Source organism: Pimephales promelas, chromosome 12, assembly GCF_988280905.1.
Source record: "Pimephales promelas chromosome 12, fPimPro1.hap1.1, whole genome shotgun sequence".
NCBI classification, from domain to species: Eukaryota; Metazoa; Chordata; class Actinopteri; order Cypriniformes; family Leuciscidae; genus Pimephales; species Pimephales promelas.
Window position 1 is genome coordinate 3,486,788 of NC_142780.1, and position 144,179 is coordinate 3,630,966.

Consider the following 144,179-nt stretch of genomic DNA (forward strand, 5'->3'; position numbering starts at 1 on the left):
CGAGATATTTTATTTAACAGAAGTAGCCTACATCGAACGACCCGTTTGGACTACATCCCTCGACTTCCTTCTTTAATGACGTCAGTAGATCAGTTTTTTGACTAAGGTCCGCCCACAGGAATGCTCCCTCAACTTGCTTACTTCTTATAACTTACTGTGTTTACTCAGCTCTTACGGTGATTTTCTTAAGTAAAACTGACGCTTCATCTTTTGTGTGATGCAAATGCAGCAGGACCCAGGTCAGATGTGATGTGGAGCCTCTAGCTCAACTATGTATTGAAAATGTCTGCCTTATCATCCATAATTCAGTTTGCATATAAGAGCCACACAGAATTCATGTGCAGTAATGTCATGTGAAAGAGCACTTACTGATAGTAATAATTGTAAGTCATAATTATAAATAAATTACCTTTAAAACACTCTCTTTGGTCTCGACTCGGACTCGACTCTCTTTGGTCTCGGCCTTGACTTAGACTCGACTCTCTTTGGTCTCGATCTCGACTCGGACTTGACTCTCTTTGGTCTCGGTCTCAACTCGGACTCGACTCTCTTTGGTCTCGGACTCGACTCTCTTTGGTCTCGACTCGGACTCGACTCTCTTTGGTCTCGGTCTCGACTCGGACTCGACTCTCTTTGGTCTCGGACTCGACTCTCTTTGGTCTAGACTTGATTCTCTTTGGTCTCGACTCGGACTCGACTCTCTTTGGTCTCGGTCTCGACTCGGACTCGACTCTCTTTGGTCTCGGACTCGACTCTCTTTGGTCTCGGTCTCAACTCGGACTCGACTCTCTTTGGTCTCGGTCTCAACTCGGACTCGACTCTCTTTGGTCTCGGACTCAACTCTCTTTGGTCTCGACTCGGACTCGACTCTCTTTGGTCTCGGTCTCCACTTGGACTCGACTCTCTTTGGTCTCGGACTCGACTCTCTTTGGTCTCGACTCGGACTCGACTCTCTTTGGTCTCGGTCTCCACTCGGACTCGACTCTCTTTGGTCTCGGTCTCGACTCGGACTCGACTCTCTTTGGTCTCGATCTCAACTCGGACTCGACCCTCTTTGGTCTCGGACTCGACTCTCTTTGGTCTCGACTCGGACTCGACTCTCTTTGGTCTCGGTCTCCACTCGGACTCGACTCTCTTTGGTCTCGGACTCGACTCTCTTTGGTCTCGACTCGATTCTCTTTCGTCTCGACTCGGACTCGACTCTCTTTGGTCTCGACTCGATTCTCTTTGGTCTCGACTCGGACTCGACTCTCTTTGGTCTCGGTCTCGACTCGGACTCGACTCTCTTTGGTCTCGGTCTCGACTCGGACTCGACTCTCTTTGGTCTCGGACTCGACTCTCTTTGGTCTCGACTCGATTCTCTTTGGTCTCGACTCGGACTCGACTCTCTTTGGTCTCGGACTCGACTCTCTTTGGTCTCGGTCTCGACTCGGACTCGACTCTCTTTGGTCTCGATCTCAACTCGGACTCGACCCTCTTTGGTCTCGGACTCGACTCTCTTTGGTCTCGGTCTCAACTCGGACTCGACTCTCTTTGGTCTCGGACTCAACTCTCTTTGGTCTCGACTCGGACTCGACTCTCTTTGGTCTCGGTCTCCACTCGGACTCGACTCTCTTTGGTCTCGGACTCGACTCTCTTTGGTCTCGACTCGATTCTCTTTCGTCTCGACTCGGACTCGACTCTCTTTGGTCTCGACTCGGACTCGACTCTCTTTGGTCTCGGTCTCGACTCGGACTCGACTCTCTTTGGTCTCGATCTCGACTCGGACTCGACTCTCTTTGGTCTCGGTCTCGACTCGGTCTCGACTCTCTTTGGTCTCGGTCTCGACTCGGACTCGACCCTCTTTGGTCTCGGTCTCGACTCGGACTCGACCCTCTTTGGTCTCGGTCTCGACTCGGACTCGACCCTCTTTGGCCTCGGACTCGATCCTCTATGGTCTCGGTCTCAACTCTCTTTGGTCTCGGTCTCGACTCGGACTCTGCTCTCTTTGGTCTGCGTATCGTCTTGGACTCGCCCTCTATGGTCTCGGTCTCGTGCATTTAAAGGGCACACACTCAAACAGCGCATTTTTCTGAGCCCCCCAAAAATGACAAATTAAACATGCTGTAAAAAATGATCTGTTGGGTATTTTGAGCTGAAACTTCACAGACACATTCTGGGGCCATCAGAGACTTATTTTACATCTTGTGAAAAGGGGCATAATACAGGACCTTTAAACTAAATTAACATTTATTTCTATGAAAAAAAAAAAACAGTTCCTAATCACGGCAAATTCCATCGTAGCACCTTTTGGGAACAGAAGTGACGACTTACGCCAGATAGTTTAAAACCCTGAATGCTTTATTGAAAGTATGTATACATAACACCTCTCCTACAGAACATTACATAATAGTACAATCACTTAGAATAATAACACACTGAAATGCAAATAAGATCCTCAGATCCTGACTGCAATAAACGTAAGTCTCCACCTGAACTCCACCCAGGGCGTGACCGTCGCCCCGCGGCTCAAGCACATAAAGTCAAACTAAGACTGAAATGAAACACAAATATCCAGAAGAAAAGGAAAGCTCAGTTGCATAAACCAGAACGTACAACACCACAATTGTGTGATATCGCCACATGTGTGAGGGTGTTACTGCATGCACCTGTTCTTTCTTTTCGCTTGCGCGTCAATCCTCGCTAGCGGGACAGGTCTGGCTGGTCAGGGTACGGGTAACCTGTACAAGGACTTTACCTGATGCAGGTGAGAAACGCTTAACATTTGTACGGGAGGATAGATGGCAAGAAATACACATGTGTTTTTATATATATACACATACAAGTGCTGTCAAATTAATTATAAAAGTTTGTTTTTTTATATTTATATAAGCGCTGTCAAATCGATTAATCACATCTAACAAAAGTTTGTTTACAAAACGTATATTATTTTTATGTTATATATGTCTGTGTGTATACTATGTATACACAAACATGCACACACACATAATATATGTAAATAATAATATATATTACACATGTTATATGCGATTTAATCGTGACTAATCAATTTGACAGCACTAATTTATATATGTATATACACACACACGCATATATATATATATATATATATATATATATATATATATATGGATACTTATGTGTATTTACATAGTGTATAAACAGACTTGTGTTAGATGTGATTAATCATTTTGACATCACATATATATATATATATATATATATATATATAGATTCCTTATATACATGTATATGAAGAGCATATAATAACAGAATAAATCATAGTAGGCAAAGTTTCTTTCGCTCGACTGATACCTAAATTATTTCAGGGTACACCTGCGTGTACTAATGCGTAATATGGTACGAAAGTATATAAGAAATTCACAAATAGAAAAAAGCATTTAAGAGGCCATTTGCCAAGACATCCTTTATACGATAATACAAGGGAAAAAAGCTAAACAAATTATAAATCAACCCAAAATAAAATCAATTAAACTAAGAAAATCATAGCTGATGAATAATCCTATACATGTCTAGAAAAGCATTAAAAAAACATAAAAAGACAAGATGTGATCATATGAAAGAGGAAACAAGACCCAAGAGGAGAATATGACGCAACGAACACAAACTCGAGAAACGTATTTGAGAGTCCGTTCACTCGCTCAATATTCTGGTGTACTTACCGTCACAAAATCATTTCTCATACACTAACAGCCCGGACCGAATCGCAAACACTTACGAGCCACTTGCGTAAAGTCAAGGTCTGCACGCTGATATTTACATGTGGATCGTGACATCAGCACGTGTGTGTGTGTCATTAGCAGGACGACTATAGCAAGCCTATATGGGTCGCAGGAGCGTTACCAAAAAATAACCATGTTCTTCGTAAATATTAATCGGCTCGTCACAAGAATAAAGATTAATAATCCGTCACCTCTAGAAAACCTTCCCCCTTTCATAATTAGAATAAAGTACCATAAGCAATGAAACAAAATCGGGGTCATGGTTGGAATTTTCTAATCAAAATGAATATCTAGCTGTTAAAAATGTCAGGAAATTTAGTCATTTAAAAATGTGGTGGGTCACAGAGGGAAAGGAAAACGATATCTTATATCTCTGCTGGTGAAGACACTTACTTTCAAGCATACAAATTGGCTTAAAGAAGTTCATGCTGAAAAATAAGGATATGATTTGTTTGCTCTCCGTTAACACGTGCGTCTTTGAGACCAAGGAGAAGTTCGCACATGCCGGAAAAGCTTTCTTTTTGTCCCCTTGGCTGAGTGAATATTGTACAGAACACAAAGCAAGCCTGTGGCCTTGATTCATTCACAATAATAAATTAAAGCCGCAATAAATAACGTTGTTTGTCCGTGTGTGTGTGTGTGTGTGTTTGTGTGCGCATACGGGTTCAGGAGGCAGTCGTCCACTCAGGATGCAGTGTAGAAAGGAGGAAGAGGGGCGTGTCCTCGGCGTGTCCGTTTAGGATTTGAAGTCAGATGTTTGAGGGCAGCGCCCGGCTTCATGTTGTTCGAGTGAAACGGCGTGGGGGAAATAACATCCATCTGCCGTACGATTTACTTCAATTTTCATTCTTCATTCATATAGTCTATAGTGTGTCTCACTGTATGTTTTCCAAAGTGGACATCTGCTCCAGAGTCAACATCAACTGTCCATGCTAAAGCATTCTGCAGGAGGAGAGAAGCAGAGAAACCAAAATCACAAACCAGTCCTCTTTCTAACATGTGCTATTCAATTCAGCTCAGGTTAAAGTGCCATATTGTGATTTTTTTTTTATTACCTTTCATGTAGTGTGCAATATAGCCGTTTGTGAATGTAAAAGATCTGCAACGTTTTAAAAATCAAAGTACAGATAAATGGAGTTAATGTCTCCCAAAAGAAAGAATCGAGAGAGTGTAGCCCAATCATAACAGGCTGGATAATCTGAGCAATCAGAGAGTGTAGACCAATCACAACAGGCTGGGTCATCTGACCAATCAGAGAGTAGATCAATCACAACAGACTGAGTCATCTAACCAATCAGAGAGAGTAGCCCAATCATAACAGGCTGGGTCATCTGAGCAATCAGAGAGTGTAGACCAATCACAACAGGCTGGGTCATCTGACCAATCAGAGAGTAGATCAATCACAACAGACTGAGTCATCTAACCAATCAGAGAGAGTAGCCCAATCATAACAGGCTGGGTCATCTGACCAATCAGAGAGTGTAGACCAATCACAACAGACTGAGTCATCTAACCAATCAGAGAGAGTAGCCCAATCATAACAGGCTGGATAATCTGAGCAATCAGAGAGTGTAGACCAATCACAACAGGCTGGGTCATCTGACCAATCAGAGAGTAGATCAATCACAACAGACTGAGTCATCTAACCAATCAGAGAGAGTAGCCCAATCATAACAGGCTGGGTCATCTGACCAATCAGAGAGTGTAGACCAATCATAACAGGCTGGGTCATCTGACCAATCAGAGAGCGTAGACCAATCACAACAGACTGAGTCATCTAACCAATCAGAGAGCGTAGACCAATCACAACAGACTGAGTCATCTAACCAATCAGAGAGTGTAGACCAATCATAACAGGCTGGGTCATCTGACCAATCAGAGAGTAGATCAATCACAACAGACTGAGTCATCTAACCAATCAGAGAGAGTAGCCCAATCATAACAGGCTGGGTCATCTGACCAATCAGAGAGAGTAGACCAATCATAACAGGCTGGGTCATCTAACCAATCAGAGAGCGTAGACCAATCACAACAGACTGAGTCATCTAACCAATCAGAGAGTGTAGACCAATCACAACAGGCTGGGTCATCTGACCAATCAGAGAGTAGATCAATCACAACAGACTGAGTCATCTAACCAATCAGAGAGAGTAGCCCAATCATAACAGACAAAGAGGTGATGCTACAATGTATAAAATAAGAAAATGAAAGAGTTTTTTAACTGTGGATGCATGTAAACCTGTTATAGGAGACTCCACAACAAAACTTGGAACGTTTAAAGGGCACGTATTATGGAAAATTCACTTTTACATGGTGTTTGAACATAAATGTGTGTTGGCAGTGTGTGAGCAAAACCACCCTAGAATGATAAAAATCCACCCAGTGTTTTTTTTTTCAATCTCAATAAATCATCTGCACTGTCTGAGAACGAGCTGTTCTGAGATCCAGCACTTTGTGACGTAGAAGTGAGAAAGGGGTTTGATTGACAGTGTGGCTGTGGCCTAGACCCCGCCCTCTGTGATCTGTACATCCTCCATTGTTTCAACGACAGCCGGTAATGTCTCTTGAAAACATAAGTGTTCTGTCGTGGGTTAATCCTGTTGTTGTGGCTTAAAAGTTAATCCTCAAGTGTGGATCGTCGTCTACTGTTTGCGATCCACCGTCACCTCCAGTAACAGTAAGTGTGTTTTATGAATTTTGAACAAATAGTCTTTTCAGTCGATGTCAGCCAATTCAACAACAAATGCGTCTAAAGTTGTTGTCATCGTCATCGTAGGATGTCTGTGTATATAATTTAAACCTTGTTTGTATAGTGTGTAACCTCACGTTTATAAATATATATATTTTTAAAGATACTGTATTAAAAACTGCATAGATGTTTTTGTTCTGTAAGTTAGCCATCTTCTCACATTTGCCACAGAAGCACCCGTATGACAAGTAAACATGACGCCACAGCTCCCTCGCATAAATGTAATTTCGCTTGTACGTCAAACTTTATCACAGAATGTGTATGTAGTTTCACAAAATTGCGCCAGCGTTAGTGTTTATGCGTCTCTGTGTGTGCGTGTTGCACATGCCCATCATTTCAAAGGGGACGCAATTACAACTCTATAAGTTCATAAATGTATCAAATAACCATACCGAGACGTACTGGTCCATTCTTATGTGTGTTTATTCTGCCGGAGTCTCTTCATACTATTTATATATTTCGATTCAAACGTACGCTGAGTGACATTCAAAACAGCGGTTTCTCTCAGTCTCTCAGCCCCGACTGCCATAGGTATCATGTTACACCCTCATCCAAAGGCAGGGCGGGATATGCAGCTCATTTGCATTTAAGGTGGTATACCCCCGAAACAGCTCATTTTTAAGCAGGCCCCAAAATAACATTTTCAAATGGTTATAATAAATTAACTGTGGGGTATTTTGAGCTGAAACTTCACAAATACATTCTGGGGACACCCGAGACCAATATTACATCTTGTAAAAAGGGGCATACTAGGTGCCGTTTAAAAAAGCAAAATGGGGCACTTTAATTCTGAATTTGAACTAAACATTTAACTTCCAGAAGCATATTAAAAAGCAATAGTTAAGAGTTGTTCAGATCATCTATATGCATTATAAAGTCCAGATTAGATGCCTACTTTTTTAAAATTAACTTAATTATTAAGCTAAGGTAGCTGCTCCAGTTCAAGAGGGTTAAAACACTAAATATCAGCCATAACAAGCTCCGTTTTTGTGGCGCAGAAACTCCACATTGGTTTAATCATCTGGTATTAATTTCTAAATATTATTGAAAACATATCAAATGGGTGGTTAAAGCCATTTCCTACTGAAACAGATTGTTTAAAATAGCTCTGATTCACATTAATTCTCCCCATAGGGATTTAAAACAAAAAGTCTTTGTTAAAGCGTCACACAGCAACTGGGTAGTTGACGTTAAAATGTTAACAACATTCAATGAACAAGAAACATTTATTTGAAAGTATAAGCTAAAGTGCATATTTAACATCGTATAATTGATCACTGAAAAAAATGGCCCCTTTTTTCCCTCCTATTTTAAATGTTTAAAATAGTACACATATTCCATATAATCTCTCACTTCACATGAGCTCATAAAATCTGCATGCAATATACAAATAATAAAAAAAAAATATTAAAAAGCTAATTATATTTAGATTTAGTTTAGCAAGTCAAATTTCTAAAGTGTTCTATGTCAACTACCCACTTACATCAAAACTAGGAGCACATTCCAGTCAGACGAGGAGGTTCATACCAGTTAGGCCCTCGGGCTCCTGGGAGTCCAGAAAGGGGGCGGGACCCCAGACCCGTATGGTGCCGTCATCCGAGGCGCTGGCCATCAGGCCCGGCAGCGCCGGGTTCCAGCTCACGCAGTTCACGGTGCGCGTGTGGCCCGTCAGCTCGGCGATGGGCAGCTCGCTGCGCTTGTGCCAGATGTAAACTTTGTGGTCTAGAGACACAACACCCCAACAGCTCTCAGCAGGAACTCATTCAGTCTGTTATTCGGAGATCGACGCACTCTTACCTTCACTGCCACTCGCAATAAAGTCTTCGTTGTAGCCGCCAAAACAGGAGTGGATGGTGTAGAAGCCCTGAGTCACACCTTGGTACTTCCTGACTAATACCCGGTCCTGCAGGTCCCACAGATGAACTCCCTAAACACGGCGAGAGAGTGGAACGTATACTGAGACATTATTTGTAGGGCTGGGCAATAAATATCGATTTCTCGATATTAATCGATTCTCATTTTTACCAACCGATATCGATTCTTAAATCTCAAGAATCGATTAGTCATCCTGTTTCATTTGTATGAATGGGACATTGTTTTGCGGCTGTGCGCATCCAACAAATCGCAATAATCTTTGTCCTTTGTTACTATTGATATGAAACAAACTCTCAATTTTCAAATTACGTCCATTTTCTTTAGAAATTCAAAAACATAAATTGCATTTTGCCGTTTTTGCGCTGTGGCGTGAGATCGCTCTGGAGAAGCAGCAGCGCTGATCTCTCTTCCGGCTTAATAATAGCAGTTACAGCGCAAAATAAACATGAATGAGCATCTGAAAGTGTGTTAAGATAGAGTACAACTTATCGAAATTCATATCATGTCACATTGATTCGCTCAATCTGCGTTTCAACCGTGGAAAGACGTCAGTTAAACAGCTTGTAATCAATGTCATGTATCTTCATATTTACCTCAGAAAACTCCACATAAACTCGTTAGTCCACACTCGTTAGTGTTCTTCCATATTTAATGCATATTTGAATAAATCTGGCAAGTTTTTATGACAGCCACCATTTAAATGTTTATATTTCATATAATCTTCTTATTATAAAAATAAATAAAAGTGTAATTTAAGTGTTTGTATAGCTATAATACAACTAGACTATATATATATATATATATATATATATAGACCATAGTTTACAGCATTTAAGAGACTTGATTCCCTTGAGAAAAATTGCCATTTATTGTAACTGATATCCAAAATAATCGATATCGAATCGAATCGTTATCGAATTGCAAGCTTGTGAATCGAAATCGAATCGAATTGTGCAATTTGTCTCAATACCCAGCCCTAATTATTTGTATTGACGTGAGTAATAAGTCAAAGATTCCTCCTAGGGTTTAGCGCCACAGACAAAATCAAGTCCCGCGCCATATTTTTTCTCATTCCAGAAGCGTTTCACTCGGATATACGTCACAATGGGCTATATGCACGCATAAATTCCGCATTTGAAGCAAGAATGCTCGTCCATTTCCGGTTGTGGAGACTGAAGCGGAGGAAAACCGAGGAAAACGGGATTATGGCAGAGTCTTCAAAATGTACTGTCCTCCCGTCTTTGAAACGAAACGTACATACGTTTAGATGTAATTTTATATATTGTTATGTTCATTTAATATAATTTTAAAAAGAAGCATAAACACAACGAGGGGTGTCTGTTTTTTCTGTTTTTGTGACTAACGTTTCTTTAGTATAACCATGGAGTATAAAATTCAATATAAATTCTCGGTATTGCATTGGACTCTACGATCGCCGGAAGTTATCGAAATACCGCCGTGCATAGAGCCCATAGAGATGAATAGACTATCGGAACTTCCGCTTCATGCTGACTATAAAGCTGCAGAAGGCAGTTTTTCCTCTTTGTCGCCATCTCTGTTTGAAATCTGCAATTGCAGTCATTCGCGGAATTATCAACTTTACGTGAGTTGTGCCTCGGCACGGCACAGCGCGGATGAACACAATGTTTGAGGAGAGTGTGTGGCTGTCAGTCGCCGCCGGTGTGGATACTGGCATTCAGAGTCACAGATTATACTTTTGGGAAATATGACCAACATAATGATTTTCACCGGAAAATGTCTGAACAAGTAACATCCACTTTTGTGGGAAAAAAGGGGGAAAAAAGCATTGCAGATTAAATCTAACGATCGCTTATCATATCACGTCAAACCATGCAAATTATATGTTTTCCACAAATTGTTAATGTTCAGCATCAGCATTGCGTGACTACATTTAAAGCCCTTCCGTTATTTATCCTCGTTTCACATTTTTGCAAGTCGTAATTACGAACTCAAGGACCTCCGCACTACTTCGGAAGTTAAAATCTGTAATTCGGTGGTTCTGTCAATGGCGTGAATGCACTGTTAAACCTTTCTAAAGCTTTATGGAAGATCAGATCAGATTGTTCATAGCAAAACAAGTCTGGCATCAGTACAAAAACAGCTTGACATTATGAAACGCTTGAGATGAAATATCAGCTTCGCCTACTCACCTGAGTTGCGACATTTAACAGAGCTAATCTTCCATTCTTTGACACGGTGAAGGACATTACAGGGTGGTCTTCTTGAACTCTATAAGAGACGACAAGCAAACACACACCAGCACATCCACATAACTCGTACAAACACTGGCAGAAAAAAAATATAACAGGAAATTCACAAGTAGAGCTTGTGAGTAGGGCAAAAACAAAAACTTTTCGATTAATCGGCTTTATTTCTAAATGTGGCGGATTCTCAAAGGCGACAAAACGATTATTTCCATATTTATTTATCGATCGCCCAAAATCCAGTATTAGTTTTCCTCCATTTTACAGCTAATGCTGTGGGATTTTATGTGTTTTATCTTAAACATAAAATAACCTGATCGTGTTTGATCAAGGCATTCGACTGGTCTGACTTGTCCAATTTTCAGCATCAATTATTCATTTGAAATATAGAGTTGGTAACCACTTGTAAACTTATGTTCACTGTATTTTTTATAAATATAGGATTTAGATTATGTTCATTGAGTCGAATCGAGAATATAAAAAAAAAGAATTTAGAATCGAAAAATCGACTGGATACGCAGCCCTCGTCACAAGTGCAGTCGACATACATGTTCCTGTCAGTCAGATCTTCGAAGTTGTATCCACGGATGCGTTGGTGTGTATCAGAGGCCAGCACCGTTCGTCCGTCATTCAAACACCACAGACACTGCACACGAACACCTTCCCAGGAGTCCAGCAAGTTCCCGTCCAGATCCTGTCAAGAACATGTTCCTCATTAACCAACATCACTAATGAACATGTGTGATAATCGTGTGTTAACTAATCCTGATTTCTGGCAACAGCAACTATTCAAAATGCTTCTTAATGGGTGAATCTCCACATATCAAGAGTGTGTCTGGGTCATATTTCATAGAAATAAAATTTAAAAAACACAATACCGTTAAAAAGTTTGGGGTCAGTAAGATAATAATAATAAATTAATACTTTAATTCAGCAATGAGGCACTATATTGATCAAATGTGACCGTAAAGACACGTTAAATAAATGCTGAAGAATCCTGATCCTCCAAAAAGTTGATTTCCACTAAAACATGAAGCAGCACGACTGTTTTCAAAATTGGTAATAATTAGAAATCATCATATCAGAGTGAATCCCGAAGGATCATGTGACACTGAAGACTGGAGTAATGATGATGCAAATTCACAGGATTAAATTACATCTTAAAAAATACATAACAATAAAAAAACAGTTTAAAAAAAAAAGTTTTTCCTGTAATTTTGATTAAAAAAAGATAAATAATTAAAAAAAAACTTAAAAAGTAGTGTATATTTTTAATTGAGACATTATCAAGACAATAAAGCACATACACAGCCAAAATTCTCATTCCTTTATTGCAAAAAAAAAAAAATGCCAAGTATGCATCATGGATGTTTTGGTTTTACTTAATTCAAATGTAAGCCGACTTTGCGAAATATTGAGAAGACTCACTCGGTACAATAGAGAACAGTTATAGCTGAGAGCAACACTTACACACTGGTAGAACTGGCCTCTCTGACCTCCGGTAACGAAACGCTTGCCGTCTGGATTCCAGGCCACGCTGGTCAGGCTGTCCTCATGGGACTGGCTCATTTTGGTTCTCAGTTCCCCTGTCTGGGCGAACACAGAGAGGATTTAACGGCGAGACGAGCTGCTGGAGAGAATCTGAGAGCCGCCTGTGGGTCGAGACCCTCACCTGTACGTTCCAGAGCCAGAGCTCAGAGCAGTCGTCCGGGCCACAGGCTATCAGATACGTGTCATCCGGGCTCCAGGCCAGATAGGAAACCCCATAGGCATGACCCTCCAACGTCTTCAGCTGCTTGAGCAGGTGCGTGTCCTGTCAAAACACCTCAAACCGTCACACTCTTGGATCAGGAGCGTTATTTTAATGGTGAAGGGGAGGGGGAAGGTCACTCACGGGGTCAACCTGCCATATAATGACTGTTGTGTCTTTGGATCCTGACGCCAGTTTGGTGCCGTCGTTGGAGAACTTGCAGAACCAGACTTCGTTGCAGTGCTCGGTCAAGATCTGCTGGGTGTAGCAGGGGAACTGTTTCCTGGAGACAACAGTCAATGTGTTTTAGAGATGGCTGTCTGGAGAGACCTTTTGCACTCATGCATTAGGCTATATTGACAAACCTTAGATTTTTTTTCACTTATACTTTATTTTGATAGTTCACCTCAGACATTAAAGGGTTAGTTCACCCAAAAATGAAAATTAAGTCATTAATTACTCACCCCCATGCTGTACCAACCCCGTGAGTCCTTCGTTCATCTTCGGAACACAAATGAAGATATTTTTGATTAAATCTGAGAGGTGGATCACTGCTACATAGGCTGTCTAAGGGATTGAAACTTGACGGCCCACAAAGTCAATGAAGAAAATGTTTAAATATTCCATGTGACTACAGTGGCTCGAGAATACGAGAATACGACTTTATTCGACTATTCCTTTTCTTCCTTGTAGGCCTGAGACGAGAGTTCAAGAGATTTCCACGACGCATGCGCGAGAATTGAACTGAAGTAGTTGAAGAAGAACACAGTTCTCGCGCACGCGTCGTGGAAATCTCTTGAACTCTCGTCTCAAGCCTACAAGGAAGAAATGGAGTAGTCGAATAAAGTCGTTATTTTTGTTTTTCGCACAAAAAGTAGTCTCGTCGATTGATAAACTTATCGTTGAGCCACTGTAGTCACATGGAATATTTAAACATTTTCCCTATTGACTTTCTGGGCCGTCAAGTTTGATCCCTAATGCCGGATTCACATATAGCGCCTAAAAACGCGTAGAAAAAGCTGGGCGCGCCACATTCTCCTTTTTCCAAAGCGCTACAGCGGTTACGCTCCGTTTGGTTCTTGTCACGTGACCTACAGTGCGCTTATGGTGCGCTTGCGGCATTCTCGAAAAGTTGAGATGTTTTTATCTCGATGCGGCGCGGACACGCTTGGAAAAAACGAGCGTGTCGCACTGCGACCGTGTCACTTCCATTATGAGCGCACATACCGCGAGCCTACCTTTGAAATAACGAACTTGAGCGCCCAAAAGACGCGATATGTAGCAGTGATCCACCTCTCAAATTCAATCAAAAATATCTTCATTTGTGTTCCGAAGACGAACGAAGGTCTTACGGGGTTGGTACAGCTTGGGGGTGAGTAATTAATGAATAAATTTGGGTGAACTAACCCTTTAAGTGTGACTAGATATAACTTTGCAACAATAAGTCAGCATAGCAGACAGTCTAGTAATACTCTAATCACTGCTAGTTGACATGTAGTTGCAAAGTTACTTGGTTAGTAGTGTTAAGACTGAAGAAACGGGAAGATAGGGCTACTCTCTGAGAAAACAAAGGAAATTAACATTTGAACTCTATAGAGAGCCTAAGCCCCTCAACTTCCGGTCGACCACCATGGGACCTTATTTCGGAAAAATATTGAATGGTAGTCAATGGCGAGAGACGACAAATATTTTGATCTCGTTTGAATTATGCCTTGAATTACACATATGATGTTTGTCAATTTAAAAGATACATTTTAAAGTAAAGAAAGTCACAGTTTGATGTAAAACCGTTGAGGTATATGACTGTGAAAATACGTAATTACAAAGACTACAAACCCCAAAGGCGCACATTTTCTCTCAATGAATGAAGCTAACTTTACTGAGGCTATTGTCTGTCATTGTTTCTATAGTCTTACGTTATAATCGTAACGTTACGCCGTCATGCCTGAGTGTGTTGTACCAGACTGCACACACACGAGCAGCGGATCTCGCTCGTTGTTTCCCGGGAGATGTAGTTCATAGAGCGATTTTCACATAAAACTAAACGTTACTCTTCTGTTTTATGACAAACTGTGACGTTTTTGACTTTCAGAATTATCTTTTAAATTGACAAACATCATATGTGTAATTGAGGGCACAGTTCAGACGGAATAAAAAGATAAGTTGTCTCTCGCCATTGACTACCATTCATATTTTTCAGAAATAAGGTCCCATGAGCCGGAAACGAAGGGGCGGGACTTAGGCTCTCTATTGTTATATTACCATCCCCATTCAAGACACAATCACACATCATTTTTTTCACCCACATCTACCCGAATTCACCCAAAAATCTATATGGTTTATGGTATACATGTTTGGTATCATTTGAAATGTCCCATTCCCACAGAAGTAAACCAGACAGGCAATAAGATGTGGAGAGTTTAGAGACATCTTGTTAACAGTTTTGGGTGTACGCCCATGTAAATCAGCGTCTGTCCTCAGTAAGTCTGAGACGGTGATTTATGCAAATCCCCACTGTGAACCCCCACGGTTTGCATTTGAAACGAGTTTTCTGCCTTGGTCTGAGTATTTAAGGAGATGCTGAAGAGGCTGTAACTCAGATCAGCCGGTGATGCGGAGAGTGGCCAAGACTCTCAGCATCATGCATTTTAAAATGTCAGAATCGCATCTTTTCTCTTTATTTCAGAGCATTTGATGTTTTGTATTTATTATCGTTGAACTGATTATTAAATTGGCATGATGCATTTACCTGACAATAAATTGTTACATTGACTGCCATCGTTTTCCCAGGTAGATTAAACGGATTCATGTTACCTCAAATCTGCGTCAGATTATCGACGACTAATATTTGGTGCTAATTCAAGTGTACTTGGTTTTGCAAAGGAAAAGGATATGAATGAATATCTATCTTTGTAGCTATTTTCTTTGTTACCTGATAATTCCATATAAGTAAATTGATGACACTGATTTAATTTGTCATGTTTTCAGATAAGAGTTTCGGTCATTGTATTATTGTTCTGATTATTGTTTATTTGCTATTATTTACAGTTTTACTCCTAATTCATAATGTATCTGGCATCTTATTAAACGGCAAAGACTAAGATGAATCCTGACTCATCTGTATTTTATGGATGGAGTTGTTAAATTGCATCTGTACATGCGAGGAGAACAGTACAATGTCAGAAGGTGCGACGCTATAAAGGACCGAATGCTCAGCTGTTCTCATCATGAGTTCAATTCAGGCATCAGAACCGCGTCTCCTCACAGCCGATCTCGGCTTGTGTGACGAAAGGATTCCTGCCGCTGTTTTGACTCCTTTACACATTTTTTTTAGCTCTTCACGAGTTCTCAGCTGGTCAAAATACCATCATATGTAGCTACGCACATACAGTGAGTGCATTATCTGGACCAAAATATTGCCTTTAATATGGCACACTACCAATAAATTCAGTTGTCAGTTCACTTTTTAGTGCCTAATCCTGTTCTGTACTAGCCTGACGTCGTCATACTCGTCAGGCTAGTACAGACTGGTGCCAACAAATGCCTTGATCGCGGTTCTCTGTTCCTCTTTTATAATGAATGCGCTGTCTACATCTATAACAGACGCGACAGCTAAGTCTACACAACTCAGTTCTCCAGCGGCGGCCATCTTTGTTGCAAACAAATTCAACCCAAGCGCTCTTTGGTGATGTGATGATTACGCTACGGTTGATCATCTGTCCATCATCGTATAAAGCCCGCCCTGACAATTTGATTGGTCCGAACAGCTTTGGTTTGAGTATAGTTGCTTCTCAACGGATCAAGTCCAGACCGAGCTTCCCATCCTCAAATGTTGTAGGTACACACAGTTCAGTAATTTATAGGAGTGTCAGGTGCATTTTATAATCAAATTAACTTGACAAAGTGGCAACTGCATTTACAAACATTTTACGCAGTTTGTACAGAAACAATCTGAACAACTAGTTGTCAATAACACATTTAAACGTGCATCAGAGATGTGTCTCTCTTCTGTGTGTGTGCAGCGCAAGAAAACCACAGGGGAACAGGCACGAGATTTGACTCATTCAGGTTGCCAGATCTTGCTAAATAAAGTCCATAATAAACCAAAATAAATGCAAATGCTTTATATTGGGAGTGTAACGGTACATGCATTCACCCCGAACGTCACGGTTCGGTGCATACAGTCAGACAAGAATACAGTCAATCATGGAAGGGGTGTGTGCAGCAATGCAACGCTGTCTGATAACCGCCACAACAAGAAGAAACGATCTATGCAACCCAAAGTTCATGTGGCACTTTATACGGTAGGTGGCGGTAAAACTCCTAAGCGGTGAGCAGCCGGTAACAAAAAGTAGACGAATGAGAACATCCTCGTCTCAGTTCTCGCGCATGCGCCCATAAGGAAGTAATGGAATAGTGGAATAAAGTCGTTATTTATGTTTTTTTCGCACAAAAAGTAGTCTCGTCGCTTGATAAACTTATAATTGAGCCGCTGTAGGCACATGGAATATTTAAACCTTTTCTTTAATGACTTTATGGGCCGTCAAGAGCAGCGTCCCTTAGGCAGTCTATCTAGGACTGATCCAGCTCTCAGATTCAATCAAAAATATCTTTATTTGTGTTCCGAAGATGAACGAAGGTCTTACGGGGTTGGAACAGCATGGGGGTGAGTAATTAATGACTTAATTTTCATTTCTGGGTGAACTAACCCTTTAAATGCTGTAAACTATGGGTGTCTAGTTGTAGCCTACTAGGCTTCATTAGCCTAATATGAAGGTAATAAATAATTGATTTGTAGCTATACAAACACTTAAATTACACTTTTATTTATTTTTATAATAAGAAGATTATATGAAATATAAACATTTAAATGGTGGCTGTCATAAAAACTTGCCAGATTTATTCAAATATGCATTAAATATTGAAGAACATTAACGATTGTGGACTAACGAGTTGATATGGGTTTTCTGAGGTAAATATGAAGATACATGACATTGATTACAAGCTGTTTAATTGACGTCTTCACACGGTTGAAAAGCAGATTGAGCGAATCAATGTGACATGATATGAATTTCGATAAGTTGTACTCTATCTTAACACACTTTCAGATGCTCATTCATGTTTATTTTGCGCTGTAACTGCTATTATTAAGCCGGAAGAGAGATCAGCGCTGCTGCTTCTCCAGAGCGATCTCACGCCACAGCGCCAAAACGCCATTTATGTTTTTGAATTTCTAAAGAAAATGGACGTAATTTGAAAATTGAGACTTTGTTTCATATCAATAGTAACAAAGGACAAAGATTATTGCGATTTTTTGGATGCGCGCAGCCGCAATACAATGTCTCATTCATTCAAATGAAACAGGATGACTAATCGATTCTTGAGATTTAAGAATTGATATCGGTTTGTAAAAATGAGAATCGATTAATATCGAGAAATCAATATTTATTACCCAGCCCTACTGTCTGCAATGGAAAACGGTGCAAAAAGCGAGTCAAGCCGAGCCGAGTTGAGCCGGTACTGGTAATGGAAAAGCGCCATTTTTCTCCTTCTTGCTCATCCTTGCATTATTTTTTTGAAAAAGCATAATACTGAACTTTCTGCATCGGCGCAACTCTCAAGTTTTATTTTTCATTATTCTATTTATTTTGTATTTTTATGACACAAGGGATGCTTTTCAGTTTTGAAGCTGATTGTGACCAAATACCTTTTGTTTTTTTGTTTTTTTATCAGCCCTGCAAAAAATAAAGACCTATGCAATAGTGCATTCTGTACATGAGTCCTCTAAAGGAGGCTTTACTGCACCATCAGCCTCAGGAGGGATTAAATAGCATTGGGTGGAACAAACTAATTTGCACTACTGTCCATTCAAAATCAATGAAAAGAAACCAAGCATCAATGATTTGTTGCTTTTTCCTGTTGTATCGAAACGTGACTCCAAAACCGAGGTACGTACCAAACCGTGACTTCTGTGGGCCGTTACACCCCTGTGGGGTGGTGATGGCGCAGTGGATAAGACACATGCCTTTGGTGTAAAAGACCCGGGTTTGAATCCACTGTGAGACACCAATGTGTCCCTGAGCAAAACACTTAACCCCTAGTTGCTCCAGAGGCGTGCGACCTCTGACATATACAGCAATTGTAAGTCGCTTTGGATGGTGGTTGTAATCGTAGGGCTTCTGCACTCATTGATTGAAAAAATATATACGATGGAAGTCAATGGGACCAGAAACTGTTTATTTCCAAAAAAATGTAACTTGGAGTATCCATTTAAAGGCCCGTTCACACCAAGAACAATTTTATCTATAAAAATAACTATAATGCTAAACACATAGGCATCCACACCAATGCACAGTAATGTTCTGTTTATTATAAGTGTGAACTGCAGTTTTGTCGCCTGTCGCTTTAAATATTCATGGCAGATGGATTCTGATTTGCTGATTTCAACAGGAAAACATTGTTTTAAACAGTTATTTCAGCGATTTCAACTACTACTTGCATGTTTAAAATGATATTTGAGGTGAACGTCTGGATTTACTGTAATTGGATAGACTGTAATTACCGCAAGACTAATCAAATCTTGCTCGACTCGTTGACCAACGTTTAGTCGACTATCAGGGGTCAGCCGTAGACAATGCATCTGTGAACCCGTAAGTTTGCTCATGTACCTGCTGCACACGTGGTCTATGAGCAGAGACACACTGTCCAGTCCACTGTCCAGCTTGGTGTTGTGGTAGAGACAGCGATCTCTCTGCAGCTCCACTGCCTGACGCAACAGAGTCTGCAGGCGCCGGGGCGGCAGCATCACGGACGGGGGCAAGTACGCTGAGAGAGAGACAGAGATGGAGCATAGAGGTCGTGGAGGGTTAGACTCAGTTTCACCTGAATTCAGCCAACACAGGACATAAAGTGGACTTGAGACTACGCGGGTCCGTCACGCTCTTTAGGTTACCGCCCCCAATTCAATTCATCTCCTGAATTGGCTGAACTGAAATAGAACTGACCCAAACCCTAGCTGAAAAAAAAGAAAAACAATTACATGAAACTGTAAAAAAGAAAACAAAAGAGGGAATGAAGAGAGGAAGAAGTAAACAGAATAAATGAAAAAGTGAATAATAATGTTTACACCGATAATAATAATAATAATAGGTCACACTTTATTTTAAGGTGTCCTTGTTACAGTGCAATTATAGATTAGTACTAATTATAATTAACTACATGTACTAACTGTAGGATTAGGGTTTGGTTTAGGGCTAGTTGCATGTCCGTAATTATGCATAATTTAAAGTATTGCTACATTTAAAAAGGACACTGTAAAATAAAGTGTTACCCAATTATAGTTAATATTAATAACAATTAATAATTCTGGGTCACTCTTTTGTTTTGTCAGAGACTATGGGCCTGATTTGCTAAATTAGCACGAGAGCACAATCCCATAAAAGCACTGATGGGAGCGTAAATTTCTGCTCGTGATTTACAGACAAATTAAGGAAAACAGCCAGATCAAACTAGCGTCTGGTTTAAGGCGTGCTTTTTTTATGGGCGGTGAATAATGGTGCAAATACCAGTAAACTGATGAGCGCAAACCTTAGTAAATCACCCTCCATGATTCATTTAAATTCTAACATCCCAGAAATGTTTTGTCTGAAAGGGAAACTCCTGCAATAATATCAGCTGCAAAAATAACCCTGTCCACAACTTTTTGGCACTCATTTTTCACTGTGTGTCTTTAGTAAATCCTGAAAGTCGAGTTATAAAGTCAGAATTACGTTATATATTCGCAATTGCGTGTTATAAAGTTAGAATTACGTGACATAGTCGCAATTGCGTGTTATAGTCAGAATTACGTGATATAGTCGCAATTCTGTGTTATAAAGTCAGAATTACGTGATATAGTCGCAATTAGCCTTTCGCCGAGCCCCGCCCCCCTTAGTTACTGCTGCTACCTCCGTCAAACAAATGGTCAAACACGGGCAGCGCGACAGATTGCCATGACGGCAAAGGGTATTCCCGTGCGTGTCAGTGACCTTTTTTGGAGCAATACCTCCGCGATATCAAGCAAGATCGAAGCAAAAGGGGTTACGGTATGCGCTGGAGGGATTTATTCCAAATATAAAATTAAGAAATTAATGAGACACGACTACTATTGATGCTAATGCTTACCAGTCTCAAGAAAAATCAGAAAAACCCCATGACCATGCCAAGTTACCTCAAATGCAACCAGCACAGCCTTGAAGATTTTATAAACTGGTTCAGTGGCTAATTGTTTGGAGTTCGAAATATATAACTTGCGCTGCATATTTATTCATTTTGCCTCCGATAAAGGAGTAGCACGTTCGCTTTAACAAGCAGGTTGTTCATTACCACAGCAACCGATTGCGTGTCATGCTCATGCTGAATGCGATTTTCGTGTTTAAAAAGTAACTAACGTTATGCATAAGAGACGGAAAGAGGCAGAGAACCATACATTATTTAAGGTTATTTCTATTCGTTACGATATTGATATATGAACTGATGTTGTCATGTAAGCTTCATGCTTTCCCCGTTGCGAACGTAAACTGTAGTCTACGGTTCTGCACTGCTAACTTAGCTGACTGCTGCTCATTTTCCCAGAGAATATCATGGTATGTTAACAACAACCCTTTAGAAAATGTACAGTAAGTCCTTTGTGGATCCTCTTGATCTGCTTTCTCCGTGCTTCTTTGACTAATCTCAGTCGCACGCACGCTGCACGCGAGACGAGTTAACCATGTTCGACACATTTAACTGGAATTGGGGCGTCCACACTGTTTAATACATCTTAGGCACCGCTCGTGTTGTGTTTTGGGCTTTGGAAAGGGAAAAAACACAACTTCTCCAGACAATCTCTCGGGGTATCATGTGTCCGATTTACTAACGCCGTGGGCGCACCGCTTACTGTTTGACGGAACAGCTCACACAGTAACGGTTGCTATGATGTGTGATTGGACAATGGCCATTTTGTGGGAGGGGCCGGCGAAAGGTCAATTGTGTGTTATAAAGTCAGTATTACATGATATAGTCGCAATTGCGTGTTAAAAAGTTAGAATTACGTGATAAAGTCGCAATTGCGTGTTATAGTCAGAATTATGTGATATAGTCAAAATTACGTGATATAGTCGCAATTGCGTGTTATAAAGTCAGAACTGCGTGATATAGTTGCAATTCCGTGTTATAAAGTCAGAATTACGTGATATAGTCGCAATTGCGTGTTATAAAGTCAGAATTACGTGATATAGTCGCAATTGTGTGTTATAAAGTCAGAATTACGTGATATAGTCGCAATTGCGTGTTATAGTCAGAATTACGTGATATAGTCGCAATTGCGTGTTATAAAGTCAGAATTACGTGATATAGTCGCAATTGCGTGTTAGTCAGAATTACGTGATATAGTCGCAATTGCGTGTTAGTCAGAATTACGTGATATAGTCGCAATTGCGTGTTATAAATTCAGAATTACATGTTATAGTCGCAATTGCGTGTTATAGTCAGAATTACGTGATATAGTTGCACTTGCATGTTATAAACTCAGAATTACATGATATAAAGTCAAAATTACGTGATATAGTCGCAATTGTGTGTTATAAAGTCAGAATTACATGATATAGTCGCAATTGCGTGTTAAAAAGTTAGAATTACATGATAAAGTCGCAATTGCGTGTTATAGTCAGAATTATGTGATGTAGTCAAAATTACGTGATATAGTCGCAATTGCGTGTTATAAAGTCAGAATTACGTGATATAGTTGCAACTGCATGTTATAAACTCAGAATTATGTGATATAAAGTTAAAATTACGTGATGGTCACAATTGCGTGTTATAAAGTCAGTATTATGTGATACAGTTGCAATTGCATGTAAAAAAAGTCAGAATTACGTGATATAAAGTTGCAATTGCGTGTTAGTCAGAATTAAATGATATTAAATCAAATTTACGTGATATAGTCGCAATTGTGTGTTATAAAGTCAGAATTACGTGATAGTCACAATTGCGTGTTATAGTCAGAATTCCGTGATATAGTTACAATTGCGTGTTATAAAGTCAGAATTACGTGATATAGTCGCAATTGCGTGTTATAAAGTCTGAATTACGTGATATAGTCGCAATTACGTGTTATATTCAGAATTACGTGATATAGTCGCAATTGCGTGTTATACTCAGAATTACGTGATATAGTTGCAATTGCATGTTATAAAATCAGAATTACGTGATATAAAGTCGCAATTACGTGATATAAAGTCAGAACTACGTGATATAGTTACAATTGCGTGTTATAAAGTCAGAATTACGTGATATAGTTACAATTGCGTGTTATAAAGTCAGAATTACGTGATATAGTCGCAATTGCGTGTTATAAAGTCTGAATTACGTGATAAAGTCGCAATTGCGTGTTATATTCAGAATTACGTGATATAGTCGCAATTGCGTGTTATATTCAGAATTACGTGATATAGTTGCAATTGCATATTATAAAATCAGAATTATGTGATATAGTCGCAATTACGTGATATAAAGTCAGAATTACGTGATATAGTCGCAATTGCGTGTTATAGTCAGAATTACCTGATATAGTCATTGCGTGTTATAAAGTCAGACTTACGTGATATAGTTTTAAATGCATGTTATAAAGTCAGAATTACGTGATATAGTTGCAATTGCGTGTTATAAAGTCATAATTATGTGATATAGTTGCAATTACGTGTTATAAAGTCAGAATTACGTGATATAGTTGCAATATATGTAAGGGTTAATGCCCGACGAGGTGTCCATTGTCAGGTTTTAATGGACGACGGCGAGGCGTAAACCGGCCGACGCGCAGCGGAGGACGGTTGCCTCCGCCGAAGTCCATTAAAACCTGACAATGGACACCTCGGAGGGCATTAACCCGCTTATACCATGGTCACTTGCCAAATAAAACATTAGTTTATATTTTAATTAGGCTAAATCTAGTTTTTACAAATAATAACTTGACTGACTGTTTATCTAGCAACCGGAGATATTTATAGTCCGCTTAGCTCGTATCCCTTCAGGTTCACAAATGCATTTTTTTTTCATGAAACACAAAGGTAGGCATAGTTTTTTTATTACACATAAAACAATTAATCAAACAACAATAAAAAAACAATTAGCTCTGAGCTCCAGCGATTTGCGCTTAACGTTATAGAGGGCAATAAATTAATCAGATCAAAGAGAGGGTCATTTGCCTCAGGCTCCTTAGGCTTGAAACGCTGTAACGTTCAGCCTTCTCCTGCCTTGGTTGTCTGGACAGCTGCGTAAAACTCCCGCAGGGTCTCATTCAGGGGTGCGTTTCCCGAAAGCATCATTATCCAACTATGGTCGCAAGTTACGTCGTTACCAATAGAGTTCAATGGAGCAGCGCAGCAGCGGTGTAATTTCCTCCGTTTTATTTACATTTTTTCTTTCTTCAGCAGCATACCAGTCGTCAAAGTTGCCATATTCTCCATAAATGTTAAAAGAAATAGCACGAAGTCGCTCATTGTTGTATTAGGCTATAATATCTAACGTTAGATGATAGAGCATGTGACTGCCTGTTGCTATGGTTACTCACAGCCGTTGTAGGCAGCGCATTTATTTATTAATTTCGAATGGTAAACAGGCAGTTTCACCAGAACTACTTTACTAGGTGTCCTCTATCACTTTTTAACGGACACCCTGCAGCCAATCAGAATCGAGTATTCACCCAGACCATGGTATAAACAGTATATAAAATACAGCTTGTCGCGCTCAATATTGCAAACTGCTATTTATTATCATATTATTTAAATGTATTGTCATTATTACAAACACACTGGTTTGCAATGCAAATAGTTTGTGTTTACAGAATTTTGTTATTCTTAGTTATTTCCCTTTAGCAGTGAACGAATCAGAAGTCTGGCACATCCACAGGAAATAGCTAACTTCTGCATCGAAAAATAGTCATATATAGCACAGCCTCTCATACCTTTTGCTTAAGCATAATGCATAAATATCAAACTCACAAGTTTTCTTATCAAAATTAAGTGAATATAGAAGAGAATCTCAAATAATTCGAGCCAACGTTGAGATTTTTGTCATGGTGTTATTAAAATAAGACCATTATTACTACATATTTTTACGTTGTTATTCATTTAAATGTTTTAGGAAATACATTGTAATAGAAATATTTTATATTTTATAGGTTTTCCTGTGCCCAATATCACATCTAACCTATCTTTTATAATATTCGTTAAACTAACAAAAGTTCCTGAATGCCATCAATGACAACTTTTCTAAAAGTTTTAGCAGTGGACTTTATGAACTGCGTAATGTTGTGGAATTAGTTGGCCTGTGTTTTTATTTTATTTTTACTGTGCAAAAACTACATAAAGAAAAAAAAGCTCACAGGATAAAACATACATTTACAACAACATGATCAGTTCATAGTATTTCATTGGTTCTTTCTTGTTTTTGCATGCGTTCATAATTTCATAGCATGACAGCTGTGTCAAAAATGATGTCGGCACAATTTCATTGTGTGATCACAAATAAACACATTTTAATAATATTTGAATAAAGAGTGTCAAAATCCCTTTTGGCCACAACTCTATAAGCATAATCAACACATATTTCAATGCTGATTTACTCACTCAAAGCAATATTTCCTTAAATAACAACACAAGCATATTCAGTTTTCAGTGGCAGGATTTAAACGGTAGCATAACCGGAATGATGCAGCTGGTGTTTGTTTATATGTGTTTCGAGTAACTCACTCTGAAGTTTGTCGAGGAGTTTGGATCGTGAGGCCGTCCCTTTCCCCTCCCACTCGGCTTTCGCACGCAGGTCATCAGAGTTACTGCACATCAGGTACCTACAGATCGAAAAATAAAATAGGGAATTGATTTTAACAGCCTTTTTTTTTAATCAAAAATGTGTTTTAGGTGGACAGATCAATACAGGACACATGTGGAATGTTAGAAAATATCAATGTCTTTTCTGTTAACCAAATACTTTCACTATTACTGCAAGTGAACAAGCGCGCCGTTATTTGTTGCATAGTAACGCGTGTGTTCAAGTAAGCCAGAAATGAGCAGATTCTGTATTTAATACATCATGAAGGCTCACCAGTTGCGTATTTGCGTTAAATTCATGCAGATTTGTCTTTAGCCTGGTTCACACAGCAGAATTATTAGGTCGATTTGTAGCCCCGTTTCACCCCTTCCGACAATCTTAAGGATGCTCCGATTATCGTAAAATAATCTGCTCAGATATACCTGCCGTGTGTGGTGTGTTAAGACTGCTCTCGTCTGCTCGGAAGAATGCCGGTACCGCTCTGATCTCAAATCGGGGATATCCAACATGTTGGATTTTTTTGGCCCGATTTCTCCTCGTGTGTGGCGTCCCCCCCGGGGACAAACGAGCACACAGCCTGTGAACTGTGGCGTGTAGCCAATCAGAAAACGAGGTGACGAGGCACAGAGGAAGCACCGGCAGGAAACTAAAATCAAAACAGCCGGCACCCGGCGGTATGGCGCACCAGAAAGTCCGGTGGAAGTTTTTTTTTTTCTTTAAAAATAAACTACACACTATCACCACTGCATCCTCTTCGTCCGCCATGATTGTTCACTCTGAAGTCACGTTTGATCTCGAGGGATTTCTCGAGATTTTCCGTCTGTCCTGGGAATGCTTGGGAGTCAAATCGGTTTGTGTGTGATGTGTTGATTTTGCGTGTGGCTGCGCAACACACACTGTACGACGAAAACTGTAAGAGCCGTGATTTTTTAATCGCCGTGTGCGGAGTCTCAGGTTTGGAAAATCGGCCGACAATTTTAAAATCGTCCAGTGTGAACCAAACTTCCCCAGCAAAGTGAGTAAACATAGAAACACGCCAAATTGGCTCGTGATTTCACAGCGTTTCCCGCCAAAGTTCATTAAATAATTGTTAATTTCAATCCCTGAATGTTGCACTCCTGTTTTAGCCTAGAAATCTAGACGCACCCTAGCGGCAGCAAAAATTATTTTGCAGCCAGTGTGGTCTAGCAACTCTCCGTTGGCTTTCGAAGTGGAAAAACAAACTCTGGTCAGGCCAATCACATCGTGTATAGAGTAGGTGGGCGGGCTTAAAGGAGAACTCCGGCGCCACTTGGATCGGCGTTCGTAGATCGACTGGTAGAGACTATTTTTCAAAGATGGCTACTTCCTGTATTCGCGAAGTTGACTGTGTGTATAAAATATCTTCTTATTAAACTGTTTGGACACTGACAAAGTTCCCAATGCTTCGGTTTGAATGTAGGGACCCTTATTATACTGTCGTGTTAGTGTGGGGCTATTTTGAGCCTTGTTAGTGGTAATAACAAGCGATTTTTATTTGTCATTACTCTATGCCCCATATACTAGCATTATACTAGCGTTATAGGCTAAACTGTTTTTAGAGATAAAACTATTTACATTCGGCAATCATGAAAACAAATCTCAGATAACGGTTGAATAGGTAACAATGTGTAATTAGACCAAAGGTTCATTTTGCGCCGGAGTTGTCCTTTAACACAATGACGGCAGAGTTGTGACGGTGATTTCCCTGCTACTTGAAAACAAACAAGATGCTGCTGGCAAACAGTGGTCTTTCGATTCGGCTTTGGCCGCGACTCTGGACGACTTGGAGAGAAGAGAACGTCACTTAAGTCATTCTTAAAAAAAAGGAAGATGTGTTCGGAGTTTTGATGAACGGATACGGCAAAAGTTTAATATATCAAAAGCTCCGCTGGTGGGAAAACGCATGGGACTCACTCAGCCACAGCCGTTCGTTGCTCTGGTTGGTTAGCGCTATCCTATGGCGTGCAGATAGATATTGAAAGACAACTTTTAATCCCGCCCCTCGGATTGAGGTATGCCAATTGTGAGTTCCCAGACCTAACATCTGGATGTAGGTCTGGCTTGCCAGGCTACTCCTGTTTGTCATTGTGCACAAAATGTTTTATAGGGAACCTAAAAAACACTGAGGAAATTGTTGCCCCCAAAACAGGACTGAAGTGTGTTACCCGCTGAGGATGTGGATTCGTTCGGTGTTGTACTTCAGCGGCGTGAGCTCGGCTCGGAGGACCTGAAGTGCTTCGAGAACCTTCCCGTCCTCCAGATACTCCAGATACTTCTGTTGCAGGAGCAAGAACTTCATCCGCTGAACAACACAGGACAAAATCACATTAAGAAGATTCATCAAACTGATGGTGGAGATGTTGAGAGGAGTTTGGACTCTTACCACCACAGCGCTCGGTGAATGCATCAGTGCTTTCAGCTCGTTGAGGTCACTCTCAGCCTGTTAGAATAAAACACACACACAGATCCTCAAGTTGAACGACCCTTATCTGTTTCTTGTTTGGTGTGTTGTGACCCATATGACCATTAAATACACCAAAGGACAAAGTTTAGAAACAAATCTTGTGAGATATTGATGGGGAATCTGATTCCACTAAATTATTCTGTAATACTTTACTTAATGTTTTTAATGTTGTTTGTGTTTATGTCGTGTTTTTAATGTGCTTCAAGACATGTGCAGATTCATAAGTCGACAGCATTGCTGAGTATTTTCTGCAGTGAACCAAAGACAGTCTCAAAAACACGGTTTGAAATCGCTGGTGTTTCTGACGTCACAAACTAGCTTGTAACCAATCAGATCACGAGGGGGCGGGATTTAGCAAATAATTAACTGTTTGCAAAGCATGAGAGTCCCAAGAGAAGCCAGGTTATCCCAGTATATTTTCTGTTGATATGAAAAATCCGGCACATTTAGCAATAGCGGGTGAATCATGTGTCTGATGTTATGATGGTTCTCCACTGATGTTCTGAGTTGTTTAAAGTGTTTTTAAGGATGATAGAAGGAAGCTGTCGAACGGGAACATTATTATTTGTGTAACATTAGCAGCACGTTATCTGTTTGATAAGTAGTCAAGGAAAAGGCTAATCATATTAATTTCTGTTATTGTGTCCGACATAGACAGCAATACAGCCATCCTATAGACAAGCCTGTATAATTCACTCTTCCACTTCTTCTGAATCAGTTTCTGGTTCAAACATATATGGCTGAATGAAACCAGTATTTCCTCTTATCCTTGTGCCGTGTTTACTACAGTAAAGTTGACAGAGTGGATCTCTGAGCTGCTGTGAGTGAGTGGAGGTGGGGCTAGTTAGCATATATATATATATATATATATATTTTTTTTTTAAATATTAATTTAATTTTATTATTTTTTTATTAATTTTATTAAATATTAATTTCGGTGATCAAATATGAGTTTTGATACATGTGTGTAAATAATCATATATTTTCATAAATAGCTATAACTAAAGTTAAAATGCATTATAATATTTGCAGATTCCTTGTAACACCTGACATTGCAGTGTTTCCCCCACCATTGTTGGCCGCCCCCCTTAAATGCTGACGAAATCCAGTCACAAAAAAGGAAATGACTGTATATTTTCGAGGAATAAATAGAAAGTACATCCAGACCGGTTTATCGGCAGGCCGATATTTATCGGCAGGCAGAAACAGTGTAAAACAATTTCTGGACCAAAATAAAACACCGAAAAATTTATTTTTTGCGTCACAATTAAAATTAATTGCAAAATGAATTTTGTGAAGAAAGTCGTCAAGCCATAAACCCAAGTATTTAACTTTATCAACTTCATTCAGAGAAGTAGAAGTACCGTCATTACACATTATAATTAGATTATTAGTTTTTTTGTTCCGAAGATAGTATAAGATTTAGTTTTATTGAGCAGTAGTTTATCAGATAACAGCCATTTCTGTAAGGTACTAAAATCCAATTGAAGAGCAGTTTGGATTTGCAATAAATGTGATTTAGATGTATAAATGACAGTATCATCTGCATACAGTTGAACAGATGAATTAGAACACATTCAAGGCAGATCATTAACAAAAATAGTGAAAAGAAGTGGACCCAACATCGAACCTTGGGGTACACCTCTTTGCTGCACAAATAAATCAGATCTACTCCCTTTAAGAAAAACACATTGTTTTCAATTATGTAGATAAGAATTAAACCAAGATAATGCATTTTGAGATAAACCAATTGCAAACAGCTTATCTAAAATATAACTGTGGTTACAATTATTTATGAGACCATTCAATGCTTGATAAAAGTGAATTACAAGACATAATTACTGCAATAAAATACTTTTATAATGCATGATACATAAAGACTTGATGAACAAAGGTCTAACTGGTTTGGAACGACATGAGGGTGAGTAATTAATGACAGAATTTTAATTTTGGATGAACTAACCCTTTAATCTTTTTAATCTACTACTCTTTAAGCTTCTTTAGTTCTATACTACGAGTCAATCACTCAGTAATATGGCAATAAATCTAATGCCATCAGTGTCCCATGGTACCATTACAGTTCATTTTTCTAATGATTGTCTTCATTGTGACATGTCAACAGTAAACAAAATCATACAGTTAACTTTTTTTTTCCAATTCCGTTTCATTCAAGTACAAGTAATTCTAGACGATTTCTACAATTTCAATAACTACAATTTCTAGACAGGCCATGTGAAGACTCACCTTTTCCCACTCTCCCTCCATCACATGATTACGAAACTTGGTAGCAGCCGGATGCTCAAGTCTACAGCCCGATTCCTGCATCAACAGGTCCACCGTTTGACTGGAACATGACAAAAAGAAATATGTTAATTAACAATGTGAAGTGGATTGATGTTCCTTTCACATGGTAGACTTAGGATTAGAGAACAGACACACACACTTCCAATCTCCTAGCAACAAGAAGTCAGTGTTTGACTCATGAAAGCAATAATTAACATATAAACCCTGAATGTTTCACTTCCTAGAAAGGAACACCTCTCCCACTGTTCACTATAAATTGTGTGGAGCACCAATTCATCTGGATTTCTACACCAGAAGAGACCAAATGGGGTTGACACTCCTAACAAAGACTATGTTAGGCAAGATGCATTACTGCAACAAGCTATTTTACTTGGCTTTTACCTTGTCAATATGAACTGGCAAACTAATAGACTAGATGTGCATACTAGATCTGCACAAATATTGAAGAAAAATGTGATATGCGATGCAATAATGCTTTAAAGGGTTAGGCTAGTTCACCCAAAAATGAACATTACCCCATTATTTACTCCCCCTCAAGCCATCCTAGGTGTATATAACGTTCATTTGTCAGACAATTACAATCAGAGTTAAAATGTTCGGGCCAGGGCTCAACAGTTTTCACTGCAAAATTTTCACTGGCCCCACACAACAACAAAAAAATTATAAAGTAAAAAAAGAATGGGCCATTTAAAATAAGCCTAGTATTGTTTTTGTTATTTTTGATACCATAATAAACAAGGTTATGAGGACACCAAAAGCTACTAGATTGACTCATTTAAACAGCAAGTAATTCAAAGGAGCAAATGGTCAAATTACGAGCAAAAGCACAAATAAATACAACAGAACAAACATATAATTGAAATAAACGGTGCTTTTATGGTAGGTTTACAGATGTATCCAGGTACAGAAATTGCGATCTAATTAATTTATATAATTTATAATTTAATTGTAATCTAAACAACTATATAAATATAGATCAACCTTTATTCAAGTTAAACAGTAGGGTTGGGTATCGTTTGAATTTGAACGATTTTGATTCGGATTCCTTGCTTCGATTCCGGTTCCTAACGATTCTCGATTCCGATTCTTTTAAGAGGCAGGGTCAAAAAAGTTTAGCTAACCTTGCTAACCAACGGCCTTTCTGAAGGAAATACTCCTTCTGTAAAAGTACTCCTTTTGTCACAAATTTTGCATTTTGCCGAGATTTCGTTATTTTTAGAAAAGTGAAGCCGGACTTTGGACCGCCGACGTAAGCTACTCATGTTCGACTCGCGCGGTTATGCCAACACTTCCGGTAGAAGCTTCTTCGTTGGTGTTGTTCAGCGGTTTCTTCTTCCGCTCGGCGGACTGTGAATATCGAAACTAGGAATCGAAATTTTAACTTTTGAACGATTCCGGGAAAAAACGAAAAGTTAGTCTCGGTTCCAATCGATACTCGATTCTCGATACCCAACCCTATTAAACAGTGTAGATCAGTTAAAGATAATGTTTTGAAATGTTGAAAATATAAAACGTTAAATACTGTTATTTTAAATTATTTAGAAATCAAGTTACTTCAAATGTGATATTAAACCCACCAGGCGGTGGCAGCAAGTCACAGTTAATGAGCGAGTCATTGAGATTCAATTGATTAATTCAAACGGCTGATTCATTCAGGAAGGAAACATTTTACTGTATTATTGAGTGAATCGTCAGTAAAGATACACCACATATGTTGCTCAGTAAAACAGTGGACTTAGTGTTTCAAACTATTTTCGTTGGCGGAATATAGCGAAACAGGCGATTTTTGTCTAAAATGTAAGTCTCCTAATATTAACTTGTATATTAAAATGTAATTTGTATAAAATCAATATCTTGAGGAGAAAACAGCTCTCTTCGTGTAATATTGGTTAACTACATTAAATGACATACAGTATAAAAGACATACAGGGGCATTATAATAGACCAAATCACACAGTTAAAGTACACACTCTAAAGGTGCACGCGTGCTAGTGTAATCTACTGAACTACATCACATAATGTATGTGTGTACTCAATGGGTGTGTTATTGATTATGTCAGTTTGTTAAATCAGCAATTACGATATCACAGACGCTATATCGCACACCCCTACAGCACTGGCCCGATAATGGCAATGAATGGCCATTTATGTTTTGAAGTCCATCAAAGCACATCCATCCATGATAAAAGTGCTCCACACGGCTCTGGCGGGTTAATAAAGGCCTTCTGAAGCGAAGTGATGTGTTCGTCGAAGAAAAATTTCCATATTTAAAACTTTATCGATGAAAATAACTAGCTTCTGGCAGACGGCTGTGCGCATCGATTTACAGCAGAAGAGTAACCTTTGACGGATTAATAAAAAAGGAAGTGCGAATTAGAGTCTAAAAGGAGATTTTTTCAGAGAAATGTGGGAGGGGTAGGGCTCTATAAATTCCACGATCACAGAAACGGACGGAATTGCGGAATTGGCAAATTAACGCGGAATCTAGTGTTAACACAGAATTTTGTGGAATTTACATATTTGGTTTGAAATTCAGTTTTTGTGTAAGAGAAGAATGTATGTCTGGTGAAAATGCAGACCGGCGCAAGCAAATCTGGGCGACACGAAATCAAAACAATTGAAGCATGGCGAAGCAGCTCGCCACAGCTCTGCTTTCGTCTGCGAAAAAGTTAAGAAACTCTACGCTATTAGCCCTCAGTGCCATGCCAACCCGGTCTCACGGCAATTCGTAAGAATTTTACAAGGGGCTAATTCGTAACAATTCATACGACCTCACTCGTACGAATTAGTACGATTTTTGCTAAATCTTACTATTTAGCATATTTTACGAGTTGGCCAATTCGTATGAATTCGTACAAATGACCTACTCCTGACCCCGCCCCTAAACCTACCCATCACGTGGGTTTAGACAAATCGTACAAGTGAGGTCGTATGAATTAGTACGAATTAGGCACTTTTTAATCACTCGTATGAATTCGTACGAATTGGTCGTGAGATATCGTTGGCCGTGCCGAACAGCTCGCACGTGACCTATGCAGTGTTTCCCACACATAGACTAATTCGCGGCCACAAAATCAAGTCCGGCCGCCACATATTGCGTTTCATTCATTTTTTTAACGCTATTTAAAACACGTAGCATATTCTTTCAGTTGTATTTCCTTTCCCCGCTCTCCCTCCGTCTCTATCACTCACGCATCTCTCTCACATAGACACACACACAACTCCGTGCACACCGCGTCTGTCTATGAGGCGCCGGACTGGACTAAAATGAAGCGAACTCAACGAGCGACACTGGGTGAGAGAGAGACCGAGTGTGACTTTATTTAAACTTATATAAACTAATATAATTTATTTTACTGGATAGTTTAAAGGTCATAACCATATTTTGTTGTTAGTTGAAGAGTGCAGTATTTGTCTTGAAATGGCTACTGAGTAAATGTCTGTTACCTCAATAAATTTAAGGTCATTCCTATTTTATTTGTATACATTTTAATAATTAACGTTAAAAGCACACTCTTTTTACTACTTAAATAACAGTAAAGGGTTAAAAAAATGAATTCCCAAAAATTAAAACAGGAAAAAATAAAACGGAATTTGGGAAAAAATGAAACGGATTTCATGGGCCCTAGAGGAGCTTGAGTTTGTTTGAAATGCGAAAGGCATCTAAGCTTACGCTACTCCTACATCTACGCCACACATCGTCATATAAATCCATGAGTATGGCCATCTGCCGGAAGCTGCTTATTTTAGTCGATAAAGTTTTTAATATGGATACTTTTCTAACACGTCACTTTTCTGCTGTCACTTAGCGATCCGATATACTGTTACATACGCGGTTTCTTTCTCAACTCCATTTAAGACATAACTGACTGTGTTTATGTGAATATTCACCAACAAAGGAACTTTGACATTATTTTGTGTGTTTTTGGCCAAATAAGCTGCAGAAGAGAACTGATGTCGGGATCACGTGCTCTCCGAGAGGCGCATGAGTTCTTCGATTATTGCATTTAATGACATTAAGCATGTCACACGTTTTTTACCATAACTTTTTGTGGACTTTTAAAGTATTAAAATCGTAAGTCATTGTGATATGCATATCATAATATGCGATACATTATACATTTGCGATATTTCGATAATTTCGATGTAGGGATGGGACGATAACCGGTTTCACTATAAACCGTGATAAAATGTACTGACGGTTAGTATTATCGTTTAAAATTTAATTATCATTAAAACCGTGTTTGATTATCGCGATTTTAATAACTTACTGAATCCTGTCGGCCAGTCTGACGCAGGCGCGCAGCACGCAATATTTTTTTAAATTACTATTCGAGAAGGAATGGTGGAAGGGAGTGACTGTGCTCAGGAGATTTTTCAGCCTTTTAAGAGGACCAAATCTGAGGTGTGGTCATATTTTGGGTTTTACAAAAGTCCTGAGGGAAACTTGATCGAGGATGGTCACCTTGTCTGCCGAACAAAAAGTCACTACAATAGAAACACTTCAAATCTGCCGAGTCGTCTTGTGTGATCATCACCCGAACTCAAGGCAAGTTAACTTTGACCTTAATACCAAAACTACGTCTGGGAAACAATTGGGCACGAAATGTTGTTTTGAGTTGAAACATTTTAAGTCACTCACTTGAAATAGACGTCAAGCTTCCGCCAAGAAAAGTTCGTAGCAAGTGGATTTGAGCCAAAGACGAACGAACAACTTCAAACAAGACTATTATTAAGAGTGATATTTTAAGGGATAGTAAAGTATAGATACATCACGTATTAAACCGATTTTATTTTTTACCACATAATTACGGGGACATATTGAATTGATAATGAGATTAGCTAATGTTTTAAATCTTACCTGTTTATGAATTCATTTTGTAAAACAATCGTCCAGACAAGATATATCACACCAATATTATCAAACTCTGTAAACAATAAATCAACTCTGATTTCATTTTTGCAATACAATCAAAAACCGGAGACGCAAGACGGCAAGTTGTATTTGAATGAAACAAGAGCGCGTGTCCGTTGTGATATGGATGTGCGCTGTGTAATAATGCGTTGCTATTGACGACGGGCATTATAAAGAAGCAAATGCCATAGAATAGAATCTTGCTTAAAAAACTGCATAGAGAGACTTGTTTTATTTGATGTTTGTTGATTTTCAATTATAAAATGAAATGTTTTCAGTGTGAGCATCAGTTCTTTTTGAGCACTTTCATAAATTTTTAACAAAAACCGTGATAATATTGATAATCACGATTATTTTGGACACTATAATCGTGATATGAAATTTTCATACCGTCCCATCCCTATTTCGATGTATCATTCAGTCCTAATACTTTTCTATATAGGCATAGGCGTTATTTCAACTTTACATTTTTATTAAAACTGAGAATATCAGATTTTGTTAAAATTCTGGGTTTTATTTTTTTATATTAGGTCTTAAAGGATTTTTGTAGTGCAACCCTGGCAATTTATCAGTACTATAGCAATATTCAATTATAACTTATATTTTGATGTACACCACTGACATTATCAAAACACAGACATATTACCAAAAAAAACACTAATGTGAAAAATCAAAAACTCCATTGACAACATAAAAGCACTAAAACACCACTGACACCATCATGAAAACCCAAAAATAATAACACTGACAAATTACACAAAAATCCCACCATGAAAACACAAACTCTACTGGCACCATAGAAAATAAAACACTGGGGAAAAAATCCACTAACATGTTACAAAACACCATTGACACTTATGAAACCAATAACAGCACTGACAAGTTAAAAAAACAGCAATATTCAGAAATGCCTGAAATCGGGGTTAAATCGGCACTCTCAGTACTAAAACCGGTAAAATCCACATACGTTACAAAAACACCATTCACACCATCATGAAAGCTCAAAAACACCACTGACACGGTCATGAAAACACTGCTAAAACCAATAAAATCCACTGACACCTTCATGAAAAAACAAAAACACCACTGACACCAATAAAATCCATTGAAACGTTACCATCATAAAAAACACTACTAAAACCAATAAAATCCACAGACACATTACAAAATCTCCGCTGACACCATCATGAAATCACAAAAAACACCACTGACACTGTCATGACAGAACAAAAACACCACTGAAACAGTCATAAAAACACAACTAAAACCAGTAGAATCCACTGACAGTCATGAAAGAACAAAAACACACTGACACCAATAATAATCCACTGACACATTACAAAAACATCCCTGACACCCTCATGTAAACACAAAAGCACCACTGACACTGTCATGAAAAAAATATAACACGACTGACACCATCAAAAAAACACCACTAAAACGAATAAAATTCACACACCTATTACAAAACCACCATTGACATCATCATGAAAGCACAAAAATACCACTGACACCATCATAAAAGCTCAAAAACACCTCTGACTGACACCAATAAAAACACCACTGACAGGATCATGAAAGCTCAAAAACACCGCTGACAGGATCATGAAAGCTCAAAAACACCACTGACACCATCATGAAAGCTCAACACCACTGACACCGTCATGAAACCTCAAAAACACCACTGACACCATCATAAAAGCTCAAAAATACCACTGACACCACTTAAAACACCACAGACAGGATCATGAAAGCTCAAAAACACCACTGACAGGATCATGAAAGCTCAAAAACACCGCTGACAGGATCATGAAACCTCAAAAACACCACAGACACCATCATGAAAGCACAAAAACACCACTGACACCATCATAAAAGCTCAAAAATACCACTGACACCACTAAAAACACCACTGACAGGACCATGAAAGCTCAAAAACACCACTGACACCATCATGAAAGCACAAAAACACCCCTGACACAATCATAAAAGCTCAAAAACACCACTGACATCACTAAAAACACCACTGACAGGATCATGAATGCTCAAAAACACCACTGACAGGATCATGAAAGCTCAAAAACACCACTGACACCGTCATGAAACCTCAAAAACACCACTGACACCATCATAAAAGCTCAAAAACACCACTGACACCATCATGACCGAACAAAAACACCACTGACACCATCATAAAAGCTCAAAAACACCACTGACACCACTAAAAACACCACTGACAGGATCATGAAAGCTCAAAAACACCACTGACATCATCATGAAAGCACAAAAACACCACTGACACCATCATAAAAGCTCAAAAACACAACTGACACCACTAAAAACACCACTGACAGGATCATGAAAGCTCAAAAACACCACTGACACCATCATAAAAGCTCAAAAACACCACTGACACCATCATGAAAGCTCAAAAACACCACTGACACCATCATAAAAGCTCAAAAACACCACTGACACCACTAAAAACACCACTGACACCATCATAAAAGCTCAAAAACACCACTGACACCATCATGACCGAACAAAAACACCACTGACACCATCATAAAAGCTCAAAAACACCACTGACACCACTAAAAACACCACTGACAGGATCATGAAAGCTCAAAAACACCACTGACATCATCATGAAAGCACAAAAACACCACTGACACCATCATAAAAGCTCAAAAACACAACTGACACCACTAAAAACACCACTGACAGGATCATGAAAGCTCAAAAACACCACTGACACCATCATAAAAGCTCAAAAACACCACTGACACCATCATGAAAACCCAAAAACACCACTGACACCATCATGAAAGTTCAAAAACACCACTGACACCATCATGAAAGCTCAAAACACCACTGACACCATCATAAAAGCTCAAAAACACCACTGACAACACTAAAAACACCACTGACAGGATCATGAAAGCTCAAAAACACCACTGACACCATCATAAAAGCTCAAAAACACCACTGACACCATCATAAAAGCTCAAAAACACCACTGACAGGATCATGAAAGCTCAAAAACACCACTGACACCATCATAAAAGCTCAAAAACACCACTGACAACACTAAAAACACCACTGACAGGATCATGAAAGCTCAAAAACACCACTGACACCATCATAAAAGCTCAAAAACACCACTGACACCATCATAAAAGCTAAAAACACCACTGACACCATCATAAAAGCTCAAAAACACCACTGACAACACTAAAAACACCACTGACACCATCATGAAAGCTCAAAAACACCACTGACACCATCATAAAAGCTCAAAAACACCACTGACAACACTAAGTAAAAACACCACTGACAGGATCATGAAAGCTCAAAAACACCACTGACACCATCATAAAAGCTCAAAAACACCACAGACACCATCATAAAAGCTCAAAAACACCACTGACAGGATCATGAAAGCTCAAAAACACCACTGACACCATCATAAAAGCTCAAAAACACCACTGACAACACTAAAAACACCACTGACACCATCATAAAAGCTCAAAAACACCACAGACACCATCATAAAAGCTCAAAAACACCACTGACAGGATCATGAAAGCTCAAAAACACCACTGACACCATCATGAAAGCTCAAAAACACCACTGACACCATCATAAAAGCCCAAAAACACCACTGACACCATCATAAAAGCTCAAAAACACCACTGACAGGATCATGAAAGCTCAAAAACACCACTGACACCATCATAAAAGCTCAAAAACACCACTGACAACACTAAAAACACCACTGACAGGATCATGAAAGCTCAAAAACACCACTGACACCATCATAAAAGCTCAAAAACACCACAGACACCATCATAAAAGCTCAAAAACACCACTGACAGGATCATGAAAGCTCAAAAACACCACTGACACCATCATAAAAGCTCAAAAACACCACTGACAACACTAAAAACACCACTGACACCATCATAAAAGCTCAAAAACACCACAGACACCATCATAAAAGCTCAAAAACACCACTGACAGGATCATGAAAGCTCAAAAACACCACTGACACCATCATGAAAGCTCAAAAACACCACTGACACCATCATAAAAGCCCAAAAACACCACTGACACCATCATAAAAGCTCAAAAACACCACTGACAGGATCATGAAAGCTCAAAAACACCACTGACACCATCATAAAAGCTCAAAAACACCACTGACAACACTAAAAACACCACTGACAGGATCATGAAAGCTCAAAAACACCACTGACACCATCATAAAAGCTCAAAAACACCACTGACACCATCATAAAAGCTCAAAAACACCACTGACAACACTAAAAACACCACTGACAGGATCATGAAAGCTCAAAAACACCACTGACACCATCATAAAAGCTCAAAAACACCACTGACAACACTAAAAACACCACTGACAGGATCATGAGAGCTCAAACACCACTGACACCATCATAAAAGCTCAAAAACACCACTGACACCATCATAAAAGCTCAAAAACACCACTGACAACACTAAAAACACCACTGACACCATCATGAAAGCTCAAAAACACCACTGACACCATCATAAAAGCTCAAAAACACCACTGACAACACTAAAAACACCACTGACACCATCATGAAAGCTCAAAAACACCACTGACAGGATCATGAAAGCTCAAAACACCACTGACACCATCATAAAAGCTCAAAAACACCACTGACACCATCATGACAGAACAAAAACAGCACTGACGCCGTTATGAAAACAATAACACCACTGACACGTTACAAAAACACCACTGCCACCATAATAACAACACTATATCAGCAGTGCCAAACACGAAAACATCACTGTCACGGCACAAAAACACCAGCGTGACCCTCGCGAAAGCCCAAACCCGCACCACTGACACTGACAGCATCATGGCTTCAACACTCACTTGAGTCCTAACCCGTGTAGATGTTGACCGATGAGCCTGATCACGTCCTCGTCGCTCTGGGACAGTCTCTTCTTCTTCTTCGCGCTGCTGTCCGGCTCCGGGCTCTCGGTGGACGGCAGCCCGTTATTAGCGGAGGGCATCAGCCCGTTTGAGTGCACGGCTCCCGCGACGGACGACGAGGACTCCCCGTTCCTGCAAGACATCTGCGGCTCCGGCTCCTGGCCTCCCGTCCCGTTGGCCTGCATGTTATTAACCGCGTTTGCAGAAGCGGATCTGCGCGACTGCGAGCTGTTGTTGAGGCGGATGGCCGAGTGCTGGTGGGGGGTTGGGAGAGACGCCGCAGAGAGGCCCGTGATCCCGGTTACAGAAGCCCCGCTCTCTCCTGCTCCCTCCGCCGCCGAGACTCGGCTTTTCTTCCGCGGGGGCGGCGAAGCTCCGCCGGTGTCCGAGTCGGAGGAAGTGGCAGCGGAGGCCAGAGTTTTCCTCGCCGACAATGTCAGAGTCGAGATGCCTCACGGGCTTTTAATAATACCAGCGCGATTACAGACACGGAAGCCGCTCGCTCACTCGCTCGCTGCTCTTGTTATTGTTTGTCACTGAACAGCTGCAAGTCCATTATGGACGTCGGAGCGTGATGACGTCACCGGAAGCGCCGCAACAACCTTGAACTCGCTCTTTTTGTTATTAGGAAAATTAAACGTCAAACTAAAATTATTAAAAAAAACAAACTAAATTGACTTACTCAAAACCCATGTTTGCTCAGTTTAAAGCAGACTTCAAAATGTATTTAGAGTCTATAAAGTTTTTAAAAGATCGAAAAGTCCAACTGTATCTCAGCTAAATAAGTTGTTTGTGATGCCTTGTTTTACGTTTCCTTTGTGTTGTTTCTTTTTATTTAAATAATTGTTGTGTTTCAAGTTTTACTTACAAAAAGAAATGTGTCAAGAACTTGATATTGAATTCTGTTTTGAATTTTAAAAAGTTCAATAAACTTAATTTTAATGTTTTGCTTGTTGAAGTACTACATTACTTTGTGACTATCTTTGACTCTTGTAACAAGATGGCTTTAAAAATAATTGAAATACGTCAGTCTTTTAATATTTCCCATTGACATATAATCTTTTCTGATTAGTTATACCCCTCTCTTGTATTTTTTCTTTCGTCCGTTTCCTTCTTTGTTTAGCCTATTTAATGTTCTACTTAAAAAAAAACACTCCATTGTGTCTAGTCCATCACAACATTATGTAATGAATGCAGAAAATACAGATTTGACTTGTTTATAATACAGTTTGTGTAATGTTTGTTTATAAATGAATGCAGAAAATACAGACTTGAGTTAAATATTACCTTTTTAATAACTTGAAAAATATAAGAAAGATGGGAGAGAAAATGAAAAAATAACATGCGGCCAAGAAATTAGTTTAGGGGAGAGCCGGGCCCAACCTAACGCATTTTGGTTTTGGCTCAATTAATTAAAAAATAATTAGGTTAGATTAATAGCCTACTTTTTTACACAAGTAACATACACATCTATGCTACAAATGACCACTTAAAGTTTTTTTCTACCATTTTCGTACAGTTGCACTGAAAGTGACAGAAGTGCAAATATTACAATCCCATATGTGGGGTTAATTGTAACAGATGGAGGGGTTAGTTGTAACACTTTTGTGTAACACATAATTCAGAACTATTTTATTTGTATAGTTTGATATTGTTTGTGCATCTGTACAGGAAATAATTCAAACTGGAATATATATATATATATATATATATATATATATATATATATACTGTATATATATATATATATATATATATATATATATATATATATATATATGTGTGTGTGTGTGTGTAACCTACAACTGTCAAGCAACCAAAAACCTCTCTCTCTCTCTCTCTCTCTCTCTCTCTCTCTCTCTCTGTCTCTCTCTCTCTCTCTCTCTCTCTCTCTCTCTCATCTTGCCATTTGGACATTCATCATGTCACATTGGTTTTAATTTCTTGTCCTCGAACAGAGTCATAATCTGTTTATTTTTCAGTTACACATTCTACATTGATTAAAAAAAATCAAATCTGTTTTTATTTTATACAGAAATAATTTATTTATAATTCAGCTGAGAATAAAGTTGGTTAGTTCAAATTTTAAGAAAAACAAATATATGATCTGAATATAACACATTCATTTTAAATTCATTCAGGTTCAATTACCAAAAATACAATCTTAATTTAATTTAAAGCAAATAATAAATCTAAAATATATAGGTTACGGAAAGTTATGTGTTCTTTATTGCATAAAGCTACATCTACATCTAAGCTGCTGGGCTTTCTTGTTTGTTTTTTTTAAAAAACAAAAGGTTATATTTTTTTGTGTGCTAAACGTAAAGGCCCTTTCACACCAAAAGTGAAATGAATAAGCCTCAGACTAAAGGAGATACAGATTCACGCCTGTACAGTAGAGGGCGCCGCTCAAACAAGCCTTTCAGCTGTGCTGCCAAGAGAAGTTCAACATTTTAACTTTAACAAAAAAAAAAAAAGAAAAAAAAAAGTGATGTTTATCTAAGTCATCTTTGCTTATTAATATGGTTGAATTGGATCAACGAAGGTCAGCAGCAAATAAATTGGTCAATAAAGTGAGATTAAGTACATAAAGTATATTTGTGTAATTTAACATTTAATTAGTGTATTGCAGGTTTGCATAATATTCAGAGTTTGCATTTAACTGTTTTTTATTTATTTTGAGGAATACTGAGTGTTCTGTGCAAGTGAGATGAGTAAATGCTAACATTTACTCTAGATCTACAATACTCATCATGTTCACACAGCGCACACACCACTTGCATGATTACCCAACATGGCAATAGGAGAGCTGTCGGTCAATAAATGAGAAAAGAAAGTAACTTGCGTCATTCACAATTTGAAAAAGTAATTGATTATTTGATAAATTTATATTTTATTGAAAATGTAAAAGTAATACAGTAAGATAAATCTGTTTGTTACTACTGGAGCTGCCAGTTTGCCAAGTTTCGAATGATTAATTAATAAACGGCACAAACTGTGTAAAGCGACTGCTCTTCCGGTGCACTCGGTGTCCCAATTCACACTTGTTTTCCTTCACTCCCTCAAGTGAACTATTAGTGGATAATAAACATAATAAACATTTTCAAATTGAAAATATTTTCATTTTCAGAAATGATGAGCCTACTGTGTAAGGTATTTGCAAACTTTTAAATGTTAGTGTACATTTGCTTTTGGATGCTGTGCTGGCTAAGCTTTTTGCTGTGAGTTTGTGGGACAGGACACGACTTTAAAGGGTTAGTTCGCCAAAAATGAAAATGATGTCCTTAATGACTTGCCCTCATGTCATCCCCAAGCCCGTCGGACCTCGTTAATCTTCAGAACACAGTTTAAGATATTTTAGATTTAGTCCGAGAGCTTTCTTTCCCTCCATTGAACATGTACGGTACTTTCCTTGTCCAGAAAGGAAATAAAGACATCATCAAGTAGTCCATGTGACATCAATGGGTTAGTTATGTTTTGAAGCATCGGAAATACATTTTGGTCCAAAAATAACAAAAACGACAACTTTATACAGCATTGTATTGTCTTCAGGTGACATGAGGGTGAGTCATAAATGACATCATTTTCATTTTTGGGGAACTAACCCTATAAAAGGCTCTCCATTTAAGACCATTCAAGGTCTTAGCTGGTCTTCCAGGACAGTCCTATAATGTAATAACACTTGAAATTACACAGTTGACCCTTCCCTCACACCATCATGCCCAGCACTAAACCTGTCTCTAACCGTACCGGCGTACCCTTTCCTACCTCAATAGCAGCACAAGGGTTTTTTAATACTGCAACATAATCAGTAAATTGTATCTAAATTCTTTATGTAAGTACATAAATAAACTTAATATAAAGTGTGACCACCAGTGCCTAAAACTCTTTTAAAACCAGACCAGTAGCAAACCACCTTAGGCTGGATGTAGCTAATGTGGTATATTGAGGGAGTAAAGCAAAGATAATTAACCATTTGCCTTTATCGTTATCGTTGTGAAACATTCATCAGTATCAGATTCCCTCGAAACAGCGTTATCTTATTTTATTGATTACAGTGTTGTAACACCATGTGACCAACATTTTATGGCAGAGCCAATTATTGGAGTAGCTCTGGCGTTTGGTGAACCATTATGTCGAATATGAAAAGTGTTTGTAAAATTGAAAATCATTAGGAAGAGTTACTGTTTTTTTTTTAAATCCAAAGAAGGTTCTTTGTAACATAAAAGGTTCAAATAATCAATCTCACACAGCATCAGGTAACAGATCATTCAAAGTGCCATTTTATTCCATATCGAAGGATAATTCAAAAATATCAAATTTTAGTCTGGTATCAAACCACAGAGATCGGCCACAATGTCATGCCTTCATAAACCATTTGAACATATCAAAGTCGAAATCAGACGTGACTTCTGCTTTCTGACACTGGTAATAAATGAACCGTTTGGCCAGTATTTAAGACACGCCGTTGCATCGCTCGGTCTCTTCGCTCAATCCTCTTTAACTACAACTTTTACATCTTAATATAAAAATATGACTTGCTGGGAGAGGAGGGCTATTTTTCAAACTGTACTGGAGAGCAGAATGCCGTAAAAGAATAAAACTATTGCACATTCATCTAATCTTTGAGGAAAGACACCATGGGGAATATATTCTGAATTAAGAAACATTCATCCCTGCAATACTGCCATGAATGTGGTGCAACAAACCCGTTCACAGTGATACTCCTACACCCCGCGTCCTCAAGAGTACCGCAATCTGACGTATTTGGCACGTGAGGAACACTTTCTGGAAAAGCGGGGTCCAAAAGTCTGAGACCACCAGTGAAAGTGCTTGCTTTTATTTGTAGAACATAATACAGTGTTTTTACAATCGTAAATATACTTGTAGTTAGTGCTGTCACATCCATTTTAATGATATAAAAGGGGCCTTCCTACGAGTCCACACTTTTATGAGATTACGCCGCTTTGATCGTTGGGTAGAAGATTGGCAAAAATGCGAATTAAAGGAGTAGTTCACTTTTTAAAAAAACTGAAAATTTACTCACCCCCATGTCATCCAAGATGTCCATGTCTTTCTTTCTTCAGTCGAAAAGAAATGAAGGTTTTTGATGAAAACATTCCAGGATTTGCCATATAATGGACTTCAATGGGGTCCAAACGGTTCAATGTCCAAAAGACAGTTTTAGTGCAAACTGTTCAAAGGGCTTTAAACAATTTCAGATGTCAAGTCGCTTGATCGAAACGATCGCTCATTTAAAAAAATAAATTAAAAAAAGTTTACGTTTTATAAGTACAAATGGTTGCCTTGCTTTGTTAGGGTTAGGGTGTGATGCGCATTCGTGACTCTCCTCTTTGAACTCGTTCATCAAAATAAACAAATCTTTTCCTGAGTCAACTCGTTCATTTCGTCGTTGAATGAACCAAATGACACGAAAAAAGATTTGTTCATTTTGCTAAACGAGTTCGAACAGGAGAGTCACGAATGCGCATCACACCCTAACCCTAACAGAGCAAGGCGAGCATTTGAGCTTATAAAACTTGAACTTTCTTTTTTTAAATGAGCGATCATTTTCCAAGATAAGACCCTTATTCATTGTCTGGTGTCGTTTAAAGCCTTTTCAACAGTTTACAGTTTGCAGTGAAACTCTCTTTTGGACCTTGAACCGTTTGGTTCCCATTGAAGTCCATTATATGGAGAAAAATCCTGGAATGTTTTCATCAAAAACCTTAATTTCTTTTCGACTGAAGAAAGAAAGACATGAACATCTTGGATGACATGGGGGTGAGTAAAATTAGAAAAAGCAAAAGTTTTTTTTAAAAGTGAACTACTCCTTTAAGGGGGCAAAATATCAGCAGCAAATATTTAAATTAGCTGTAAAGCAATTTTTTTTGCCATAACTATAAATATATATTTGGCAAAAACAACTTGGACTCAAAAACAAAAGCCATATCTCTACCCAGACAGCAACATAGTGTCGGTCCAGATCTGGTACGAGTTAAATCCACATGTGGCCCGGATCTGGGTTTTGATCCAGATTTTGTCTTTGGGAATTGATTGGATCGTAGGAAGTTGCTAACTCAATGGAGGGAGATCTGAATGTGAGTTGTGGAGGATTTTTTGGACAACATCCGTCATTTCAGGGGGAAGGGGAGGTGAACGAGGGAGCATTTGTCCACAAAATAATATGTGGACAAATAAATAATTTATTATTAAAAAACGTTGTCAATTTTAATTTCATGGTGACATTAAAGTACCATTAAACGTCCAATTTCAAGACGGTTTTAAAGGACGAATTTTGTGTTTAAACTTTCCAATGATACCTAATTCATGATGACTGCTAAAATATCTGATAGGGGGAAACGGCATAAAAAAAAATAGAATTATTTTTTATGAAGTTTTTGAAATCCAGGGTTAATCTGAATAAAACCCATGATTTGATGTGGCCTCAGACTTTAGAACCCCATGTTTATCTATTATAAAGTCAACAAATAAAGAAAAGGTGACTAGAGACTATAGAAATGCATGTCTACACACACACACACACACTATGCAAAGGCAGTCAGTATGCTTTCCTACACAGGCATTCAGAGTAGCTTTTCAATTGCAAACAACATTCAGTTATCTGGACATGTCAGGGTAATCTTTAAATAATAAAGGATTAAATAATAAAAGGATTTCAAATGAAAGAACAACAAAAATAGGTTCCTTTGAGCAGCGCATTGTGTAATATACAGTAGAGTTCATTGGATTCTGTGCGGTATGAGTTTAAAAACAACCTCCTCTCAAACTGTATCACTTCAGCAGCCTATTAAAATCATTCAACTTTTGTTTCATTCATTCGCGGCTGTGCACACTTTCAAAACGTATATTTTATAAACAGACAGTCTGTCTCATTTTCCCGCCAACATTTCTTTCCTCAGGCTAATAAATAGAGAAAACACATTTGAAAGTACTAATTACTGGAGCACATGTACTCGGCAGAAGAGGTATGACGTGAGGTTCGCGCGAGCAAGTTTGAAGAGTACGACAGAGTGTGTGTGTGTGTGTGTGCGTGTTGGTCAAGAGCTGTCCACCACTTGGTGCGGTAGGGTGACAAAAGAGCCGTTAATGAAGGAGCCTTGTTTTTCACGTCCCTTTAAGAAATAGGTGAGCAGCTCTCCTTTCCCCTTGACAAATATCGGCCCCCTCCTCACGAAGCGGAAGCCGTAGTCCTTCAGGATGCAGTAGCAGTCCTCCACCACCTGGGGGGAGCAGAGTGCGTTTAGGGTTAAAGTTAGTCTAACAACCCTTCCGGTTCTATCATAATGAAGTCAAGGTTTTTGATAGATAATGTCATGTTTTATTCTACAACATAAAATACATTAGTAACACCCAAGTGATTATTAAAGTTTTATATGTCTTGCAGAAAAAAATCGACTACAAGACAATAAAGCAACACCAACTACAATACATTTCTGATCATTTAAAGGGTTCTGTCCTCATTTACTCACCCTCGTGTTGTTCCAAACTCATAAGACTTTCATTCAACTTTGAAGCACAAATTAAGATATTTGAAGGAAATCTCAGAGAGAAATCTGTCCCTCCAATTGACAGTCTACGCAACTACCACTTTAATGCTACAAAAAGTTCATAAAGAGATTTAATTTAGGCTTTTATTCACATTAAAACATTGATCAGTGAACATAAATAGAAGCTCAACCGTACTTGATTGATGGGCGAGAACAAACCTCATTGGTCCTTGAAGAAGCTCAGTGTTGGGTGTAACTAAATACTAAGTAATTAGTTACTGTAATTTAATTACTTTTCCCTTGAAAATGTAAAGTAAGGGATTACTCTTAATTGATCTGTAATTTAATTACAGTTACTTCTGATGTAATTGAGATAAATATTGTGTATAGATCAATCCGATCTCACAGCGATTCGTATGAGGTGTCTAAATCGTCCGACCGCACTCGTACAAATTCGTATTGTAAAATATGTATGAAAAAAGTGTGAAATGTCATGAGATCAGACATAAAACAATAGTGGGTTTAACATCAAAATGTATTGTCTGATGCTAAAAAGTATGTTTTTATAATGTAACCTCCACCACCTTGGTCAGTTTAAGGATAATTCATGCAGTTTTATAGTATTTATTTGAAAGAATTAAAACAGATTCATGTCTATCCTTGTATTATTCAGCTGGTTGAGATTGATATGGAATTTTGAAAGTAATTTTTTTTTATTTTGCTTTTTATTGAACATGAAAATCAGTCAAAAGCATCAGTGAACATCAGTGTTAACAATGACATTTTAGTTCCTTTTTATTCTCCCCTTTATCCCTTTAATGCAACCCCCCACCCAGGAAAAAAACAAAACAATAATTGTAATGATAAATGAATTAAATTATAATAATAGTAACTAAAAAAAACAGAATAACACAGATAAAAGGGAAAGTAATTAACAATTACACACAGCAAGTTAGATCTCAGAGAAGACAATAAATAAACAATGTTTAGACTTTACAGGACTAGTAAGTTTACACAGAGGTAAAGGACATAGTAGGAATAGTTTCCCTTTTTTAATATAAACCTCACTTTTTATATTGCTTTCTCAATTTGGGAAAGAAAGGGACCCCATATTTTTTTTAAAGTAATTATTATTTAAAAGTAATTAAATACTTTTTAGAGAGAGTAATTAGTACAGTAATCTAATTACACTGTTGAAGAGGTAATTAGTAACTAGTAATTAATTACTTTTTTAGAGTAACTTACCCAACACTGCGTGTTGCGTAATACGAGAATGAACCTCATTGATTCTCGCACAACACAGGGCTCCAGACTGCGACCAAATAGTCGCATTTTGCGACCAAAATTTGAGTGTGCGACTGAATTTTACATGTGCGACCGGTAAATTTGCCACACGTTAAACGCATGGTAAACGTGGAAGGGACGCGTCAATGAATCCGTGACGAGAATAGCGCAAATAAACGTCTGTGGGAGGGAGACGGAGACAAATATCACAACCTGATGTTCGTCTGAGCAATAAGCGATCTATCGACACATTACCTAGCAGCGAATACAAACGAAATGAAAGTGGAACTAAAATACGCAACTCATATAGGCTATGCTTCACGGACCGTTGACGTTTTTATTAGGTTGGACCAGTAATTCTCAAAATGTGGTCCGCCATCGCCCCCTAGTGGTCCGCGAAAAGATGACCTAAACTAGGCAAGTGTTTACAAAAATCGTCACTTTTTCGCACGTACCAGTGTGATCAGTCTTCTTGGCTGATCCCTGGAGCGTACGATCACACCGGTGTGATTAGAACGTTCAGTGCATCACGTCAGCAACTGTTAAATTCAAACTTGCTCTCGCGCGCTGGCTGGCGCTAAGCCAGAGACGGACGCACTCAGAGCTGTCATATAACACAGCTATTGAGTGTTTTCAATGTTTATTTTAGGTTTTAGACATTTAAATACACATAAGTAACTTACTAGAAAAACAATGATTTTGAGTTTGTAAAATACACACTGATGGAAGCGGCAATAATCCTTTCAGTTATAATAAGACAACAACACGTTTTATTCATATCAGATACACATTGTGTAAGTAGCTTTACATTTGACCCTATTCTTCTCCCAGTTCACCAACTACTTACTATCATGTATTTCGTGAGAAGTGGAGGAATTGACGTTGTAAATCCAACAGATCTGATTCTCTGAACTGAAAAAGAAACTAAAATGGCACCGCCCGTTGTGCATACAGCTCAACTAACGCGATCGTTATAAAGATGTTTAAACAATGTCAAACCCATCCACTTGCACATATTTGACAATCGGAATATCAGTGTTTCATGTTATAGCTAATACATTTATGAATATTTTAACAAAAAAGGAAAAATGACATAAAAGCAGATCATCCTTCATTCAGCGCCGTGTTTTGGTTGTGCTGTGTCACGTGACAAGCAATGACGCGGCGTCACCATGGAAACATTAAAGTGGCAAGTTCTAAATAACGGTCGCCTTGAAAAACTCACGCTGGGGGGGTCAGTATTAACTCACGTGTGAAAGGGTTAATAAACTTAATTACCAAGCTTTGGCTTTCAGTAAATAAAAAAATTATTCATAGGCAAAATCAACCTATATCAGTTGACCCTATGTTTACTTTCTTCACTGACAGAAAAATGAAAAGCCTATATCAGTCAAAGCTCAGTTAGGAGTTAAATTTAAACTTAAATTTAGCTTATCCTTACACTTTTGTTGTTTTTTGGGGGCGTGTTACAGTGGGATTTTGTTAGGTGGTGGAAGATAAAGTGGTCCTTGGGCTGAAAAAGTTTGAGAAACACTGGGTTGGACCAATAATAGACAGAGCAGCGCATAGTGGAGCCCCCCGAACCACCGACAGTAGGCTAATAAAGCCCCGAACTTGCCAGTCGCGGGCCGATCTCGATCACGCGACACTGTTACTAGCAGATCCAGTGAATAAATCCATTGAATTCGCCTCAGAATTAATGACATCATCGCTACGAGAAACCACAGATATCAGATCAAACAGCGCGGACGTGGAAACCAGGAGAAACACTTACAGAAGGCTTTCAGTCCACAAATCAGCAACATTCACCATGAATTTAGGCTAATGTGGTAAGTTAACTCTAACCATAAATATGATGTGACAGAAATACGGTAGTCAAACACTTACAACACATCTTTGTCCTGCTCTTCAAAACTATAATATCATATAAAGTTAAATGTTTTATTTTTTGTATTTTTTTGTGATGATCAACACATTTTTTGTTCATCCTTCAAAGATTGTCCTAAAACGAAAAATTTTAAGATGTTGGAAAACTCTTATTTAAACATTAAAATTATTTTTTTATTATTATTATTATTATTATTATTATAAAAAAAAACAAAAAAAAAAACATTGTAAACAGTAGGATGTTTATTGGCTATTTTCACTCCAAGTCCTTATACATACATGTTTTCTCTCCTTTTGTTTTTAATTAATATTACGACATTATAAGTGATAATAACTAAAGTTAACTTCATCTACACCCTAAATTAATCTAAGTGATTTATTGTCAGCCCCAGTGCTACCAGTTTTTTTGTTTTTTGTATAACTTGCTGTGAGTTCTGATTTGAGGTGGTGCTGCCCTCAACTTTGAGTCTGGAGCCCTGTGAACTTAAAATAAAACAGCATATCATAATGTTAAGTCTATTTATTATTAAAGGATTTTCTCAGTATTACATTATTTTGGGGAAAATTTGAATAATTGCATTGCGAGCTGATTTAAGGTGTGCCCCTAAATTTTCTGCTTGCGCTCCTAAAATTTTCAGTCAGGGGCAACAGCGCTCCTAGTAAAAAAAAAGTTAGTCTGGAGCCCTGCAACATTTATTGTCATCAATGTTTGGTGTGATGTGTGAGTTGATGAATGTTTATGTGAATAAAAGCCTAAACTCAATTCGTTCATCATTTAAAGCGATCCAGTGTCTTTAGAAAATTTGGACTAAACCTCTCGATTCATATGGATTAGTTTTACGATCTCTCTATGACCTTTTTGAAGCATAACAGTGATAGTTAAAGGGACACTATGCAGTTTTTTTTAGCCAAACTGAACTGCTTCGGAGTTATTGAAATGGTTATATGACTTCTTTCAGGTTTAATGGTGGCCGTCTCGCCCCCCTCAGTTTTGATGAGGAAAAAAACTATACTGCTAAGAACCCTGGACCTCTGACATGCTTGGCAAAAATTCTGCCTCTGGACCATTAAAGTACATGGGGATAATAGTCGGATCTATGTATTTAATCACATGAAAATTCTCACCTCTAACAACATATATTTGATCTCTTTAAATGACAAATTAAACACAATGTAGTGAACTATTGTACACTATGTAACATGTCACGCTCTGCGTGAGTGGTATTAACAGTACTCCACAGCAACTCTAGGGGTCGCTGTTTGACAAAAACAGAATTCCTGCATAGCGTCCCTTTAAATAGACTGTCAATGGAGGGACCGAAATCTCTCAGATTTCATTACAAATATCTTCACTTTTGTTTTAAAGGCGAACAAAATTCTCACGGGTTTGGAACGACTTGAGGGTGAGTAAATTATTCATTTTTGGGTGAACCTACACTTAAAAAAGTATTTGACAAAATGTAGGAAATGTGTGTCCAGATCATTAATACAATGTGAAACCACTCACCTGGATGTTTCCCATCACCCCTGTGGACTCCATGCGACTGGCGACATTCACAGTGTTTCCCCAGATGTCAAAATGAGGTTTACGGGCACCAATAACACCAGCTAAAACGCCCCCTTTATTCAACCCTGTGGAGAAAAGATTTCATAATGCACACAGCAAAACATTCAGCATAATCGTTTCAGCATAAACATCGCCAAAAGGGATGTTTAGAAGGGATATTTGTGTTTAATGGCCCTAAAAGTTTGATTAAACCATCAAAATATGATGATTTTTTTTTAAATATTGTAAATATGAGGGAAAAACAAAACACTAAACTTGGTTAAGGTATTTATCAGACAAAATTATTTGCCAAAAAAAGGCAAACTTTAAGACGAGGAAAGGCAAAACAAGGCACAATATGCTTAAAAATCTTGAACTAGTGTTTAATATTTGAATAAAGGGTAAATATGAAGAGTTTGGTTCCAAAACGCGATAAACGCCATTTAAAAAAAAAAAGAGTTACTGCAAAAATCTGACTTTTCAATACCGACCAGATACAAAACAATGTTTAATTTTTCGTAAAATGGGATATCCGCCGTGTTATTATGTAATGTTTTCTCCCTTTCTTTCCAAACCGCGACAAACGCCAGTCTCCCTTTTCTGCAAAATGCCACATATCCGCTAAACCAATCACAACGCACCATTCCACGCAATGTAAACAGTAACGGCAGCGCTTTAACTAACCCGGCTTCCTAGGTTTTCTCTATTTTGTCCTTTCGATCAACAAACAAACAAAAAAATGAATAATTTTGACAGCATTGGTGAACCTGCGGAGGGTAAGGCATCCTGCATGGGTAAACGTGACATCGAAATCGAATCATTTACGTGAGGAGATTAAGAAGATGAGGCACTCGGAAGGAGGAAATGCCGGCTGTTGCTTGTTCTCACACGACAGCATCAAACTTCTGTCACGCTGACACACTGACCCCAGAGGATCTATTGGAAAACTTTCAGTTGTTTTATTCAAAGTCAACGAAAACCGAGCAGGACCGAGCCAGTTTACAGCTGATCGCCGTCAAAAAAGTACAGCGGCGACGTCCCAAGGTTGACAACAGCGATATGCATAACGTTAGATCATGCTTAATAAATCATAATTCATGATGATGTGCTCGTCTTAGTTAATGTTTTAATTAAGGTTTTGTTCATCCATGAAGTCATGAATGAAAAACGTTGAACTGTTAAAAAAACGTTGTTAGTTCCTGATGATATTAATATGAATTAATGCATAATTCATTTAACCATGAATTCATGACATGTACCGTTAAAGTGTTACCGAATATTGTTATATTAAAGCAATGGATTTATAGTATGCACAAGAAATTCAATGTGTATAAAATTTTATTTTGATTAATTGCATTTTGAAAAAAAATAAGTTATTGGATTTATTGCATTTTGGGGGAAAAACGATCTGTTTTTATAATAAATCTTTGGAAATCAAAACCTGGATTTCATTTTTTATTGTTATTATAACCTACAAATGCTATGTGAAAATTTGAAACCGAAAATGGTGGTTTTCATCTTCCCATTTTCTTGCTAAAGAAAACACAGTTTTACTCAAATTCATCAAAATGGATTTATAGCGTTTTGGAACCAAACTCTTCATATATACATTTTCCTAGGCCACTACTGTAGATGGATGTCGGCCCACTAACCGATGCGAAGCATGAAGTTATTGAAGGACTGGTAGTTGATGTTCATCAACGTGACTTTCATGGCCAAAGCAAAATCAGCAAGATCTGCCAAGTGCTGCCACCGTTCCCTGTCTGAAACTTCTTCTTTCTGTTGGGAAGGACACAAAAAATTCCTCTTTACCATTGTTATCAGCACTAGATGGATATATTGCTTCTAGAAAGATCCCATCTGCACCTCCTTTACCTTCATGCAAGCGTAACCGTTGGTGTTATTGTCTGGAGTGACTCCTGATGCTGCCATGTAGGTGCTGCCAATAGTCTTGATCTTGGTTATAAAGCGAAACTGTGGCTCATCCAAAAGCTAAAGAGCACAAAAGCAAACAAGCAATGGTATGAAATCTCTACTTCTAATTACAATTGGAAACAACGGGAGACATTTATATTGTAAAAAAACACTTCTTACACTATCAAAGTCAGAAATGATTTCATTGAGGAACCTCAGACACTCAATCCCGCCGTTGTTGATGCTTTCCTCCGTATAGAAATCAGAGAAGTTTGGGATGGAAGCGAACATGACTCCAATCTCATCATAGGATTGGCTGTAGAGCTCCTGAGAAACCAAACCAGAGAAGTTACAAGAGTTATGTAAAACATGGAAACTCTCTGAAATGCTGTCGAGATGCATTACAGACGAAACTAAACAAGTGTAAATGCATCAGAGGCCCTGTTTACACCTGGTATTAAGAAGCATTTTGGTTGATCGGATCATAAGTGGATGACGCCAAATAAAGGTATAAATGGGGTCTAAAACGGTTCGAGTTTGTCCACTTTCGGCCTCTTCCAGAGGTAGTCGAAAACGCATTCGACTGGATTGCTTTCGCAGAGTAGAAACTGAAGGACTGAAGATCCAAGTTTGATTTTAAGACGAAAAACGTAACAAGCACAATGTTCTCTCGTCTCACCGTTCCTGATTTCTAACACTCACTCACAGCGTTCAGCTGGTCTTGAGGCTGTCAGAGCTGATTCTCTCCACATGTTTCCACTTTCATATGGAATTGCGCAAACTTATTTCATCCATTAGATTGAAAGATCTGAAAAAACATAAACATTTACCCGCCCCTTGAAGAAATCAGGACAGAAATGGTTAAAAGTTGACACAAGAGATATTAAAACACCAGGTGTAGAGAGAATGTGTTTGCCTCGTCTACTTGTGATCCGATCGCATCTTAACCCTTATCCTTCCCTTGGGTTATTTTGACCCAGAATTGTTTTTTTTTTTTAATTAAAAAAAATTGAGTTTTTATCAGGTCCAAGACCCAATGACTTTTGTCGCGCTTGAACCAAGAATACAAAAACAATATATATATTTTAACATTTTGTGGTTGAAATTTTAAAAAGTAACAAATCTTTCCCTCACGGGTCAATTTGAACCCCATAGGAATGAATGGAATGAGAGGAATGCTTCAATACGCATAGAAAAACCTAAAAAATGCTCAAAATTCTAACTAAAAATGCTAAAACTTTACCAAAAAATAATTTACATTTGTATCTGAATGCATCCTGAAAAAACTGACACCCAATCTAAGATATTCTGAGCTGAATTAAAAGGTTTATGCATGAAATTGATGTGTGGAATGTTCTTAAATTACTATTTAAATATTATTTATCGATTAAATCTAGTAATTTAGCATTAAAAAATATTATCAAAATGAAATAAAATAAGCTTTCTGAAAAAAAAACTATTTTAACTTTATTTTAAACTATTTCAACTATTTTATTTTATATAAACTAATTTTAGGGCTTCGGGTCATTTTTGACCCGTGAGGGAAGGATTTGTTCCAGGACGCGAGGGAAGGATGATTGCACAGGGCCTTTGATTGTTGAAGCCACATATGACAATTTTACTCCTCCTAAAATGGTAGAAAACTAAATGTGTGAGATCCTGTTGTCCACAGATATGACCCGTCGCAGATGAGTAACTGAGAATCTCTTCAGCAAGCCCACGCGCAAACTGCTGCTAATCAAACTGAAAGTTTTAAAGGAGTAGTTCACTTTAAAAAAAACTTTTGCTGATAATTTACTCGCCCCCATGTCATCCAAGATGTCCATGTCTTTCTTTCTTCAGTCGAAAAGAAATTAAGGTTTTTGATGAAAACATTCCTGGATTTTTCTCCATGTAATGGACTTCAATGGGGTCCAAACGGTTCAAGGTCCAAATGAGAGTTTCAGTGCAGATTCAAAGGGCTTTAAACGACACCAGGCGATGAATAAGGGTCTTATCTAGCGAAATCGGTCATTTCAAAAATAAATTAAAGCTGCAAGCAGCATTTATCGGTGTTCAAGCAGTTCAGACCTTTAAGGCCTTTAAGCACAACAGCATCAAAAGGCATTCAGTTTTATATAACACACGTTTATCCACTGACATAATAGATGGAAAACACCATTTACAGCCAATATAGGCAATTTACCATTGGAAATACATGGTTTTTATGCTTTTTAACAGTTATAGCGCCACCTATGGTCCGATCTCCATGAAACTGTTCATGCTTCTTCAGCATGTTATGACACATATGCTCATCAATTTTTGTGAAGTTCTGAGTTTTCCTTTAGGATTTATAGGCTTTTGGGTGCATTTTGTCCCGCCTATTTAGTAAACGACCCTGTTATAGCAAAACAAATGTAAAATCTCAACATTTTTTTGATAACTATTGATTTAGAGAGTCCAGAGAATAGGCCTAGACTGGTTTGGTTCCAATTGGACGAAAAACCAGGGACTAGTTTGCAAATGTAGGTTTTTAACATATTCGTGAATATTTAATGAACGATTTGATTGACAGCAATGGTTCTATTGGCAAAGTGGTTCAGTATGAGGAGATCTATCCAATTATATGCATTTCGTGGGCATGGGTGCAACTCCACGTGATTACAGAGCCAATAAACTCGTTAGCGCCAACTAGTGGCCAATTTCTTTCAAAACTCTTACAGACCTCTTAGGCCATGAGTCTAACACGCCCATCGAGTTTCGTTCCAATCGGCCACCGTTAACCTTGTTTCATTGGTGCTCAAATTTCATTGGCCAATGGCGGCCATGTTTTTTGAGATACACCAATGTCCTCACACACATAGATGGGGCCACGACACTGCATACCAATTTTTAAGTCAATCGGACAAACGGTCAGTTAAATTTATGTTTTTTTCACTTTATAGCGCCACCTAGTGTTCAATCGTCACCATTGTTTTTGTGTGACCTCAAATTGACCTCCTACACATGTGTACCGAGTTTGGTGAAGATATCTTATTTACTTCTCGAGTTATAGCCATTTTAGTAAAATAGGCTCCTCCCACAACGTTTATTTTGCGTCCCCTAGCGACCGGAAATAGAAATTTCTACTTTTTTTCAATAATTATTGATCTTCAGACTCCAGAGAACATTTCTGCACTGGTTTGGTTCCGATCGGGTAAAAAACCAGGGACTAGTTCGCAAAAGTAGTTTTTCGACAAAATTCAAAATGGCGAAAAATCTATCCAGGCGGAAATGAAATCGGAGATATACGTTTTTTTCGTCAGGTGACCAGCTTTCCAATGATATAAGACACTTGAGTGTACGAGTTACGGTTTAGGAGTTATGAACCGTTTCGCGCAATTGGTTGTTATAGCGCCACCTATGGGCCAAATCGGGCTCATAATCTAATAACCTCTCCTTGATTTTTGTACTACCATCTGACAAAGTTTCAGAGCTCCAGCACTTACGGTTTGGTCTGCACGATGTGTTTTACGGCAGAATAATAAAAAGTTTAAAAAAGTCTAATGCTGCTGCTCCATCTAGTGGACAACAGTGCTATTATCATCTACACAAACTCATACTTTAGACATTTTGAAAAGGATCCAAAGTGACTCAATTGTTACTTCAATAGATGATTCATGCTTCATGCTTACACACACACACACACACACACACACACACACACACACACACACACACACACACACGTTTGGGATAGTTTATTTGTTATTTGAACTATAAGCATATTCATTCACATATTTATTTGTAATCTTATGATATAAAACTATATTAAAACCAGTGACAACAGTGGAATTACAGCCTTCATATACAATATGTCATATTATTAATATCATTTATCTACAACAGAATGAGAGTGTGTAGATTACACATTTTTTAAATTCAGGACCTAATGTGAGTTGTCATATTAATATTTGACTAAATGTGATTGCAAATGTTAAATTAGTGAATTAATAAAGTCATAGTATGAATTATAGTTGAGTAGTGTGACAATGACTATTTTGAACAGCAGAGGGCAGTGAAACACCACTTATTGGCTTAATAGACCATCATATTAATATCATTTTCACCTTTTTAACTGTTATATAGGCATATTTTGTCCGATCTGTCTGAAAATGTTCATGATTATTTAATGTCACGTGTTCTGACTTGTTTATTGAAGAGATCAATGCTTTCAGGGACACTGGGAGTGTAGTAATAGATGGCTTCAACACAGTACATGTGTTGACGTATGTTTTACTGTGTGTACACAGTATGTTTTTTTCATGTTATAGCGCCACCTAGTGTTCAATCGTCATTCAATGTACTTGAATATTTTACATGGCATTTTTACCCCCTTTTTTGAATGAGTGTATATTCAAAACTAATTGATGTATTCTGTATAGTTTTAAATTGTTTAATGCAAGTTTTTCACATTGACAAGTTTAAGGTTGACATTTATAATTTTTTGTATTGAATAAAATTATGTAGATTTTTTGTTAATTGTTTTTCTTTTTGTTTATTGCACTTTTGAGATATTTATCTTCTTTCTATTGATTTTTTTTTTACAAACATAGCCTTCAAATTGGGAGAGTTAGGATAATTTTGATGTGTGGCATTTGAAAATGCTCAAAAGAATGACAGCACAGCATGTAAAAATGCAAAGATATACTCTAGTGAAATTGTTCTATGGCAGGTCATAAAGGGTTAACATAATATTAATTATTATAAATATTATTTCCAACATAATAAATAGATTTGAGCATTTGTTTGTTAGCCAGTGCTGGAAACTGGTTAAAAAAGATTAAAAATAACCAATGCTGTTGCTCTCTCTAGTGGACAACATTGGTTTTACAACCTACATAAACTGTTGAAATGAATGACGGGAAATTTGTTTTTTTTAACTTATGTCTCGGGAATGATAAAGTGAAAAAATCTGAAACTCAGACCTTAGTGTTCAATGAGCCCTCTTGAACACCCATCCTGGTGTTGCTGAGTAATTGAGCTGGGAGTTGAAAGTTGAAATGCATATCTTTGTGTGCTGCGTTTAGAAGATTCAACATGGATTTCAATGTGATTCTGGTAATATAGTACAGCTATTTACCACGTTAATAGCAATTAGGTGAAAACTCAGAACAACTGAAGTGATAAACTCTGACAAAATATGATAGTGAATTGATAAAGTAATAATATGAATTATAGTTGAGTAGTGTAAAAATGACTATTTTGAACAGCAGAGGGCATTAAAACACTACTTATTTTCTTAATAGACCATCATGTTGATTTCATTTTCACCTTTTTAACTGTTATATAGGCATATTTTGTCCAATCTGTCTGAAAATGTTAATGATTATTTAATGGCATGTGTTCTGACTTGTTTTTAACAAGTCTTGTGATCTGAGCATTCATTTTAAGGCTACATGTTGAAGCCATCGATTATAGCCATCCACATGAAGTAGTTCAACTTTTTCTTATAATTATTGATCTAGAGAGTCCAGAGAATTGTACTGCACTGGTTTTAACATTATGATATGATCAGAGATGTACACACACACACCTTTGGGATATTTCTTTGTAATCTAATGTTATAAAACTATGTTAAAAACAGTGACAACAGTGGTAGTTACTCTTATCATTTATCTACAACTGAATGAGTGTGTGTAGATTTTAATTCAATATGACAGTTGTCATAGTACTTTTTGACTAAATGTGATTGTAAATGTTAAATTAGTGAATTGATAAAGTCATAATATAAATTATACATGACAACTTACTATTTTGAACAGCAGGGGGCAGTAAAACTCCACTTATTGGCTTAACAGACCATCATTTTCACCTTTTTAACTGTTCTACAGGCATATTTTGTCCGATCTGTCTGAAAATGTTCATGATTATTTAATGTCACGTGTTCTGACTTGTTTATTGAAGAGATCAACGCTTTCAGGGACACTGAAAGTGTAGTAGTAGATGGCTTCAACACAGTACATGTTGAAGCCATCCACATGAAGCAGTTCAACTTTTTCTTATAATTATTGATCTAGAGAGTCCAGAGAATTGTACTGCACTGGTTTTAACATTATGATATGATCAGAGATGGAAAACACCATTTACAGCCAATACTGGCAATTCACCATAGGAAATACATGGTTTTAAAGCTTTTTAACAGTTATAGCGCCACCTATGGTCCGATCTCCATGAAACTTTGCATGCTTGTTAATGATGTGATGACACATATGCTCATCAATTTTTGGGATGTTCTGAGTTTTCCTTTAGGATTTATAGGCTTTGGGTGCATTTTGTCACGCCTACTTTTGTAAATGACCCTGTTATAGCAAAACAAATGTCAAAGTTCCACTTCTTTTTGATAGTTATTGATCTAGAGAGTCCAGAGAATTGTCCTAGACTGGTCTGGTTCCGATCGAGCAAAAAACCAGGGACTAGTTCGCAAAAGTAGGTTTTTGACATATTCGTGAATATTTAACGAACGATTTGATTGACAGCAATGGTTCTAGAAGCAAAGTTGTTCAGCATGAGGAGATCTATCAATTGATATACATATTGTGAGGGTGTGTGCAAACCACGTGATTACAGAGCCATAAAACTCGTTAGCGCCAACTAGTGGCCGATTTCTTTCAAAATTCTTACAGACCTCTAGGGCCATGAGTCGAACATTCCCAACGAGTTTCGTTCCGATCGGCCTTAACCTAACCTTGTTTCATGGGTGCTCAAACTTCATTGGCTGATGGCGGCCATGTTTTTTGAGATACACCAATGTCCTCATAAACGTACATGGGGCCTTGGACCAAGACACTGCATACCAATTTTCAAGTCAATCGGACTGACGGTTAGGTGGTTATCTGTTTTTTTCGTTTTATAGCGCCACCTAGTGTTCAATCGTCGCTATTTTTTTACTGTGACCTCAAATTGAGCTCCTAAACATGTGTACCTAGTTTGGTGAAGATATCTCATTTACTTCTTTAGTTATAGCCATTTTAGTAAAATAGGCTCCTCCCACAACGTTTATTTTGCGCCTCCTAGCGACCGGAAATAGAAATTTCCACTTTTTTTCAATGATTATTGATAATCAGACTCCAGAGAACATTTCTGCACTGGTTTGGTTCCGATCGGGCAAAAAACCAGGGACTAGTTCGCAAAAGTAGTTTTTCGACAAAATTCAAAATAGCCGAAAAATTTGCATACCGGAAATGAAATCGGAGATATACGTTTTGTTCGTCAGGTGACCAGCTTTCCAATGATATAAGACACTTGAGTGTACGACTTACGGTTTAGGAGTTATGAGCAGCTTCGCGCAATTGGTCGCTATAGCGCCACCTATGGGCCAATCGGGCTCATAATTTGATAACCTCTCCTCGATTTTTGTACTACCATCTGACAAAGTTTCAGAGCTCTGGCCCTTACGGTTTGGTCTGCACAATGCGTTTTACGGCAGAAGAAAAATAATAATAATAATAATAAAAATCGGTACAATTACAATAGGTTTTCAGCACTTCGTGCTTGAACACCTAATAAAAAAGTTTACGTTTTATAAGCACAAATGCTCGCCTTGCTCTGTTCAGTGATGCGCATTTGTGACTCTCCTGTTCGAACTCGTTCATCAAAATGAACAAATCTTTTTTCAAGTCATTTCGTTCATTGAATGAACCAAATGACTCGAAAAAAAGATTTGTTGATTTTGTGAAATGGCCGCTCGTTTCGCTAGATGAGACCCTTATTCATCATCTGGAATCGTTTAAAGCCTTTTCAACAGTTTACAGTTTGCAGTGAAACTCTCTTTTGGACCTTGAACCGTTTGGACCCCATTGAAGTCCATTATATGGAGAAAATCCTGGAATGTTTTCATCAAAAACCTTAATTTCTTTTCGACTAAAGAAAGAATTGACATCTTGGATGAGTAAATTATCAGCAAAAGTTTTTTTTAAAAGTGAACTACTCCTTTAAGTTCAACACACACTCATCTTCGTAAAAAGTAGTGAGACTAAATGTGCTGACGCCACTTTCTCTCCTATTGAAATGTAAAATACAATCGTATCGCAGAGACACCTTTATGTGTCCAAGAGTACATGGATCAAATCCGATAGCTATGCGATCAGTAAAAATGACCAGGTGTAAACCGGCCGCGGGATTCTCACCTCATCCCTCTTCTTGGAGCCCAGGAAATGTCGGGCCACATGCTCCGGAAGCATATTAGTGACCAGAGCCTCGTTCCAGCGCCTCATCTCGTACACCTTCTCCTTCTGCTCATGCACTTCAATCTTCCACAGGAACAGTGTGCGTGCGAGCTTCTCCACCTGAGAACATACACCGCTCAAACGACCGCTCATTCAACTTTCTATTCATCAAAGAATCCTGGATTCTGGTTTCTACAAAAATATGAAGAAGCACAGCTGTTTTCAACATTAATAATAATCAAAAATGTTTCTTGAGCATCAAATCGTCATATTGGAGTGATTTCTGAAGGATCATGTGACACTGAAGACTGGAGTAATGATGCTGAACATTCAGCTTTGATCACAGGAATATAAATTAGTTTACAATATATTCACGTAGAAAACAATTTAACCCTAAAACTGTATTCTGGACAAATGTGGGCAAAATAGTTTTGATTTATTTAAAAAAAATACTTCCCTTGATCTGAGCAGTACAAGACTTGGCTACTGCCTCCTGAACACACACAATTTTTTTTTGACTCAATTCTACAATGTTAAGTGGGTGAAAAAAACTCCTTAATCTTGTATTTGGGTCAAAAATGGGCACCCATAGAAATGAATGAGAAAAACTGTAATTTAGAGCACTCTAAAATAAGCCAAAATAAGACACCAGGTGACAGCAAAGTCACTTCATCTTTAGGTTTTAGCTCTAAGAACTTATTGGAATGATATTTAAATGTAGTTAAAAAAAAATGGAAAAAATAAAACATAAAAATAAGCATAATTTACAAAGAAAATATGATACTTTTTGAAGTAAATAAATTCAAAAATACCCCCAAAACAAAAATAAAAAAACACCATAAATGGATAGACAAAACTTAATCGAAGACGGTGATATAACATTTATAATAAATAAAAATTAGGATCACACCTGTGCCCACATTTATCCACAATTACAGGATTAAGGGCTATAAAATGAATACGGTTTGATTATTATGATTTCTTATCTCACAATTGCAAGTTTACATCTCGCAATTCTGACTTTATTACGTGCAATTGTGAGAAATAAAGTCAGAAATGTGAGATAAAATCGGCGGAAATAAGCTTACATAGAAACAGCTATTTTAAATAGTAAAACCATTTCCCAATATGACTGTTTTTACCATATATTGATCAAATAAACGCAGCCTTAGTGAGACTTTAAATGAATATTTAACACAAAAACAAAATGATGTTATTATTTGCCCAACTTCATGTCATTCCAAATCCATTTGATTTTTTTTCTTCTGTGGAACACAAAAAGTGTTGTTGACTAATATAATTTTTTTTCCCTTTATTTATTTATCAGGGACAATGCACAAAATACATTAGTCTTGCGAAGAGATGCTTTGTGCCAGAGTTAGCCGAAGCTAATTTTCATCATTTTAAGACATTAAAACATTGCAAAACAACTATCAATAGTAATATCAGCTACACATATTAGTCTATGAAAATCATAATAATGCCAGGAAATGGGAACTGGTATGCCAAGCTCGAAAATTAAAATATAAATGGCATAAAAGTACACCAAAAGTAATTAATTAATATGACTCATAAGTCCTTTAAAGCCTTATGCTATTACATGAGGAATAGCCTTAAAGGGATATTCACCCAAAAACTTTAATTCTTTAATTATGTTGTTCCAAATCTGGGGGGTATTCCAGAAAACACATTCTGTGACATACTATCTACATACATGTCTTTAAACCATATGCCATGTGCCATATTTGATTTGATATCTTTGTTTATTTACGATTTTCTAACTAACGTTTGGCATTTTTCTCAAATCAAGTGATCGTACGGCTTCAGAGTCCTATGGGCGTAACGATATTTCGAAGGTGATTTCACATCAGTTTGGTGATTTCATTTCAAGTGAACAAAGCCTTTTAGAAACCGTTCGGAAAGAGATAGAAAGATCAATCTTACATGTCGGGAGAAGTAGTAGAAGCTGACCATCATGACGAAGATCATCACACTCATCGTGTATTTGGAGGGCACAAGATAAAGTCTGTAAAAAAAGAGATAAAGCCTGACATGAAATAACAGGAAAATGGAAGTGGAGTAATATATCCAAGTAAGATGATATCTAAAAGCTTAGTTTAATGATCAAAGCTGTGCTTTTAAAGCATATAAATCAATGCAATACAGTGATGATTGAGAGAAATAAACCTTCCTCAAAAGCCTGATGGATCATATTTGATACATCTTAATCAAGTAAACCTAAGGTGCTTCAGTCCAATTAGTGTTTATCTTGAAATATTACTAACAATATAAAAGTTATCAAGTTTGCTTAAGATTTCACAGCAAAAAGAGATTTTTTACAATTATACTGACTAAAAAAAATATGAACTATCAATCAGACGGCATGTAGTAGATTGAATGCAACAGCTTTTTCAGTAAAGTTTGATTATTTAGAGGCCTTATTACGTATCAAATATGATCCAGAAGGCTTTGGTACGTTTTATCTTACCTCAAGGACATCCAAGATGTAGGCGTCTTTGTTTCCACAGTATTTTCAATTTTGATATTTTTAGGTCAAACCGTTCTTGTCTGTCAGTCATATAATGGAGGTATATGGTCACCACCTCAAAGAGCATGCACAGAGAAGTCCAAATTAAACATGATTTAATGACTCGTAAATGTAAGTACACATTGATGGCCTAAGACACGAAACGAGCGGTTTGTGTGAGAAAACGAACAGTATTTATATCGTTTTTACCTCTTGTAACCACAGCCACGTCCAAGTGATCTGAGGGCGCAGGTACGTCACTCATTGTTTACACAGTGATTTCGTAAGTGTAACCTTCAATGTGAAGATCACAGGAAATCGCAATGGAAGACGATTTCGATATATCAACAGACAATGTTGAATTTTTTTCACAACCGCGCAAGAGATCACTTCCACCGCTTTTTGCCGACCGCCCTCAGATCACTTGGTTACAAGAGGTAAAAACGATATACTGTTTGTTTTCTCACACAAACCGCTCGTTTCGTGTCTTAGTCCATCAATGTGTACTTACATTTACGAGTCATTAAATCATGTTTAATTTGGACTTCTCTGTGCATGCTCTTTGAGGTGGTGACCATAGACCTCCATTATATGACTGACAGACAAGAACGGTTTGACCTAAAAATATCAAAATTGAAAATACTGTGGAAACAAAGACACCTACATCTTGGATGCCCTTGAGGTAAGCTAAAACATACCAAAAATTAATTTCAAAGTGAACTATCCCTTTAAGTACTGAGTAATAATAATTACCTACATGTATTTACTATATAGTTAGGAATAGGGGTTGGTTTAGGTTAAGTAGCATTTAATTTACTATAGTAACAAGGACACTTCGATCAATATTAGTTTGTTCATTTTATCATCCAGTAGGGGAAATACTGACAGCTAGTGGTAAGTTCAAGTCCTAATGCAATAGTGACTTGACTCTGACGCACCTGTATTCCTTAAAGCGAGCCAGATCGTAGCCGTCGAAGATGTCCGTCCAGCTGTAGATGTTGACTACGCCTGTAGCCACAGTGATCAGCAGCATGAGCGTGAGCTTGACCATGTGGCTGACCTGCACCAGCATGGTGGTGGCCATGAGGGCCAGGACTGCGACGTAGCTGTAGTATTTGGGATTCTCCGAACAGTTCCTGGCGGGCGCTGAGACTGAAGGGACTGCGGTCGCCTCATTGGTGGAGGGCTGAGGAACCCGACAGCTTAACTACAGGACACATCAGGAGTCAGACAGAGTCACAGTGTTCAATCGCATCATCTACAGCGGATTTTTAGATGATTAAACATTATGGTTGTCTATTTGTTTCAACTCATTGGTGTTATAAAATGTTGGTGTTTCACTACTGATTTTTAAAGATTTTTGAATGTTTGTGAAAGAAGTCTCTTATGCTCACCGAGGCAGCATTTATTTGATAAAAAATACAGTAATGTTGTCAATAACTGTTTTAAAATGTATTTTTTGTTCCTGTGATAGCAAAGTTGATATTTTTTATTATTATTAGTGTTGAAAAGATAGATAGATAGATAGATAGATAGATAGATAGATAGATAGATAGATAGATAGATAGATAGATAGATAGATAGATAGATAGATAGATAGATAGATAGACAAACTTATATATATATATATATATATATATATATATATAGACGGACAGATGGACAGATAGATAGATAGATAGATAGATAGATAGATAGATAGATAGATAGATAGATAGATAGATAGATAGATAGATAGATAGATAGATAGATAGACAAACTTATATATATATATATATATATATATATAGACGGACAGATAGATAGATAGATAGATAGATAGATAGATAGATAGATAGATAGATAGATAGATAGATAGATAGATAGATAGATAGATAGATAGATAGATAGATAGATAGACAGACAGATAGACAGATAGACTTTTATAACTATATATATATATATAGATAGATAGATAGACAGACAGACAGATAGACTTTTATAAATATAGATAGATAGATAGATAGATAGATAGATAGATAGATAGATAGATAGATAGATAGATAGATAGATAGACAGACATATATATATATATATATATATATATATAGACAGACAGACAGATATAGATAGATAGATAGATAGATAGATAGATAGATAGATAGATAGATAGATAGATAGATAGATAGATAGATAGATAGATAGATAGACAAACTTATATATATATATATATATATATATATATATATATATATATATATATAAATATATATATATATATATATATATAGACGGACAGATGGACAGATAGATAGATAGATAGATAGATAGATAGATAGATAGATAGATAGATAGATAGATAGATAGATAGATAGATAGATAGATAGATAGATAGATAGATAGATAAAGAGAGAGAAAGATAGATAGATAGATAGACAGACAGACAGACAGACAGACAGATAGACTTTTATATATATATATATATATATAGATAGATAGATAGATAGATAGATAGACAGACAGATAGACTTTTATAAATATAGATAGATAGATAGATAGATAGATAGATAGATAGATAGATAGATAGATAGATAGATAGATAGATAGATAGATAGATAGATAGATAGATAGATAGATAGATAGATAGACTTATATATATATATATAGACAGACAGACAGACAGACAGACAGATAGATAGATAGATAGATAGATAGATATACAGACAGATAGACAAATAGACTTTTATATATATATATAGATAGATAGATAGATAGACAGACAGATAGACTTTTATAAATATAGATAGATAGATAGATAGATAGATAGATAGATAGATAGATAGATAGATAGATAGATAGATAGATAGATAGATAGATAGATAGATAGATAGATAGATAGATAGATAGATAGATAGATAGATAGATAGATAGATAGATAGATAGATAGATCGGTCTATATATATATATATATATATATATATAAGTCTATCTATCTATCTATCTATCTATATATATATATATATATATATAGACAGACAGACAGATAGATAGATAATAGATAAATGATAGATATATATATATATATAGATAGATAGATAGATAGATAGATAGATAGATAGATAGATAGATAGATAGATAGATAGATAGATAGATAGATAGATAGATAGATAGATAGATAGATAGATAGATAGATAGACATTTCTTTAATTCATTCACTTGTTTCTCACCATATCCACTATGTCGGCCATTGTGACTATGAAAATGGCTGCCATGGCCCAAGTGTTGCGAGCCCAGCGCGTGTGATCAATCCAAGTGGAGAACGACACCAGTCTCTTTGGAAAAACCTGAACGCAAGACGAAAAATCTCCTGACACTCAGAGATCCACACACTAACATCCAGCCATACGAAAAGGTTTTAACCTTGTACACACATGACCTGTTATCACAGTAAGTGACCAGTAAAGTCAATCGAAAGGCCAGTGATCTAATCACAGTGTGTATACGTTTCCTTCAGCCCTGGGGTGGCTGGGTGAACAGTGTTTGTGGAAACAATTGATTTAATCCACAACAACATGATTTTTAAAATCAATACATTTATATGTCCCGGTTGCCTAGTGGATGAGTGTGTGACCGCTTCTCCTTTCAAGATCACATTATCTGTGCGCTTGTGAACCTGTGTGTGTATGTGCGGCTGCGAGGGAATCAATACTGGTAACGTTATGTTGACCTAACTAATGAGGATGAATCAAACACACTGGTGCATGCTGGGACAATAACTGGAAGAGGATGAGCCTCAGCAACAGCATTTCACTCATGTAACCCGTCACATTAATATTACATAAGAAATCGACAAAGATTAGCATTAGATACGGAAACCTTGACCCCGGAGCCTAATGGAAAGCATAATCATGCAATTTTCAGGAAAATCTCATTACAAAGATGGAACCTGGACACAAAGGGAGTGTCCAGATCAGACCCAGTGATTTCATTGGTGTGGCAAAGAACGCAGCACATGTTAATCAGGTCCAAAATATTAGTAATGAGATTCATTAGAGATTGCTGACCGACTTTACAACTCGTGACACATGTTTGAGTGACAGCTGTGTGTGATTGGTTAACGAAGGTGTTACTCACCCGTGGGAAAATGGCTGCCAGCGAACAGATAGTAAGAATGAGCAGCAAGACTTCTCCCACGGCCAGAGTCACGTAGTTTGCGACCAACCTGTGCAGAGCAAATGAAAGAAAGACATCAGAACATTCCAGAACACACACTAATACAGCAGTGGCGTCACACTGGACGTTCCTACCCGAATGCTTTTCAAGCCCTAGTGGAAAAGCGTGCTTAATCTGTGCACTTTAAATCTGAAAACTAGGACACTTAAAGGAGTAGTTCACTTTTGAAAAAACTTTTGCTGATAATTTACTCACCCCCATGTCATCCAAGATGTCCATGTCTTTCTTTCTTCAGTCGAAAAGAAATTAAGGTTTTTGATGAAAACATTCCAGGATTTTTCTCCATATAATGGGCTTCAATGGGAACCAAACGGTTCAAGGTCCAAATGAGAGTTTCAGTGCAGCTTCAAATGTCTTTAAACGACACCAGACGATGAATAAGGGTCTTATCATGTGAAACGATCGGTTATTTCAAAACTTATTCCAAAAATGTAACTTTTATAAGGACAAATGCTAGCCTTGCTCTATTCTCTGAGGCGCGTTTGTAACGTCACATAATACGTAATTACGTTCAAAAGGTCACGGGCGACGTAGCCAGAAGTACAGAATCAAAATCGTCCGACATCGTTATTTTTCCTTTTAATTCCTTTTTTTGTAAACGGTGTTTGAGCTAGTTTGCACGTTCAACCTATGCGTTCAACTTGTAAACACTCTGACTCTGTACTTTCGGCTACGTCGCCCGTGACCTTTTGAACGTAATTACGTATTACGTGACGTTGCAAACGCGCCTCACAGAATAGAGCAAGGCTAGCATTTGTCCTTAGAAAAGTTACAATTTTGGAATAAGCTTTGAAATAACCGATCGTTTCGCATGATAAGACCCTTATTCATCGTCTGGTGTCGTTTAAAGACATTTGAAGCTGCACTGAAACTGTTATTAACTGTCGTTTGGACCTTGAAGTCCCATTGAAGTCCATTATATGGAGAAAAATCCTGGAATGTTTTCATCAAAAACCTTAATTTCGTTTCGACTGAAGAAAGAAAGACGTGGACATCTTGGATGACATGGGGGTGAGTAAATTATCAGCAAAAGTTTTTTCAAAAGTGAACTAATCCTTTAAGTGTACTTAAATGAGCACACACTTTTCCATTACCATCTCGACTCGCCTCGACTCGCTTTTCGCCCTGTTTTCCCATACGCACAACCGGCGCTGCGTCATAGAACGTCTCTGAATAGGTTCACGCCCACTTTTGGGGGAAAACAAACTAGACTCCCCATAGACTTCAATACAAAATAACGGCAAAAACCAACGTCCGTACACAGTAAATAACTTAAGAAATCACTTATATAAAACTTGTCAAGTAATTATATGTCACAACCCCACCCAGTGGCCAGAGGTGTCTCACCCGGGCATTTACATGTACCTAATCGAGTCACCAGGTAAGCCCCTGAATGATTTTATTTCGTTTTTTAAAGTAAAAAACCTTAATGTATATATTATGAATTTATGATGATGATGGCAGGTAGCCTGGGCTAGTTGATATAACGGGCATAAAACATGTATTTTTCACGCTCTATGAAAGGCAGGGTGGACATAATTACTTGACATGTTTTATACAAATGATTTTTTAAGTTATTTACGCCTGTCGGCTGTGTACGGACGTTGGTTTTTGCCGTTATTTTGTATTGAAGTCTATGGGGAGTCTAGTTTGTTTCCCCCAAAAGGGGGCGGGGACAAAATTGACAGTTAAGTTCCCGGATGTGCCGGTTGTGCGTATTGCAGACAGTACCGCCACAAATAGTACCCGGTCGTCATAGCGACGCATTTCGTTCCTCGTTACCCCATCAAGCTCTCGCTGGATCCTCTCTCCGCCAAACCAAACAAAGGAAAGTCTGCACCTCCTCGTTTGACCACCGCGTATTCATCCGAGTTGCCATAATAATATTAAGTTTAGTAACTATCTCTGGCCAAACTATTTAAAAATGGCGGCGTTATTCTGGATACTCCATCTGGCGCGTGCAATGATGATTCTCTCTGACCAATCAGCAGTCGGCATTGTTTTTGTCACACGCTCGCCATACGCCGATTTCACGCAACCGCCATTTTGAAATCGAAAGCGAGGCTCCGGTGGGAAGAACCCCCGAAAGTACAGATAGACAACAATGCCTTGGACTATAAACCTGAAGCTAAAAAAAATGCACCAATAAATATATTAGAAATCAAAACGTTTTTTTTTTTATTAAACCATGGGTGATATAAATTGGCAAAAGGCAAATACTATAAAAGCTTTTATTGACACCAGGCTCAGCAAACGACTCGTTTTTCAAAGTGGGGAACTATGACGTCAAAGAGGATAAAACCCCACCCCCGCAGAAAAAGATCAACGCCTACTTCAACACGTCCGGTTTAGCCCCGCCCACCGATTCGCGCATTACACGCATAGCTAAATAAAATAGATGCCTACCTCGTGATGACAAACCGGATCCAGCTACTGAGCAATAGACCCCTTTTCAGTTGGTAAACATGGTGACGTTTTTATGTGGGCGGAGCTTAGGTGGAGGCAGAACCATTCACTAATGCTAGTTAGCTTGTTTTTTTAACAATGACTGGAGAAAATCAGATTTTATCTTAATGTGTAAGGTCACTCAGTGTCCAGGACAACGATTGTTATTTTCAAAAGTTATCTTTAACGGACGGAACCAGATTGGCCGACCCGTAGCCGTCTACACGCTCACTCAATGCATGGACGATCTGACAGGATTAATGTTACGTTACCTCGGTTGAGTGGCCTGACTTCTACACCTACCTTATAGAGAAAATCATAAAGAGAAACTGAGGGCATATAAATCTTTAGTATATGGTCCTGTACAAGACTTGTGTGTACGATCCGCAGTTCTGCCGAGACGACGACAATATAAAAGAGTGACATTACAGTGCGATTTTAATGATGTGAATATTTTCTAAAAATAAAAGTTCCAGACACAGCATATTCATTTTTCATCAATTCTTGCACCAAACAACACAACAAGATGACATTTAATAATAGTAACAATAATTTAAGCTCCGTATTATGTAGCCGAATCTGTGCTGGTTTGTATTGGCCGCCTCCAGTTTTCACTTTGTTTTGCCTCCAGCTAGCGCCGTGACGAAACTGTGATGTCGGCGCAAAAGGGGTCTATAGAGACTATTGTGCAGTGCCTGGTTGTGGAAGAAGACAGTCGCTGCATAAGCACAGCTCGTTCATCATGCTCTTAAAGGGAATGTGATATGACGCTCTGATTCGCCCAAACCACACCTATGAATAATGAAGCTATTTCTGACCAACCCCTTTTAAACTTGCGTCGGGCGCAAGAGTCATTTATCCCAACGGTAAAAAAGCAACACAAAAGTTACTTGATACTTGCGTTTCAGATCGTTACAATAGGGCCCATAGTCTTAAAATGTATTATTTCCCTTTAAAACTAGGCTAAAGTGGACTTCTTTTCCACAAGGGTCTGCTCAGATGAATCAGAATCAAATCACAATCCGAATCTAATTGAATCAGGAATGATTCCCAGCCTTGAATGAAGATGGACATTTCCAGAGACAAAGGGAAACACTAAGTAGCAACAGGACCTTATTTTTAGAGCAATAAACAGATGGTATAATAACTGTAAATAGATTATGGCCGACCTCGGTTGACCTCAGTAGTGTTTGTGTGGTGATTTGTGAATGTTTAACTGACCAGGGGTCAATGAGGGCCTCCATGACCGCAGTGAAGAGCAACACCACACACGAGCAGCTGAAAGCGGCCCCGCTCTGCTTCTCCTTCTCCACGGAGAAACGCGTCTCCAGCTCCGGGTCGGTGAAGCGCAGAGACAGGCGATTAGTGTACTTCCCTTTCAGCCTGAAGAGCACAACACACACAAGTGTGTCATATAATGTAGTAATGTAGAAAAATATAATGGAGTGCAGTGTTTCCCTTACCATTGTTTTTTTTTTTGCGGGGCGCCCTCCCTAAAATGCTGACGAAATCCAGTCATAAAAACTGAATTTACTGTATAACGGGGAATTTCACAGAATTTTTTGAGGAATAAATAGAAAGCGGTTCAGTACACTTGAAATCAAATCGCTATGTAGACTAGTGTGTGTGAATATTAAACCACAAAGATTATTTAAATAAGAATCCTGCATGTTCTGTGTGAATGAATGGTGCAGTCGACGCGCAGTTAACACACAGAAACTCAAAAGGTCTTCACGGCAACCCGTCAAAATAAAAGTTTGGTTTAACTTGACAGAAATATATTACTGTTGTACGGTAGAATTTAGACATGTCCCAATGTAATAATACACTAACACTAATCCAAATAAATCATCATCAAAACTTAATTTTTTAAGCAATAATCAATTTTTCTTCATGTTTTAATTTTAACAGTAAAGCTATGATTAAAATTGACAAATGATAAAATTTGTTTTATGTCTTCATTTTATTAACAGAAAAAAACACAACACAGAAATAGTGTGAATTTTTTTCATGGATTCAAAAAAAAATGTTTTAGAAGTTTAATGATTCATAATAAATGATTTCAATTAATTAGACATGCTTTTTAATTATTAAAAAAAATTACAACACACTCCGCAACACTAGCAGCGCCCCACCCCCAAACACTTCAAATCAAGTGTACTTCAAATCTTAAAAGTATATTTTTAAAACATTGCATTTGCAGATAATGTAATATTAATGAAATGTAAACGAGAGTACACATTTGAGTCATGACTACACTTTTTCATTATAATCTTTTAAATCTACAATTTCTATAAGATGTTCTCTTTTTAAAAGTATGCTAAAGTGTACTTTAAAGAAAGTTAAGCTCCATCGCCGCTGGTTTATGGCATGCTGTAACTGATGATGCGTGCGTGTGTGTATTTCTATTGTAAACGCCGTCCGGTAACCACAATGTTTACAGATGCGAACCCGACGAACCGAAACATTACTCTACTATTACATTCAGTGCAAACTCTATTATCTGGCATGCGGGTTTCTGCTCTGTTGGAACACACACACACACAGGCGCATACATCTTTGTGGGGACTCTCCATAGGCAATAACTATACAAACTGTATATTCTGTCCCCTTACCCTGCCCCTATCCCTAAACGTACCCCTCACACACACACACACACACACACTGCCCCTATCCCTAAACCTACCTCTCACAGGAAACATTCTGCATTTTTACATTTTCAAAAAACATTACTTAGTATGATTTATACGCTGTTTTCCTCATGGGGACCGCTGGCTGGTCCCCACAATGTAGGTGATTTCAGGTTGTACTATACTTGTGGAGACATTTGGTCCACACAATGTAATATAAACATGAACACACACACACACTACGTACGCTTGTACGGTCTCTCTCTCCAGCAAAGCTTCATTGAGGAGTTTGTTGAGCTCCTGTTCGTTCTCCTGAGCGTCGATGACTCTCTCGGCCAGATCACGCAGACGTAACCGACGCCGCGGGTTTGGGAACGAGGGGTTCACCACCTGCGATCAAACACACACACACACATGAGAACATGTCTAGAATCTGTGATCTGCATATCCAAAACCAATATCATGATTATGAAATACAGAAAAATCCAAAAGTGCAACAAATTTTCAGCATGACAATATTGTTAAATGAAACCTATAGATCCTTTCACACTAATTATTAGGGCTGGGTAATAAATATCGATTTCTCGATATTAATCGATTCTCATTTTTACGAACCGATATCGATTCTTAAGTCTCAAGAATAGATTAGTCATCCTGTTTCATTTGAATGAATGGGATTGTATCGCGGCTGCGCACATCAAAAAAAAAAAAAAAAAAAATCGCAATAATCTTTGTCCTTTGTTACTATTGATATGAAGCAAAGTCTCAATTTTCAAATTACGTCCATTTTCTTTAGAAATTCAAAAACATAAATAGAGTTTTGGCGCTGTGGCGTGAGATCGCTCTGGAGAAGCAGCAGCGCTGATCTCTCTTCCGGGTTAATAATACCAGTTACAGCGCGAAATAAACATGAATGAGCATCTGAAAGTGTGTTAAAAGATAAAGTACAACTTATCGAAATTCATATCATGTCACATTGATTCGCTCAATCAGCGTTTTAACCGTGGAAAGACGTCAGTTAAACATCTTGTAATCAATGTATCGTCATATTTACCTCAGAAAACCCACATAAACTAGTTAGTCAGCTAGAAAAAAATAACTACAGAGAGGAGCATTTTGCTAAATATATAGCCACCATTTAAATGTTTAAATTTCATATAATGTTCTTATTTTAAAAATAAATAAAAGTGTAATTTAAGTGATTCATTCATTATTACCTTCTTATTTTAATAAATGTGGCAAGTTTTTTATGACAGTCACCATTTAAATGTTTATATTTCATATAATCTTCTTATTATATAAAATAAATAAAAGTGTAATTTAAGTGATTCATTCATTATTACCTTCATATTAGGCTAATGAACCCTAGTAGGCTACAACTAGACACCCATAGTTTACAGCATTAGTTAAGAGATTTGATTCCCTTGAGAAAAAATGCCATTTATTGTAACTGATATCCAAAATAATCGATATTGAATCGAATCGAATCGTAATCGAATCGAATTGCAAGCTTGTGAATCGAAATCGAATCGAATTGTGAAATTTGTCTCAATACCCAGCCCTACTAATTATGAACATTCATATTTCATATCTCAATGATTTGTAAATAGTTCTTTTTTTGTGTGTGTAGACATTGAAGAACATTTTAGACCAATACGAATTTTACTTTTGGCAAATGTGTCGAAAATGATCATGCTATTACATAAGCATACTGAAATATAGAATTTAAAGGTTATTTCAATGCTAGTTGTTCAGGCTAGTCAGCAGTTAGTTGATCATTTTCAAATCAGTAAAATACTTTTAGTTTACACTTTTAAGGTGTCTTTGTGAGTGTAATTTCACACTGAAGTACTGAGTAATAATAATGAACTACATGTACTTCCTATAGGGTTAGGGTTTGGTTTATGGTTGCTTGCATGTAATTATGGATAATTTAAAGTTATAGATTAAATACAGTTATATTTAAAATTTATAATACACATTTAGGCACCAAGCAACTTGTTTATTATAGCTATAACATTATGTTTTAACATTATTACTAATGTATTTGCTCATGTAGGATTGTGAAATCCTTTGAGATTTTAATCCATAATTATTTTAACATTAAAAAAAAAAAAATACATCACATCAACTTTTCAAGTAAAAAGTTTTATGCAGGGCTTCGATTAGTCACCTGGTTCTTTGGACAATTAACTGGTCGATCAGTTTTGCATAATCTGATAATTTGAGAAATGTTGAAGGTGTCTTGACTGTATATCTAGTGTGCGAGGAGTACCCGTGTGTCCAGCTCCTCGGGATCCTCCGGTGTGGTGCACGCCGTGTGGACGCTCCCGTTGCACTCCTTGGTGTTGATCAGTAGTGGAGAGTTCCCATTCGATGACGTCACCGAAAGCTTCTGGAAAAAAACCATAGTTGAGTGTGTGGGAATGAGAGAGACACTCAGGGATGGAAATGACGGTGAGAGGAAATGACACTCACGACTCCATTGATGCCGTTCTTGCCCAGGGGTCCCTTGGGCACCAGCACCAGGTACGTCTCAATGCCCCTTTCCTTCAGGTACTCGCAGCGGTCTCCGCCATTCCCCGGCTCCACATCAAACTCCCCGTGCAGACACTCCAGGGTATTCTGGGAGATGTGCACTCGCCTACAAGACACACATCTGAGTTCAAGCATAACTCGTTTTTCTGTGTCCGTTACTGCCCGTTCTTTTACTGATCACACAACACTTACTGTAAGGAATCTGTTGACAACTCAAGAAGAGTCACTAACCACCCGCAAATCACTTTCACCTACTATAGTTATACTGTAGTTATATTCGTCTTTCTTTCTTCAGTCGAAAAGAAATTAAGGTTTTTGATGAAAACATTCCAGGATTTTCTCCATATAATGGACTTCAATGGGAACCAAACGGTTCGAGGTCCAAATGAGAGTTTCAGTGCAGCTTCAAAGGGCTTTAAACGATTCCAGACGATGAATAAGGGTCTTACGTATCAAGCGAATCGATCAGTCATTTCAAAAATAAAATACAAAAGTGAAAATAAAAATCAAACAAAAGTCAAAATCAAAATGAACGAATCTTTGAACCAAATAACTCAAAAAAGATTTGTTCGTTTTGATGAATGAGTTCGAACAGGAGAGTCACGAACGCGCATCACAGAACAGAGCAAGGCGAGCATTTGAGCTTATAAAACTTAAAATTTTGTATTTATTATTTAAATGAGTGATCGTTTCACTAGATAAGACCCTTATTCATCACCTGGTGTCGTTTAAAGCCCTTTGAACAGTTTGCACTGAAACTCATTTGGACCTTGAACCGATTGGTTCCCATTGAAGTCCATTATATGGAGAAAATCCTGGAATGTTTTCATCAAAAACCTTAATTTCTTTTCGACTGAAGAAAGAAAGACGTGGACATCTTGGATGACATGGGGGTGAGTAAATTATCAGCAAAAGTTTTTTAAAAGTGAACTACTTCTTTAAGTATGTGCCCTTGGGAAGAATAAGTACACTTTAACAAATATATTAGTAACTATATGGAAAAATACACCGAAATAAAAAGTGAATTTAAAAGAATATACAGGTGAAACTCAAAACATTAGAATATCGTTTAAAAGTTCATTTATTTTAGTAATTCAACTTAAAGGTGAAACTAATATATTATATAGACTCATTACACACAAAGTGAGATATTTCGAGCCTTTATGTGTTATAATTTTGATTACAGCTTATGAAAACCCTAAATTCAAAATTAGAATATTGTGAAAAGATTTTCATATCTGTAAGCAATAACCATCAAAATTGTAACAATTGGTAAAACTAATATATTATATAGACTCAGTACGAGCAAAGTGAGATATTTAGCCTTTATTTGTTATCATTTTGATGATTATGGCTTACAGCTTATGAAAACCCTATATTCAAAATTAGAATATTGTGAAAAAGGTTTTCACATGTAAGCCATAATCATCAAAATTATAACAAATTAAGGCTTGAAATATCTCACTTTGCGTGTAATGAGTCTATATAATATATTAGTTTCACCCTTTAAGTTGAATTACTGAAATAAATGAACTTTTGCACGATATGTCTAATTTAATTGTAATGTAATGTTTTTAAATGTAATTAGCTGAAATTATGAGGACTTTTTTTTTTTGGCTCACTGAGGTCAGACTAGTACATCTTTATGTGTGATTTCATAATTATTGTCTAGGAAATATGGTTAAAGTGCACTGCTGAATGTACTGACAAACATTTATGGGAAACTAAAATTTACTTTAATGTCATTTCTTTCGAAACCTGTATGTCATGTATTTAAATATATTTGTAAAGATGAACTTTTAATTTAGTGCACTTAAAATTACACTAACACTAGTATTTCAGTATAGTAGTAGTATTTATAGTATAGTATGTGCTTTAGCATGTTAGTCAACATAAAAATAAGTGTACTTCTTTGAAGCATGACAAAAGATTATTAAAACATAATGATTAAAAATATACATTATTACTAAGTGTGTTAAGAAACAGTCATATAAGTGTTCTCGCTTTAGTTTAAACACATACTTAAGGGGCCTTTTATTTAATTAATATTTGCATATTTAAAAAAACATATAATTAAAAGATTTGCTGTACTACAAGTGCACATTAAATACAACTAAGCGCACTTCTCTTTCACAAGGGTGGGTCTCGTTGTTAATGAGTATTACTGATGATGATGACGACGGATGAGGGTCTAATAATCTGGTATATATCCAGATGTGTGTATCCATGAGGGTTCGCTCATGTTTGGTTTGCAGTATGTGGGTGTAATTCAGTTAGGGAGGACTAAAGTTTAGCTTGAACAACCAGATGCATTTACACTTGTCTGAGTCATTTTCACAATGACTGATCTGCCGTCTGTCTTCTCTGTGTCTCAGAGGGCATTTACACTGGATACACACATGAATGAAGAGCTGCATGATATATAATCAATCAATTACAGGCTGTGATTTAATTAAGTTCTCTATGTGCTATCGTTTTCATTTACTCGTGTGTAGTTCATGATACAGTGTCTCAGAAACTGATTTAATATAACGCTGAAATAATAATAATTATTAAGATTTTATTGTGATAATTATTAAATGTATTAAACAAAATAAAAAATATATTGTAATAATAACATTATGCTGTAAAATATTCATTTAAATTATTTTTGTTTTACTGTAAAATTACAATATTTTTAATGTCTAAATTTCTAAAATTAAAAACGGTATACCATCAAGCTTTTATTTTGATGGGGTACCAGCAAATAAATAAATGCGCTGTTGGTTTCAGAGTGAAAGCACTATGTTCATTTACATACATATTAGAAAACTAGGAAATAGTGTAAATTTACTGTAAAATAAAACGAATTAGATTTTTTTTTTACGGCACAAGGTTATTATTACAATATATATATATATATATTATTTTGTTTTCCACATTTAATAATAATCACAGTTAGTGAGAGTTATATTGAATTGGTCAGAAATGGTGTGAATGTGGCCCATGAGAACTGAAATGGAAAGAGATTTTTTTATTAACTGTTGAATTTATGCGTTGTGTTGGTTCTTGTAAAGAGTAAAACACATTTTTTTTATATATATATTCACTCCCAAACAAACAAGTGCTGACATTTGATTTAAAAAATAATTTTTTTATATTTTTTTATATTGTAATACTTTCACATTGTATCTCCAAAATAATGTAGAAAAAACCTAAAGAGGGTATGTTTTAAATATTTGTTTTACTAAGCACTATGAATGAAGTATCAGTCTTACCAATACTGATATTGATGCCTCTATTAAATGGATTTTCCACCTTAAATTTTAGCAACTAATTATAGACATTCAACATTACAGTAAAATTGAAAGCTACCCATTTGAAAATTAAATAGGCTGAAACTACTTTTAATTTAAGAGGATTTAAAACAATCTTCACATAAACTTATTGCAATAAATGTCACATTTAGCTGTGCCTTTTAATGGTTTAATCATTTTTTGGCCACTACTCTACATTACTGAATAACTATTTATTATTTTTCCGATATCGTGCAGCCCTACAGTAAAAACGTATGAAATGGCCAAATCTAGTGAATTGACCCTTTCATTCAGAACCAAAAGCACACAAAAAAGCTTTAGCACTTGTGAAGGTGCAGGTCTTTACCCTGGTATTCCTCCTGCCTCCATCTTGTTGGCCACCGTCACGTCAGTAGACCACACATCATACTGCCAGCGCTTCTGTCCGAGCACCCCGCCCAAGACCGTCCCAGAATGCACCCCGACACGCATGTCCACATCGGTCTGCGTCTTCTCTCGGACGTATCTGAAATCCAGATGAACGTGTCAAACCTTGTCACATTCAAGCACGCCCGACTTAATCTATTCACAAATAATCGTCATGAACCAGTCACAGTTCAATCCTGATGACAGTTCATCAATTAAATGATTATGCATCACGTACGAAATGGCCTCCACCATAGCCAAGCCCATCATGATGGAGCAGGCCGCATGGTCGTCACGGTAATCTGGAAGGCCACAAATACAGTAATAGCAGTCGCCGAGAATCTTGATCCTCAACTGGTGGTATTTCTGACGGGGAAAGAAAGGATTTATTCAGGCTTTACTGGTCAAAAAATGATCAGCCAAAAGCCGATAAAGCGTCAATAGAGTGCAACAGTGTACGTCCACTTTTTCAGCTGCCTATGTTAAGGGAGTTTTTATCATTTTCTTCATAGAGACTATCGTCCTATTGTTCCTGCTGTTTGTCTTTCTGTGATGAGTTAATGTATTCTTTTGGTGCGTCTCAATCAGCTCCCTAGTTTCCTAGGTGGTGAATCCATATCGTGTCCATGAATTCAGGCACTGGTTAGGACAGTAAGGATTACTGCTACATTATGATAAATTCTTTATACGTGCAGCATTTCAGCCCTGTTTAAAATATAAATGTTAGCTAGATTGTGTTCATTGCCTGTCTAGTGGTGTATGTTTATGCTGAAGTATAATAAAATAATGTTTTTTAAACTAGTAAACATCATTTTGTGTAGTGACTTATGTTTTGCGCTTCAGAACTTCCATTTAAGGAACATAGTGAGCATCGATACTCCCTGGTTTTCACAGTGCATTGTGGGTCTTTTTAGGGAGCGAATGTTTTAGCGTACCGGTAGGATTTTGTGCTTGAGGAACCCTAATCACTGCCCTGAATACTGAACTAGATAGCATATCTTAATAACGCACCCATTGTTTCTATCACTCTCTTGTTTGTTTCCATAGATACCCTCGTTATTTACCATAACTACTCATTTCCCACACCTGTAAGCTTGTGAATTTATACCCCAGAGTTGCTCTTGTTCTTTATCTGGTAGTGATGGGAGAAACAACACTTTTCAAAATCCAAATCACTGGTTCAAAACAAATTAATTGCAAAGATTTCTGAGCTTCACGAAGCGTTTTTTGAAAGCGTCCATTTCCTCTATGGATGTTACATGCGTTTGTTTTAGTCCTGTTTCTGTTGTGTTTGGAAAATACTGTTTTCTGCCTGGATTTACTTTTGTTGTTTTGTTTAAATAAACATGTCTATTGCACTTGGCTCCGACACTCCCTCGTTCCAATAGCCCCGTCACAGAACACCAGACTATGTGGTTCCAGCAGTAAGATGAATCCGGCTCCGTGAAGGCACATGTAGACTTGAGGACCACTCTAGAGACTTCTTGGACATTGCTTATCTGACTGACCTCCTGGACTTTGCCCTCATTGATTTCTATTGTCATGGACTAAATAACCATTTTCAATCAATACGTCTCTGTGATGGTACTTGAGGGTTTGCTGTGTGAGTTCGAGTATGTCCTCAAGTTGGGGGAGGTGGAGGAACCTGTGGTCCGGAGTCTGGTGGTCCCAGCGCTTACAAGTTCGGTGGTCTCAGTGCTTCCAAGTCTGGTGGTCTCAGCGCTTCCAAGTAATGTGGTCCCAAGTTCGGAGGTCTCAGCGCTTCGAAGTCCGGTCGTCTCAGCGCTTCCAAGTCCGGTGGTCTCAGCGCTTCCAAGTTCGGGTGTCTCAGCACTTCGAAGTCCGGTCATCTCAGTGCTTCCAAGTCCAGGGGTCTCAGCGCTTCGAAATCCAGACGTCTCAGCGCTTCCAAGTAAGGTGATTGCAAGTCCGGGGGTCTCAGCGCTTCCAAGTCCGGTCGTCTCAGCGCTTCCAAGCCCAGTGGTCCCAAGTTCGGGGTCTCAGCGCTTCCAAGTCCCGTCGTCTCAGCGCTTCCAAGTCCGGTGGTCCCAAGTCCAGGGGTCTCAGCGCTTCCAAATCCAGTGGTCCCAAGTCTAGGGGTCCCAACGCTTCCATGTCTGGTGGTCTCAGCGCTTCCAAGTCCGGTGGTCCCAAGTCCAGGGGTCTCAGTGCTTCCAAGTCCGGTGGTCCCAAGTCCAGGGGTCTCAGCGCTTCCAAATCCGGTGGTCCCAAGTCCAGGGGTCTCAACGCTTCCAAGTCTGGTGGTCCCAAGTCCAGGGGTCTCAGCGCTTCCAAATCCGGTGGTCCCAAGTCCAGGGGTCTCAACGCTTCCATTTCTGGTGGTCTCAGCGCTTCCAAGTCCGGTGGTCCCAAGTCCAGGAGTCTCAGCGCTTCCAAATCCGGTGGTCCCAAGTCCAGGGGTATCAACGCTTCCAAGTCTGGTGGTCCCAAGTCCAGGGGTCTCAGCGCTTCCAAATCCGGTGGTCCCAAGTCCAGGGGTCTCAACGCTTCCATTTCTGGTGGTCTCAGCGCTTCCAAATCCGGTGGTCCCAAGTCCAGGGGTCTCAGCGCTTCCAAATCTGGTGGTCTCAGCGCTTCCAAGTCCGGTGGGCCCAAGTCCAGGGGTCTCAGCGCTTCCAAGTCCGGTGGTCCCAAGTCCAGGGGTCTCAGCGCTTCCAAATCCGGTGGTCCCAAGTCCAGGGGTCTCAACGCTTCCAAGTCTGGTGGTCTCAGCGCTTCCAAGTCCGGTGGTCCCAAGTCCAGGGGTCTCAGCGATTCCAAGTCCGGTGGTCCCAAGTCCAGGGGTCTCAGCGCTTCCAAATCCGGTGGTCCCAAGTCCAGGGGTCTCAGCGCTTCCAAATCCGGTGGTCCCAAGTCCAGGGGTCTCAGCGCTTCCAAATCCGGTGGTCTCAGTGCTTCCAAGTCCAGGGGTCTCAGCGCTTCCAAGTCCGGTGGTCTCAGTGCTTCCAAGTCCGGGGGTCTCAGCGCTTCCAAGTCCGGTCGTCTCAGCGCTTCCAAATCCGGTGGTCTCAGTGCTTCCAAGTCCGGGGGTCTCAGCGCTTCCAAGTCTGGTGGTCTCAGTGCTTCCAAGTCCGGGGGTCTCAGCGCTTCCAAGTCCGGTCGTTTCAGCGTTTCCAAGTCCGGTCGTCTCAGCGCTTCCAAGTCCGGTGGTCCCAAGTTCGGGGGTCTCAGCGCTCCCAAGTCTGGTGTTCTCCGCGCTTCCAAGTCCGGTCGTCTCAGTGCTTCCAACTCCGGTCTTCTCATCGCTTCCAAATCCGGTGGTCCCAAGTCCAGGGGTCTCAGCGCTTCCAAATCCGGTGGTCCCAAGTCCAGGGGTCTCAGCGCTTCCAAATCTGGTGGTCTCAGTGCTTCCAAGTCTGGGGGTCTCAGCGCTTCCAAATCTGGTGGTCTCAGTGCTTCCAAGTTCGGGGGTCTCAGCGCTCCTAAGTCTGGTGTTCTCCGCGCTTCCAAGTCCGGTCGTCTCAGTGCTTCCAACTCCGGTCTTCTCATCGCTTCCAAATCCGGTGGTCCCAAGTCCGGTGGTCTCAGCGCTTCCAAGTCCGGTGGTCTCAGTGCTTCCAAGTCCGGGGGTCTCAGCGCTTCCAAGTCCGGTCGTCTCAGCGCTTCCAAGTCCGGTGGTCCCAAGTTCGGGGGTCTCAGCGCTCCCAAGTCTGGTGTTCTCCGCGCTTCCAAATCCGGTCGTCTCAGTGCTTCCAACTCCGGTCTTCTCATCGCTTCCAAATCCGGTGGTCCCAAGTCCGGTGGTCTCAGCGCCTCCAAGTCCAGTGGTTTCAAGTCCAGGGGTCTCAGCGCTTCCAAGTCTGTTCGTCTCAGTGCTTCCAAGTCCGGTGGTCTCAGTGCTTCCAAGTCTGGTGGTCTCAGTGCTTCCAAGTTCAGTGGTCTCAGCGCTTCCAAGTCCAGTGGTCCCAATTCCAGGGGTCTCAGCGCTTCCAAGTCCGGTGGTCTCAGCGCTTCCAAGTGCGGTGGTCCCAAGTCCAGGGGTCTCAGCGCTTCCAAATCCGGTGGGCTCAGCGCTTCCAAGTTCGGGGGTCTCAGCGCTTCCAAGTCCGGTGGTCTCAGCGCTTCCAAGTCCGGTGGTCCCAAGTCCAGGGGTCTCAGCGCTTCCAAATCCAGTGGTCTCAGCGCTTCCATGTCCGGGGGTCTCAGTGCTTCCAAGTCCGGTCGTCTCAGCACTTCCAAGTCCGGTCGTATCAGCGCTTCCAAGTCCAGTCGTCTCATCGCTTCCAAATCCGGTGGTCCCAAGTCCGGTGGTCTCAGCGCCTCCAAGCCTAGTGGTCCCAAATTCGATGGTCCAAGAGGTCCTGTCACCATCGGCTGCGCTCCCTGTGATGGCAGCTGCCATCTTTGGTGTTTGGGACGCAACAGTTCCCCTGCTCCTTCCAAGGCATCGGCGACCACTACAGCTCTTCCCGGGGCGGCTGCGTCTCCTCCTGAACCTTGTCACAGCCACAGAGTCTGTCTATGAACATCTATGAACATGTATCCACTCAGTTATGGTCATGGAGGTCGCTTTTGGACTCTCTGTGTCCCTTGTCACGGCCGTTTAAGCCATCCCTGAACTCTCTGCGCTACCTGTTTCTGTGATCTTATCTGAACTGGCATCTACAGAAGCCATAAAATCAGGTTCTCTATGGAGAAAATTAATGTGATTATTTTACTTCAAACTCTACTGTTGCACTCTATATGAATAGGTTAAAATGGTATAGTTTTAAAACACCAAAAATGATTTAATATTGTAAACTTTACTAAACATATATTGAAAAAAGCATGCATACAGATAACAGAAACTCACAGCTGCTAACTTGTCGAAACGGGCAAACAATTCGTTAAGCAACTTAACCAATTCCTGCGCACTACAGGACGAGGACAGCTGTGTGAAGCCCACGATGTCTGCGAACAGAATACTGAAACAGAAATACAGTAAAAGGCTCCTTTCAGTAACAATATGCATCAAGCTTTGCTCTCATTTACTGAAAATCTGCAACAAACTCACCTGACATTCTCATGCCGATACATGTACATCGTGTTGAACTGCTGCATCTCTTTCTGACTGGCTTCTTTCTTCATGTCCTGAAGCATCTCGTCTGCGATGTGCTTGGGCAAGATGGACAGCAGGAGACGCTCCTGTATGAGGAGGAACATCGACTGATTATTCTAACATAACCGTCTTGTGCATTTGTTACTGTACATGCGCACATAAACCACCCTTGCACCTTTACATTTTCTTTCTTTAAAACAACAATTCTTCTAAAAAGACTGTTTGGGCCAGGTACATTGTCCCAGGAGGACAATGTCCCTGGCCCATTGTCCCAGAGAAGGGAACGAGATGCTGCGTCAGCATAGAGTTCCTTCGAAAGGGAACAGCATTTTAGATCTGATCCACGTCTACCTATAGGAATACAACGCCCATTAAAGCTCCTTCACCTTCAGTATTATCAGCAGCTATCATGTTTCTAAAGGGATAATTAGCCTCCTCCATCCCCAGCTTCTCCACTCGTAAGTCAGTATGGCATTCTGATCCCACCTTGTTAAATTCTCTAATTAAGTTGTACATTAAAATGAATTAATGATATCTGCAATACATTCATGTGGGTTCTGTTCTGTTTACCCTAAGGGGGGTTATCGCTGCTCTTATCTATGCTAGGCTACATGGATGTGCAGGAAGTTCTTGCCCAGAACAGAACCATACCGCCAATCCAAACTATATGGTAACTGTCAATCGTATTTGACCATAGTGGTCCTGACAGAGTCTTAGTCAACTTTTAGTAGTTCACCACTACTAATGACCTCATAATTAACAGACTAAAATCGATTCCAATTCTGGAATCTGGATGGTCAGGTATCGAATACTTGTTATGAAATTAAAATTTCGATTCCACTTATCAATGTGTGTGCATTTTTATTGTGATTTTAAATTCTGTGTTTGCTGTTTTCTGTGCTGGACACAAAAAGCCACCTTTCATTTAGTGCATGAATCTTGAATTGAATTGAAAAATACACACAAAATGATGTTAAAATATCCTCCTATACACAGTCAATTGGTTTTAAGTGAACGTAAACAGTTGAGAAATTACTCACTGATCTTGACTGAATAACTTGGTAACTTTAATAAGGATCCATCTCTATTTTACTTATGAGAAGAAAACTAAACTGTCATAATGTGGTTTTGTGTCTTGTCTTTTCATGATCAGTGGTTCCCGTCTGTTAGTTCTCCCAGGTGTTTCCCGTTATTCCCAACGCCCCCTTATTATCTTGTTAGCTTGTTTGTCCTTGATTATTTAAGCCCTGTGTTTCTGCCCTGTCTTTGTGAGTTGGTGGTGATTTCTGTATCCGTGAATCCTGTTCCTGTCTAAGTTTGTAGTATTGTTAATAAAACCACACTGCGTTTGGATCCAGCCTTCTCGCTATTTCTACCGCACTTTGTTACACTAAACTATGGAAGCTTGTTTCCGCCACAATAAAAAAAGGTCATTCTGACTTTATTGCTTGCAATTTTGAGAAAAAAAAAATCAGAATTGTGAGATTCTCACAACTCACAATTATCTTTTAAATTGGTTTATTCGGTGGCAAAAACAAACTTACATACTAAGAAGAGTACTTTTATATTTGATTTCACAAATGATTTGTATTTATTTGTGCTATTGCTAATTTTGTTATTGTTCTTTTTATATGACTGACTTGTCTTTAATAAAGTCAGTCTAGTTTATTAGTTAGTTGACTAGAAATTTTACGTGAAATGAATTTCAAACTCTGATGGCAGCTAACGTTAGCCTTGTTGGCGAAAGAATGATTTCTCTGATGTGTGCACAGTTCCGGATTAGTGGGTGTGGCTTGCGGAGCTGTGCATTGTGGGTCTTGTAGTCTTTCATACAAATGTGCTCTTCGGTTATTTTCTAACTTCTCGGTCAAGAGGGCACCAAATTCAAAAATTATTTTACATTTCAACTACACTATATGATCCACTTTCAATAAAGATTAAGCGTGAAATGCTCTTTTAATAATGTTTGAAATTTATACTAGTCAGTCTAGTTTATTAGTTAGTTGTTCTTTAGGCTGCTGATTTGTATTCATGGTATTCAGCCGCAAAAAGACATAATAAATGCGTTCAAAATCTAAATGTTAGTTTGACTTCTTTTTAACCATGTCGGAAATTGAAACTGGGAATTGATAAGACTTAGGCAGAACCGGAATCGCTAAAATTCAAACAATGTATAAACACACATGGAGTAAAAGCCACAAAACCTTAGCTTGATAGCTTCAAAAAAGCAACAAACCTACAGGTACATATCCGTTCAAAGCTAAAGAAAATGTAGATGAAACTTGAGGGAGGAAAAACACTCACACAAAAAAATGAAAAGGTATTGGTCAAATATGTTCCTTGACCAGGAACTGATACACCAGAGGGCAACCTGTGAACATGTCCACTCACAGAAGGGGATTTCAGTCCCAAACATATTTCACAACTGATCACACGAGTGGCTTTGCCTCCAGTCCACCCCGAGGCATCGCGTGATGCGACTCTGACATGACAAGCAGGACAACGCAGAGCCCTTTAGCGCACACACACCCACACACTGCCACTCTCCTCCAACACATTCTGCCACTCCTACACACACACACACACACACATGAATAGAGGAGGCAGCTGACAACATATCAGGTCAGTATAATCATAAGAGTGTGACAATAAAAGAAGATAAAGGTTGGAAGGGATCAAGAGGAGGGAGTCGCTAGTGTGATTACAGCTGACATTGTCTCAGGAGGTTGGTCGCCATGGTAACCTGCTGTAGCCGGATGCTCCTTGATTGGCTTGCAGACCCCGTATCCCAGCAGCCCCTGCTTCTCAATTAGTATTCAGGGAGTTTCTCCTCATATGCTTCTTATCGGCCTGTGTTGCGCGCTCTCTCTCTCTCTCAAATATACGCATCTATTTTCCTTCTCAACTTTCCGCTAATAGGAAGTGTTTGCTCTGTAAGTGATGAACTGACTGCTGAATCGGTACACATACATGAAGCAATTTTATGCCCACACAAAACTGAAAATCCAGTATGACATCACACAGTTGCAGCCAATCAGAACATATCAGATGCTCATGCTGCCTTCACGTCCAATCGAAATTTTCAACGTCTCACTTCTGATATCGTGATTACGCGCTCGTCGCAATTCAAGTGCTTCGTTATTGTGAAGAACCATGTAGGACACCAGGCTTATTCTTGCCTATTAATTGGGAAATTCTTATTAAAGCCGAAATTATATTTTGGAACCCCACTCCTTGGGAAACATTCACCATGGTATTTATACTTAACTTGATCACCATTCTGGAATTTCAGTCAAATACAGGCTATTTTTGTTGTGTATAATACATACAATACGCTTCAAATGATTGTTCATATGACAAAATATGCACTAGCCTACTTAATAAGTATCGATGCAGCGGTTATCGAAAAAATGAAAAAGAATAGCAGTCACGGCCACAATCGTTCTCGCCTCCGCCATGTTTAAAGTTTGTGGCCCGTCCATCTCAGGAACTTGGGTATCAAAATTAACTTATCAAACTAATAAACTGGTAAATGCGTCCAATTTTTAACTAGGAAACTAATTTCCTAAATAATTCCAATAGCATGTGAAGGCAGGGTAATTAATATACAGTTTTGTCGGTTGGGATTTTAGGCCAATGAGATTTCACTGTGGGCGGGGCTACCTAACATGACATCACAGGAAAACAAACCAGCTGATCAACAAAAGTTATTACGTTTTCTATACGAAAATACGATTAAATTTTTTTTCATTTCATGAATGGTGGCTACTAAACCACTCCCTAGCAACTAAACAGAGTACCCTAGCAACCGTTTAGCAAGACCTAACCCAGATAGCAAACTGACATTGAATCAACGTGGAAACATGACATTGAAACAACGTTGATCTGACATTGTTTTGCTCATCGAATTAACGTTGAACCAACGTCAGACGCGTCGTTCTTTCAAAACTAACGGAAAATGAACTTGAAATCAACGTTGCTTCAACGTTATGAAAGCAAACCAATTTTCGATTTTCATTTAGCTTTGAAGAATGCCGCGTCTGACGTTGGTTCAACGTTAATTCGATGAGCAAAATCAACGTTGTTTTGATGTCATGAGAGACGTCGTTTCCACGTTGATTCAATGTCAGTTTGCTGTCTGAGAAATCTGTGCAGAAGAACATCGTAGAGACATGGGGGTTGGCTCTTTTGACTCATGCAGAAAAACAGCACTTCCAACATGCTAAACATGCTAGCAGTGAATAGCTACATGCTAATAGCAATTAGTTACATGTTAAATCATAACTAGAACATGCTAAAAACTCTATAAAAACTCTATAGTAACCATCTACCAACCACCTAATCACACCATAGCAACCAATCATAACACCTTAGCAACTGCCTAGCTACACTAAATCAACCACCCAGAACACCCTAGCAACTGCCTAACAGCACCTAGCAACCACCTAGATTACCCTAGTATCTGCCTAGCAACACCTTAGCAACCACCCATAATACCCTAGCAACCACCTAGCAACACCCGAGCAACCACCCAGAGCACCCTAGCAACCACCTAGGAACCACCCAGCACCCTAGCAACCATAAAACTACATTTCCCAGCCATATTTCAGCTAAAAAAAATAGTAAAAAGATGGAGTTTGGCTTTTTTGACTTAGACTGTCAACTAGTCTTTAAATATCATCTCATAAACTGTATAAGCACACCATAGCAACCATATAGAGCAGTGTTTCCCAACCCTGTTCCTGGCGGCACACCAACACTGCGTGTTTTCTTTGTCTCCCTAATCAAACACACCCGATTCAACTCATCAGCTCATTAACCCACCTGATTATGAGCTGATGGGTTGAGTCAGGTGTGTTTGATAAGGGTTACAAAGAATACACGCAGTGTTGGTGTGCCGCCAGGAACAGGGTTGGGAAACACTGATATAGAGTACCCTAGTAACCACCTGAACACATGAATAAGCCATATCTCAGCACCAGAACATCGTACAGACGTGTTTGTTGTCTCGTATGCAATCATGTGCCACACTCTAGCAACCGAGCAGCGAGTTTTGCCACTGTAAGCACCACTTCACATTTTCTTCTGGAAATGTACATTCTAGTTTCAATAGCAATCCACGCAATCAGGAAGCGCAAAAGATTTCCCCATGCAGATTCAACAGGTTCAAGTTTGTCATGCAAATTCGCTGCATTGACCAACAAAAAGACAGAATAAATATGATCAATATCTAAATGTTAGTTTGAGGTAATTTTTTACAAAGTTCATCTGCTTTTCTGTAGTATGCATTATTAGTATGGTGTTTACTAAGTTTGATAATATAATTAATTTCTTTTAAATCAGTCCAATGCATTGTTAGCGTTTCTGATCGTCCACGAGGAGGCGGGTTTCATGACATCTTCGCGTACAATATGAGTCTCATTTCAGTCGCTAGGCGCCAACCAATAAAATGGCTCCTTTGAACACCCACGCTCTCGCCGCCACTGAGTTACAAGTGCACAAGTTAGTTTTGCACCTTGTATATCGCGAAAAGAGTAGCAAGTCAAGGCGCGAAATTTGAATTTGCAGTGACAATTTCAAGAAGTTGCAAGTGACTAATTGAGGTTGTATTGCGAATGTGAATGTAAGAATAAATGCAGATATACACTCACCTAAAGGATTATTAGGAACACCTGTTCAATTTCTCATTAATGCAATTATCTAATCAACCAATCAGATGGCAGTTGCTTCAATGCATTTAGGGGTGTGGTCCTGGTCAAGACAATCTCCTGAACTCCAAACTGAATGTCAGAATGGGAAAGAAAGGGGATTTAAGCAATTTTGAGTGTGTCATGGTTGTTGGTGTCTGAGTATTTCACAATCTGCTCAGTTACTGGGATTTTCACACACAACCATTTCTAGGGTTTACAAAGAATGCTGTGAAAAGGGAAAAACATCCAGTTATGCGGCAGTCCTGTGGGCCAAAATGCCTTGTTGATGCGAGAGGTCAGAGGTGAATGGGCCGACTGATTCAAGCTGATAGAAGAGCAACTTTGACTGAAATAACCACTCGTTACAACCGAGGTATGCAGCAAAGCATTTGTGAAGAAGACACAACACACACAACCTTGAGGCGGATGGGCTACAACAGCAGAAGACCCCACCGGGTACCACTCATCTCCTCTACAAATAGGAAAAAGAGGCGACAATTTGCAGAGTCAGAATTTGGCGTAAACAGAATGAGAACATGGATCATCATGCCTTGTTTCCAATGTGCAGGCTGGTGGTGGTGGTGTAATGGTTTTCTTGGCACACTTTAGGCCCCTTAGTGCCAGTTGGGCATCGTTTAAATGCCACGGCCTACCTGAGCATTGTTTCTGACCATGTCCATCCCTTTATGGCCACCATGTCCCCATCCTCTGATGGCTACTTCCAGCAGGATAATGCACCATGTCACAAAGCTCGAATCATTTCAAATTGGTTTCTTGAACATGACAATGAGTTGACTGTACTAAAATGGCCCCACAGTCACCAGATCTCAACCCAATAGAGCATCTTTGGGATGTGGTGGAACGGGAGCTTCGTGCCCTGGATGTGCATCCCACAAATCTCCATCAACTGCAAGATGCTATCCTATCAATATGGGCCAACATTTCTATAGAATTCTTTAGGTGAGTGTATTTTAGATGTTTGTGACTGTCATTGTATTTTTGTGAATGGCATTTTACACATTTGTGACTGCTTGTCTGCAGCTTCAGATTCAGAATACAGGTTTGTGACTATCGTCTGCAAGAGCAAATTTCAACATTCAACTTCAGATTTTTCACATCAGAGCTGCGAGTGTAAATGTTCGTGTACCCATAAGTTCTCAAGTTCACATCTACGTGCTCTCGAGTATTGCTACTCTTTTACCTTCATAATTGACCAACAAAAAACTGCTTGGTTTGAAGAACTCTCATCCACCGCTACACTATTGATATACCTTTATCCTTGAGAAATATCTCAGAAATTTTGCTAACGAGACTGAATCATAAGACCAGGAATAGTGCTCATGATTAATTGAAATAAAACTGAATTTGTGCCGTTGCAAATAAGCAAAACAGGAAATGCTGCTTAGCTCATCAGATGAGCATCTCTCCGACAGGAACCGACCGCTCAGCATGAGAACATTCCCATGCTCCTCCTGGGTTTGTGATGTTTCTCTCACCTGCTGCTGACTTTGCTCCTCCAGGTTGAGCTTCACCTCCAGCGACTGCCGGGCCTCGAGAAAGGCCTTGCGGTGTTTGCGGTCGGCCATGTAATACGACATGACGCCCACTGTGATGGCACATAAGTAGATCACAATGTTGGCCAGCAGCTGCAAGACAGAACAACACAATCATGACACGCATCCAGTGTTCTTGCACAACACTTCTTGACTTAGAGTCTAAGCTGTATTATATAAGCTATGTATTTATGCATACGGCCAAAAGTTTGGAATTTTTGTGTTTTTAAAAGTCTGAAAATATATAACTGTTTTCTATTGTAATATATTTCAAATGTAATTTATATTCCTGTGATCAAAGCTGTATTTTCAGCATCATTACTCCAGTCTTCAGTGTCACATGATCCTTCAGAAATCACTCTAATATGCTCAAGAAACATTTATGATTATTATCAATGTTGAAAACAGTTTTTCCAAATACTGACCAGTTTATATGATTAGTAAACATAAATAATTTACATGAAAACAATAAACAAAGGGATTGAAATTACTGTCAAGTAGGGATGGGCAACGATTAATCGCGATTAATCGCATCCAAAATAAAAGTTTGTGCTTACATAATATATGTGTGTGTGTGGTGTGTATAATTAATTTGTATGTATAAATACCCACACATGTATGTGTATATTTAAGAAAAATGTGCTATTAATATATCAAATATTTATATTTTATATAATATTAATTATGTATACTATAAATATATATAAAGTATATACATGCAAATATTTCTTAAATATATACATGCATGTGTGTGTATTTATATATACAAATTAATTATACACACTACACACACATATATTATGTAAACATAAACTTTTATTTTGGATGCGATTAATCGCGATTAATCATTGCCCATCCCTACTGTCAAGAACTAAGTAAATGACTACCATGATGTATAAATATTTTAAAATGTAAAATATCCAAAAAAATGTTTACCTTCCAGTAATAAGAATTTGCACAAAACACACACAAACAAACACATGATAATGTGATTCCAAAATATGCATTATGTTTTTCTTTTGATTTTAGGGTGAAATGACCCGGACATTTTGTGAGATTCAGTCTATGGGACCTGCACTGCACAGTAATACCACTATGAAGCGTTGATCTCGATGTTTTTGCTCTGTAATGTATTCTTTCTAATAAACTGCTTTCTGTGTCTCTCGGGGCCGCAGTCTTGCTGAGTAAGAAGAGCTCAGCATCTCGGCCGGACACCTGCCGGCCCTTCTGGCCCCTTCTACCATCTTACGACTGCAGAGCCACACACACCGACAGCATGACACACGCGCACACATCAATAGAACAACCACAAATATATTTATGATGCATCACCTGAATCTGATGAAAGCATGCACAGTCATATTTCATCCAAAAACCTAAATTCTATTATTATATTGCATTAAAAAGATTTTTTGGCTTTGTAACACTATTATATTCATGACTAAAGAAATTAATATATTATATATTACCAGTAGTTTTCTTCAGCTTACACTCTAAAAAATTATGTTGTTGTTTCAACCCAAATTTGGGTCAAATAAGGACAAACCCAGCTGTTGGGTTACTCCATTTTTGACCCAACTCTGGGTTAAAACAACCCCGCATTTTTTTGAAGTGTATCTAAATTTATATATATATATATGAAGAGTTCAGATGCAAAAGCCTCTAAATGCCATTTGAAATATTCTTCTTTAATGATGATTTTTATCAAACTTGTATATTTAAGTTCAGTGATTTCACTTAAAAGGCAATTAATAGGCAATTATCATTGCCATTTAAGTGAAATCACTGAACTTAAATATACAAGTTTGATAAAAATCATCATTAAAGAAGAAAATTTCAAATGGCATTTACTAGAGGCTTTTGCATCTGAACTCTTCATATATATATATATATATATATATATATGTATATATATATATATATATATATATATATTTATATCTACTTCATCTCTTGGTTGCTGGTTAAAAGATAAAAGATAAAAGTTTCAAAAGGGGTTTTCGCAGCCATAGAAGAACAACATTGTGGTTCCCTAAAGAGCATTTCAGTGATCAGTTCTTAAAAGTAGCAGGGTTTTCTCATTGTGACGAACGTTTTAATAATCTAAACTCTAAACAATATTTTTTTACAATAAAGAATATTTTGTGGAATGGGAAGTTTTCCATAGATGTTTTTTATGGGACCATCAATGTCAATAAAGAACCTGAGTGTATGGTAACTACTATATGGGGATTTTCGCATGTGAGATCCGATGATTTATAAAGTAAAAATTGAATTCAATATAATTCTGAATCTTTAATTTTAAATTACATTTTTAATCCAATGGTTAGATCTGTCCATATTTGACCCAAATTTGGGTTAAAACAAACCAGTATTTTTTAGTGTGAACCATTTCTTAAATAATTAGTACCAAAAACTATTCCATCTAGAAATTAGCAATATGCATTACATCCTAAATTTGATCAAATCTGTTTTAGTAACACTTTACAATAAGATTCCATGTGTTAACATTACTCAATCAAATAACAATGAATAATACTTCTAACATTTACTAATACATTATTAAAATCATAAGGTAATATTGTTATTATTATTTAGTGGCATTCTAGCAGAAACTATAATGAGAACATTACAAAGATGAATTAATGCTATAACAATTTAATTGCTCTTTTTTACTTAGATGTTAGTTAACATTATATGACCTTCCTTATATCTATGAATATCTATAAACTAACACATCTTTCAACAAACATTGGCAACTGGATTTGTAACAGAGAAAATGTGTGTTATATAGTAAGTACCAGTTTTATATATATACTAAAATGTATGTGTTTGATTAAGATTGTATTGTTGTCACTGACACTGAGTCTTTGAGTTTCTCAGGTTTTAACACCAGATGAATCAGACTTTGATCAGAATCCTCAGAAGGAGCTGAGCTTCATTTACACTCTTAAAAATAAAGGTTCCCGAAGGGTTTTCACAGTGATGCCATGCCATCGAAGAACCATTTTGGCTTTCCCAAAGAATCTGCATGTTTCAGCATGTTTTTCTTAGTGTGAAGAACATTTAAAAAAACTTTTTTTGGTTACACTATTTTCAGGTTAAGTTACAGTAATTACATTGTACTTACTCAAACTATTAATTAACTACTTACTACATTCTAAAAAATGCTGTGTTGTTTTAACACAAATTTGGGTCAAATATGGACAAACCCAAATGTTGGGTTAAAAATGTATTTTAAAAAATGTACAGTTGAAAGTTAAAGTTGAAGTTTGGTTCAAATTTTAAATTACATTTTTAACCCAACACTTGAGTTTTGTCCATATTTGACCCAAATTTGGGTTAAAACAACCCAGCATTGTTTAGGGCAATGGTTAGACTACATACATACTTGTTACATATATTACATGTCCTTAACATAGTAATAACAGTAAATTATGCATAATTATGGAACTAACCCTCAAACAAACCCTGATCCTACCCTAACCCTATAGTAAGTACATGTAGTTAATTAATATTACTCATTACTTAAATATATAATTGCACTGTAACAATGACACCTTAAAATAAAGTGTAACCACATATAGTGTCCATTTTTTCCAATATAAAGAACATTTTGTGGAATGAAAAGTTTCCCTGGATGTTAAAGGTTCTTCATTGAACCACTGATCAAGAACATTTATTTTTATAGTGAAGAAGAAAAATTTCAGGTCCCATAAAAAACTTTTCAGTGAATATTTCTTATAAGGAAAATAATTCAATGTTAAAGGTATCAATGCCAGTAAAGGAACTTTATTTCGTCTAGTGGGAAAAGGTTATTTAGATCTTTGTAGACCTCACACTACGACAAAAAATGGTTCTGTTCACTGAAAGGTACACTGATCCCAAGAAAATGTATTGTAGAAGAACAATTGTGGCGCCCACAGATAACCTTTTTAGCGAATATTTCTTAAAAGGAAAAACTGGTGTAGAGGAAACACCAAATTAAGTGTAGAGCAAAAGGGTTTTTTTAGAGACGTTGTGGACTTTACACTTTAAAAAAAAGGTTCTTTAAATTGTACTGTTGGCTCAAAGGTTCTTTGGGGAACCAAAAATGGTTCTTCAATAGCATCACTGTGAAAACCTCCTTTTAAAGAGAGTATAACGAGTCTTTTGCAGAATGGAAAGATTCAATGGATGTTAAAGGTTCTTCACAGAACCATCGACCCAATACATTTTGTTTTGAGAGTGTAGAAGAACAATTGTGGTGCCCACAAAGAACCTTTCATTGAATATTTCTTAAAAGAAAAGATTCCATGGATGGTGTCAAAACTATATTTGGTGTAGTGGAGAAAAGTGTTTTAGAGACTTTGTGGACTTCTTTAAATTGTACTGTTGACTCTCAGCCCCTTTTCCACCAAAGCATTTTGAGAGCCGGTTCGGAGCCGGTGCCTGCGCGCGAACCAGTTCTTTGTGTTTTGACAGCCAAAGAACCGGTTCTCGGCCGGGAAAACTGGAAACACGATGGAGTCACGATATAGAACAAATAAATGGAAAGAAAAAAAGACACAAGACCGGGGTACATAACTTATCAGAAAAGATTACATATCAAAAACGAAAAGATTAAAAGACTTAGATATTTCAATTGTTTTTAAAGCCTTCTTGGTATAATAACAAATCAAAAAGTAACGTACTTGCAAGCGTTTCTAGCGACGTACACAGTGACGTAACGACGTCGTTCCCTGGGCGCTCTAGTCAGTGGAAAAACAAACAGGTTCTGAAAAGGTTCGCAAGTTGAACCAACTCCGAACCAACTTTGAACCAGCACCAGTTCCGAACCAGTTCTTTTTGGGTGGAAAAGGGGTAAAAGGTTCTTTGGGGAACCAAAAAAGGTTCTTCTAATCTATATCATCACTTTTTTAGAGAGTATCTTTTCGTGGAATGGAAAGATTCTATGGAAGTTAAAGGTTCTTCACGGAACCACTGTTCCCCAAAAAAAGTATTTTTGGTGTCGAAACTTTATTAAGTGTAGTGGAAAAGGCTTTTTTTTTAAATGGTTCTTTAAATTGTGCTGTTGACTCAGAGGTTATTTGGGGAACCAAAAATGGTTCTTCAATGGCATCACTGTGAAAACCTCCTTTTTTAGAAAGTATAATCTTTTCGTGGAATGGAAAGATTCAATGGATTTTAAAGGTTCTTCACGGAACCATTGACCCCCCCAAAAAAGTATTTTTGGTGTCAAAGCTTTATTAAGTGTAGTGGAAATGGCTTTTTTTTTAAATGGTTCTTTAAATTGTGCTGTTGACTCAAAGGTTATTTGGGGAACCAAAAAAGATTCTTCTATAGCATCAATTTTTTAGAGAGTTTACTCTTTTCGTGGAATGGAAAGATTCAATAGATGCTACAAGGTTCTTCACAGAACCATCGATCCCCCAAAAAAGTATTTTGGTGTCAAAACTTTATGAAGTGTAGTGGAAAAGGTTTTTTTAGAGACTTTTTTTTAAAAATGGTAAACTGTGCTGTTGACTCAAATGTTATTTAGAGAACCAAAAATGGTTCTTCAATGGCATCACTGTGAAAATCTCCTTTTGAACCCTATTTGGAATGGAAAGATTCCATGGATGTTAAAGGTTCTTCACGGAACCATCGGTTCCAATAAAGAACCTTTGATTTTAAGAGACTCCTGCCATCTCTCGCTCCTCCTCTCCATCATTTTTCTCACCTGTCTTCCGAGAGCCGCCCCCTGAATGTCCTCTTGCTGCTGCTGGGCAATGGTGACGCCGAGGACCAGTGTGTGTACGCCACAGGACACCGACGTGATCAGAACTATAGGGGTCAGTCTCAGCGGCAGCGTCAGAAAGAAGGAGAAGCTAAAGAAGGCCTGCCAGCCTACAGTATCACTGGGCTGATGGAAGCGGGCAAAGTTCAGTCCGAGGTAACAGAAGATCTGGGCCGCTATGAGCACCCATAAGGCGTAGGGCACCAGGCGGCGGGTCACGCGGTCGGGGAGGAGACCGAACCGGCACAACACGTACAAGAGCACGTCTGCCAGCAGTCCCACCGACGCCACGACCACAGACGCCAGCTTATCGCTGGAGTAAAGCACGGTGCACATCACGATGACGTAGCAGTCGAACAGGGCGGCGAACACCACCAGCACCAGCAGGGTCTCGTGCCGCTGCCGCCGGAAATACGTCTGGTAGAGGTTCTCCAGAGAGTCTGGAGCGAAAGTTAAACGCATGAACCGCGGGAGACACAGGCAGCAGCCGGAGCTGCGTACGGTCACCTCGTGTGTGCGTCCCACGGCCTGTCCCGGGTCAGAGGGCAGGGTGACCGAACAGTCCGCCGAATACTCCGCAGAATACTCCGGCTCAGAGAAAGCCCGGTTTCGAGGCATTCTGGGCGTTGGATTGTGAGAAACGCTATGAAAACTAGGCTAGTACTCCTTTTGGGTTTTAATGCAACCGGCGCTCGAAGAACATTGCGCTTGGGTCGCTTGAAACGTGTCGGGTAACGTCCAATCCTGAGATCAGATCCGAAGTCGCCCCCTGATTGTCATGGCGCATGTTTAGATCTTGCATGCATGTTCGTGGCATTGGCGCTTTGTCACTTCGAGAAGCTACACGCCTTTTGTTTTTCCTGATGTCTGCAAAGACAGGGCCCAGCAAGTTGGCGACAAAAAAAGGAAGCCGTTTACACATCCATGAGACTCTCTGTTCCCGATCCAGGATCCAGTCTCGGTGTCCACCAGCGCTCACTGTGGGTTTCCATGGTGAATCCTCGCATGGATGAAGAACATCAGGAAGCAAGAGATACGACCATTGAACGAGATGTTTCGCCCCAGATCGACATGACACCCTGTGATAAGGAGAATAAAAAGGCTTAAATGGACAGAACAGACGTGATCGTGCTCGGAGTGCGTATTGTGGCCAGATACAGTCTGTTATTATAATGCATTTCTCTTCTTCCTGTGCATTATCAGGATTCACGCAGGAAATACATGTTGCGCTCCCGAAATATGGAAATGCATTTCACAATACGCCGCTGCCGTCTTCTGTTATGCTAAGAAATGGTACATATCCTGACATTTTCACCAAGACGTGCAAACGGGATTTTCCCAGATGTTCAGTGACGAAAACGTGGATTTATTTATCTCGCAGCGCTGCCTTTATCCGTAACATATCCACGTATAACATTACACAGTCCTTCGAAGATGTAAAGTGTGGCACAGATCAATCACAAAATCACCCGTGAAACGCAGGAAAATCACCGTATGCTTGACTCGAAGGCTTTCCCCCCCACCAAAAGTCACCAATAATCATCCGACTTTCCGTTTGAAGGATGAAAACAGAAGATATTGCCTCAGTCTTCAGTTCTCCTGCCCTGATAGACCAGACCTGACAGTTTTCATTGAGTCTGTGTACATATACGGAGATTCAGTCGTCCTCACTTTCTAGATGCAAGCGAACATCATGTCCGATTCGTGGATGAACCGTTGTTTTGAACCGGTTCTTTTTAATGAATCATATGAACCGATTCTCTAAGCTTTAGCGAATCATTCTAATGGGGAAAGTTTGAGTTAAATTTAAGGGATAGTTCACCCCAAAATGAAAATGTCTTCATTTACTCACCCTCATGTTGTTCCAAACCCGCATGAGTTTCTCCAAAGACGGCATTTCTAAGAATGTCAATGAATGACAGCTTATCTAAAAATCGTAATGCTAAATTTAGCAATTTCAGGAAGGAACACGCAAGAAACGTAGTTATAAACAGCATATAATGCATATGCTTATACAAAATATATATAAAAGACTTTAAGGAATATTTTTCAGTGATGACTCGATTGAATCGAATCTCTTTATTGATCCTTCAGAGCGAACCGATTCGCTGAAATGAATCAGATTTCTCTATCGTACTATGGCGGCGGCTTGCGACAAGAATATTCATTTCATTGTGCTGACGTATCTTTGTGAGTGTCCAAACAACCATCCTGTTTAATATTCATGAGCGTAACCTTCTCTATAGTAGGATTGGCCATTGGCCAGACTGTGTCAACAGCTAAAATTATTCAGCCCATCTTGCAACAACCCCTACAGCAAATTTTTCTATGAATATAGCATAAATTCAATGCAAAAATAAATAAATAAATAAATAAATAAACTTTGTTTAGGTTCTTTTTACATGTATCCAATTATTTATAAACCTGTAAACACTCAGCATAAATAAAATGTAAATAATACAAAAATATTGCTAAAAGGATTCAAACGTAAAACACAAGTACACATTCAATTGAAATCATTGAGATATTAGTATTTTTTTTATTATTATTTTGAATGAGTTTTATTGTTGTATTTTCTGTTTTCATTTTACTTTTAGTTATTCCAAGTCATTTTGTTTTTGTTTTATGGTGTTATTTTTAATCAACTAAAGCCTGGTTTTGAATGAGACGATATGAAGTAAAATAAAGTCACATAAAAAGGTTTTTAATTAAATATATAAATACCCAGATCTCTCTCTCTCTCTCTCTCTCACACACACACACACACACACACACAGGGAAGTTGCTTTACCGCAGTGAGGGCTAAATGTGTGCGTTTGGATAGCTGAGGGCCAGTATTTAGCTGTCGAACAGGGCCATACATGTCCAAGAAGGGTTGCTTTAACGTTTATCAATAGCATTACATAAAATAACATGTTTTAGCTACTGTTAAAACTGACGTTGACAGTCTGACACCACTGACATCACCCCGGGGTCGTATTGATTATTCCACTGAAACTCAGTATTGAACAAGTGATCAATAGTCAGGCAGCGGACCTTTATAAAGCATACAGAAGGCATCAACACACAGATGCATCACATCATCTACTCAAGCATGAATGTGACATGAGAGTGTCAGTGGATGATATCCTGAAAGCGCAGGGTTCACCTCAACACTGTTTGCTGTGATTAATATATATTCCCAGGCTCTGGTTGCTAAGTACGCAGTGAGAACCCAAGGGAGACAGGGAGCATGGTAATTATTAAATTCGCTTTGCCTCAGAGGTTCATTGGGGAACAATTATGGAGTACTCCATTATACATGTGGAAGTTTGGGACTTTAAAGCTTCAGGGGAAAGCAGAGTGAAGAAGCTGACCTTTTAGCACCTAGTTTAGTCATGTTCTCTTCTGCACAAGCATTGTCCAGTTCATGCTAAAAGCTCTGTGTGTTTGCTGCAGTGTGAACGCTTGCTCGGAGGGAGATCACGGGGTTAATATAGAGTCTCTGACATTGTGCTTCTGGGTTGTTGTAAATGACAATTCTTAATTGTTGATCATGGTTTTGTTTTCCTCTCTGCTATGAAAAGGAAGATGGCAATGAAACTCACCTTGACAAAACAGTGTTTAACTTTTTACAGCTGATAGTTGAATTAAAGCCCGAGGAGTAACTATGAAAATGGGACAAAGCAGGAGAAAATAAAGAAGAATCTATGAATGAATCAAAAAATAAAGCATGTGTATTTAAGCAGAAATAAAGCAAATATCATCAGTAGCATACTTTAAAAAAAGTAGTTCTGAATATATACATATATAGCTTAGTGTACTCTCAAATTGATTAATCGCATCTGACATAAAAGTTTGTGTAAATATAATATATGTGTATTATATATCACACACACACACACACACATCATTTATTAGTAAATATGGAAACTATCTTTTTTATTTTTTCAGTTTTAGTTATGTTTTAGTGCATCAAGTAGCTAAAATAAGTAATTTTAAAATATATTTTATTTCAGTTGATGTTTATTTTCATTTCAAGTTTTTTTTCATGGTTCATGGTTTCATGGTCATGGTGACTGTGGGGGCCATTTTAGTACAGTGAACTCATTGTCATGTTCAAGAAACCAATTTGAAATGAGTTGAGTTTTGTGATTGGTGCATTATCCTGCTGAAAGTAGCCATCAGAGCATCCCTTCAAGGTAAACAAATGCTACGGTTGGCAAAAGGCAACTTCCTAAAACAACACAGCATGTATGTTCATTTTTATGTACTTTTTATTTGCATAACATCACTGTATGCTTTATGCTACACACACATTAGGCTATATATATATATATATATACACTTCCTCAACTTCTGTAATCTGTGCAGACCTCTTTAGCTTACATTCCACAACCTTGCAAATCATTTCAAACGAGTTTACCACAGACTCTGATTACTACCACTACTACAGGTATTACGGTCGCGCGTGTGACAGCCAGCGTGCGCGCAGTGGCTCGAGACGCAGGCGCGCAGGATGTGACGCTTTGCTGACGTGTATCTAGGGAAACCGAGGAAGTAAATGGTGGTTCTTTGACAAATATTGTGAGAGATCCAGTGGGGAAAAGACAGTGGCATGTCCACTAAACACGGGAGTGACTGGACTAAGAGACTGGAGTGCGTTGGCAGACTCAGGTGCGGTGACTTACACCAACACTGACAGCTTTGACTGACATCGGCGAAGCGGCTCGAGCCGAGGGAGAGAGCCTGAGAGAGAAACTGAGAGAGAGAGAGAGCGCACAAAGACAACAAACATACACACATAAGAGAGAGAGAGAAAGAGTTTAAATGCCGAAACTGTCTCTCTAGTGTTCAGACGTGTAGGGTTTAACGTGTCTTGTTGATAAGAAATGTGACTGATAAATTGAGCTAAAGAGATTAAGGAGCAGATAGCAAGTGCTGCAGTGAATACAACCCAGAGATTCAGTGTTTCTATTGTTAAATGACGACATACAGAGGTGTATGATCTCTGAGATGTCTACATAAGTCTCTATGGTGTTGTTCATTACTGTTCTTGAGTACCTTTAACTCTGTAAACTAATGTAGGCTATCACATATTGTTGTAATGGAAGGAGCTCTGTCTATAAAATCATACACTATACATTCATAAAAAGTTATGATCAAGTTTAGAAACAAAGTTGTATTAATTACTTTATTATTTTATACATGAGTAGAAACAATAATTGGATACCTAGCAGGATGGAAATACAGAGCTGAAGTAGGCAAAGAACAATCATCTTATGTTTTTAAATGTCTTTTGAAATTTGAGACTCATTTCTGAACTTTTATCAAACATAATGGAATATGTTACGTTACATGCCATCTTATGACAAAACCTCACAAAATTCACTAAATCCATTGCTAATACCAAATGATGTTCTGTTTTCCCACCTAAATGATGTCACTTCCTTCCTGGAATATTATTGTATTGAACTGGCTGGGATATTATACAGATATATTCATTAATCGCATCGCAAAGGGTTGAATTGAGCGCATTGCTTTGTGAGATACAGTTTTCCATGCATTGTGCTGATTTATACACCTTATTTAGAGAAATAGATGTGCATACAGTATATTTGCACAATATACACACTTCTTTCAGAAAGAGCCGGTAAAATCAAATATATTTTTTATAAATAGCCGATGATGAGAGTCGATTAAATCCTGTCAGTCAAAAGGGGCTAGTAAAATGTGTTAGGACTGCAACTCCCACTGTGAGAAGCAAATCTTTCTCGTGTTGAATTTAGGACAAGTTAACGTAACAATAACACGTTAACAGTTAAAAACAGCTTCATAAAAGTATTTGAACCTGGCCAGGTTCGCTGTGTTTCTCGACACCAAACATTATTTGTAGCACCTCCCATCTAGTACTATCTTTTCTTCCACTTTAAGACAAGTTATAGCGTGAAAAAACATGCATAAAGATCAAGGAATATGTTGAAAAATACAGTGCTACTTAATGAAATATGTCATGTCTCGTAGTCGCTCAGTCAGTGTTTCAACCGTGGAAAGATGTTAATATTTACTGTTAGTTATATATGCTCATGTTAGAATAAATTTGCCTTGAAGACAGGCGTTTATGATGCATACAAACATTTCAGTTTTCCTTTAAGTATGATTATTACTAGGGGTGTAACAATATTTCGTGTCACAATATATCCCAATACACATATGCAACCATATGTATCGTGGATAGTGAAAATATGTGTATAATTCATGTGTTTAAGTCATAGTGTGAGAAGTTTTCAAAGTTTAAGTGTATACATACTACATTAAACTACTATATAATGTCGAATATGATGTATAATAATGCAATAAGGGATCCTGCTAATGTCAAATGTCTCCTGTTGCCTGTAAAAATTGGCCTACATTGTTTTAAATATATTTAGCATAGGCTATTTGTCTAAAATAATTCTGTATTTTCAGCTTCATAATCTTGAATATGTTTATTCTGGTGTCTCTATTGTCCTGTGCTTTAGGTTACAAGCAGCAAGTCCAAGACTATTCATTTACACACACAATGTAATGTCAAATTTATAATTTTAATCAACAGTACATTTTTTTTGTTAACCTTTTATCATGTCTTGGATTATCGCAATAATATCGAATCGTGACATGAGGGTGTCGTTACACCCCTAATTATTACATGTGAAAATAATAAGCAATTGAATATAATAGTTTCAGCTCTGTTGTTACCTCTAATATTATAGTAATGTACCACATGAGAGGGTTCCTGGATAGTTTGCAACATTATTTGGGAGAGATTTTTTTTTTTATTTATTAGCGGATATCTCAGTGGCGGAGATATTTAGTATCGTAGCGTCTCTAATTAAAACAATACCAATCTAAATGTTTTGTTTGAGATATTTTGATAAGAGAAAGAAAAAGTGGAAACACCTGGAATATTTCCCATTAAAAATAAATGCCAATAAAAAAAAGGTCAGCATTAACGCAAACCACACTTATGTTCACTTAATTGATTAATAAAACTTACTAATATGATATCAACTGTTGAAAATGTGTTTAATAGTTGACCCAGTATATCAAGAGATGTACTATATGATAAGGACATGGCGAATCATCAATCATCTGCGGTTCTGCAGATCTGCTTCTTGATTTGCTTGTGAATTGGTTTTGTGGAGTTGTATGTAACGATCAGTAATTTACTTTCAGACCAGAGTCCAGAGATCACAGAGCATCATGGGTAAACGCAGAGCTCCTGAGCTGTACAGAGCGCCCTTCCCTCTCTACACTGTTAACATCGACCCGAAGACTGGACTGATCCTCACAGCTGGAGGAGGCGGCGCGTCCAAGACCGGGATCAAGAATGGAGTGGTACAAACGAATGGAGTGGTCTTTAACAAACCATAAACATGAGCAAAACGTTTCTGAAGAACCTGTTGCACACAATCTACAGCATTCAATCGTCTGATTGATAGTTCAGGCTTTATTTAACAATGGCTAATTATAATTATGTAATTATTAGGGCTGTTAGTTAAACGTGTTATTGCAAACCCATTTTAACGGCATTGACATTTTTTTTTTATTGTCTTTTTGGCCTAGCAAACTTTGTAGTTTTTTTCCACATACTTTGCATTAGGACTTGGCATGCGCGGCGCGGCACTATGAAACCAATTCATTTCAATGGCATGCGCCGCGTGAGGATGTTTTGTTGCTTTGTCAACCAAAGCACAAGCGGAGACCGGAAGCAAAACAACAGGCACGCCACACACACACTTGTTTGGGCTTAAGATCCGGCCAAATAGAGTGCTGAAGTGATGACGTCACTTTGTAGGACAACTCGGAAGCTAGCGTGCATGGGTTCCCTCGATCGAAAAGCAATGCATTTTCCCCATAGACTTTTGGAAAATCGCAAAAAAATAAGATTTGTGTTTAACAAAAGGTTGTGACCCTTACACGTTTTGTCTAGCAAGATAATCTTTACATGTTAATCCAAAATTTATACATTTTGAAGCCTAAAGATTTTAAAAATACAAGCAGACAATAAAGTATAAAAAAACACAAGCAGGTTATAACTGTGTGTTCTATGTCATAGATCAAAACGTGAAAATATTTAGAGTCTTTGTTCACCACAGACCTTATTTCAGGCGATTTAGCAAAAACCCATTCAAAAATCCCATAGACTTTAGAGCGAGGGAACCGGTAGTGCTAAAATGCTAACTCACTTCTGCGTTTTGGCCTACAGAGTGACGTCGTAACTTCGGCACTCTATAGTAGGTTAACGTTACGTTTTGAGTGGATGACGAGCGCGAGACGCCGAAATGGATGCCAGTTAGATTCTGAATGGAAAGTTTACTTTAAAAAGTTGCCCAAAAAAAGACCAAAGTGATCTGTGTGTTTTGTCGTTGTGAACTGACCTATCATCATATTTCGCAGCACGTCCAGTATGAAACACCACTTGATGATGGCCAAGCGCACACACACACAGCTGATGCGAATTCTCGTCAGTATTGCTTTCACCCTTTTATTGATGGACAGTGATACATTGTGTGAGAGATTATTTGCTCCAAGTGAGAATGTTACTGTGAAATTGAACACAGTAGCCTATATGCCAATGTGTTTTTTTTTTTTCAATAAAAAAAAAAAATTTGCACAAAGTAAGCCAATCCACTTTTCCAGCATTAAAATGAGAAAAAAAATAATGGGACAAAAAGAAATCAAGAGACATTTAGAATAAATAAAAATGTGCGATTAATTGCAATTAATCGTGAGTTAAGAATGACAATATTGCGATTAATCGTGAGTCAAGTATGACAATATTGCGATTAATCGCGAGTCAAGTATGACAATATTGCGAGTAATCTTGAGTCAAGTGTGACATTAATGCGATTAAACGTGAGTCAAGTATGACATTAATGCGATTAATCGTGAGTCAAGTATAACATTAATGCGATTAATCGTGAGTCAAGTATGACATTGATGCGATTAAACGTGAGTCAAGTATGACATTAATGCAATTAATCGTGAGTCAAGTATGACATTAATGCGATCAATCGTGAGTCAAGTATGACATTAATGTGATTAATCGTGAGTCAAGTATGACATTAATGCGATTAATCGCGAGGCAAGTATGACATTAATGCGATTAATCGTGAGTCAAGTATGACATTAATGCGTTTAATCGCGAGTCAAGTATGACATTAATGCGATTAATCGTGAGTCAAGTATGACATTAATGTGATTAATCGTGAGTCAAGTATGACATTAATGCGATTAATCACGAGTCAAGTATGACATTAATGCGATTAATCGCGAGTCAAGTATGACATTAATGCGATTAATCGCGAGTCAAGTATGACATTAATGCGATTAATCGTGAGTCAAGTATGACATTAATGTGATTAATCGCGAGTCAAGTATGACATTAATGCGATTAATCGTGAGTCAAGTATGACATTAATGTGATTAATCGTGAGTCAAGTATGACATTAATGCGATTAATCGCGAGGCAAGTATGACATTAATGTGATTAATCGCGAGGCAATTATGACATTAATGCGTTTAATCGCGAGTCAAGTATGACATTAATGCGATTAATTGTGAGTCAAGTATGACATTAATGCGATTAATCGCGAGGCAAGTATGACATTAATGTGATTAATCGTGAGTTAAGTATGACATTAATGCGATTAATCGCGATTAAATGTTTTAATCGTTTGACTGCACTAGTAATTCTATAAATCTGCAAATGTATCAAATATGATCCATCAGGCTTTTGAGGAAGGTTTATTAGTTCATTTCTCAATCATTACTGCATTGCATTGTATTGATAGATTGACAACTGATATTTATGTAAGTATTCGCTGTATACTCTTATGAAGACTGTGTAATTTCATCTTACTTTTGGGTCATATAAATATCAGCATCTGAACCAAATTACATATTTTTTTGCATAGTTTCAGATGTGTATGTCTTATTCTTTTATATTATACAATATCAGCCATGAAAGCCAGGTATAATATCAAATATGATGCTCAACAAAAGGCATGAAAACGTTATTTATTTATTTATTTTAGGATATATTAGGTGTTATTATAAGGGCACAAAGTAGAATTAGGTGCTTTTATAATTACCTTGTTTTATTGATTTCTATGGCTTACTGGCTTCAAATATTCATAATGAGTATTTATCAAGAAGCTCCACTGTTTGGATGGTTTAGTGTTGCTATTTCATTGCAGCACTTCCTGAGTCTGGAGCTGGTCGGTGGTGTGCACAGCGCCACCTTGCTGCACACTCACGAAACAGACACGCGAGCCACCATGAACATGTGTCTGGGTGGGGATGTGATCGCGGCGGGACAGGATGGCAGCTGTAGCCTGATGAAGTTCAGTCATCATGTGGCCAAACAGGTTAAACCTGCTGCTGAAGAAGGTGAGTAGAGGCCAAATCAACACATCGAGGAGTTAATGGACCCTTTTCACATTCAGGGATTCTCGGAAATCATCATAGTCCAAACTACAACAAATATAATTGTTTCGTTCCCATTTGGCCCAATATCACAAGAAATCCACAGTAGCCTTTCTATGACTTTCTATGAGCTTGATTACGGTAGCCAAATTTGCCATCAGCCGTTCCATTAGAAACACACACACACAGCAGCGTTAAGATCAGTATGAAACGATTGTGATCGATTTTGAGTGAAACAGCGTCCGTATTTTAATTTCAAGGCAATAAAACACAAAGTATATTGTTATAAATGTCCTTTTTTAAAATGAACATACAGTACCTGTCAAAAGTTTGGAAACATTTGTTTTTTAATGTTTTTAAAAGTCACTTCTGCTCACCAAGGAGGCAATTAATTGAATTAAAACACAGAAAACCATAATATTGTAAAATATTACAATTTAAAATAACTGTTTTCTAATTGAATACATTTAAAATGTAATTTTTTCCAGTAATCCAGTCTTAAATGTCACATGATCCTTCAGAAATCATTCTAATATGAAGATTTGTTGCTCAATAAATTATTATGATTATTATAATCAATGTTGAAAACAGTTAACATAAATTTTATTTGTGGAAATGGTGATACTTTTTCAGGATTTTTTTTTTTTAAAGTTCGATGAACAGCATTTATTGCATTTATTTATTAAATGTTTAAATATAAATCTTTTGTACCATTATAAATGTCTTCTCTGTCACTTTTTACCTATTTATTACACACTTGAATAAAAGTATTAATTTCAGTCTTTTTAAAAAAAAATCTTACCACAGATGTTTGAATAGTATCATTGTTTCCACAAAAAGAAATATGAATTGTTTTTAACATTGATAATAATCATAAATGTGTTGAGCATCAGATCATCATAATTAGTTGGGGGCCTTAAGCACATAAATAGGTAATTTCGCGCAAATTCATCTAAAAGCGCCGAATTTGGCACAGATGTAGCTCAGGTCATACTGAAATGATTTAGCTAGGGCGCCGGAGCCAGCGACCCTCGGGGCCAAGATGGCGGCCAAATCCAATATGGCCGCTGCCCGAAAAGGGTTCCGGCTATAACTTTTGAACCACATGAGTTACAAATACAAACTTGAAATGTTTTTCAGCTTAATTGATCATGGGAAACACATAGAAATGTTTATATTTATGACCCAGTATATCTGGACCCCTTGATCCTCCAATTCCAATATGGCCGCTGTCCAAAAAAAAAGTTTGGGCTGTAGAATGGGTCCTTAGACCTTTAAATAGAGTGATTTCTGAAGGATCATGTGACACTGAAGACTGGAGTAATGATGCTGAAAATTCAGCTTTGATCACAGGAATGAATTACACTTTGCAATATATTCACAGTTATTTAAATTTGTAATAATATTTCACAATATTACAATATTTTGATTTCTTTCAGAAACATAACAAAAATAAAAGTTTTCCAAAAATCTTTACAATGTTAATATTTTGTCTGTAACAAAGTCTGTGAAAATGGTTCAGAGTCATGTATACCCATTTTCATGTTTCCAATATATATATATATATATAAAAAAATAGGTTTTACCATTGCACTCGTTAACAGGGGCGGGAGATAAAGGTTCAGCCAGGAAGAGAGGCGGGAAAGGCCAGAGCGCAGGTGGAGGAGGAGACGCACCCCAGATGAAGCAGGACTCTCCTCAGGTCTCGGTGGAGGATGTTGCTGTGGTTCAGGGAGACCTCAGCCCACAGGACCCCTGCGTGAAGTGTGTGCGCTTCAGTGCTGACCTCACTCTTCTGCTGAGCGGAGGGGCCGACGGCTGCGTCAGGGTGTGGGAGGTGAGCTTTCCCATCGGTCTGTGCACTTTTTGGACAAAATAAGCCAATCCACTTTTCCAGCATTAAAATGAGAAAAAAAATAATGGGACAAAAAGAAATCAAGAGACATTTAGAATAAATAAAAATGTGCGATTAATTGCAATTAATCGTGAGTTAAGAATGACAATATTGCGATTAATCGTGAGTCAAGTATGACAATATTGCGAGTAATCTTGAGTCAAGTATGAAATTAATACGATTAATCGTGAGTCAAGTATGACATTGATGCGATTAATCGTGAGTCAAGTATGACATTGATGCGATTAATCGTGAGTCAAGTATGACATTAATGCGATTAATCGTGAGTCAAGTATGACATTAATGCGATTAATCGTGAGTCGAGTATGCCATTAATGCGATTAATCGTGAGTCAAGTATGACATTAATGCGATTAATCGTGAGTCAAGTATGACATTAATGCGATTAATTGTGAGTCAAGTATGAGATTGATGCGATTAAACGTGAGTCAAGTATGACAATATTGCGAGTAATCTTGAGTCAAGTATGAAATTAATACGATTAATCGTGAGTCAAGTATGACATTGATGCGATTAATCGTGAGTCAAGTATGACATTGATGTGATTAATCGTGAGTCAAGTATGACATTAATGCGATTAATCGTGAGTCAAGTATGACATTAATGCGATTAATCGTGAGTCGAGTATGCCATTAATGCGATTAATCGTGAGTCAAGTATGACATTAATGCGATTAATCGTGAGTCAAGTATGACATTAATGCGATTAATTGTGAGTCAAGTATGAGATTGATGCGATTAAACGTGAGTACTTTCAGTACTTTCTTCTGTACTTTCTTCCCAAGCACTGTCCTTGTCTCAACACATTTCCTCTCTTTGCAGTTCCCCTCTTTGAAAGAGAAGTTGAACTTCAAAGCTCACAATGATGAACTGGAGGATATAGACATCAGTCATGATAAAAAGGTAGCTTTTGGGTTCAGATTTGTATTAAATCGATTAAGAGCTGCTTCTCTATTGTGAATCGCGTGCTGATGTTGGCGGTTGTCTTCAAGTGTGCTTTGTCCAATTATTATGTTCTCTTTCCTAATGCAGCACATTGTAACGGTCGGCCGTGATTTCGCGTGCAGCGTGTGGAGCGGAGATCAGCTGGCCGTGGGTTTGTGTTGGCATGAAAGCATGCCTCAGATCACAGAGAAGACGTACCGCTACAAGGCATGCAGGCGAGTTGAGCACACTTCCTGACAGATGCCACTTTACACGAACAGGCTAAAAAAAAGGACTTGACTCATTCTGGACTAACCGGAGTGCTGAATGACTTGGCAAAAACCGGCATCATATGATCTAGGGCTGTCACGATTCCTTAATTCAATTTGAGTAATCTATTTAAAAAAATCCTTGATTGCAATTTCACAGTGTCGAGTAACCGGAAGAATCCACCGTGAGACACCAATGTGTCCCTGAGCATGACACTTAACCCCTAGTTGCTCCAGAGGCGTGTGAACTCTGATATATAGCAATTGTAAATCGCTTTTGGATAAAAGCGTCAGCTAAATGAAAAAAATGTACATGTTTCGAAACATGCAAACTATTGTTCACCGTGATTTCAAAATAAAAGTTTAAACCCTCACTGAGTTTGCATGCCCACATATTCCTGTTCAAAAAAAATGACAGTGGCTGAAGCATTTCTATCATAAAGAAGTGACCAAACATTAAACATTAGGGCTGGGTATCGATTCAGATGTTCAAATTCGATTCGCAAGCTAGATTTCGATTCTCTGTATTGTAAAATGTAAGTTATACTTGCGAGGAGTGAACATTTAGACATAAAGAAAAAGTATCAAACGTATCTTGGGCAGAAAAGTTAGCTTTTCTTTTACACGTGTGTGAAATCAAACAATATTTAATAAAAAAAAAAATATCGGCCGATATATCGGAATATTGGATTTTAAAACCCAAAAATATTTGTATCGGTATCGGCCTTCAAAATCCTTTATCGGTCGGGCTCTAATCTCCAGTTAACGAGCAGAGCATTCATTTAGTTCGCTATTAAATAAGAGATCTAGCGCTAAAAACAGTTCTCTTGTCTTCAATCGGACGCGCTCTTTAATCTATCACCGTTGCGGAGACTCTATTCATATCACAAAACAAATGCACACAAACGTGTCCCTGCTTGATATAGACTTTTATAGACAATTGAAATAGACGTTTTGATGAGAGAGGGAAAAAAAACTATCCGAGTGCGGATTATGACACGTAACCTCTGACGCTCTTGGCAAAAGGTCTGCCAATAAACCATTGAAGAACTCAAAACTAAATTTGCGGATCGATGGATTTATTTATTTTTAAAATTTTTAAAATTTTTAGCTACCTCGCGGCCTCGAAACACTACCGGCCCACCGGGAAAAGTCCGATTGCCCCTGATAACAACAACAATCCCCAGCCGTTGTGCTCTCTGCAGGCAATTATTATAATACACAATGTACATTATTGTGTATATTATGAATTTAAACAGTGTTGATCTATAAAACCGTATGATTACTTGCTTTTGATACTTTATTTGAATAAAATACTATTGCCTCATTGTTATTACATATGCATTTTAAGTCATTTTAAAAGCTTACGTCTTTGCTCAGGTCTATTTTCAGAACCTGAAAAAAAAAAATCAGTTTAATCTTCAAAATAATCAACCGATTACTCGATTACAAAAAAAATTATTAGTTGCAGGACTCGCAGCCCTAGATCATTCACTCCTTGATATTTTTGAATCGGTTCAACCAGTTCACTAAATCACAAGTCACTAGTGCTGTAGAAAAATGTAATGTGAAACCATTCATGGAAAGGGCCGGCTAGCAGCTGTCAGATATGCTGATGTTTTGTCATTGTGTTTTTGCTCACTTGCTTAAAAACAGGTTTGCAAAAGTAGAGGACCAGAAAGACGCTTTAAGACTCTATACGATCCAAATCCCTCACAAACGGGAGCGCAAACCCCCACAATGCTACATCACCAAATGGGACGGTCGCGCCTTCCTGCCGCTGCTCACGAAGCCTTGTGGGAATGAAGTTATATCTTGTCTTGCCGTGAGGTAGAGGGGATATCTCTGTATATCGTATGCAGTAATCAGTGTTATGGTGAAGTGTCATGTATTTCATGGTTGTGTGTTATTCCTCCTCAGTGACTCGGGAACATTTCTTGGTCTTGGAACGGTGACGGGTTCTGTGGGCATCTATATAGCGTTTTCCCTGCAGGTACAAACAGCAGAATCATGCGCCGTTTCACCAATCACTTACACACTATTCAGCTGCTTTAAAGGCATTCAATATAGGCATAATTGTGCTGTTCTTTAAATACATTAAAAACAATAAAATTCCTAAGTATTATAAAAACCTGATAACTGTAGAAATCATTCTAATATGATGATTACTGATTATTATGTGTGATGCATATTTACCAGGATCAGGGTTACATGGTTATTGTAGTTAACTAAAACTAAAACCTTAAAAAAAAAAAATTAAATAAATATTAACTAAAATAAAAATTGTATATAGATAGATAGCTGAAAAAAATAAATAAAACAAAATTCTAAATAATAATAATAATATTATTTTCATATTTATTTTAATATTATTATAATTTTCAGATTTAGATTTGGTTATTTTAATACAAAGTTAAATGAGATAAAAATGAGAAATGTTGCTTGCCACCTAGCTGAAAAAAATAAATAAATCAAAATTAAAAATAATAATATTATATTATTTTTTTTTATTTTATAATAATATTAATATAATATTATTATTTTTAATTTTGATTTATTTATTTTTTTCAGCTAGGTGGCAAGCAACATTTCTCATTTTTATCTCATTTAACTTTGTATTAAAATAACCAAATCTAAATCTGAAAATAAAAGTAATAAAAACTATATATACATATTTAACAAAAACACATTAAAACGAAAACATAAATATAAAAGTAAAAACCAAGTCAAAATATTAATAAAAAATGAATATATGAATATAAATGTCAAAAAGCAGCATTTACTGTATGTATTCTTTATTTGAAATAGAAATATTTAACAACATTATAAAAGTTATTTTTTAGTCAATTTAATGCGTCCTTGCTGTATAAACGTATTATATTTATTTAAAAACAATCTTACTGAACTCAAACTTTTGAACATTAGCGTAGGTAAAAAATCTATTTCTTAATCTAATAATACATGGACTGTTGTTCTCAATATCAATGTGTAATTATAACCCGAGTATCTGAGCACTTTTAGTATGATGCACGTCATCTCACATGAGATGTTAGGATGCTCATTTAGTAGTTCTCTGCCAATTTACACTGTAGACAACAAGGCAGCTCACTAGGCCTTGACCCAGAGCCAGTATATCAGCACTGACCTTCTCCTGATTCTCCCTCCAGAAATTGTACTTCATCCAGGAATCTCATGGCATCGTTGTCACAGACCTGGCGTTCTTACCCGACGCTCCTAAAAGTAAAGCCATAAAGGGTGATAATGAAGTGGTCATGTTGAGCGTAGCTGTCGACAGCCGCTGTCAGATACATGCGCTGTCCAACCGAAGTAAGTATGGCATGAAGTTGCACAGAAGTACTGCATGAATCAGATGCTAATTAAGCAGCATGGTACGAGAGATCTTGCTATTATTGCCCAGCTCTTTAGATAAAGTTGCTTATACACTCACCTAAAGGATTACTAGGGACACCTGTTCAATTTCTCATTAATGCAATTATCCAATCAACCAATCACATGGCAGTTGCTTCAATGCATTTAGGCGTGTGGTCCTGGTCAAGACAATCTCCTGAACTCCAAACTGAATGTCAGAATGGGAAAGAAAGGTGATTTAAGCAATTTTGAGTGTGGCATGGTTGTTGGTGTCTGAGTATTTCACAATCTGCTCAGTTACTGGGATTTTCACACACAACCATTTCTAGGGTTTACAAAGAATGCTGTGAAAAGGGAAAAACATCCAGTATGCGGCAGTCCTGTGGGCCAAAATGCCTTGTTGATGCGAGAGGTCAGAGGTGAATGGGCTGACTGATTCAAGCTGATAAAAGAGCAACTTTGACTGAAATAACCACTCGTTACAACCGAGGTATGCAGCAAAGCATTTGTGGAGAAGACACAACACACACAACCTTGAGGCGGATGGGCTACAACAGCAGAAGACCCCACCGGGTACCACTCATGTCCACTACAAATAGGAAAAAGAGGCGACAATTTGCAAGAGCTCATCAAAATTGGACAGTTGAAGACTGGAAAAATGTTGCCTGGTCTGATGAGTCTCGATTTCTGTTGAGACAGAAATGAGAAACAGAATGAGAACATGGATCCATCATGCCTTGTTCCCACTGTGCAGGCTGGTGGTGGTGGTGTAATGGTGTGGGGGATGTTTTCTTGGCACACTTTAGGCCCCTTAGTGCCAATTGGGCATCGATTAAAGTGTAAAGCATGATACAATATAACTTGACTTGACCATTATATTCGTAATTTTTCAACCGCTCTCAATTTTAATTGGTCAATCGAGCCATTGATATTTTGTATGGCATTTAATTGTCTTTAATATACTCATTTTGCAGTATTTTTTTCCATATGAACATAAGTTAGTACCCTGTTAAATCAGGCCGTGTTGATGTGTATATAACGCTGTTGTGTTTCTCAGGATCGTTCCCGCTGTGGCTGGTGCTGTTCTTCTGTGGTCTGATGGTGGTCGGACTCATTCTGCTCCTGCAGGCTCTCTTCCCAGGATTCATTTAGTGTTGCGTAGGAACATTTCACATGCTAAAATGCCTGTAAAACAAACCTGGATCTATGAAATTGTTCTAATCAATTGGAAATAATAATGGAAATGAGAATGACTGTGTTTAGCATCATGTTTAAACTGAAGTATCATCTCTGGAGTGTGAATTTGACCTCTGAATTCTTATGAATCAGACTTGATGAAGAATTTGGGTATTACCTGAAGATTGAGGGAAAAAAGGATCATTCAGGATAATCGAAAAACTGGTTGGAAACAGGACTGGGACGTCTCCTGCTCCACCGTGTGTCAAGAATGCCTTTTAATGGAATGGAGAAAAAAAAAAGATATATGTATGCAGGGAAATTCAACAGTGAATTTTTTTAAAATATTTAAAACAATGTAAAAATATAAATATACATCTAAAAACATATGCTGTTGCCAGCTCTGTTCAATTTTTTGTTGTAAAGATCCCACAATTTCCATTAAACCATCAAAATATGAGAAAAAAGTGATAATTTATTTAAAATATGAGGGAAAAACAAAGCACTAAACCTGGTTAAGCTATTTATCTGACAAAATTATTTTGCAAAAAAAAAAAAAAAAAAGGGCAAACTACAGCTGCTGGTTTTATTTTACTATTAAAAAAATGCATAGAAACACAAGGAAAAAGCATGCATTGACCACATCATATTCAGTAATTAATATTTCGTTTAGTTTTCTTATTATTTTATAATATATATATTCATAATCTCTTGGTATGACAGTCTGCCCAAAAATGATGTCAGCAGAAATTAATTTAACTAAGACTACAAGCACAACTACGCAATATGCTTCTAAAACACATTTTTAATAATACTTGAATAAGAAGTGCAGATTTTCATCCTGTATGATATACTCATTTAGATGTGAAGTGACTGGTGTGATTCTTCACTCCACTAGGGGACGCCATGGCATCTTATATAGAGCAGTTCTCCAATGCTTTTACTTCAGGACTTTACGCAGTGAGCCTACAGAACTGAGCATTGGACTAAAATAAAGTAAAGTGTCCCTAAAATCAAACATTGATATCTAAATAATACAATAAAATCTTGTAGTTTGGTTGGACACACAGCCTTGAGTCCAAAAAAATATATATATTTTGGATGTTGATAAGCCTATTTGTTTATTTGATCCTATATGCACAATTATTTGAGTTGCAGTGTATTAGTTGTATTTAAGGATAGTGTTGTCTGCTGTGCCATCAGTGTTCAGTAAGTTTGACCTTTGTGAAACAGAAGTGTGCTCTATTGTTTTTAAGGTGCACTTGTATGTACACGTCTTAAAAGTATATTTACCTAACTGAATTTGCAGATAATATAGGATTAATGAACTTAAAGAGTTACCACTTTAAAAAAAAAAAAACTTTTGCTGATAATTTACTCACCCCCATGTCACCCAAGATGTCCATGTCTTTCTTTCTTCAGTTGAAAAGAAATTAAGGTTTTTGATGAAAACATTCCAGGATTTTCTCCATATAATGGACTTCAATGGGGACCAAACGGTTCAAGGTCCAAAAGACAGTTTCAGTGCAGCATTAAATGACACCAGACGATGAATAAGGGTCTTATCAAGCGAAACGATCGCTCATTTAAAAAATCAAAATGAACAAATCTTTTGTCGAGTCATTTGGTTCATTCAATGAAAATGATTAGTTCGTTTTGATGAGCGAGTTCGAACAGGAGAGTCACGAACGCTCATCACAGAACAGAGCAAGGCGAGCATTTGTGCTTATAAAACTTAAACTTTTTTATTTATTTATTAAATGAGCGATCATTTCGCTTGATAAGACTCTTATTCATCGTCTGTTGTCGTTTAAAGCCCTAGTATGCACTGAAACTCTCATTTGGACCTTGAACCGTTTGGACCCCATTGAAGTCCATTATATGGAGAAAATCCTGGAATGTTTTCATCTAAAACCTTAATTTCTTTTCGACTGAAGAAAGAAAGACATGGACATCTTGGATGACATGGGGGTGAGTAAATTATCAGAAGCTTTCTGACCCAGCCCTGACACACTTCAACCGTAAATTATCAGTTTTTTTTAAAGTGAACTACTCCTTTAAAACTTTCGGTTTGATTCGCAGCAGTTTGCGCGTGGGCTTGCTGAAGAGATTCTCAGTTACTCATCTGCGACGGGTCATATCTGTGGACAACAGGATCTCACACATTAAGTTTTCTACCATTTTAGGAGTAAAATTGACATATGTGGCTTCAACAATCAAAGGCCTGTACAATCATCCTTCCCTCACGTCCTGGAACAAATCCTTCCCTCGTGGGTCAAAAATGACCCGAAGCCCTAAAATTATACTTTTTTTTTTTTTCAGAAAGCTTATTTTATTTCATTTTGATAATATTGTTTAATGCTAAATTACTAGATTTAATCGATAAATAATAAATAAATAGTAATTTTACAAGCTAGTCCATAATATGGAGACTAAGTAATCTTTTAAAGATAAAACACTTCCATAACACTCAAGTACACTTTATAATAATATTTTATTATAATAATAGTTTTTGGTAATAGTGGTTTTGTTATATTATTAAAATAAGTTGTGTTTAAATGAGTGTTTCTGACCCAGCCCTGACTAGGGTTGGGTATCGTTTGAATTTGAACGATTCTGATTCCGATTCCGATTCCTTGTTTCGATTCCGGTTCCTAACGATTCTCGATTCCGATTCTTTTAAGAGGCAGGGTCAAAAAAGTTTAGCTAACCTTGCTAACCAACGGTCTTTCGGAAGGAAATAATCCTTTCTGAAGGAAATACTCCTTCTGTCACAAATTTTGCATTTTGCCGAGATTTCGTTATTTTTAGAAAAGTGAAGCCACACTTTGGACCGCCGACGTAAGGTACTCATGTTCGACTCGCGCGGTTATGCCAACACTTCCGGTAGACGCTTTGTTGGTGTTCAGCGGTTTCTTCTTCCGCTCGTCGGACTGTGAATATTGAAACTAGGAATCGAAATTTTAACTTTTGAACGATTCCGGGAAAAACGAAAAGTTAGTCCCGATTCCAATCGATACTCGATTCTCGATACCCAACCCTAGCCCTGACACACTTGCAGTGATCAAGCTATCCTCCTCAGTGTGTGTCGTCTGTCGGCCGATAAACACTGTTATCGTCTCCGGTTACTCATTATTACAGTGGAAATGAGTATTCAAACAATCAAACTATTATCTTATTGCCATTTCATGGTTTGTGCGGCTCAACAACCTTTTGCGGCACTGTCCTCAGGAAATCATCAGTCTCAACAGGAAGTCATGGCTTGTCATTGAAGGGGTAAATTAAGTATAAATGGGAATATATTTCAGTTCGATTTCTATTCATTGGAAGTGTAGAAAAACAATACACTTTGCTTTGCGTGACAGGGAACATTTGGACCTGAAACAAAAAGAATAACCCAACAAATGAAGGTAAAAGAGACAAAACGAGGGACAAATTGATTGCAATCACAAGAACTGAGTCAGCGCATAAACATTTCAATAACAGGGACAGGGAGTAAACGGATGCGTCTTTAATTGAGTTTTAAACTTGGGAAGAGATGGGATTTCACAGAGATGTTGGGAGAGGGAATTCCAGCCTCTAAAGGTCGTCGCCCTGCTGAACGCACCACCCAAGAGGATCTTGGCAAACACTGAGAAATGCAGCGCAGGACTAAAGATCAAGCACTTCAGAGAATCTGCGGCATTACACCATAAAGGACTTGAATTTGCGATGATCAACCTGGTGCCAGTGTGTTACAGTTGAAACGTGAGCGAAATCTTTTTCTCCCTCACTTGAAACTCCTGAACATGTGGAAGCAAATTTCTGCCACATTAGAAAACAAAAACTCATAATCATGAGATAAGTGGAGAAGATGACATACAAATTAATATTTATCAGATGATTTATCAGTCAAAATTACTACATACTAAAACAATTACTAGATGAAAGTTGAAATTTACAAAAAAAAAAAAAAATTAACTATGACATCATTTTAAATTTTCATGGTAAAATGTAGAAATTATGACATACTAAGTCATAATTATGACATGAAAAGTCATAATTGACTTTCTGATTCATATTTTTGAGACGAAAAGTCGAAATTACAGCAATTATGACATAAAAAGTTATTATTTTTATTATGGCAAAAAGTTGAAATTATAACATACTAAATCAATTATTAGATAAAAATTGTAATTGTGACAAAAAGTTAAAATTATGACATACTAAGTACTAATTATGTTGGTTCCACTTTATTGTAATAGTCCACTTTTAGACATTCTAGTAACTTTGCAACTACATGTCTAACTCTAGAATATCTAAAGAACGATCGAAATAAAGTGTTACCGAAATGTTGACAAGTCATGAAAAGTTGAAATTATGGCTTAGGCCTACTTGCTAATTTTGATTTGTATGACAATGTTGAAATTGTGACTTTTTAAAGCATGTCAGTTTTGACTTTTCATATTGTGTGTATTAATTTATATTTTTTATCTCATATTTATGATTAACCAACGCATGTTTTTTTTCTAATGTGGACTTTAAGAACGCATGGATCCCTATTGAAATGCCAGTATTTTGCCTGTGAAGCTTCACCCAGCAAAGATGCTTTCGTCTGGTTACTCTTCTGTTCGAGTAATATAACAAATCCCACTATTTCTATCATTGTGGATTGCAGACCATTAAATGTTTAGTCCGGGTCGTTTCAAGAGTCATTTTGTTGTGGGAACGGACATGATAACTAGTGTTTGTCACTCTCAGTCCTTTAGAGTTGTCCACATTCCCCGTTTAGTGCCAACATGGGAAAAAGAGAAAAGGAAATTTCAATAGCCAGTTTATTAGCGGCCATATAAAGAAAGGTGGATATGGAGCGGAAATAATACAGAATCCTTTCCAAGCTGAATACGCCACCATTTAAACCAGGACAGCATGAGATTGAAAGCCTCAAACCCTTTGGACGCTGTTTATATGTTTTACAGCACAGCCTTAAATATCTCAAGGTTAATAAGTCCTCTTATTGTCATCCAATTAAGCACTTTGTCTAAGTTTATATTTGCTGCTTAATGGCCTTTAAGTGAACGACTTACATTTGTGTTTGCTTTTTTCCTGTCACATAAAACGTGACTGTGGTCCATATGAGCTTATTCACAGCAACGTTTCTCATTTTTATACCCTAGCTGTGTTACAAATCCTAGTAGGTTCCATAGGAAAATTGACATACAAAATATGTCAATATTTTTTTTTCAATAACTTTTTAGTACGCCTAAATGTTTTATTTTGATCGATTTTTAAAATTATTAAAATATTGTAATTTTTTTTTTATTTTTATATTTCCATTAATGATAGCTACTGTATTTTTTTATATATTTTATTTTACAATAAAGGCCCGTACACACCGGGACGAATATCAGCGCGCGTTATTCGCCAGTGTTTTTCAACGCGTTTTTTGTGTTCAAGCGATTTTCACTGACGATGAGCCGAGTGAACGTTCAAATTCATCCCCTAACATTAGATGGCGCCCATTTGCTCTGCAATACCACTCCATTCAGTTCTCCATTTGGCGCGTCAAACGAAAAAAAAAACGAACCCGAGGCATTTTTTTGAAAATGACGCTTTTACGTGTGGCGTTTTACGCGTCGGTGTGCACACTCACATTGGCGCCCTTTGTTTAGTCACAAGCCTTTAAACGTCAGCAAATATCGCCCGCGAAATTCGTCCCGGTGTGAACAGGCCTTAACAAAAATGCTTGGTTCTATACCTTATTTTTGCAATGTGGAAGTAAGCTATTTTCTGTGAATGTGCCAGACTTCTGATTCATTAAGGCCCGTACACACCGCACGTTATTCGTCAGCGTTTTTCAACACGTTTTTTTGTGTTCGCACCCAAGCGATTTTTGGTGACGATGAGCCGAGTGAACATGCAAATGCATTCCCTGACATTAGATGGCGCCCATTTGCTCTGCAATACCACTCCATATCAGTTCTCTTTTATCAAGATGTTCGTAGTCCCTGTCGCGTTTGTCATATAGTTCTTTATGTTCTAGCACCAACGAGAACAGGAGCTCTACATTCATCTTGCCTCGAATCTTCCTCATCTTATTTCTTCCTGGCTGTGTAGACGGCGACGCTACTTGGCGTCAATCTTCTTCGCCTTTGCATATGTGTGCTCGGCAAGACCGTTTTGTGTTTGAGTGCCCTCAAGTTGTGTTTTACTGTAGCTTCAGAAGCTCCAACACGTGAGCAAAAGCTCCAATCTCATTGGTCGGATAGTTTTTGACGCGGCGCGTAAAACTAAAAAAATGATCCTGAGGCGTTTTTAAAAAAATGGCGCTTTTACGTGTGGCGTTTTACTCGTCAGTGTGCACACTCAGATTGGTGCCCTTTGTTTAGTCACGAGGCGTTAAACGTCGGTGAATAACGCACGCGAAATTCGTCCAGGTGTGAACAGGCCTTTAGATGCTATAGGGAAATAACTAGAAGAATAACAAACTGTAGTAGCTGTTTACGGTAAAAAAGCACTGTGTTTAAAATAATATAACAGCAAATACCAGTTTGCAATATCAACCAGCATAACCAGCCTTATCCAACACTATCTCACGACCAATTCGTACGAATTCGACGCATGATTAAAAAGTGGCTAATTCGTACTAATTCGCACGACCTCACTCGTACTAATTCGTACGATTTGTCTAAACCCACGTGATGGTTAGGTTTAGGGGCGGGGTAAGGGGTAGGTCATTCGTACGAATTCATACGAATTGGCCAATTCGTAAAATATGTACGATTTATCGTATTATCGTATTAATCGTATTAATTCGTACGAGTGGGGTCGTATGAATTGTTACGAATTAGCCACTTTTTAATCATTCGTCGAATTCGTACGACTTGGTCGTGAGATCGGGTTGGCCTTATCTCATGGGAAAATGTGAAATAAAAACGTATAAATGAGACCGAATGAATTTATATGAATTAGCCACCAATTCACCAAACCGTAAAATAGTTACGAATTGCCATGAGATTATGTTAGTATAACAGAACATGACGTCAGAAATGCCCGACACATTTAAAGTCCCCGTGTAGTCAATAATTGTTTCCCTTAAAACTCATCTCTGATCACCAAAATTACATATTGAAATGTCTTTTTCCTAATTTATTCCCAAATAGCTTGAATGTAACTCTACACCCTTGGTTCATTTAGTATCCGCGGTTCTATGAATATGCAAGTGAGCCCCGCCTCCACTCACTCAGCTCAGAGATCCACTGATTGACGATCACACGTTGATCTGATTGGTTACAATGTCATTTGTGACGTCAGAACCACCAGCGATTTCAAACCGTGTTTTTGAGACTGTCTTTGGTTCACTGCAGTTTTAAGGAGAAAATGAATTTGCACATGGTTTGTCTTAAAGCATATTAAAAACACCATATAGACATATAAACAACATTAAAAGCTTGATTTTCACCACAGCGGGACTTTAATTTACAAATGTCTGCGCCGCTCTTAAGTTAAAAATAATGTGGATAGAGCAGAAGTGAGATTTCTTCAGATCCGTACAGACAGATGGCGCTGTTTATATTTCACACAATTATATGAGAACTGAACTGAGCTGGACGATGACATCACAATTTTCTCCAGAGGTATAAATGAATTAAATTAATAACTTTTTAACAACAAAAATCATACATCACTGAACTTACTTATGCAGGACTGTGACACTATTTTCTTCTAGAAACAACTTTGTTGCATTATTTTCCTGTTATCTCTGTAAAGCTGCTTTAAAATAATATGTGTTGTAAAAAGCACTGTATAAATAAAAGTGTTTTGACTTGACTTGACTTGATCAGCTGTGCTGTTGATCGAACCTACACTTCCCAAGCGAGTCACAACCTTCCTACACACACCTTCTCCTGACGTCTACAGTCACCTCAGTGATGTCGACTCTCCTTGTGAAGTGACCGCAATGTTGTCCGATCCCGGGGAAAACCCCTGCCTAGTGCACGAGAAAGAGTGAAACCAGAAGCCAAGCACTGAGGCTTCGGTCAAAAGGACAACATCATGTCGTAAAAGTTTGGCGACTCATGTTTGCATAGGCCTTTGGAAATGTCATTCCTCAGGCCACATTCAGGGATTCAGACGCTCTCTAAACACACTCCACCCGACTCCAGCACGCAAACACACACCTCACACCTACACTGGAGCCCAGAAGGAAATGAACACCCCAGACAGACCAGTGTCTCGCTGAGGAACAAACACAATCCCTTTTCCTCTCCCTCAGCCTTTCTCATACAATAAAGGCCAATTCAGCCTGTTTGAGGAGTCTCGGTTTATTTAAAACATAAGTGTTAGCACGGCATGAGATCCCATAGATTTGTGTCTGGAGGGAGTGACTAATTCATTGACTATTTTTATGCCTTTGCATACTGTCAGTTTACGCCACGAGATTAACAGCTCTAGTTTCTGTTCAACCCTGTTGCTATGTGCAATTCCCACTTGAAACCAATGCCTTGATCTTTCTAACATATTGGAGGGATTGACATCATTATGGTCCACATGGTTCAAATAGAAGTTTGGTTCACTTACATCCTTTATCAGCATTTCAGAACCTATCCTGCTCTTATCAAGCTCCGTTTCAAGTATAAATAAATCCCTGTTATTTAGTATAGGCTTGTTCCTTACAAAAATAATGGTTACCCAAGAATGTACAGAGTAATATAAGCCCACTACAAACATGGGTTAAGGTTAGGTATAGGGTTCGATTCACTGTAAGTCCCCATTTATTACTATTGTCTCACTCACACGCTGTTTTGACCATGTTTTCAGTTTGCACTGTTCCACTTAGTTTGTTGCCCCGGTTGTTAATTGATTTGTCATTTAGTTAGTCAGCTATGTGTACCTTGTTATCACCAGTACTGAAGTTCTGTTTCCGTTTAGTTTGTCCATGCCTCATTAATTATTTGTGGAAGTTATCCTGCACGTCACTTTAGCTCCATCCTCCCTCAACTCCAGCGGAGAACATTGGACTTTCGGCATCATCGCTTTGGCATTTGGCATCATTGCTACATCTCCGTTGCAGCCGCCTAGACCATCGAGACAACGCATTCTCACCCCAAGGCGTCACCTTTGACCATGCTTCAATATTTGACGTTTTAGGCGCCCTTTAGCGTCACTTACATGACGCGATCCTACGGCGTCATCCAACTGACACTAAAGGAAAGCGTCTGTTAGAGGACGCGGTTAGGTTTAGGTGTGGGGTGGGGGTAGGGTACACGCGTTCCTAGGGCGTCATCTAACTGACGCTAAAGGGCGCCTAAAGCGTCAGATATTGAAGCATGTCCAAATGCTTCCCAAGGCGTCAGTTAGGTGACGCCTTGGGGGTGAGAATGGGCTGATCGAGAATACCTCCACCATCCCTCCCTTCAGCGACACCCCCGTGGGTACTGGCTGTGGCCTGGATAATCACCTTGACGTTGCTGCTCAAGGCAATCCCCTGGATCACTCCTTTATCTACTCCACCTTGGACGTTTCTGCAAGTTCACTACAAACTGTGACAACCATGTAAATGCAGAACATGACTTTAAAAATTGCCATTACAATTTTTATGTGATGCAATTATAATATGGTGTTTGGAATATCGTTTGTTTAGTTCAAGTTCAGCTTAAAGTTAAGGCCATTACTAGCAATTTTTTAGCAATGTAACTTTCATGTAATGCAATTCAAATATAAAATAATAAATCATTTTTTAGAAAAAGTTTTGAATTAAACAACTTATTTATGTTGACAGTTTTTATTTAAACTGCGTGGCGTGTTGAGGAATAAATGTATATACAGTATGATTATAATGTAAACCAAAAATGAGTGGAACAACCGTTAATAAGTTACCTATTGAAGTAAAAAAATATTCAGGATTAATTCTTATGTTCTTGAGAAGGCATCGAAATAATGTATATATATATATATATATATATATATATTAGGGCTGTGCAAAAGTTAATTGCGATTAATCGCATCCAAAATAAAAGTCTGTTTTACATAATATATTTGAGTGTGCTGTATATAATTATTTTGTATATATAAATACCTATGCATGCATGTATATATTTAAGAATTATTTGCGCTTAAATTCTGTATATATATATATATAAATACATACATAATCTATATTATAAAAATATAAATATTTTATATAGGAATAACACATTTTCTTAAACCTATACATGCATGTGTGTGTATTTATATATACAAAATAATTATATACAGCACACACAAATATACTATGTAAACACAGACTTTTATTTTGGATGCGATTAATCGCAATTAACTTTTGCACAGCCCTAATATATATATATTTATTTTATGACTAATCTGAATGGGGTGGACGAGTCCTGCTATGGTGGTCCCTCAATGTCTGTGGTGGTAGTTATGTTACCTCAGCAGTAAACTTTTCATTTTAACAGGTTAAACCATTTTCAGTCTCAAGTTACAATGACCAGCCATATATATATATAATGAGTGTTGTAGCCTATAACCTGGGCTTTTTGTCCCAGCTATATTGAAAGTGCCTAGCCCTGATCCTCACTTCAGTAAAAACAATAAATCAGCTCTCTGAGTTGGAAAGAGTTATGGGTTAAGTCAGCAGACCTTATGACGGGATTTCAAAGGTGTGATTTAAAATATGGGAAACATGCACGTTTCCCCCATAAATACAGGGCCTCTCTTGATGCCGCCTAACACGCACAGGAAGATCAAGCATTTCAAATTAAGGAGAGAAAAATGCATTCTGCCAGATGAAAAAGGTTTCCTGGGGTCAATTTCACATAAAAAATCCTCTTAAATGTAGAACAGTCAAGTAACCATGAAAGCTAATGTAAAACAGACAGTGCAGAGCAACATTACCTGCTTCTGCTTGTGTCAGCAGCACCACAAACAACTGAGAAAACACACAGCCTGAAATACCTGCAGACGTGCATTCAAATACACACACAAGCTCATCTGAAGGTCAGTTATTACAGGTGCTCCACTGAAATATCTGTCAGCACTGCTCAATGTCACGCTTGTTCTTTGTGTACAGATGTTTGAGAGAAAATGTGCTTTCTGCAGGGATTTATTTGCACTTTATTTTCATTCTTATCTATTAAGAACCTTAAAGGGTTCCGTCAGGTGCTTCATTTAGATCCTTGGGGGTTTTAGAACATCATGGGATCATTTTATGGATTTAGTTTCAAATTGTTAATTTTGTTTTTATTTAACAAGTAAACATACTTTATAAAAAAAAAAAAATATCCCATTAAACATTAAAGTACGTTGTATTATGTATTATATCACAGTCTGTCACAATACTCGCTTGTGATTGGCTGAAAGGTGTGCAATAAAACAGTTTAATGCACAGGTATGTCCAGTCAGTTTAATCACTGTTGTATTTGAATGCGCTGCTGTCGTTGAAGAGCACACATGCATCAGTCAGAGGTAAAAAAAAACCATTCAGGAGCACATGTGACTGCCTCGTGACTTTTGTTTTAGTACTAAAATAGCGTAGCTACTAAATCGATACATTATGTTTCTCAGCAATCTCTGCGTTTGAAGTAATTAAACTTACAGCTTTGCTGTTAATAGAGAGATGCTGAACACACTGTAAAACACTGTTGGTTTAACTGAAACAATGAAGTAACCTGGTTGCCTTAAAATTTTAAGTTCATTGAAATGGAAAAATTGAGTTAATCAGTCCCTCCAGGATTTCACGATTTTCTTTTGTGATTTTTGCGATCAAAATGACTGATTTTGTGGTGGTAATTTCCAAAAAATTTTGAACAAATTTGCGATTTATATTTAACATTTACCATAATAGTATTCAGTTCTTCCAGAAAAACGCGGAGTTTTTTTTGTGATTGTTGCGGGCAAAAATTGATTGATTATGCGGCCCGTTTTCTTTAAAAATGCGATGGAATATGCGGGATATTTATGCAATTTTATGCGATGAAATTGCAGGAATTTGCAAAAATTGAGGGAACTTGCAAAAATTGCGGTTTGATGAAAAAGAGAAACAAAAGTGATCCCCCAACATCCTGTTAATGTAAGAGTCATTTCTTATTACTTCCTTTGATAAACAAGCATACTACATCATAGAAAGTGCTGGGAATATTTAATTTCTCATCTTGTTTTATTTCAGACTGTAAGAGTGTAAATAAGGTGTGGCCCCTTTAAGAGCTGCGCGCTCCCTGTTGAACTCTCTGCAGTGTTATTTGTGCGCATCGAACACCCCATGTGTGCGGGTAATTTCTGTTTGATGCTACTTCTTTTATCTTATGTTGTTTATTAAGTAACGATGTGACGGTAGAACGTGCGACAGACAGTTATACGAGTTCGATTTGTGAGATCAATCGCCTCCGTGAGTCTGTCTGGCGTCGCGTAATTGCGTCACTTCATAACGTTCCCATGGAAACAGGGGGAAATGGCTGCTCTTGTGTGAAGCAAACGCAACATTTTTCAACTTCCTGCTAAGATACATGTGACTTTTTTGCAACGAAAATGCGAGGATTATGAAATTATGCAAACCCCGCATATTTTGCACGTAAATCGGCAATTTATGCGCCGAAAGTGCTGCGTATTTGAAAAAATGCGGCCCCGCATAAATATGCGGACTTTGGCTGATTTTGCATTGAATTCAGCGATCGCGCATAATCACGTTTTTCTGGAGGGACTGGTTAATACAATGAAGGAGATTGATTTAATCATCAGAAACTCAACATATTATGTTATTTGAACTACATAAATTAAGTTGATTTGACAAAAGAAAAAATGTTGTGATTACAAATCATGAAAATATTTTTTTAAAGTGCAGATGAAGGTAAGCTAATTCGCAAATTCATCTTTCATTTTATTAATTCCAATAAATTATATAATTCATAAATTAATTTTTTTTTCTTTATCTCTGTGTCTAATTCTAAGCAGACAGAATGCTAGATCTAATGCATAACTGACAAAAATAATCATCATTTTTACACTTCCGGACAAATTTTGCACTGCAAACATTAATTACAACTTTAAATTGTCAATGCTGGCAAATTAATACGGTAAAAGCGGGATAATCCAACGCATTCTCATCCTTTAACGTCATATGTGACGGGTATAGGTGTGGGGTAGGGTAGGGTAGTCTCATATTACGCTAAAGGATTTATGACGCCTTGGGTTCGCGTGTTATATTAACGATAAAGGGTGCCATGTGAGTAGTATTTCGCCGTTTTGTCATATAGCGTAGCATATGACGCTAAAGGATGAGAACGGGTTGGATAATCCATGGCTAGCTGTGCATTCAACACTTTAAATGCACAGCTAGCCTTGGATTATCCCTTACTCATATATTTATAAGAGCTGAGAGTGATTTGAGAGTTAATTTTGGATGTACAAACACCGTTTGCACACCGTCTTCGCCGCAAGTAGACGATTTGTTGCTTTCAGTGTCTTTCGTTGAAAATGATGAAATAGAGACTTCCAAGTCCCATGTCAAATTGGCTTTCAAAGTGTCAAGGTGGTACTACCGGCCCAATTTTTGAGCGTCCTCCAGTGGCTGGGCCTAATCTGAGCTATCTGAGCCTGAAGTCGTCAATGCTGGCAAATAACAATGGTATAAGCAGGACAATCCACGGCTAGCTGTGCTTTAAATGATTTGAAGGCACTCTGCTAAGCCTTCAAGTGGTTCTTTGCCTCGACATTGTGTATTAAAATGTTTTAATTACACAATTTAAAACATTTCTCCTTATATACAGTAGAACCTTTTGGCTTTAAAATTGAGCCAAGAACCCTAGAGTTCTAGAACCCAATAGAACCTTTTTTTCCATAGTGTTCTTTCGTTTTCATTTTTCAATATGCAGCTTTTATAAAATCATATAAAATTAATAATTCAATACCTCAAAAGCCACATTATAAAGACATTTATAATGTTACAATAGATTTCAATTAAAAACACTTTTTAATTTTCTATTCCTCAAAGTATCCTGGATTTTTTTGATCATGGTTTCCACAAAAATCTGAAGCAGCACAACTATTTTAAACTGACAATAATCAGAAATGTTTCTTCAAATTCAGCATCAAATTATCAATGATTTCTGAAGGATCATGTGACACTGAAGAACTCAGGAATAAATAACAGTTCAATACAAAATAGTTCCTTTTTTTACTGTATTTTGATCAAATTAATACAGTCAGGTGAGCATAAGAGACTTCTTTTAGAAATATAAAAAACACTTTTGAATATTGTATGTGGATCTAGGGAAACGAATCGTGGGTGAAGCTCCACAGTATAAGGCATCAGTGGATAGTTTCAGGACTATTTGTTTGAGGTATGTTGGAGCTGAAGTGTGAGTGTGTGTGGGAGAGTTTTGTGCTGGTATGAGATGGAGGCGTCGCCATGGTGGCACCAGGTACAGCGCTTTATGAGAGATGGAACACATTAGAGTGTTATTGCTTCAGCATGTTTTAACACACATTATTTCTGTCTCACTGACTCCCATCATAACCAGTGTGCATTGGATGGGTTTAAATTTCACAGATAAAGCTGTACATTTGTGTGTATGAGCGTGTTTTACTGAATGAGTGTGGCCCTGCTGCGCACATGGAAACTCAAGGTAAACAGAGTAATACCGCTAACGAGGTTGTTGGTGGTCGTGTGTACAGTAAAATGGGATCTGCAAGGTTTCATTTTGTGGTGGGCAAAACCATGAAGAGCTTCCAAAAAAAGAGTTTGTTTTTGACTGAGGACTGCAGGGCATGGCATGGAAGAAAATAGCAAAAATGTGTGTCAAGAACTTTAATTGCGGGGCCCCTAATCTGGAGTGATTCACCCCCGCGTCTGGGTGGCACACAGTGACTCGATCTGCACACGTGAACCAAAGGCTCGTCACTGTCTCACCGTAAACCCTGTTTGCTCTGGCTCGGTGAACCATTTCTATGTTTATGATTTTGTTTTCCACTGCATCTCTCCAAATTGAGTTAAATCTACGCTATCTCACGACCAATTCGTACGAGTGATTCAAAAGTGGCTAATTCGTACTAATCGCACTAATTTGTGCGATTTGTCTAAACCCACGTGACGGTTATGTTTAGGGGCGGGGTCAGGGGTAGATCATTCGTACGAATTCATACGAATTGGCTAATTCATGTACGATTTAGCAAAATCGTACGAGTGAGGTCGTACGAATTGTTACGAATTAGCCACCTCGTAAAATTCGTACGAATTCCCGTGAGATCGGGTTAGTTAAATACAGTGTTATTTTAACATCTATTCTAGTTCTTAATATTAAGAAATTTTTTTATTTCAGGTTGAAAAAACAAAATAAAAAAACTTTGCCTCCTCATTTCAGAATGCCACTGGTGTAACTGTCCAATGTAACTTTTCGGTAACGCTTCCAGTACAGTGCCCAGACAGCAAACTGACATTGAATCAACGTGGAAACGACGTCTCTCATGACATTGAAACAACGTTGATTTGCTCATCGAATTAACGTTGAACCAACGTCAGACGCGGCATTCTTCAAAGCTAAATGAAAATCGAAAATTGGTTTGCTTTCATAACGTTGAAACAACGCGTTGATTTCAAGTTGATTTTCCGTTAGTTTTGAAAGAATGACGCGTCTGACGTTGGTTCAACGTTAATTCGATGAGCAAAACAATGTCAGATCAACGTTGTTTCGATGTCATGTTTCCACGTTGATTCAATGTCAGTTTGCTATCTGGGTGCTTAAGTGTAGTTAACTAGAAAATACTGCTAATATAAGGTAAGCACATGGGTTAAGGCCATTGCACACCGAGTCCGAAATTCGCATCCGAAATTTTCGCACGTTAAAAAAAAAATTCGACCTCACGTTATGTCAGTCACGCTTGCACACCGCCTCCGAAACTTTCGTCCGTCATAAAATTAATCGGATCGGGTTCGATTTTCTGCGTTTTTCGCATCCAGAGCCAGCATTTTGAGAGGTCTTTTGACAATTCAGGGCCGGGGGGAGCTCGTCCTCAAATCATTGCACATATGCGCCGTGCTTTCAGTTTTCAATTCGATCAAGTGTTTATGTTCTCTTCTCTATATTGGATTATGAAATTAATAAACCTCCCCTTTCAATCAGATTGAAATTTAGGATCGAATAAGGTGTGATTGAGCAGCCTATTCGATAACTAATGTATATGTATTATTTGGGCACAATATACACAATAACAGCCTAGCTGTTCTGTCTGCCCAGCGCTTCCAACGGGCCGCGCGCGGGTGTGTGTTTGTCCGTGTGTCTGTGTCCATACCTGGTCCATTTCAGACACACTGCCAGTCTCCGTTCAGAATCGATTGGTTCACGGAAATTGGTGGTCTTGTTTTTAATATGTGGCTCCAGAATCGCTAGCAAAGCGTTCGTCCCACTGACATTCTGAGGTCAATTTTGAATCGCTCAGGATAAATTCGCAACTCCTTGATAAGGAACTCTCCTTCCTCTCGGCGCAATTTCAGGATTGGATGGACGTAATATTTTCTCTTTCTTCTCTTTTCAATAAGAGAGAGGGCAAAAATCATCCTCACTGCTTGACGAATCCATTTGGTATTTTTGCGTTTTTTCCCGCAAAGGTTTAAGAAATACGCAACGGACTCGGTGTGCAAGGTTTCTATGCGTGACGAATTTTTAAGCTGACGAACACGAAAATACGCATACAAATATTTCGTGCTCGGTGTGCAATGGCCTTTAGGGTTAGGTTTAGGAGTAGGTTCAGGGTTAGTACCTAGTTATTACCTAGTAATTGTAATTTCTATAATATGTACATGGGTAACAGCACTGTAAAGGGAAGCGTTACCAACTTTTCTCAGTGCTGCATTTTGGAACTGGATTTTTGGTATTTATAAACATGTAAACTGTCGTATTATTACAATTTTTTATATAACTGTAAGGTTCTATATATTTTTTTAAATGCTGTACAGCCATATAAAATAAAACTAAAATGCAATGTTGTTAAACTGTGAATTGTAAAAGTGTTTGTGTGTGTGTGTGGTGCCGCAAAGTACAAACACTGAGCAAACACAGACAAGAAAGGAGGCCGTGAGCAAGCTGGGTGTTGCAGGGAGAAAACCCAATCCTATTTACAGGGAATTGCAAGGGTTTGTGGATCTATCTCTGACGTCAACTCACCAGTCACCACACAGCCAAAGCGGAGGCTGTTGCATGCAGCTAAAAGTAGACACAGCAGTGTGTAAACATGATAAATGTATAGTAAGAGTGACAAAAAAAAAAATAGAGATTCCTTTTACCCCTCTCTGATCGTTAGCATTGTAATAATTCAAGTCTGTGTTCCCCTGTCTCCTCACGTTTTTCAGTTGCCCATTAGTTTGATTAGTTTCCCCAGGTGTTTCTCGTTAACCACGCCCCTTGTTATCTTGTCTAGCTAGTTTTCCCTTGTATTTATACCCCTGTAGTTTAGTTGTTCCTTGTCAGTCGTTGATGTTACTGTCTTGGTGTTCTGTGTTCCTGCTCTGAGTTTCTGGTTTTTATTTCATTAAATAAGTTCTGCACATGGATTCTCTATCCACTTCATTCCTTGCCCTACGTGACAAGCATCTTTTAGAAATTGTATCTATTAGAAATTGAATTTAGCATCAGCGTGATCCAATTAGTAAAACACAATGTTAAGAAATCAAAACGTTGTCTATTTCTTGGCCAGATCTTCCCACCCCTGTCCTCCATCACACCGGCTCCGCCGCATTAGGGATTAGTTTGATTGAACAGAAGTTTCAATTATTTAATTCAAATCTAAAATGTCTAATTATTTATAAATATTTAATATTTTGGTCACACTTTATTTGTCCAGTTCTAACTATTACACTGTAAAACCTGATGAGTTAGTTCAACTCAAACCGTTTGAGGAAACCGATTGCCTTAAATCATTTAAGTTTATTAACTCAAACAATTTAAGCATAAAAAAATTTGATTTGTTTCCAAGTAACTCAATAACTATTGTTAAGATAACTTGGGTTAATAAAGTTAATAGTACTAATTAGTTACTATAACAACCCGAAAGAGTTGGCAGAACTCAAATCACTTTTAATAGTATAAACTTAGTTAGCTTTAAAAGCTAATCTGCTAACGTAGTAAATGCTAACATTAGAAACAGTATGTTATAAGCACTTACAAGCACAGAAGCATTTGCTGTATGAGCGTAATAATATAAAGGGATAATTTGCTCTCAAATCAAGCTGAATGCACCACTTGTCACCATGGTAACTATCCTAAAGCCAACATTAACAGAAATTCTTCTAAATTAGCATAACAAAACATTAATCACTACTAAATCTCACACTTAACATTAATTTTACACAAAAAAACAACATTATATTGGACTTAATTTTAGCATTTACACTCTCTTTCGAGTGCCATCGGCAAAGCATGCTGGGAAATAGTATCCCAGCCGTTTCAGTTAACCTTAAGTTCGTCTAAATTAAAATAAATAATTTCATAAAACTCAAAACAATGAAACAGTTCAGTTTACTTGAAATATATCAGCTCTGTGAACTTGAACGAAAAAGAAAGTGCTAAATGCTCATAAAAATTAAATTGACTGAACTAATTCGTTGAATTTAAGTTTGTCCCACTCAAACCAATTAATTATTTTGACCGTTAGGGTTTAAAGTGTAACTATGACTCTTGCCTCTAACTACTGCATATTAATAGTAATATTAAAGGAGCAATGTGTGATTTTTAGCGACATCTAGCGGTTCGGTTGCGAGTTTGCACCAGGTTTGCACTAAGGGCTCAGCCCACTGCTCACCCCTCCCTTTCGAAGAAGCTACGGTTGCTTAAACGGGACAAACATCTCGTCGGCTGAGACAGCAGAGAATAGCCAGAGTAAGCCAAGAGTGTGTAACATTGTCACTGTTTCTGTACCACAGTCCATTATAAACCACATCATGGATACTGTTTACAAAGCCATAGTCAGGTGAGGATCAAGGGTTTTAATATATAATTTAATAAAATAATATGAATCAGCTGATTGTCTCACAAACGTAACCAGCAGCAATACAGCAATACCATACAGCGAGGGAGCAGCTATATATTTTTTCTAACAGGGTAGTAATAGTTTAGCTGGCTAATATGAGCTGTTACTGTGGCTGAGCTGGGACTCGTCCGCATCGCATGAGTCCAAAGGTCGGAACTGCGCGCGCTGTTACAATCATGTCATCTCCGCATCCCATAGATACTATTTACTACACACAATAGGCTTTTTTTCTCTGATTTTGAAAAATCTTCGCGATCGACTTTAGTGATAAAAGACTTTAGTAAAAGTCTCTATCGACGGGTTAGTGATTCCTGTAACGTACTGTTTTACGGTCAATGACATGAATACTAATCATCAGCTGTCTCACGAACGTAACAGCACATCTATCCCCAACATAACAAACCCATAACACAGCGAGGGAGAACTAAGTTACATGAAACAATCCCAACTACATATTTTACACCACTCACAAGGGAAAAGTCACTACTCACGGAGTGTAAGGCTAGCTTCCAGCTTTCCGCTACTTCTCTTTCAAGGTAGTGATGAAACGCGTTCTGTAGCGCTGTGTGTTCGCGTTCGGCTACGGTAGGAATATGACGTCACAACATGGCGACCTTCATAGAAGGGGATTCCCGCGGTTATGGAGCTATTAATGTCTCATTCTAAGGTAATAAAAACATTACGGTTAATTAAGTAAGTTCTTTATACACCACTGAAAACACAGTTATGGATGTCATATTGCATTTCTGTTAATAGATACTCAACTTTGTTACACATTGCACCTTTAATAGCATGGTCATGCCGATTAAGGCATTGATATGTGCTTTATAAGTACTAATAAACAGCAAATCTCCCAGTAATGTGCATGCTAATAAGCAGCTAGATAATAGCGAGAAATGGACCCTTAACTAAAGTGTTACTCATATTTCAAACTCGTTTAATATGTCGAACCCGCAAACAAGACTATAATTTTAAAATGATCCCATTTTCCACAAACAAAAATGCAAAAATAAACGTTTCTATGTTCCATCTAGAAAAACAGTCTGACTGACTTTTTCGTGTGCGGAGAGACAGATGTGGCGATGTTTTCATGGGAGAACTGAAATATACATGCGGTTTAATTACATCTGATATGGTACTGTTTCCGATTTCGGCCATTACAGCATACGAGGTCTGACCACAATAAAGCACTGAGCAGCGTTTAGTGGTTCTGACTGAGACTCTGGTGTTTTGCTGTTGTCTGACCACTCAGCCATGACCCACCCCTCCGTCTCCCCGCCGGCCGTCCTGCCCAGAGAGCGAGGGGGCACGCTGTGGGCCCAAACCTTGCAATTTGTCTTCCACATGGCTTGTAGTTGCGCTAATGAATCAGACTTGCGAAACCCCAAACCGTTGGGGGGAAAAAAGAAGGACGTCACCACATTTGGCCCGGTTTATGTGAGCGTGGGAGAGAGAATTTTTAGATGATGACTTTAGTTAGGGTGCACACACGACCAGAGGGCATTTTGCCCTATAATAAATACCAGGGAAAAAACAACACATTTGTGTAAAAAGAGAGGGGTTTCTGGATGAAAACGACAGGGTGAACGGAACAATCGTGTCCCCGCGTCTGACTCGTTCACGTCACGTTTCCACTTTGCTCCCAGAAAGGTCTGGAAAGCGGGAAATATTGTCCACCGAAGCCAGGCAGTTGGAAAACTGATTTTGTGGGGTAATGCCACATCACAATTCAGACATGTCAAGGGATAGACACACTTCTCTTAAAGTCTTACAGAGCTGACATCACAAGCTTAAAGAGCATGAAATATAGGACACTGACAGGGAGAGGAGAATGAGTGATTACGCTAAACATCAAAATGAAGGGTGTGTGTTATAAGATGTAGGCTAAGATACCCCATTTGCAGAGACACCCAGAGACATACAGTCTGGCCCCTAATGCTCCCAATGATGAGGGAGATGTGCCTGACCTCAAAGACAGCTCGGAGCCAAAGCCATGTGTAACATTACATTTTAGGCTGCCGGCTTTGCGGTGGGGGCTCCTCTCGTGCTCATGACATCACTTTCCCTGCCGCCTGCGCGCACACGCTCACAAATATAATGAAATTATACGTCTGGTTCGTAGAGCAACATGTTGTGATTCAGTGCGCCGTTTTGCCCTATAAGTGTTCTTTTCGTGGGAGTTGCACTCGAGAAGATGAGGGCAGAGGTCATTTCGAGTGGTATGACGTGAAATAAATGGTCCAGCTGCTCCAGATGTGGGCAGCCTCATTATCATGAGGTGAATTACAGTAAAACATTACCAATCTCTAGCCTGTAATGAGCTTTACAGATGTGGCTCAAGCTCGTGGTCTTGTTTCCCGACTGAGCGCTCATTCCGAAAGCTCATTTTACCTGGTTAACATGCCCCTCGGGCTCCGGCAGGGACAGGACAGCGAGGGGAACCCTCGACAATGGCATGCATTGCTTCAAAGAAATATGGGCTCTGATTAATGTTGATTCATTGTACATCGACAGCTGAAATAAGTCGAAATCACATTCAAAGAGTTCACATGCACAGCCTATCAGAGCTTTTGGGTGGTATTAATTCTGAAAAAAAATGATTATGTAGTTTTAGACATATTTGTGAGTTCAGTTTCATCTAGGGATGTAAATTATTGATTCATTCATTAATCATTAGTTGATCAACCTTATCGACAGTGTTGTGCCTGCACGCAGTCAATGAACGCGTTCATATTTTGGGCGAACGTGAACTGAACGTACTTTATTACTGCTCGATGAACGTTACCGTGAACGCGTGAACGCACGCTCTCTCAGTTTAACTTCGTACAATAGGGTGCCAGATTTCTATGGAGCCTTCCAGAAGAAAATCCGGCTAAAACACATGTAAACAGACCTTAATATGTAGCGGAAAAACACCCAATCTGGCAACACCAGCCAGCAGTATCGCGCCGCGGCTGCTGTCGACAAAGCAGCGAGCGAGGAGGCGTCGTATGAGCATTTAAACGGGGTCGGTGAGGAAGGATGGGGAAAATCTTACATTTCTGTGCAAACTGCCCGTGGATAAAATAATTGTTGTCTGTGGTTGTATATAGACTGTGGCAATAATAATAATAAAAAAGCTCGCAACATATGGAAAAAAAGAACTATAAATGAACTACTTAATTTTTTGAAGTATGAACTGAACTAGTTCATTGTGTAAACTGAACTTTGAACTAGTTCATGTAGAAAGTGAACTTTCCCAACACTGCTTATCGATAGTGATGGGCGATACTGCAAATTTCTGTATCGATCCGATACCAAGTAAATACAGGGCCAGTATCGCCGATATCGATACCGATACTTTTTCATTTTAAAAGCAAGCATTTGAACTTGTTAAATCTGAACACGTTTTCATGACTACTAGGCCTAAATAGCTATTTTGTGATTTGTGCTCTCAACTCCCCTTTAATTAGTCAGTGACTTTTACAAAACTACCCTAATTATAGTACTAGCCTACTAGTACTAGTCTACTGTTCAAAAGTTTGGGGTCTTTAAGATTTTTATTTCTCTTAGTAAAAACTGTAATATTACAATTTAACAATTTAACATAGGCTATGTTTTCTATGCCATAGTAAACTAATTTATTCATGTGATCCAAGCAGAATTTTCGGCATCATTACTCCAGTCATGATGATAATTCATTTTAATATGCTGATTTGCTACTCAGGAAACATTTCTTATTATTATCAATGTTGAAAACAGTTTCATATTTTGTTGGAAACCATGATACATTTTATGGAGAATTATTTGATGAACAAAGTTGAAAGAACAGCATTTATATGAAGTAGATTTTTTTTAACAGTGTAAAACCCTTGACTCTTTCACTTTTGATCAATTTAATGCATCGATCCTTGTTGAATAAAAATATTAATTTCATAAAAAAGATCTTACTGACTTCAACATTTTAAACCGTTATGTACAGTTTTGGTTTGTTTATTGCGAAATAACTCCCGATTGTTTCTCTGTCATCTAAGCAAGGCTTCGTTTCCCAAACGCACTGGGCCTGTGAGCTCAGCGAAGCACCAGCATCGAACGCTCTCTGTGATTGATTGGTTTCGTCTTGTATACAGATGACTAGTAGAAAAGGTTCTATCCTACACAATTACCCGCTAACATTCGCTTATTTTTCCACTTAGAAGCTTATTTTTCGCACTGAATTGCATGCTAAATTAATAAAAAATTACTGGTTAAAAAAAATACACATTTGGATCGATATTTTTATGTGAGGATCGATCCTTTTCGATACCACGTCAGTATCGAAGTATCGATACTTTAGGATCGATCTGCCCATCACTACTTATCGATCGATTAACGATTACTGATAAGCGCCTATTTTCCTGACAATGTAAATATCTCACAGTATCAATTTAACATAAATAGTAAAATATTGCTTATACTGAATAAAAAAGCAAGTTATATTGCTCAATTGATGTTTTATTTTAACAGTTGGGATATGTCACGGATAATGGCATTTGTGTAGTTTAAAGAAATAAACTATGCACAGAAAATTAAAATAAATCAAAAATATGTACAACAAATTGTACAACTTGTAACGAGTGGAAATAAGGTGTGACCCCTTTAAGAGCTGCGCACGAATGTGCCGTGCGCAAATTAACAAACCGGGAGGGGTCTGGGAGATTGGGAGAAACCCGGTGAGCTAAGTTATTGTTAGAATAAATACAGCTGGATTTTCGAGGTTAGGATTTTTGTTTTTTTGCCGCCTCAAAGTTTGTGTCGGCTCTCTCGCGTGAGCATCTCGTGTGTCCCGTTCGCAATGTTCAATTAGCCGACCTTAAATTTAATTTAATCGAGTAAATTCTTGTCGACAATTAATCGACAATCGATTAACCGTAGCTTCATCTCAAATGTCACTGTCGCCAGAGATTTCACAAAAACAGATTGTTTGTAGTACAAAATGGTTATTTTGAGGACTGTTCATTGAAAGAATGGTTCTCCTATGGGCTATTGTTTGTTCTATGGCATAACTGTTAAGACCTCCTTTTGAAAACTTTTTTGGGGCATTTGGAATTTAATGTGACAAAGCAATAGAAAATGAGAGGAATGAATAGGATCTTGAGCTGAAAGTCTCTACCAAAAAGCCTATAGTATAGCTCAAAACTTCACCAATTTTGTTCCCATGATCCTGGGAAATTCAGATAAATCGACAAATCGGCTCACTGAACCACACATATCTCACTAATTCAAGCCGACAGCTCCCAAACTTTTTTGACATGTTTAAAAATGATTGTGAGGTCGAGAGGTTCTCGGCTCGTATCTTCCTAGCACACGACACGAGCCACAACATGCAAGCACAACCAATTTCCACGCGATTTCTCCTGAGAGAAAAAAATCATCTGCAAGCTCATAAAACAGCAAAAAAAATCGCACCGTGTACACCCGCCTTAACTGTATAATTACACTGTAACAAGAACACCTCAAAATAAAGTGTATCCAAATTACTTTTCAATAATGGCCCGGAGATATTTTTACCTTACTTGTAATTTACAGTGTTTGGCTGGCTGGTTGCACTGCTCAGATCTGTATTCCTATCAACCTTAAAGCTACACTGTGTAACTCTTTTAGTTTATTCTTAGCTAAAAACACTTAGTTCTTTCAAAAATATATGTGCTCATTAATGTAGATTTACTTCGTTCTAGAAATGAAGTATTCTCGTGAGTGTATAATATGCCATTGAAAATACATACGGGTAAGGGGTTCTAATGTCGGTCGCCATGTTGCCCCTCCATCTTGAAAGTACATTAGCCAAAGAGGGACATACTCGTTAATTCAAGCTTCACCTTTCGCGTTTACGTTTGAGTTAACACTCATGGACGAGGTCGAACTGGAAGCCATGGTAATCTTGGACTACATTGGCCACCGTAGGAGTTAAAACGAAATCGGAATTGAGAGGACCAGAAACTAATATTCACTGGATGGTCATATACCCTTTCACCGCTAGATAGGGGTAAAAATCACACAGTGTAGTTTTAAATGGCTATTTATTGAGTGGCAGTCCAGCTTAAATGGTACATGCATTAGAGAACCCTCATCATTTGTGTTATAATATGTCATATTTGGTAGACTGAGAAGGATAACCAAGATAATGGGATTCAGCTAGGATAACCTGGATTTAGGATTGCAGATCAATCTGCTTCTAGACGCAGAGGCCAGAGCTGCTCTCGGAGAGTGGGTTTCTGGCACATCCACACCAATTCTTCAACTTCAATGACAGGGGATGTAACCAAATACGCATTAGGGGAACCAAAAGTAAAATGTTGCGAATTGGCTATTGAAAAACATAATAATCCATACCACTACAGTTTAATGGTAGTTACCAAGGGGTCACAGTTTGGCTAGTTATAACGGCCTAGTTAGCCTTGACGGTTGATGGGATGTGAGGTTGCAGCTGCTATTGAGATGAATGGGAATGTTAGCTTTCTCCAGGAATTATTAACCTCCTTGGAGGTTCCTGCCTTGGCCAAAGGTCCTCATCTGAATCAATTGGATCTGATTTGAAATTGTGATCCCTTCCCCTTGTGTCTTGATACCATATACAGTCACTGACATTATCTATGTCCCCATGTGATGATGCCCTTGCATATTGCTACGTTTTGAGTGTTTTTACACTTAGAAGTCTTCGAAGACATCAAACTCTCCCGTTTGTTATGTGCAGTTTCCAGCCTTTTGAAAGCTTGTATGGTCTTTGTTATATGTTTACAGGCACGCATGGTTGGTCACACCCTTCCTATATTACATTAGTAAAGATGTCAGTAATCATCTCTCAACATATGAAATGCATTAAATGGCTTTTCATGTTAAAATGGCTTAAACAACTGCTCCCTGTTAAGAATGTATTACATAACAGTTCAAGTTTTTATGACACTTCTATAAATAAAGCAAAAATAAAAAAGAAAACGCTCTGGTAAAACCATCAGTGGTCTCATAAACAACACACCCCTGAACGCCCTGTGAATCTGGCTCTGAACGTCACAGCCCATAGAACCTGGCAAAGACGGCCTATCAGAAATCCATGACAAATACAAGAACAGTCTGTCTGTAATGCAATGCTGTGTGTCAACCACTGGCTGGATTCAGACTGCTGGAATGCTCTCTAGAATGTCTACAACTATTGGCCAGATCACTTGTGCTATTAGTCAGGCATTATATGATTGGCTAAAGACATTATCCCAGCAGCACTTTGTATTTTTAACTCATTCTCAATAGGAGGGGCATTTCACAAATCTCCATGCGGCGTATCCTACCGTCTAATCTTTCACTGTTCTTTCATTAATCAAGTCTAGTCAAGTCACATTTATTTATATAGTGCTTGTCAGGGTTTGACATTAACACCCGCCAACCCGCCAACATACGGGTGAATTTCAGCAGTGGCGTGTAAGGCAGTCACTCCTACTAACCGCTTTGGTGGGTTAATTGTAGTCTTTCAAAAAGGCATCTGAAATAATAAACTATAGTTCAATGTAGTGTTGTCACAAATATAGATTTTCCAATACATATCGATACTGAAATATCTGAAACGCTTCCAATGCTCATTTCCCGCAGAATAGATACACAATACCAGCTGCTTTCTCGCTCTCTCATCTCTCCGACAACGAGTTACACATAGGCTACGTCCACATTAATCCGGATACATTTGAAAACGGGGTTTTCGTTTAAAAACGCTCTCCGTTCACACTAGCGTTTTCAGGTGTTTTCCGACGTTTTTAGTGTGGATGAGAAACTTCTAAATTCACTTTACTGCGCATGCGTGAAACTTCACAAAAGCTCACTGAGATGATACAGATGGGAAAATAAATAATAATGTCATCGCACAATAACAGGATGATTTTATTTATCAAAATATCTCACCATCACGGATGCGTCCAGGTCGCATTCAGTCACCATATAACTGCTCTCCTGTTTTGCCGCAGGACAGCAAATGTGAGTAGACTACATTATCTGTTATCTTTGCAGTACTGTGCTATGAAGAATAGCACATATTAAAGCGTTAGTTCACCCAAAAATGAAAATTAAGTCATTAATTACTCACCCCCATGCTGTACCAACCCCGTAAGACCTTCGTTCATCTTCGGAACACAAATAAAGATATTTTTGATTGAATCTGAGGGCTGGATTACTCTTCCATAGACAGCCTGAGGGACTGCATCTTGACGGCCCAGAAAGTCATTAAAAGAAAAGGTTTAAATATTCCATGTGCCTACAGTGGCTCAACTATAACTTTATCAAGCAACGAGACTACTTTTTGTGCGAAAAAAAAAAACGTAAATAACGACTTTATTCGACTTTCCATTACTTCCTTATGGGCGCATGCGCGAGAACTGAGACGAGACCGTTCTTCTTCGACTACTTTTTGTTACCGGCTGCTCACCGCTTAGGAGTTTTACCGCCCCCTACCGTATAAGATGACGTACTGATATAGCCGGAGGCGCAAAACGTTCTGTTTACAAGCAGTACGTCATCTTATACCGTAGGGGGCGGTAAAACGTTTTTTTTTTCCGCACAAAAAGTAGTCCCGTCGCTTGATAAAGTTATAGTTGAGCCACTGTAGGCACATGGAATATTTAAACCTTTTCTTTTAATGACTTTCTGGGCCGTCAAGATGCAGTCCCTCAGGCTGTCTATGGAAAAGTGATCCAGCCCTCAGATTCAATCAAAAATATCTTTATTTGTGTTCCGAAGATGAACGAAGGTCTTACGGGGTTGGTA

The 144,179-nt window shown here is 38.1% G+C and overlaps 3 protein-coding genes across 7 annotated transcripts; 1 reads left to right on the top strand and 2 right to left on the bottom strand.

The window, feature by feature from the left end:
* Positions 1–2,319: 2,319 nt before the first annotated feature.
* wdr26a (WD repeat domain 26a) lies at positions 2,320–40,470 on the bottom strand. 4 transcript variants are annotated; one of them, XM_039651245.2, is made up of 14 exons: positions 39,823–40,467; positions 29,918–30,017; positions 27,593–27,649; positions 27,375–27,511; positions 25,110–25,207; positions 19,011–19,167; positions 12,487–12,625; positions 12,265–12,405; positions 12,063–12,182; positions 11,141–11,286; positions 10,539–10,617; positions 8,290–8,419; positions 8,020–8,214; positions 2,320–4,685 (listed from the first exon to the last, which is right to left on the bottom strand). In XM_039651245.2, the coding sequence occupies exons 1-14, from the start codon at positions 40,065–40,067 to the stop codon at positions 4,663–4,665; spliced, it is 1,767 nt and encodes a 588-aa protein (XP_039507179.2). In that variant the 5' UTR covers positions 40,068–40,467; the 3' UTR covers positions 2,320–4,662. The 4 variants fall into 4 exon arrangements, with proteins under 4 accessions (XP_039507179.2, XP_088974359.1, XP_039507177.2 ...); XM_089118233.1 differs by having other exon boundaries at positions 7,976–8,214; XM_039651243.2 differs by having other exon boundaries at positions 7,976–8,214; positions 27,375–27,649; positions 39,823–40,470.
* Positions 40,471–44,137: 3,667 nt separating this feature from the next.
* adcy3a (adenylate cyclase 3a) lies at positions 44,138–100,041 on the bottom strand. 2 transcript variants are annotated; one of them, XM_039651311.2, is made up of 20 exons: positions 98,267–100,041; positions 92,509–92,658; positions 85,278–85,408; positions 85,077–85,188; positions 80,502–80,629; positions 80,205–80,363; positions 76,503–76,668; positions 76,300–76,416; positions 74,272–74,414; positions 72,616–72,777; positions 68,851–68,938; positions 67,944–68,060; positions 65,676–65,944; positions 64,155–64,236; positions 62,172–62,330; positions 54,205–54,351; positions 53,986–54,102; positions 53,763–53,889; positions 52,072–52,196; positions 44,138–47,126 (listed from the first exon to the last, which is right to left on the bottom strand). In XM_039651311.2, exons 1-20 carry the CDS (start codon positions 98,939–98,941, stop codon positions 46,944–46,946), a joined length of 3,357 nt encoding a protein of 1,118 aa, XP_039507245.2. In that variant the 5' UTR covers positions 98,942–100,041; the 3' UTR covers positions 44,138–46,943. The 2 variants fall into 2 exon arrangements, with proteins under 2 accessions (XP_039507245.2, XP_039507244.2); XM_039651310.2 differs by having other exon boundaries at positions 76,300–76,419; positions 98,267–100,040.
* A 2,778-nt stretch (positions 100,042–102,819) lies between these two features.
* preb (prolactin regulatory element binding) lies at positions 102,820–116,812 on the top strand. The gene is made up of 10 exons (XM_039651309.2): positions 102,820–102,979; positions 105,518–105,679; positions 108,544–108,736; positions 110,377–110,609; positions 111,508–111,588; positions 111,718–111,845; positions 113,535–113,708; positions 113,799–113,871; positions 115,046–115,205; positions 116,305–116,812. The coding sequence occupies exons 2-10, from the start codon at positions 105,545–105,547 to the stop codon at positions 116,397–116,399; spliced, it is 1,272 nt and encodes a 423-aa protein (XP_039507243.2). The 5' UTR covers positions 102,820–102,979; positions 105,518–105,544; the 3' UTR covers positions 116,400–116,812.
* Positions 116,813–144,179: the final 27,367 nt, after the last annotated feature.

Coding starts and splice junctions, on each gene's coding strand:
- wdr26a (XM_039651242.2), bottom strand. CDS start 40,067: ATGCAGGCCAACGGGACGGGAGGCCAGGAGCCGGAGCCGCAGATGTCT. Junction 30,018..39,822: donor CTACACGGGTTAGGACTCAA/GTGAGTGTTGAA, acceptor GTCATGTTCCAG/TCAAACGGTGGACCTGTTGA. Junction 25,208..27,374: donor CGAATCCACATCCTCAGCGG/GTAACACACTTC, acceptor TTCGATCTGTAG/GTACCTGATGTGCAGTAACT.
- adcy3a (XM_039651310.2), bottom strand. CDS start 98,941: ATGCCTCGAAACCGGGCTTTCTCTGAGCCGGAGTATTCTGCGGAGTAT. Junction 80,364..80,501: donor GCTATGGTGGAGGCCATTTC/GTACGTGATGCA, acceptor TCTGGATTTCAG/ATACGTCCGAGAGAAGACGC. Junction 64,237..65,675: donor GCTCGCTTTAAGGAATACAG/GTGCGTCAGAGT, acceptor CTTTTTTTACAG/ACTTTATCTTGTGCCCTCCA.
- preb (XM_039651309.2), top strand. CDS start 105,545: ATGGGTAAACGCAGAGCTCCTGAGCTGTACAGAGCGCCCTTCCCTCTC. Junction 111,589..111,717: donor ACATCAGTCATGATAAAAAG/GTAGCTTTTGGG, acceptor TTCCTAATGCAG/CACATTGTAACGGTCGGCCG. Junction 113,872..115,045: donor ATATAGCGTTTTCCCTGCAG/GTACAAACAGCA, acceptor TTCTCCCTCCAG/AAATTGTACTTCATCCAGGA.